The sequence below is a fragment of the Arvicola amphibius genome, chromosome 11 (assembly GCF_903992535.2).
Source record: "Arvicola amphibius chromosome 11, mArvAmp1.2, whole genome shotgun sequence".
NCBI lineage: Eukaryota > Metazoa > Chordata > Mammalia > Rodentia > Cricetidae > Arvicola > Arvicola amphibius.
The window spans coordinates 61028337-61172515 of record NC_052057.2 but is presented as its reverse complement, the minus strand read 5'-3'; the positions used below and the strand labels follow the sequence as shown (position 1 = coordinate 61172515).

Below are 144179 nucleotides of genomic sequence, written 5' to 3'. Positions count from 1 at the left end.
GAGAGGCATTTAGTCTGCAGATCCCAGGGAGCCACCAAACACAAGGACCTTTACTCCATTTACAGGAAACTAAGCAGTTGTTCAGTCAGTCTCAGCCAGTATTAGATATAGTGTGACTCTCCCCAAGACACTCCATCAAATGTAGTCTGCTGATCTCTTCCCTGAGGGCGGCTGGTTTTCTGACCTCTGTGGTCTGACTACTTAGTGGTTATGAAGTGGCCTTCTCTTTCTGCAGAATAGGCCACAGAGGAGCCATAAAAGGATCAAATGATTCTTCTACGCAGCCATTCTGGCTGCTGCTGTCCGGCTATGCCGTGAGTTTGTCTTAACGGCTGCAGAGGAGGCTCCCAGGCTCAGTAGAGACCATAAATACTCATTCCAAGTCCCACTCCAGAGAATCTGGCCCACTTGAGGTTTGGAACGCTCTCGGGTGACTTTGGTGGCACCTCTGAGGACCTCAGGCAAGAGTGATGGGGAAAGATTGTTCTGCTTTCTCACCTGACTCTGCCCCACAGCTTTTGATGTGTGGAGCTGCACTGCCTGCTTTTTTTGTTTTGTTTTGTTTTTGAAGGCTGTACACTTTGCAAATTGGATTTTGTGGAGAGTTGCCCTAGCTTTCTCTGAGCAGCCGTCGACACCAAGTGTATGTTATTTATCATGACTGGCCAAGTGTATTCCAGGGATTACTTGCAGCTTTTGGAAATGCGCTTAGGGCAAGATGCTGGGGTGTATAAACAAATACCGGGTTTGGGTTTGGGTTTGGAATCGACTGAAAGTCTAAATCTTTCAGCTCGGTTTGGGGGAGTTGTAGATGAAGCATGAGAAGCTCAACACAGAGAGAACAAAACGAAGGTGTGTATGGTTACAGTGACTATGAATTTGGGACTATAATGTTGAAATCTTAAGATTCTATCCAAATTCAACCTTGATAAAATGCATCTGTGACCCATGGTCCTCAGTGGGGTGATCAAAACTTGAAATCCTAAAGTCATTTTCATTTCATGAAGTACAAAAGAAAAGGCCGCTACCTTAGAAACACACACACACAGCAAAAAAAAAAAAAAAAAAAAAAAAAAAAGCACTTCTAATTATATAAACCACAGAGTTGATCTGAGGAGACATGAATGTGATGGTGTGAAAAGCTGTGTGGGACAGGGGTCAGGCTAGGCTGAGGCAAGCATGAAGAATTCAGTGCCTTCCAGAGAAGAACACAGGAAGGGAGGGGTACCAAAAAGAGGGAGGGTGGAGAAAGAGCGTGAAGAAATTGGTGTGGAGTTGGCAGTGTTTAGGAAACAGTGAGGATGCTGGCCAGCTGGAGCTGGCGTCCTGGGAGAGCATGCTGCGTTGAGACAGTGGGCTCCAGCCGTCATCCTGATCAGCTAGGGTTCTAGCCATCCACTCCCACAAGACAATGCACTATCTTCTCAGACTAGGAAATGTTGAAATCGCAGGTGAGGAGGTGTGTTTTCATTTCTAGAAGTGGGAAGACACTGGGTTCCTGAGCCGAGCATTGAAGAGGTGCCCTGTATGAAGCGCTACTCTGTGGAAGACGCAAGATGGAGGGGAAAGATGGACGCTCAGGGGCTGGGTAGAGTTAGGGAAAGATGGACACTTGGACACTGGATAGAGTTTCACAACAACTTACTTTACACTTAGGAGAAGCCGATGCCTGATGACTGTGCCAAGGGCAATGATGAGCTATATTTGTGAAAGCGGCATTTTGAAATAAGGATCTGCAGGAATTTGTCATTGTCTATTATGTAGGTGGCAAAGTAGAAAAAGATGAGTCAAAATTATTCCTGAGTTAAGCCTGAGGGAGAAACGTGGGAGATGCTCGGGTCTTGGGGCCCATGTTGCAGCATGAAAGTAATAAATAGCAATTCTAGCAGTTGTCCGCATGGAAGGATCTAAATGCAGTCATCTGTGCACTCGCCTGTGTCAGAGGGAGTTTTGCTACATATGCTTAGAACTAGTAGGACCAGTACTTTCCCACAAAAAGAAACCTATGACAAAACGCACTCCATACCATAGTTCAGTGAGGAGAATACCAAGTCTGGAGAATTACAAGTTATAGACCTACCTGCTATGATTTTACATATTAGTTTGCTAAAGCTCTAAAACACACAGCAGCTAGCTTAAACACTGCAAGACATTTCTTTCTCACTGTACTGGAGGCCAGAAGTTCAGAGTCAATTTTGGTTTTCCCAGAGACGCATGTCCTTGGCCTGCAGGTAACATTTTCTCACTGAGTCCTTGATTCGTCAGGTGGTACATCCCTAATGTCCTTGCCTCCTCTCCCTAGCATCCTCCCCTGCACTTATAATGACACTGTCACACTGGATTAGGACCCATGGAATGAGCATATTTACCTCCTTAATGGCCTTGTCTCTGAGTTTTTCATACTCTGAAGCCCAGAGCATGGGAATTTAACCTGTGAATGTTGGGGAAGCGTGATCACTTCATAACAATCCCTATGTCCTCTAATTGTTCTCTTGAAGAAAACAAATATTTGGGAATCAGAAAGTTGAATTAAAATATTGCTAAGAGGCCTAGCAAGATGGCTCAGCCTATAAAGGTACATGCCACTGAGCATGGCTGACCAAAGCTCAATTCTGGGAACTTTTGTGGTGTAAGGGGAAAAGCTACTCCTGCAAGTTGCCCTCTGGCCTCTGCATGCATGCGTGTACACACACATGGACATACATATCCACATGCAAGCTAAGAAAATAAATGCAATTTAAATGTTTAAATGCTATTGAAAGTGGTTTCTATGTTAAAGGAAATTTCTTCCAAAAAAAGGAAAGGGAACTAATTTTTCATGGACAGTCCCAGTAAATGCATAGTTGAAAACACATTATGCAACTAAATAACCTATTTTTTTGGGTTCCACGGTTATTATTAATTTGTAAGAAGGAGGGAGAAGGGTATTTCCTCTCACCAGCTTTAAAGTTGCTACTTGCACTGTGGCATCTGGGTACTGCCATTGCAAACATCATTTTCACCCATGTATTTATATTCGCATGCCTTCATTCATAGGGCACTCCATGCCCTGCACTGTGCTCCGTCCTCAACATAGCAGAAATAAGGCAACAAGTGCCCCATGACATCACTTTTGTAATCCAGTTTGGAGCCCAGACAAAGAAACACACCATCACAGTAATATGTGACAAAGGCAAGATAAAGTGTGGCTTGTGATGCCAAGGAAGGTCAGCACAGCAGCTCTTGCCTAATCTCTGGGGCTTAACGAAGGCTTCCATGAGAAAATGGCATTTCAGTAGCCACCCAGAGAATGAGGCAAGCACATTCCAGTCAGAAAGTGGCCATCACAACTCCAGGTGTGAGAGAACGAGCCAGGTCCTTTAAGGCAGCTGGAAGAAGCTCAGTCTGCAAGGGAGCATTGTGCAAGGTCTTCAGAAGGTTGAGAGGGCCTTGTACGGTGTGCTTTAGAGAGTCCATGATGTGTTCAGGCATGGGAGCCGAGGACGAGACTGACATTGGTCAGACTTGTGCTTCAGCACTTTTGCTGGAGCTACTGTGTGCAGATAGACACAGGGGAAGCAGGGTCACGCAGGGAGTCTTCTAGTGCCTCCTCCAGACTCCACACAGCACAGTAGAGCTTTCCACTGTATTTTGTTCACTGATGTGTCCTAAATGCCCCGCGTGTTGCCTGGCACATATACAAGACCAATAGACATGAATTAGATAGAAACCCACTTGTTTTTAGGTATCCATCTTAGGAAAGGGAAGAGAGAGAGAGAGAGAGAGAGGGAGGGAGGGAGGGAGGGAGGGAGAGAGAGAGAGAGAGAGAGAGAGAGAGAGAGAGAGAGAGAGAGAGAGAGAGAGAGAGAGAGAAAGGCTTATTGTGGTAGAGCATTATACAGCCCAGGCTGCTCTCCAACTCACTTTATAGCTGAAGATGTCCTTGAACTCTTGGCCTTCCTTCCTCCACCACCATTCCTGATTTAGAAACACATTTCCCCCAAATGTTTTTAACTCATGACTTATTGAATCTGCAGACGTGGGACCCAGGGTATATGCTGTACACATTAGCCAGATTTAAGCTCAGGAAACTCAGATGCTTATGGTGCTGTTTCCTGAGATAGGGAACAAGAGAGAGCAAGGCCCTAACTGCTATATTTCACGTACTTCATTGCTCAAGGGAAATGTGAAGTCGTTGGCAAGAACTCCTCATCAGCAATTTCTGGCTTAGGGTTCTGTGAGGATTTAGCATAATTTTCATGTGACCCATGTAATGTTCAATGTGATCATGGTTGGGACCACATAAGGCCAGCAGCATGTCAATGGAAGGGGCTGGGATGTATCTGCAGATCCTAAAGTGTTCTCGCTCTCTCTCTCTCTCTCTCTCTCTCTCTCTCTCTCTCTCTCTCTCTCACACACACACACACACACACACACACACACACTCACACTTGTTCCCTCTCCCTGTGTCTCACTAAAGAAATCACCATGTCACTCAGTCTAACCTCATATTCATAATCCCTGGACCTCCACCTCCTAAGGGCTTCGATTACACACGGATGCCATCACCTCTGGCATTGTCAATATTTTTTAGAATCAACTTGATTTAACTAAAACAACATCATATTCTATGGTTAAAATATGGCTATTCTGTTGCTCTTGACCTTAAAACAGATTTTAAGCAGTATTTTGTGTGTGCCCACAAGTGTGTTTTAGTAGGGTTTTTAGTGCTGTTTTGAGGCACCACGACAGAAAAAACAAGCGGGGATGGGGGAAAGGTTTATTTGGCTTCTACATTGCTGTTCATTTCTGAAGGAAGGCAGGACAGGAGCTCAAGCAGGACAGGATACTGGAGATAGAAACTGAAGCAGAGGCCACGGAGGGGTGCTGCTTACTGACTTGATCCTCATGACTTGCTCAGCCTGCCTTCTTATAGAACCTAGGACCATCAGCTCAGGGATGCCACCACCGACAATGATCTGGGCCCTTCTCATCAGTCACTAACTAAGAAAATGCCTTACAGCCAGATTTAATGGAGGCATTTTACTAACTGGAGTTCCCTCCTTTCAGATAGCTCTAGTTTATGTGTCAAATTCACCTAATACTAGCCAGCACAGCATTGTATGGAAATAGACATATACCTGTATTTAGAGGCCATAGGACGATTGTGGGTGTCATTCTTCAGGCATGGTCTACCTTGTTTTACAGACAAGGTTTCTCGTTGAACTGGCTTTCCAAGTACGCTATGCCGGCTGGCCAGCAAGCCACAGGGATCTGTCTCCACTCTCCCAATGCCAGGATTACAAGTATATGCCAGCACACCCAAGTATTTAGTGTGAGTTCTAAGGATTCAATCAGGTCCTCATGCTTGCCAACAGCACTTTACCAGCTGAGTCATCTCCCTCCCCTAAGTCACATTTTCATGGGAAATTTAAAAAATAGAACAATGAGATAATAATAATGAAGTGACCAATGAGCCAGATGACTCATTCTCTCTCTCTCTCTCTCTCTCTCTCTCTCTCTCCTCTCTCTCTCTCTCTCTCCCTCCCTCCCTCCCTCCCTCCCTCCCTCCCTAGTAAGTTTGAATTGTGGAGATGGAGATATCACCACGAGTGGAGTGTGGTGGTGTGTACTTATTTAAATGTTATTTAGCACTGTGGTTAACAAGTTTCCTTCCTCTCTCATGCTAACCGAGTAGTGCTGAACAGAAAGCGCGGCGATGCTTTGTCTCGTTCTCTTTACCGCCTCTCACAAAACCAAGAGAGAAGAAATAATCTTGATTTTCCAGAACAATTAGACTTAATAAAAGCATAAACTCTTAGAATTAAAAAAAATTAACTTGCGTCTTCAGAGCTGAGGACTCTTGACAACATCTCAGCGCCTGGTTATTGAACCTTCTTTCCTCACCTTTCCTCACATATCCCTATGATAGAATTACTGCCTCTAATTTACATACCCAGCCAGTGTTTGTTGGTCACGTGATTTCAAGCAAAAGAAAGTCACTCCTTTCTTAGACACCTCTTATAAGGTTAGGAGATTCAGCATTCTGGAATGGTCTTCCTTCTACCCATTTTCCCTAAGTCTCCGTTTACATTGGTATGCTCTTCTGATATGAACAAGATACAACTAACTGTTTTCCAAGTATTTTAAGACAGTGAATGCTTGGGCTTCAAGACTGGGGTTCTTGACTTGTTTTCCCAGATGGAAAGAAATTAAGACTCAAACCTCTTTTGTAGCATTTGGTTTCTCCACCACTCTCCTCCCCCTCTTGAAGTGAAGCCCTGAATTAAACAGATCCACTGACAGAAGTTGAATAAACATTGTAGCACAGCGCGTTGCTTAGGAAAGTTGGGTTAATGCTCCGGAGGACAGTTGTTCAAGCGGGGATGCAGTTAGACCAATGGTGCTGTTGAGTGAGCACTGCGCAAGCAGCGATGCAGTCAGACTTGCGATCATGTTGAATGGTGCTTGAGCAGCGAAGCAGTTAGAGCCTGCTGAAAGAGCCAGAAGCTTTAAACCGGGGAGGGGGGGGGTACTTCTGTCTCTTTTGCGTTAAGTATGTGAATTTAAAAAGTAAGATAGAAAGTGAAGCATTTATTGTAAGAAGCCAGTTGTGTTGTTCAACTTGATCTTAAAGTCCTTATTAGACTGGAACAGACGAACACACCCTGGCACTCATGGCCTTGGGCCTCCCTGGGCAGGAGACCCGTGAAGGCCGAGGTCAGCACACTGGCAAGAGGAGTCCGAGAAGCCAGTTAGGTCAGGAGCCACTGGAGCACAGTAGGATGAGGTTGCCCAAGCTTCCCTCTGGGCCAAATGGACATGAGAATTGCACCAACATTGTCCTTGGCTAATAGAGAACTGGCTTCTGTGATGGGCGCCTTTTTATGCTGCCGTGGTGCTGAAAGGAGGGGAAATGCTAGGCTCCCCAGAAAGGAGGGAAGGGGGGACCCTAAGCCACAAAGTTACAGGAGGGCACAAGCTCCCTTCACAACCCAGGAGGAGCACAAGCAGACGGAGTCTTGGACATTCCTAAGACGCCAGAGAGAGACTGGAGTCAAGAGTTCTGTGGTAACTTGGGGGTCTGTGTTGTTGGCCATTCTGGGAAGGTGACAGCAGATTGGAAATTAACTCCACTGTAAGATACACCTCCCCACAAGTTTTTTTTTTAAATATTTGTTTATTTATTTACTATGTATACATTATTCTGACCGCAGGCCAGAAGAGGGCACCAGACCTCGTTACAGATGGTTGTGAGCCACCATGTGGTTGCTGGGAATTGAACTCAGGACCTTTGGAAGAGCAGGCAATGCTCTTAACCTCTGAGCCATCTCTCCAGCCTTCCCCACCAAGTTTTTGTTTGCAAGCACCATGCTGAGCTGGACCTGCCTTCTCTATCTCCCCTGTAGTTAACCTGTGCCGTGAGCCTGCTCAGAATGAAGTCAGCAACGGCCTTGGTGATCACGTGACCAAGGTACTTGAAGCAGGCATTAGAAAAGTACCGCAAATGGCAGAGCCTGGATAGCAGGAGGACATGTTTCTGCTGTCCTAACAATTTTATTGACCCCAAACCTGCAACATTCACTCAGCAAAACACCTATTAACTTGAGAAGACTCTTCTACCTTAGAAGGCAAGTGAGCAACTATGTCTTGTTTCTTAAACATTCTGTTTTGGATTCTTACCCAAAAATACTGTTCTTTGCAAGCTCAAGATTATACATATATATATATATATATTGAGATAGGGTTGTTTCTCTCTGTAGCTTTGGAGACTGTTCTGGAACTAGCTCTTGTAGACCAGGCTGGCCTCAAACTCACAGAGATCCACCTGTCTCTGCCTCCCAAGGGCTGGGATTAAATTTGTGTGCCACCACCACCCAGCTGATCTTTTCAAATTTTAAACCATACTTTATTTTATATATAGCAATACAATTTATATAACCAATAATACTATGATAGAGTGATAGTCTAATACTAATATAATATTAGACAGAAGGAAAGTGAGTATTTTTCAGATACAAACTCCCTTCACCCAGAAGAAATTGTAAGAACATTTTTTCTAAGTGGGTCTACTAGCCACATCTGATTTCTATTATGCCAATAGTCAGCGGAATTAGAAGGCAAGCCTCAGGAATAGCACAGGTTAGATTCATTGGAAATGCAAAGATTTTTGCTACTGCAATACACAGAGAGTTTAATTCATGTGTCAACCATAGGGGGGAAATACTGAAAAATTGAAATTGAAAAAAGTTAACCTTATTAAATATCTCTTTGAACACTTAGAAATTCTTCCCTAGAAAGGCAGTTTGCTGGTATGTTTGATGTTTTGTGCCCCTGGAGAAGGTTTCCTGACCAAGGAAATTTGTTATCCTTATGGATCTAGGCCCCACATCCCTTCCTTGGCCAAGATAACATGGTGTCTGGTTGAACAGAGACCAAGGGGAACATGATGGGATGGAATTTTACCTCTCATGAAGCTTCTCTCCTGCAGCCAGGAACCTTGATTTCTGTAATGCCCGTGGATGTGGGTTGAAGGACCCTTGACAAGCCTTTTCTGAGCTGGCAGAGAAGTCCTCCCTGCTAACAGAGATTGTCCTCCTGCAGACTGTATTGTGCCCACTGCCCTGTTGCTAGAAGTTCTAGACATGCAGGATGCAACTATTACTGCTCCCTAGACTGGTGAAAGAGAGGGGACTCCAGAAGGCCTCCCTACAAGGAAGCCTCTCATCTCTAAATATCCCAACAATAACTGAAAAGCAAAAGGAATCCTGCAGAGTTCAAACCATTCTCTGTTGGGATGTCGAGCACAGACATCACTACATGGAAAAATGATACACTCATCAGTGTTTCCTCCCTCCACCCTCATTCCCAGCCAAGACATTTTGAGAAAAAAGAATTGTGGAAGCTATTTTCCCAGCAAAATCGCCGCTCACCACATACTCAGCTGTGTTTATATGTGGCTGAACGAGTCTGCTAGCACAGTTAAATAAACTGTTTGAGTGTGCCCTGCTGCCTTGTCCTTTGGCAGTTCTCTGTCTCTCTTGGGCCTTCTGAGGTTTAGGAGACAGGATTGTGGAAGACCCATCCCATGTCTATATCCACAAGAAGACGTTGGCGCATAGCCCCAACCTTAGAAATTCTAAGAAAACAAATGAAAGCCTCCACCCTTACATCCTACCCAAGGCATTCAGTTATTTTCATCCTAGATCTGGGTTGTCCCTTTGTCAGCCAAAGAAAACACATCTGTTTGGGGCAGTATTCTCCAGCCAGAGTTTTTCAAGTCCAAACCATCCCTGCCTCCCACTTTCCCTGTCTTCCTGGTTCCTCTAGAGCTCCTCAGGAGGCCCTGTCCCAGGTTTCAAAGTCATTATCTCCGTTAGCCTCAACAATGGAACAAAAGAATGATTAGCTCTATCTCACAGAAACACTGACATAGATTAGGTCAGTTTCCACAAGAGCACCCATCTGGGAAAGGTGTCTGGGTGCAGAGCAGGACACTGAGACATTCAAGTCCTTGTTCTCTGCAATGGTAACCCTCCAAGGTATCTCCATGACTTAATGGAGCCAAGTTCCTTTGGAGTGTCACTGGGCCTAGATGGCCACACTTCCCATCACAAGGGGCTGCTCGCCCTACCTCATATTAGGGCTCTGTGTCTTTTCTAAGAATTCTTTATTATCTTTCTCCAGACTCTACAAATGATGAATGAAGTCAGTAAAAATCTGACAGATCCACCACTTTCCCCACCTTCCCCCACCCCCTACCTCATCCCACACCCCCTGGCAGTCCCAATCTGTTCTCATCATTTGGCTTTGGCATAATTGTTCTGAATTCTTGAGCCCTAAAGTAGAGCGATTATTTCATTTCCTGAGAAAATGAGAAACAGTGGGCTCTGTCTGCCAAGGAGCTCACAGCTGGGAAAGGGACCCGTGTTCCGCAGGAGCAGAGGCCTAGGTTTAGATAAAGCTGCTGACAAAAACAGGAGGTTGAGAAAGCTAAGCTTTCCCCTCCCCTCTGCTGGCACTTACAGGAGATATGATTCTAAAGTGTGTTGCTATTTAAAATGCCGATTTAACCGATTTAACCACGAGAGGCTCTGAGCAGAAACTAAGCTGGTTGTCAGGCAGGTTTTTCACCCTGTCTTTTACTGTGAGGCTCTGTATCCCGTCAGAGCAATGAGGTGGATGGAGAGCCAGCTTTAAGCCTGCAGGCACAGGAGCTGGCACCCACTGGAGGAGCTGTCCCTGCTCAGCCATGTTCTGGAGAAAACAGGAGACTGGGCAATTCTTTGTGGTGCATAGCTCCTGCAGAGGGCATGTGAAGTGGCTGGTTACATTGGACTGACAGTCAGTAAGCAGAGGGCTTGGGCCAAGCCCTGAATCTATGGCTGTATGTCTGTCAGAATGGTCTCCTCACACATGAGCCTGTGCGGACACCACACTGACACCGCAATAGCTGCTGAGAGTCTTTGGCTACAAACTCCCTTTGCGTCGTTGCTGTGAAAGAGAAGACTAAAGTGTGTTGCCTTCTGACTCCCAGCAGAGCAAGGCTGGGGGAACAGAGCCTGCTCTCTGGCTTCCTGGACAAGCAGGTCTAGACTTCCTGCTCACTCAGAGGGCTGCTTTCACTTCCACTTGTGTTTACTTGGGGGATCTGGTGTTTAGAGATAATTTCTCCTGTATCCCAGGCTGGTTAAAAACTCTCTGAACTCTCTGTGTAGCCAAGGATAAGCTTGAACTCCTGATCCTCCTGCCTCCACCTTCCACCACTTGTGGTGGTACTTATTTCAATGAGTTCTGAAAATTAAATGGGTTCTTTTAACCCTTGATTTTAAAATAAATCACAGCCCAGTGTTAGTCTCAGAAAGATACTCTGTGTAAAGATGCTTTTTAATTTCCTGTCACAAACTGTTTTCAGAGAGCATATCTTATTTTTTGAGGAATGACGAGACTTAGTTTCAAAGAAGAAAAGCCACACAGCTAGAAATGTGCAAGGCTAAACTTGACACCAAACTTTGTTCTTCCAAATGTTAGTTGTTTTTCTAGGCTCCAGCCCTTGCAAATATCAGCAAATGCCTGAGGTCACTTCAAGTCATTGCTTTGTGTGCAGCAGAACAGCAAACCCAAGGCAGACAGGATAACTTGTTCTGGGCTTTCTAGAAGCACCCCACCTTGAAAGTTTATTTCCTGTTCTCTCCCAACAATTCCCAACTCTGTCATAACATATTTTCAAAAATCTGCTCACTGCTATGATTTTGGAAAAAAAATCTACATGATGCTAATATTTGCCCAGTTTTGAATTGTTTTGATTGAGTCAAGGGCTCCTGTGTCTCCCAGGCTGGCCATCCACCAGTGATCCTTATTTCTGTCTCCCAAGGAGGCTCTGCTAGGATTGCAGGTGTGTGTCATCACACTTAATCTAATGTGACCCGTGTGTGTCCAGACCATTAGCCACTGTAGTATTCACACACTCTCTGAGAAGTTGTGGAGGATAAGGCTGATACATCCTCTGAAGTGGAGCAGGAAGTAGGAATGATCACCACATTTTGGTTTTAATTTTTTGGTCCATTTAAAATTACGTTTTAAATGATGTCAAATCAGAATCACATTCCTGGATGTTGCAACTGAGGGCTGATATCAGAGATGCCCTTCTCTCTCATTATTTATTTTATTAAATTTGTCAGTAGCCCAATAAAAATGTATTTATGTTATTCTAAAATATTATTCTCTGAGTAAATTAGATTGGGAACCATCGGGCCAAGCAAAACTCTGCCTTTTTTCTGTAGATTTTGGAGACATGCTAGGAATGCTAGGAAACTTTTCTCCTACCAAGCTGTAACACGGGCCCAAAGCTGTAACACTGACACCAAGCTGTAACTTTGACACCAAGCTGTAACACTGCCTCAAAGCTGTAACACTGGCACAAAGCTGTAACACTGACACCAAGATGTAACACTGGCACAAAGCTGGCTTTATAGCCACTGGCACTCGGCAGCTGTTACCGTGTCAGTGTGGTGGCAAGGGCTCATACATGTGGAGGAGACCCTTCTGACAGACATACAGCCATAGATTCAGGGCTTGGCCCAAGACCTCTGCTTACTGACTGTCAGTTCAATGTAACCAGCCACTTCACAGGCCCTCTACCGGAGTTAAGCACCACAAACCACATACTCTGGTGTGCCTTTTCCTCCAGGACAGGATGTAGCCCCTAAGCCATGGGGCAGAATAAATCTCTCTTCCCTTAAGTCATTTCTGTCAGATATTCTGTCTCAGTGATAAAAATAGTCGTCGGTGCTGTGTTGGGCAGTTTTCTGGCAATTTCACACAAACTAAAGTCTTCTGAGAGGCGGGAACCTCAATAAAGAAACTGCCTCCACAATCCCTCAGGCTCCCGCTTTACAGGGCAGCAGAACACACACTGAAGTCTCGCTTGCCTCTCTGTTCATGTCTGGAGGGCAGAGATCCCACAAACCATTTCCTCCTGGCCTCCTCCCACCACTCATGGCTCTGCGTAGCCACCAACTCAGGCAGACACCTGTGCAACCATAGCCCTCGTCAGGTTGCCTGCTCATCTCTGCTCCTCTAAACCAAACCTTCCGGCTCCTCCCTAGTGCCGCAACAGATCACCACCTTCGGCTTTCACCCCCACCTTCGCCCCACGCCTTGGTCTCTGTGGATCCCGCTGACCATCTGCTCCGGACCTTCCCCTACTCTATCTGCACCCCAGTCTCGCACATCAGCAGGCATCCTCTGGGAACACACCAGTGCAACAGGCAACACACAGTCATCACACTCTGAAGTCCCCGGAGGAAACAGAGCTCAAGAAACAAAACATCCATCCAACAAAGACAAACTCGGAAACCAGCACCTAGACACTTAACCATCCCAACCCAGATTCATCCCCAGCAGCCTAAGAACACCATAAACAACAACCAGGACAATGTGTCTCCACTAGAGCCCAGCTAGCCTCCCACCCCAGACCCTGAACATTCCAACAGAGCCGAAGCACAGGCAAAAGACCTTAAAACCAACCATGTGAAGATGATAAAGGTCCTTAAAGAAACACGGGAAAACACAGACAATCGGAGGAAATGGATAAATCCCTTAAAGAAAGCCAATAAAAACTGACATTTGATGAGCAAAGAGGTCAAGATCATGATGGGGATACTCACAGAAACAGATGACCTGAGCTAGTGGGAGCTCACTGACTGCAGACTGACAGTAGGGGAACCTGCATAGGCCCAAACTAGGTCCTCTCTGTGTGGGTGACAGTTGTGTGACTGGGAAGTCTGTGGGGTCACTGGCAGAGGGACCAGGATTTATCCCTAGTGCATGAACTGGCTTTTTGGAGCCCATTCTTTTTTGGAAGAATACCTTGCTCAGCTTAGATATAGAGAGGGCCTTGGTCCTGCCTTAAAGTGATATGCCAGACTTTTTTGACTCCCCATGGGAAGCCTTATCCTCTGTGAGGAGTGGATGGGTGGGTGGCAGGTACGGGGAGCAGGAGGAGGAGAGGGAGATTTGTATGTAAAATGAGAGAAGATTGCTTTAAAAAATGAATTAAAAAACCAACCAAACAACAACAAAAAAATCCAGACATTATGAATAAAACTGTTCAGGACCAGCTAGCTTAACCCCCGAAATAACCACACAGAAATTGTATTAATTTAATTATTGCCTGGCCCATTATATCTAGCCTCTTCTTGGCCAACTCTCACATCTTGATTTAACCCATTTCTATTAATGTGTATCGCCACTTGACTGTGGCTTACTAGCATGAGTCTAACCAGTGTCTGTCTCAGGACAGGAGAATCATGGTGTCTGCCACACTGTTTTCTTCTTCCCAGAATTCTGTTTTGTCTACTCTGCCTATCTAAGTTCCACCCTATCAACTAGACCAAGGCAGTTTCTTTATTTAACCAATAACAGCAACACAAATACAGAAAAACCTCCTACACCAGAAAAATGCCCTCACAGTTTAAATAAACTTGTTAAAAAAAGAAAAAAGTAAAAAAAAAAAAAAAAAAAAGGAAATGCCCCAGCTTTATGTACAACCTGATATTATGGAGGCATTTTATACATATTGAATATATTGAAAATAGATTCTTCTCTCATATAATACGTCCTGACTACAATTTCCTCCCTCCACTCCTCTCAGATTTTCTCTGCTTTCCCTCTTCCCAGGATCCACTTCCCCGTCATCTCCCATCAGAAAAGAGCAGGCTTCCAAGAGACAACTCCAAATACAACAAAACGAAATAAAATTTATAAATCAAGGCAAGAGCCACCACACCAAAGCTGGACAAGACATCCTCCAGGAGGAAGAGTACCAAGAGCAGCCAAAAGAGTTAAAAACAGACTTGCTCCCAGGTTTAGGACTTCCACAAAAACACCAAGTCAACAGCTACAATATATATGCAGAAAATGTGGCACAGATGCACGCAGGCTCTGTGCTTGATGCTTCAGTCTCTGTGAGGCCGTATAAGCCCTGCTTAACTGATTCAGTGGGTCATGTTCTCCTGGTGCCCTCCATCCCCGCTAACTCCTAGAATCATTTCATCCCCCTCATCTGCGAGATTTCACAATCTCCAAGGGGAGGGATCCAATGGAAACCTCCTATTTAGACTCTCTCTTTGCATAGTGTCTGGCTATGGGTCTCTGCCTGCATGCCCATCTGCTGCCAGAGGAAGCCTTCTGATGACAATGTCATTAATCAATGAGTATATCAGCATATCATTAGGAATCGTTTTATTCATGTTTTGTTTGGTTGTATGTGGATGATGCCACCTCTGATCCTGGCAAGCCCTGAGGAGCAAGCCAGTAAGCAAACTCCTCCATGGCTGTGTTCTTGTCCTGCCTCCCTGATTGTGTTCTTGTCCTGACTTCCTCCAATGATAAACAGTGATGTTGAAGGGTTAGCCAAATAAACCCTTCCCCAGTTTGCTTTTGGCCATGAGGTCTCATCACAGCAGTAATAATCCTGACAAATCCCGACAAAGACAAATGCAAAAAATAACTCAGTGAGATGTTCATGGCTGTGAAGAACCTGGAAAAGTCTGCAGGCGTTTGGAATCAGTTTGCAGAAGGAATACAGGAGAGTTCAGAGCAAAAGGCAAAACAAGCAACAACAACAAAACCCCTGGAATTCTCTGAGCAGGGCTTAATGGTGCTTTGTTTGGCATGGAGAAGGCCAGAGTACTGATAGAAGTGTGGACATGCACAGTCTAGGCTGTGGTCACAATTCAAAGAGAACAAGGATTCTTTTGGGACTCAAGTTAAAGGTTGTTCATGTTGCATCCTAGCCAAGCTGTGTCCTTGTGTGTGATAAAGCCTACATCCCAGTACATGGGAGGCAAGACAGAAGGATGTATCGTGGTCTACAGGGAGATAGCGTGCCTCAAAATTTTTTATTTCTTAATTAAGTGGAAAGAGCATAACTCATGACACACAAGGAAAGAGTGTTAGGAACTGAAAGGAAGTATTACTGAGACTTACTGAGAGCTTTCAGGTCTCAGACAGTTCTAAACTATAACTGTAGAGGAGCTTTATTGTTATTTGACACATTGTATTTGAAGGAATTGAAGTACAGAGGAGCTTGAAACCACAGCTTTCCAAGGTTCTGTAAGTCAGTCACTCAGGCGGGCATGGAAGTGGCGATTTTTCAGGCCTCTGTCTCCTCTGCTAGGCCTACAGGTCTCCACCACAGCTGGACCCCAACAAAGGTCTCTTGATCTTTTTACTTATAAGAAAAAAATAGAGAAACTGTCCATTTCAAAAACGAACTTATTTTCCTCTTTTATTTTCCAAATAGAAACAGATGATTTCATTTGGGAAGAAATCTTTACAAAAATTAAAAATATATGTTCTTTTAATTATTAGATGTAGGTTTTTTCTCATGAGCATTTCCCTTTGCTTATAATAAGACTGTACTGCTATTCTCATAGTTTTATTTAGAATGACACACAGTCATTATTAGATAACTTTTGTGCATGTGACTGGTCGGTTACCTGAGCAGAACACTAGTAACGCCTTGAGTAACTATTGCTATCAGCCCTGTACCTGACCTAACTTCCCTTTAACTTTCCTGTTATATTCCCGGCAGCTCTCCGGAATCTGACTCACCGAACTGTTGCCAGTCCTGCAGGTGATGGAGAGGATTTCGAATCCCAGAGATGTTCTGCCTTCACGCGCACACGTGTGGTGACCCACCTATGTGTTTCATAAGCACACCAGTTTCTCACTTCCGTTCTGTGCCTATAGAGTCTGTATTGCCTCTTCCACAAGGGAACATGCCAGACGAGGTAATTTAAATTTATGTTTGCAGGCTGTATTGCTCATGCTTGGCTCAGAATGAACATTTATTTCCAAAAAGCAGAGTATTTTATGCTATGATATAGCCATAATTTTTCTATCTTTTGCAAAAGATTCTTATCATTAATTTACTTTAATACCTATAAGGATCTCTGAGTTCAAGGTCAACCTGGATTACAGAATAAATTGTCAGACTACACAGAGAAACCTTGTCTTGAAAAAATATAAAAACAAAACAAACAAACAAACAAACAAAAATGTGAACTTTTTGGAACCAGGGAAGGAGCCAAAATTACTCTCCAGAGAAGACTGGAATAAAACCTGTGACTGTACCGCTGGCTTCCCGCTGAAGCTACCACACCACACAAACAGCAAGGCTAGCAAGGCTGGGTGTGACGCAGTGGAGCAAACTAAAATTGTGCAAGCCTCATGAGGATCAGCAAGACACTCCTTAAAATTACTTCTGAAGCCAGGCGGTGGTGCATGCCTTTACTCCTACCTACCGCTCAGGAGGCAGAGTCAGGTGGATCTCTGTGAGTTCAAGGCTAGCCTGGTCTACAGAGTAAGTTCCAGAACAGGCTCCAAAGTTATACAGGAAAACCCTGTCTCAATAAAATAAAATACTACTTATAAGACAATCACCGTGTGAAGAGCTTATTCCCTGGTGCCACTTCACATTCTCTCTCCAGCCCTTTACGTCTTAGTACTAATACTATACTACACTGTACTGTACTGTACTGTACTATATGCTATAGTGTATCTTACTTGTATTTATTCCGCTGGGGTTCAGAAGAGGGTGTGTGCAGGCTCACCACAGAAAGACGCTCAGCCCACTTACAGCCTGACCTTTAGGCTGAGCCTGTGTCTGTTTCAGCACTTATTCCACAACTGTCTGGTGTAGGCCGAGTCTCCCATCCTCACAACACGGCCAAAGCCACACTGCAGAGTTCTCGGCTACTGGTTGCTTTTACAGAGGTTTGAAGCCCGGTCTCACTCTGTGGCCCACCCTGGACTGCAATTCATGAGTCTCCTGCCTCAGCTTCCAAGTGCTGGGATTGCAGACATGCTCCACTATACTGTGTCTATTTCTGCAATATCAACATTTTACCTGGTCTGTCAGATCAACAACTTTCTCTGAGTGAAGTTAGTGAAATCCTGCTTGATAGGCAGCCACTCCCTGTGAGATAAGAAATGGTATTTCCTACAGGAGGAGGCTCAGCCCCTGAGTGTGTGCCCCTGGAGTCCTGCCAGCGCAGACGTTCTGAACTAGACAACCTCACAGGCCAGTGGGTTCAGCACCGAGGAAGGCTCAGGTGACACTAACGGACACTTGAAGCAGGCTCTCTCTGCACTTTGAAATCTTCACAACCAATAGTTTTTTGTTTTCTGACCTGAGAACAAGCAGTAGTTATAAGTGTGATCTGAAACATCCTCCACAGGCTCGTGATTTAACCTCTGTTAGCTGGTGTCAGTAGGTTTGGAGGCAATAGACCCTTCAGAGGCAGGCCTAGCTTGAGAACCAGGCCACTATGGATGGGGCATTGAGGGTTGCATCCTGGGCCCTCCTTCCTCCTTGTCTGTTTTTAAGTCCACCATCATGTGAGGAGATTCCACCACATACTTCCACCACCACGAAACCCACCATGTTCCTCACCATGACGGATGAAAACTGGGGTTCAAGAATCAATGTTTCCTCTTGTATTGTTTCTGTCAAGTATTTTGGCCAAATAATGCAACAGTAATTAGTACACTACTGAAACACGTGGTGAACTCAGCCAAAAAAGAGGTAGCAGCAGCTCTGGAGATGAGATGTGAGGGACACATCCACAGGCCTGTGGTCGTGCAGAGATGTGGGGGACACGTCCACAGGCCTGTGGTGCAGAGATGTGAGGAACATGTCCACAGGCCTGTGGTTGTGCAGAGATGTGAGGGACATGTCCACAGGCCTGTGGTGCAGAGATGTGAGGGACACGTCCACAGGCCTGTGGTGTGCAGAGATGTGAGGGACACATCCACAGGCCTGTGGTACAGCAGAGATGTGAGGGACACGTCCACAGGCCTGTGGTGTGCAGAGATGTGAGGGACATGTCCACAGGCCTGTGGTGTGCAGAGATGTGGGGGACATGTCCACAGGCCTGTGGTGGTACAGCAGAGATGTGAGGGACACGTCCACAGGCCTGTGGTGTGCAGAGATGTGGGGGACTTGTCCCCAGGCCTGTGGTCGTGCAGAGATGTGAGGGACTCGTCCACAGGCCTGTGGTCATACAGAGATGTGGGGGACACGTCCACAGGCCTGTGGTGGTGCAGAGATGTGAGGGACACGTCCACAGGCCTGTGGTCATACAGAGATGTGGGGGACACTTCCACAGGCCTGTGGTACAGCAGAGATGTGGGGGACATGTCCATAGGCCTGTGGTCGTGCAGAGATGTGAGGGACACGTCCACAGGCCTGCGGTGGTGCAAAGATGTGGGGGACACGTCCACAGGCCTGTGGTGGTGCAGAGATGTGAGAGACATGTCCACAGGCCTGTGGTGGTACAGCAGAGATGTGAGGGACACACCCACATGTCCACAGGCCTGTGGTGGTGCAGTGAGCACACAAAAGGTCAACAGCCACTACAGTGTATAAACAAACTCAAGACTTTAGTCAACAGGACATTCACTAAAGGTGAAAGGTGTTTTTCTAGATACGGACACATAGCACACCCAGGCTTCAGGAGAATCAGACCTGTTGATGTTATTAAATTTAGAATCTTGAGAAAAGGTCACTCCTGGACCTTCTGAGGTGCTCTAAAGAGACAAGGAGAGCGTCATGGGACAGAGAAGAGCATGTGAACACAGAAGCAGGGCCAGGGCTGTTGAGCCCATTCCAAGGAGCACAGCCAGAGGCCTCCAAAGTGAGAGGAAGCAAGGGAGCAGCTTCCTATAGAGCCTCACTGAGGACACATCCATCCACACTGGTATTTTAGCTTAGGGTCTAGTGATAATGGAGTTCAAATTTCTGGTCTCCAGAACTATGAAAGAAAAAAATTTCTATTAATTCAGCAGTTTAACAGAGTTTGCTACAGGTGTCACACGTGACTAAGATTATCTAATGTGAACACATGAAAGCCTCCCCCACACACACACAGACCACACATGCTACAGGCATCACACGTGACTAAGATTATTTAATGTGAACACATGAAAGCCTCCCCTTCACACACACACCACACATACTTCATTTTGGATCTGAGAAAAAGACAGCATAAAAAGGAGCTTAGTGGAAAGAGAAGTGGTGTATACATTTGTTTTGCATCTGAGAAAAAGACAGCATAAAAAGGAGCTTAGTGGAAAGGGAAGCGGTGTATACGTTTGAAGAGCTAAGGAGCCAAACGAAGCCAAAAGATTTAGAGGATACACAGCCAAGCCCTGGCTTGATAAGTCCCCGAGTAAGCTGTTCAAGAGAAGAGTGTCTCCCCAAACCCTGCAGAGCTGGAAACACGTTTGTTGGTTGTGATAACTCAGGGATTATGAGCCATACTATTAGAGGACATCAGGCAACCAGAGAGAAAAATCCAGGAAGAGGTCAAAGGTCAGGGATAGGAGCAAGTCTCAGAAAACTTGATCCATATGTTCAACGAAAAGGAAAACAGATGAGCTAAGTCGGTCATACATAGATTTCCTCCCATTTGACAAAACTCATAGCAATTGTAAATACACTATACATGATAACAATGAATTATGAGAAATGGATACTCATGTACAAACTGAAATGTTATACTAGGAAAAAAGGCTCATTTATTTCAAAGATGTTGTCTAGGTTTGGTGTAATCCCAGCACTAGGGAAGTGGATCCCTTAAACTGGAACCAAAGCATGACTTCGATAGAAAGTTGAGTGTCTAGAATTTCAAACAATCTGAAAAATTGGAGTCAACACAACTTTCTTACTTCCTCTCTCCCCCATTTCCTCTTCCTTCTATCTTTCCTTCCCTTTCTTTCTTTCTTTCTTTCTTTCTTTCTTTCTTTCATTTTTTTTTTTTTTGAGAAAGGATATTATTGTGGAGCCCAGGCTGGCCTCAAGCTATGTTACACAGGCTGACTTGAAACTCAAGATCCTCCTGCTTGAGTCCCCCAAATGTTGGCTACAGGCTTGTGCTACCATGCACCCCATTATTTCTATATAACCAACTTCACAGGTGTTTCTAAAATTGTTCTCACTAAGATAAAATAATATTCAGCATTTAGGCAAGTGTCTCAACCTGTGAGTCCCATGAAGGCACACGAAATCACCCAAGGAGGGGCCTGGGGTTCTAGTGTCTCATGATGCAGAAACAGCCTTGGCCCAGATGCCCTACAGTGGAAGGATTTCCATGCTCTGTGAGAGGATTATCGCTCTGCTTTTGCCTCCCATCCCATCATCTTAACATGTATTCTATCCTGCTTTCAATGTGACCCAACACGCTTTACAAACTATACCCAAGAATACGAGAGAGAGAAGAGTCTGGATGAAATCCTTATGCAGGATCACAAGCAAAAGTGAACCCTGGCTCCAGCTTTCTAAGACAGGAAGTGCAAACATTTCCATGTGATTTTAAAGACCTCATAATCTGAGTGCAAAAACATTAAAATCCACAGATGCCACCTTGCTTGTGACATATGTTATTCCTTTTGCCTTTACTAAAATTGAAGCAAATCCATTCCTCGGATTTTGACTCCTATGTTCCAAAGTTTAAAGACTATAGGAATCATCACGTTTGGATCATTTCCTCTGCCTGCTGCCCCCTGAACGGACACCCTCCAATCTTTTAAACCATCTAAGGAAAAATATTCAGGATCCAGGGTAGGTAATTTGCTCTAGTTATTTTACTGTTCTGTTTTATTTTCAAAGCCTTACTCTCTAGCCCAGATTGGCCTGGACTGCGTGACGGTTCTGCTTCAGTTTCCCAGTTGCGGGGATTTTTCAGAAGTCAGCCGCCACACCCTGGTCTCATTAGGAGAATCTGCTGTGTTAAATAATATGCTCCCTCTAGAGGAGGAAGAAGGTGAGCGACATGCTGGGTTCCTTCCTCAGAAGATGAAGTAGAAATACATTTTCTGAGCATTGACTATTTCATGGTTTAGAGTCCCTTAAGAAGTTACTTCTTTGTATTTCATTTTATCTACGTTATTGTCATTTTTCTAGGATGGCTGTTTGTCATCAAAGTCTTTCTGCCTCTACCGCAGCTCTATTAAATGTCTGGAAGCCTCAGAGTCAAGAAAACAATTCCAAATCCTGCTCTAGGGAACCTGAAACATCAGATGACTTTCATCCTGTGCCCCTTAAACAGCCAGAATGTGACGCCATTGTCTGAAGTCGGAATTGAAGTGAACCGCCCAACACTAGGCAGAAATCAGCCTAGAATCAGAATGTGCTGAAGATCACACAACAGTCGGAGAGACAAGAACACCATCAAGAGCTTTCCTCACACAGCCACTCCGTCAAGGAAACTGCCCAGGGACCCTGAGCTTGGGATCCAGTTCTGAGCATCACTGTGACCTCTTCCACAACTGTCTCCACCAACTCGAATGAGGAGGGTCAGCTGGTTTGACATCCCCACAGCCCCAACAGCCAAAGTTCCCACTTTAGTCTTTCCTGAAGCTCACCCCTCCCAGCTCCAACACACACACACACACACACACACACACACACACACACGACCTTAGATAATAAAGTAAAGTAAATGAACACAGAGCAGAATGCAGGTGTGTTTGATTCCAAAGTCTTTGGTCACCGGACACCAACCGGGGGGAAGGGGAGAAGGAAGCAGATAGTTGGCTGGCCAAATACACCGTTGTGGAGATGCAGGACTCTGCTATTTTCAACAATGAAGAATAGTGAGTGTAAACGAAACAATTTGATTCCCTAGGAAATTCAAAATCTTTCAGCAGATACTCAATGGCCATTGCTCATGAATTCCATGGCTTTCCATCAATGGGCGTTGGTGCTGTGGGGTAACAGCGAGGACGGTAGAGCTCAGCTGCCCCACCCTTGGCACCCAGGAACTTTTCCAGTAGATTCCGGAGCCAGGTAAAGCCAGTCTCCACAGGATTGCTCCTGCTGGGTGTATGCTAGTTACTCCCTTCTCCTGATATTCCTATACCATTAACTTTCTGCCTGCCAGGTGACCTGAGAGAATGACAAGTGTCATTCACCTCTGCTAACCTTTTTCTCCGCGCTTGAAGCACTCTGGCCCCATTTGCCAGAGGCGGAAGAGTCTATACTGAAGTACTGATCTGACCGTTTGAGTGCTTCTGGCTGGAACAAATGTTTGCCCAGGTTGCAGGTTTGTCCCAGGGGGACTGAAAGGGTGTGGCAGGCTCACCAGTCCGGGCCTGAGAAAATGCCTCGGCTCAACAATGGGTTTTTATGTCAGATGTTTCTCAATTCACCGTGTATATGTGTGTAAAACTATGATATAGAAAGTGTATAATTTATTATCCATGTGTGTGCCCAAGGCAGGGTTTCACTGTGTAGCCCAGGCTGACCTTGAACTCCAGGTGCCTCAGCCTCAGCCTCTGGAGTGAACACCAGGCTCCTCCAGATCTTTATGGCACATGCTCAGTGCCCTCCTAGCTTGTTTTCCCTGTTTTCTTATTCCTGGTGGTTCAGTTTATTCATGTCTGCAGCTGACCCCCCCCCCCCCCCCCCACACACACACCAGATAAAACACACAGACCATGTTTGGCTTAATTGGCCCCGTTTACTGGGACTCATGAAAGCTGGTGGTAGTACCACCAATGGAAGGCGGAATGAATTTCCTGCATGGAAGTTTATCAAACCTGAGGACCACACACAGAAGAACCCATAATTAATGCGTTTTGTGGGATTAGTGACCTAGGCATGGACACTAATACGGGGATTATGGTGGAAGGGTTAAGGGCCAAAGGAGCACAAAAGAGGGGTGTGTCCTTCCCAGACATTCAGATCATTGTTTCTAATAAGAGCATTTCAGGTTGTTCATATACAATTAGCACAGTGAGGAGAAATAGAAAAATTCAAAGCACCCCTGTTTTTTGCGGGGAGGGTAGTTTTTTGAGTCAAACTGGTCTAGAATTCCCTATGCATCCCAAGCTGCCTGTGAACTCAAGACAGCCCTACCCTGGACCCCTGAAAGCCAGAGTTACAGGTGTAGGACCCCATGCCCAGTCGGTGCAGTTATTCTTTTATGAAAAATGTAAAAATGATTAATAAATAGGTAGTCTTTTAGTTCACATGTACAATTTTCTCCTTCCTGTTAGGCAGCAAGAGTTGCAAACTCTCTCTCTCTCTCTCTCTCTCTCTCTCTCTCTCCTCTCTCTCTCTCACACACACACACTCTCTCTCACACACACAGACACACACACAGACACACACTCTCACACACAGAGACACACACAGACACACACAGACACACACAGACACACACTCTCACACACAGAGACACACAGACATACACACACACACACACACACACACACACACACACACACCGCCTTCTCCAGCACATTCAAAGGTTCTCACTGGGCATTTATTGCCGAGAATATAATTTTCTCTACAGAAGTTGGATATAATAATTACTAATGTGTTTGTCTAGTTATCTGTTCCCTGCCATGTTGTAAAACAGGCTTAAAGTGACTTATTTGGATATGCAATATAAATTAAAAGTGATGTCAAAGAAAGAATAAAGGCAAACCAAAGATAAAAGCATGGGTGATATAGGAAGATCAAGAACAAAAACACTTTCTAGTCTACCTATCTAGCCACGAGTCACTGATGCTTTTAACACCTAGTTATGAAGTCTGATGAAGAAACCTGGTGATGACACTAGTTCCGTTGGTAAAGGAACTAGAACCTGAGTTAGTCAAAGAACCCACAAAGCTAGAATCACTCAGGGTCAACTACACACTTTCAAAATTTTATAGATATAAGGTGAGATCCTGAAGCTTGTCATGCTATAAATTTCCATTGATCTTTCAGAAGAGAGGGAGGGAGGGAGGGAGGGAGGGAGGGAGAGAGAGAGAGAGAGAGAGAGATTTAAAATTCAGAATAACACAGTGTTTACATTAAACTCAGAGGGGACAGTGTTTTAGACGTGACAAAGAGAAGCTTGGGAACACACTGGACACTCGCAGCACAGACATAGGGATCTGCAGGAGGTTGGTCATGTGACCTTCAGGCTAGGCTTTCCCACAGTTCTGTGCTTTGTCGAGACTGGTGAAATGGAAGCCAGAACCGTAATGATAGTCTCTGGTACCTTATGTTTGCTAGTTTGGTCTGAGCTAGGGCAGGGACTAAGATGGGCCTAGCTGTGTCTTTCTATCAAAACAGAAAAAAGCAGCTTTTGGTAAATAGGTCAGCGAAACAGCCAGGCCTCAGAGTCCTGTTAGTGAGGAGGATTAGCTGGGAACTCGCAGGAGGTTTTGAAGGGATGTACTCCGGTTTAATCTTATCTTCACAGCATATTCTTTCTCCAGCCTTGAGAGGTGGAGGGGAGAAGGGAGGGACAGTGGGTGGGGCTTATCGTAATCATGCAAATTGCTCCCCCGGAGAACTAAAGACTGACTGGCTTTTTAAGTCTGATGCTGACCACCCAAAGTTCTCACTGCCCGTTGAATGCTACATGATCACATAGCTTTGTTCAATTTTGTAGTAGAACAGAAAGTTTATCATATTTTTTTATATCTCCTGTCTCTCCTGTCTGTCACTTTTGAGTCTGAAGTGATCTGCAAGGTTCTGGGGTGTTCCATAGAATCTCGCTGTCTTTGATTTCTCACATATTAAGTACTGGACGTCGTGGTCTTTAGTGTCTCTGGGAGAGGGGCAGTTTGGGATTTTAGACAAACTATGGTTTGCAGGCATGCTTGCAGTTCTGCTCTCCGATCTCAGTATGAGTGGCGTAAGAGATGTCATTAAATGCTGATGGATTTGGCGTTTTCCAAGTCCTGTGCTTCGATACTGAGAACGCAAAGGAGGAATTATTGATAATGGCGCAAAGGAGGAATTAGTTCCAATACTAATAGGAACAATTAGTATTGCAGTGCAGCAAGCACTGTGCTCGGGGTTCTCGGCTTTAGTTCAGGGTGGATATACATATGGATATGGTAAAGGATGATGACTTTGAATCCTTGATCATTCTGCTTCTTCCTCCTCACAGCTGGGATTACACATGGACCGCCTTGTTTGACTGTTCTTCCTGCTCCCAGGGATTGAGCCCTGGGCCTTGTGAATGCTAAGTACCATTCTAACACTGATCTCACGGCTGGCCAAGTACTAATTATGAACGAAGAAAGGCAGAATCTGAGAAATTAGAGTTCCTGGAGGAAGTCACAGGCAACATAAGATTAAGAATGTGCGTCAATGTAAACAGAAGTTAGACAAACAAGAGTTCAGGTGGGCTCACAAAGAAAGGTGGGGGTAGAATTAGCAAAAATAAGAGCAAGTCCAAACACAGCTTGCTCTGAATATTCAATGGAGAGAAGATAAGGTATATTGCTGAAGCTTAAAAGCATCCAGCTGGACCCTGTCTATCTGGTATTGGTACCCTCTTGAATGGCTCTGCAGTCCAGGTTAATCAATTTAGATGGTATTTTGGGAGAATGCGGCCATTTGTACATTGGCGCTTGAGCCTCTACAAGGCCCAGACTTCCCCGGTCCTTATGAGAAAGTTGATGTGTGATGGGAGAACACCACACTTGAAAAGAGAAGACAGCAAAGAAACACAGAACAGAACACTGCCTTCCTGGAGAAGCCCGCGGCTCCCAGGCGCAGCCCGTTCCGCTTGCCCTGAGCACAGCTAGGGTGCAGGACAGCTGCAGCCATCTGGAGGAGTGGAAGCTGAGGGTATCCGGACGTTGAGACTACGGCAGTGAAAATGTTACTATTCTTTAATGCAACCCAGTCCGTGCAGTTCTTTGATTTCCTCACAGATTTCGCCTGAGTCTGAATCTTCCAGGAAGTTTCTAGAGCGGTTGAAGTGGCGGAGAGTGGTGCATTTGCGCCCTCTGCTGTATACTGCTGAGGCTGCCACAAGCCGCCCGAGAAAGGAAACCAAGACGTGTAAATGTTTTTCCTAAGTGGGTCAATTACTTAAGAAGGATATTAAAATACACGAATAGGGAAAGAATTCTCAAAAACGACAGGTGTTTTACTTGTATATGTGTATGATAAATTAGCTTTCTTAAAAATGAATGTGCTAAATGTGCAGCTAAAATCCAGGGCATCACATACATGGGTACTCCCAGGTCTGGGTGAAGGAATGTGAGTCAGCCCACAACACAATTCAGAAAGAATCCCCTGTGTTGTTTGTTTATTTGGATATTTATTTGCTTGTTTGTTTTACAGTAATAATGGATCAGCACCACTGGCTTGAATACTACATTACTGATGTCAAAATTTGCTGAGGTCGTTATTTGAATGAGAAATAAAATGTTTCAGAAATAAACACTTGGAACAACACAATGATCTGTGTTGTTTGCCATCTAGCGTTGGTTTTTGGAACTCAGAAAAGCTAATTAGATTTTTTTTTTCAAGCAAGGAGCTGACTCAACAACATTTCTACATGAACCTTGAAAGTCTTCGTTTGTGGGGGTGGGAGAGTGTAGTGCATAAGTAACCCGGCTACTTGTAAGCATCGGTTCTTTCTGGGAAACAGAATGCTTCTCCATCCTGGCTGCCTGATGGCATCACCTGGGAAATGGAAACATGGATGGTCCACAGCACTCTGGCCTGGAAAATCAGGGTCCCTGGCTAGCACCTCATCAGCGGCATGTGTCCAAAGCTCCCAGATGATTCTGATGTGCATCCAGGGGTCTCCACAGGAGCTCGTGGCTTAGCTGAGTTATCTGAGCAGGAAGAAAGTTGGCTGACTGAATAGCATCTTTGTTTCTATGGAAATTATAGCTTCCCCTGGATTACTGTTTGTTGTCATTTATCGAGATGGATCTTGTTCTGGTAGCCTTGTCTGGCTGGGTATTCACTATGTAGCCTAGGCTGGCCTCATATACCTCAGTCTCTCAAATGCTGGGATGACAAGCGTCCACCACCACCCTCCCTGGCGTTTTATGAGTAATAAATATGTTGACTATCCAGTGTGCTGCATAATGCATGGTAACTGTGCTCAATAAATGCAAACCTTTAGTTTTGGGACAAGGTCTCTCTTTGAACCCTAGCTAAAACAGAATACTCTAGCCTAGAATACAAGCCCGGATTGGCCTTGAAAATAAGAACCTCTTGCTTTAATAAAAGCTATTAATAACATCACTATCAAAGAAAATACTTTGGGTTATTTTTAAAGATCTCTGTCCTGGAAACCCTGTGGGCCCCTGATTGTTCTTCCTTCCAAATCGACCATCTGCAATGACACCACAGCCGAGATTTTCATTCAGAAAGACCCTTAGATTAGATCACACTCAATGTTAAGCCTGCAGACACTGAAGAAAATGTAAAGACAAGATCTAGAATAGAGAAGAGATTCCTCCTTGTCATCAAAGCCTGACATGCTGCTGAGAGATGCTATGCTTTGTCTGACCACAGCATCCAAAAGTACACTCTCTGTCCTGTGCTGAAACTTCATGACGGTCCTGCGAAGAGGAGGAAGAATACACCATGCCCCAAAACAACCAGTGTCAGAGTTTACATTGAGTGTTCTGAACCACTCTGACACGCATGAAAATGGCCAAATTAGCTGCCTTCATGGAGCGTGCCCTTCTAACAAATGTGTGCTGAGGTTTCATGGCCAGTCACTTTCAGACATTACTGTAGCCAATACATTGTCTGACTTACAACCTCAGCAGCCCAGAAAACAAGTGCTGTGCATGGTAGATTTGAAAGGATAAAGTACATAAGACAGATGAACATAGTATATGTAACTCTAGAGGTAGAGCATGTTAAAGCCTCAGTTACACAGTACATTTCTGTTCCTCCTAAACAGATTGACGTGTGAGATTGAAAGCTGAGACCCAACTCAGGATGAGGGCTGGCACTCTCAAGAAGCAGTTTCTTCACTTTTGTTGATAGTATAAGCTAAGGCTTCCTGTGTTGACCCTACTGACCCAGAACTTGAAATCCCTCTGCCTGGGTGTCCTGAGTGCTAGGATCACACCCGAGTATGTTTCTTCTTACCCAGTGCTGACATTAAACACTTTGTGACTTAGTTGTATCCACTCCTCCTAATCCTCCAATTTCCTTACAAATTGTGAGTGGGTCTGGTGGCCTCCTGGCTTTTTGCAGGCAAAGATACATACACTATCTACAAGTACAAAATACCGGCACAGCCTATGTGCTAAGGGTAGAGCCCAGGAAAAAAGAACCACTGTGACATATAGGCATCTTTATAAGCGTAAAATGGAAGATTATTTACAGATCTGGACAGGTGCAGTGGCAGCTGGCAGGGAGTCCAGCGCACAATAGTCCCCAGTGTGGCTGCAGTGTTCAATGAGAATGTCCAAGGGTATAGCGAAAGCGCCTGGCTATGACAAACTGGAGACTTGGGAAGAAAGGACAGAGCAAGTAAACGAGTTCCAGTACAAAAGGGGAGAGCACACAGAACATATCACACCCTGAGAAAAACCAGCAGTTTGGCGTCCAGGACCTTCTGGAGGGGGAACTCGGGAGGGAGCCAGAAATACATTCAGGAAGAAAACATGGCTGAAGATCAAGACCAGAGAGTCCATAGCGAAGATGAGATGGTCGAATCCATGGACACGTGTGACTCCCTCGGTTGTGAACAAGAGGACAAGGGCGCAGCCTAGAGATAGTGACATACCAGAGTAAGAAAGGGGACAGGAAACAGAGATGTGGACAGAGTAAACGTTCAAGGTGATTCTAAAAACAGAACAAGGGGTCATAAATGCAGATCAACTTAAAGGCACGATTTGGGTACAGCACAATTTGACTTCTTTAAATTAGATCACTGTTGGTGATTTCAGAGTGTATGCCTTTGAGAAGCAGTGGCTGAGACAGGCTAGAAGTTGTCACATTTTTCTGGGTATCTATCACCTCCCTCCACCTTTTTTCCATGCTGTGTAGTATTCTATGGGACTCCTCCCCACCCTTTAAAGCCAGTCTATTGTTGGTACAGTCAGTTTTAGAAGTAGGGCAACTCTGGCCATGCAGGGTGGATATTTGAGGTATACATCTGTGAGGTATATACCAAGGAGTGGAGACTGGGTTCTGAGACAAACACCACTCTCCTGATTGGATACTTCCTGAGTCTCATGAAATACTTACATCAAAGTGCACCAGCAGCGGTACAAGGTAGATTGGTACATGGTTACCAATCCATGCCATCTTCCTAGGTAAGTATCTGTTATTTGGTGTTGCCAGGCTTTTGTGTTCATTTCTTGGGTAAATAGCTATTTTGAGTAGTTTTATGTTTGCTTGTTTTGTGAAGTACACATTTGCAAATGCATTGTCCTTTATTTGTGGAAGTTTTTATACAGACCATTTCTACCATATACACATTTGTAGAGTAAACTTCCTGAGCTGTAGTTCTTTTCTCTTTTGAGACTGATCCTTCTACCTGCATCTTCTGAGAGCCAGCACTGCAGGACACCTTGGTGGTGTTCCAGTGATGGTTACTAACTTCCGTTGATTCATCTCTCTCTAGGTTGAGTGGGCTGGATGTGCACTGTTGACCAAGTGTTTGCCACGTGAGAGAAAACATGCTCTCTCAGCACCTGTTTTACTTTTAAAACACTTAATATCGGGGTGGGGCTTGCACAGCCATGGCACAAGCTTAGATCAGAGGTCAGCTTCCAGGAGTCAGCTCTCCCCTTCCACCACATGAGTCCGGGATCAAACATAGGTAAGCACCTTTACCCACAATGACTCATCCTGGCGGCCGTAGTTTGCTTGTCTGTACTATTTTAGTTCTCAAAATTGATCCTGGCGTCAATGGGAAGGAGTCGGCATTTCTCTTTCCGGGGACATCAACTGTGTGCCACTTGAAGGAAAGACCAACCTTCTCCTTACCCAGTTGCAGTGGTATCTTTTATAAACTAAACCACGTCTAACTGGGACTCCGAGCTCACAGGCCTGCTTGTCTGACCTTGGGCAAACCCCACTGCATTAACTATGGCACTCTGTCCATAGTCTGGCTCTTCCTTTGCCTTCCGCTTCACAGTGGTTTTAGCCATTTAGGGCTCGCTGCATTTCTGTAATAGTTGTTGACTTTCTCGCTTTACCTCGTTAGAATTTGGAAACCGGCTATCCTCCAAAGACATGTGTAGTAAAGGGCTGGTCCCAGCAAGTGTGGCAGTACATGCCTGTAATGGTAGCATAAGGGAGGCAGATATAGGAAGACTGTGAATTCTATCTAGGCCAGCCTGGACTGCATGGCAAAAACTGCCTCAAAAGAACCTAAATGCAGGGAGAGGAGGCTTAGTGGTTGAGAGCCAGCAGTAAACATACCTCTGCCATACTGAAAGGCTGAGAGAGGTGGAACCAGCACCCAGGGCTGCAGCGACCACACCATTTACCATTAAAAAAAAAAAAAAAACCACAAAAAACAAAACCTCCATGTCAGAAAAGGATTTCAGATGCACAGTAGGACAGATTCAGACACAAAAGACCTCCAAACGAGACACAGTTTAAAAAATGTACATAGACTTAAGAGAAAGAGGAAAATTATTATAGACAGTTATAAAAAGAAAGTCTTAAAAAATAAAACAAAGTCTTTAAGAGACAGTAAAAATAATATAAAAACAAATAAGCCACATAAAAATAAAAAATACAGAGAGTCCAGATTATGTGTGTTATTGTGTTTTCTTTGGACTGAATGAGCCAACTGCTAAGAAACATCTGATTCTGGGATCTGCTAAGCCAGCATATATATATTTTAAAGGTATCTTGACTTCAAAATTTGAGTCTAAAGATGTCACTTTTAAGAGGTTCTCTATGGATTCCTTCTAGGTTAATATGGTTTGATGGAACAAGACTCCACAAAACGTCTCCATGAACTTTAAAAATACTTTGCCCAACTAACAGCAAGAAGCAGTTTGTAAAAAACAATGGCCAAATCCCCAAAATGATTGTTTATAAATGCTTGTTTTCACTTAAAGGGGGTTGACTTTAAGTAGTTAATGGCCACAGTAAATCTTTCTAAAAGGGGCGGGTACTGAAGAGACAAGACTAAACCCACTTTAAACCCAAAAACTGCCTGGCTGCCCAGAGACTGGAGGACAACCAATCGAAAGATAGACAAACTTTTTTTTTTCAACAGTTTTTGGGTGGTTTAGTGGAAAGCTACAAAAAATCCTTTCTTGATTCAGAGCCGACTATCTCCTACCCAATTTGGTAACACCAAGGCATACAACTCCCTGCTTGGGGTTTTTCCCTTTAAAGACCCCCTGCACTATGAGCTCAGGGCCATTCTCCCTCACCCACTGCATCAGTGTGTGGGACAAAGCACCCCTGCTTGCAAGCCTGTAAAACAATAAAGAAACCTTGTGTAATTGTATCAGGAGTCGGCTCTGTGGTGGTCTCATTGGGGGTCTTGCGACTCCAGCATAACAACATGGTATAGAAATGAATAGTTTACAACGGTATGGACTTTGGTTTATGGATACAAATTTAAGGTCAGTTTTGTTATATGTATATTTCTACTCTTATTTAAAGTATTATGTTTATATAGCTCATTTAAAAATGTAATGCATAATTTAAAATTGCAAATTAAATAGTCATTTATAATAGTCAAACTTGTAGTCATGTTAGTTAGGTTTTCTAGATATACAGAGATATATTTCAGTTAGATAATTTTCAATACTTCAAACTACAGAATATGGCATTTAAAAAGTTTTAAGAACTTAGACTTTTTTCAACAGTGAGACATGTCTGCTTCTGGCAGCACCAATCTGCTTCAAGAGGATGATGAGCATCAAAGAGGCTCCTTACAGAGCTTTCTAGCCTTGCCTGAACTGCTTGACAGTATACTATATAAACTTGACATGCAGAACCCACAGAAAAATGACTGCCAAACTTGCCAAAAGAAGGTGAGATGTTCCTTCAGGGTTCCTGCTTCATGAGTCTGTCAGACATTCTGTAGGACACAGAAGAAAGTGACTGACAAACTGCCAATATAAGCTAAACAGTCTTTCAAATTCCCTGCTTTATGGAAAAGTCTGCCAGATACTATGGGCCTGTAGGCTGAAGATGGGTGCCCCAACAAACAGAAGAACTCTGGGTGACTGTTCAGGCAGCAAAACATCTCGTCAATTCTAGAGTTTTAGAGGTTGCTTACTATGCACTTCCTGTTTTATATTATATATCCTTCTTTGGTCTTTGATGAAACTGAAGATATAATTTTCCTTAGTTAAAAGATAAATTAGATGCAAAACTTTAGACTCATAAAGATAAAAGAGTATTTAATTTTGCTTAATACAAATAGACTAAATATTGTAACTAATTCTTTCTTGATAACGGTTTTGTTATATGTAATTTTACTATGTTATAGTTAAAACCTTTTTTATTTAGACAGAAAAGAGGAGATGATGTGGGATTACCCTCTGTATACTGAGAATATGTTTTATTACCAGGGTTAATAAAGAAGCTGTTTTGGCCTATAACAGGGCAGAATATAGGTAGGTGGGAAAACTAAGCTGAATGCAGGAAGAAAGAAGGTGGAGTCAAGCAGATACCATCTAGCTACTGAGGGAGAAGATGCCAGACCCTTACCAGTAAACCACAGCCTTGTGGTGATACACAGATTAATAAAAATGGGTTAAGATAGAAGAGTTAGCTGGGAATATGCCTGAGCCATTGACCAAACAGTACTGTAATTAATATAGTTTTTGTGAGATTTGGGTTTGAGTGTCCAGGAAACAAAAAAGCTGTCCGATTACACAAAACTGTCCATAACTCCGTTCCAGATCTTCTGAAACTGTCACACAGACATGCAAGCAGACAAAATACCCACGAACACAAAATAACAATACTTATTTGGGGAGAAAACCCTAAATAATCAAAGGTTTCTTTCCCAGGGTGATGGCCTGCAGAGACAGTGAAAAGGTGGGACCTAGGCAAGACCCTAATGCCACTTGGGCCACGCTCTCATGGGATCCTAATGCCACTTGGGCCACACCCTCACGGGCAACTGTGGAATGCCAATCTTTCCCTCTGTTTCTTCCAGGCCATGAGTGAGCACTGTCTCTGTAAAACACAAACCAGACATGGTGCGCGCGCTGTCTTGCCACAGCAACAAAGGCACAAGCTAACCAATCACAACTAAAACCACCTGGATTCTGAATGGGAAGGCACTGAAACTATATATCCACCTGGGAGAATTCACATCTGAGCAATACTAAGGACTCCAAAGTATACATTACGTTTACCAAAACTTCCAAGCTGGCAATATAGGTTGGTGGGAAGGGGGCCTATCCAAGCCTGGCGACCTAAGTTGGATCCCCAGAACATAATGAAAGAGCTCCTGCAGTTGCCATCTGACAGCCATGGGCACACTGAAGTTCGTGCATACAACCCCACCCCCATATAATATTTTAAAGGATCTTCAGCATGTTCCTCAGTAATGCTTTAGAGTTGCTGTGTGCATAGTTCTTACAGTTCCCATTAAAACAGTCTGGGAGCACCCGATCACTCCTTATGCTGATGAATTCATTCAGTGCTTTTGCACACACTCCTGCTTAGACAGCAGTGGCATCAGCCTCGTCTCCAGTGACATCATTAATTTTAATGATCCCTTTGCAGACTCTTCTGTATTTTCTAATCACACGAACAATGAAGTAAGACTCAGTCTGACCAATCACTGTTTCTTTGCCTTGCATTTAAATACAGCCTCAAGCTGCAGAAAGCCAGCTTTAATACACTCCCAAACAAAGGAGCACTTATCAGAGAGCTGAAGGTTCTCAAAAGCAGAGAGATCAGGGAAAGAAATCCCTGGAAATGAGAACTAGAGAAGTAAATACTGGGATACAGTAACAGGCTAAACAGAGGACATTCTGTCACATGAAACAAGATTTCCCAATTATTTTGGGGTAATTTACTTTCTAATCATCCTTCTTTTTAACATCTAAGTAATGTTCAGGCAGATAATACTCAATTGCACATAGAATAAAAAGACACAAACAGCCATGGGGGGAAATACCAAGTATTTAGCTATATTGGGAAAACTATATGCAAAAGGTAAAAATACATAACCAATCATATACATTAGTTTCAAATATTTGTAACTTAACTCAAAACTCCTAAAAAGAGTTGAGGACATAGACTTTGATAATATATCATTAATTACACTTTTAATTTAAACGTTAATCATGGGCTGGGATGTTGATCTAGCACGCATGAGGCCCTGGGTTCAGCACTAGTAACATGATGGTGCCCTGCTTCTCTCTGTATCGCAGAACTTAGAGCAAGTAAGGGCAGGGACATCAGGAGTTGAGGTTAATCATCAGCTACATAACAATTCTGAGGCCAGCCTGGGGTACATAAATACATACAGTAAAATAAAATGTTATTCGTAATAGTCTTAAAATAAATCTAATCTCCAAAATAACCTGTCTTGTAATAGGATTTAATGGTATGTGATGTTTAAGTCATGTGGCTAACAGCAGAAATATATCAATTACAGAGCCCCAATCAGAGTGTCACAGAGATCTAATACATTAAATCGCTCAATAATAAAATAATTCCTGCCTTCAAACTTACAAGAACACTTTATTTTATCAAAGGCCAGGCTCAAACATACTAAGAACAAAGTATCTGTTCATAGCCGGGCAGTGAACAAAGTATCTGTTCATAGCCGGGCAGTGGTAGCACACACCTTGAATCCCAGCACTCGGGAGGCAGAGGTAGGCAGATCTCTGTGAGTTCAAGGCCAACCTGGTCTACAAGAGTTCCAGGACAGTTAGGACTGCTACACAAAGAAACCCTGTCTTGAAAAACAATCAATCAATCAATCAATCAATCAAACAAACAAACAAACAAACAAAGATTTGTTCATATGCCAAGGGCCAAGGCGAAAACAATAAACTGAACAATAAATTAATCCTTTCAAAAGGAACAGGAACCATTAAATCTTCTTCTTGGGTTTGAGAGGCCCATGATCCTTATAGAGTATACAGACAGCAGTGATGAAATTAAGCAAGGAGTTTGGAAAGAAATCAAATAGTTCACCATCAATGCCACAATACATCGTCAGCACAGCCAAATCAGTTCATTTAGTAAAACGTGACACTGTAACTAACTCCAGCAGATACCTGAAAGACTGCCGTGAAAATCTCTCTAGCATGAGGGCTTAGACGGAACCTGCAGCACACAGTACTATGTTAACTGCAGAAATGCCCACAATAAGCAATCGTCTCTGCAGTCCTGTGAAATGGCAGTATGGAATATGAAAAGGACAGTCAGGTAAACTAGCTTCACAACAGGTGCCGTCAGAACAGGAGCCGCAGCTCCAGGCACCCCGTAAGCTGCTGACTTCAGTGCCCGCTGTCTGACAGGTACTGTGCCAGTGCCGAATTACAGAGAATAACACAACAAAGGTCTCTGCGAGGAGAGAGCCCGCTGTAGAGTCACACACATAACTAAATATGGCTTTTGGAAGAAAGAGAAAGACTTTTACAAAACAAAAACTTTACAATTGAGAATTGTGCATATAAGTAGCATACTAAAATTTAAGGGGGTCATGTGCACTGGTGATTATCCCATGGCAAGTTCATTAACTAGACTTCCTGGATACTTTCCACAATCAACTATTCCATCTAATTTTGCGTATGCCATCTGAAATGTTCCCATTTTAAAATCAGGACCTCAAAGACAAATTTAAATCAATGACATCATACATCACAAACATCCCAGGGTCAGCAAGTGTGATGGAGCTGGACATTGTCCTGTGCCAACTAGCTTTCATCATCTCTTTGTAAAGGTATTATCTCAATTTCTTTGGCTATTCTTTCGGCTAATGCTTTATTATTTGCAGCAATTATTCTCCGAGACATCAAATCAAATGGTCCACCTGAAATCAAATCAAACATGGAAAACCAATTAGGAGAAAAGCAAGTACACAGTTGTATCTATGGCCATGCTATCATTTTAATAAGGCTTAGTTTTCTTTTCAAACAGAAAAAAGAATCTATCACTCAACGGCAGCGTTTGGTCTTGAGATGATGGCAGTTTCTAGGCATCTTTTCTGAGTAAGTACCGACATGAGGGATTTCAGGTTGGAACGCCACCCTCCCTTTAGGTTTCTTGTGGGCACTCTTACACTTCTGCACCGCCTGAGTGTCTGCGCGCACACCCTCTGACTCCGATGCTCTTGCACATCGCTCTCTTCCCATTTCCTGCTTCACCTTGCGACATCTCCTCAGTAAACTCTTGGAACCCAGGCTTATTCTCTCCAATCTCTCCTTCTGCTCAAAGTTAATATTTAACTGACCTAGGCCAGAGCAAGAGGCGTGGTGGACAAAGCCCGCTGTCCATCCTCACTATGGCCTCTTCCAAGTTCATGGAACAAGCTTTGGAAAAGAGTAGACCTTCCCAAAGCCTCTCAGGAGCTCCTGGTACTCACCCTTGAAGAGTCACAATCATTTCTCAGTATGTGTTATAACTAGCTACTATCTTTGCCTCTATCTCCTACTGTCTGATTTTATAGGAAATTGTACAGCCCATTTTTCTATCAGGACATGTATCAGCCATTTTTTTTAGAGCCCACACAGAAAGGGAAGCCTAACAGATGTGCAGCAGACACGCTCTGGGTGCCATGACTTCACCTGTCACGTCCATCAGCACTCCGCCTGCCTCAGTGACGATGACGCCAGCTCCGGCCATGTCCCAGCAGTGGATGCCCATTTCATAGTACGCGTCCGCTCCTCCAGTTGCCACCAGGCACATGTTAACAGCAGCGGTCCCAACACTCCGGATTCTAGCGCGAAAAGTAAAGATTGGTGGGGAAAATCCTCTTAGAAAACGTATTCCTGTTTAAGGTCACTTTCAACGCCAACTGTGATTGCTTGCTTCAATCTAGAGAATAACTGTGGATAGAAGTATTCTCCATATACTTTAAACTTTCTCTCTATAAAAATGATCTCTATATACTTAAAAATGAAGTATATAAAATTTAAATATTTTGCTGCTCTTGCATGGACCTGAGTTCAGTTCCCAGCACTCACATGGTGGCTCACAACCACCTGGAACTCCAGTTCCAGGGGATCCAATGTCCTCTTCTGGCATCTGCAGTCAGTGCACGTATGTGGTACACACACATATATGCAAGCAAACATTCATACACAAAAATAAAAACAAATCTCTTGAAACAATCTAATCACGATGTACTGTGTAAATCGGGAATTTATCACAAAGCTACCATTTAATAAGACAAACAAGCATGGTAACAAAGTCTTTAAGGGGAGACAAAACAAAATACCAGAGAGAACCAGGCATGATAGTACACACCTGAATCACACTACCTGAGAAAGGCTGGAGTGGAAGGCCCAGGAGTTCAAGGCCAGCCTTTTCTCAAAAAAACCAAACCAGACAAACACGGAAGAACAGTGCCACTTGTGTGCTCTGCTGTCTGGAGCCTAGCACCCTTCATTCTACACAGACAACACAGTGCAAACCATCTCCAGGCCCTGTGAGACACCGTGCCACTGTTCACTGCCAACTGGAAAGGCCTTGTGGTTGTGCCTGAACCCACAACAGGCCAGCTGGGGTCTGCATGAACATTTATTTGGTCTTAACTTTTCAAAAATATCAATGCTTTCTACAATTAATAGCTTAAAAATGCTCAAAATGTCAAGGTCATAACAAAATGAAAGACTGTGAAACGACTTTCAAGAAAATGGATGAGCAATGAGAATTAGGTTGTGTACACTGGCACACACCTTAATCTCAGCACTCGGGAGGCCAAGTCAAGAGAAATCATGTACACATGCTAAAACTGGTGGTCAAGTCTTTGCATATTAAGTTCAAAGCCAGCTGGGGCTGCAGTGTGTAAGAACGACCCTCAAAACCAGAGGCTGTCAGGACGGTTCAGCAAGTCAAGATGTTGTCACCAAGTCTGACGACCTGAGTCCAATTCCTACAGCCCACAGTGGAGGGGGAACTGACTCCTAAAAGCCGTCCTGTGATCTTCATGGTTGAATTGAAGCCCAGGCAGAAACAGAAGCACTCAGGTTTGATGTGGTTATGTTACTGAATCTTTTACTAAGAAATAAACATGTTAGAGCAGCAGTTCTCAACCTGTGGGTCACAACTCCTGTGGCAAACCTCTACCTCCAACAATATTTACACTACAATTCTTAACAGTAGCAAAACTATGGTTATGAGGTAGCCATGAAATAAAGCCTGTTATAGACCTACAGGCTTGATATGGAAGAAAAGAAAGCCCAGCATGAGGACCTGCAGTGAGGGTGGCAGCACTGGAATCTGAAAGCCGCTGCTCTCGAGTGGGGAGGAGGAGGTTGAAGCCAGCCTGGGCAGAAGAGGACACTGTCTCAAAAACAAACACAGCAACAACCACGACAGAAAGGAGCCAGGGAGCAGGAAACATAATGTCCGTAAGTTACTTTCAACTTCTTACTTAAATTTCCTTTTTTATTTTTTGATTTTTGGGGGGCAGGGAGCTGTTGTTGTTGTTGTTTTTGAGACAGGACTTCACTAATGCTTCAGCCTCCTGAATGCTGAGGTTACAGGTGGGTACCACCATATCTGCTTCAAATTCCTATTGTAACTAATATTTCAACCTCTGGAAATAGGCAGAGATTCATTCTCTCAAAGTTTATATTTTTTCAAAAGTACCAGAGAATTGATGAATTGTGTGGGTATTTTTTTTTTCTGTATCTAAAAACAAAAGACAAAAACAACAACAAAAAAACAAAACCTAGTATCTTCACAAAGCCAAATTTTAAAAAGGACAGGAATGACATGACACCTGTCAGGTCCAAAGGGTGCTCCATTTCCTGCTTCCCCACACCCCAAAAAAGAACAAACCCACTGACTCATCCATAATTGAGCCTAGGCCCAGCTCCACCTGGACTATAGGATGTCTGGCAGTTAGACATAAGCCAAAACCCTCAGGAACCTGTAAACCAGTTCCTATCTGCCAAAATGAGTCCTTTCCCTTATCTGGCAGAAGGGACACATGGCTTCACTGGCATGTATCTACCTGTGCCAAAGCTATGCCAGGTTCCATATTCCCTCAGTCCCCACTCACAAGTACATGCTACACACTTCAAAGCCCCCACACCAATCCCTTGACCCTTCCCTCCCTGACTACGTGCCCTCCTCAACACGATTCTCACTGCACTCTATCCCTGAGTGCCCTCCTGTTCTCTCATGATCTCTACTATTGGCTCCAGCTTCCCAGCCCTGGCCATGTTCAGTCTACTTCTTCTCTCTGCTGTGGACTCCTCCAGGTGCCCTTGGCTCTTCCTTCTCTCAAATGCACAATCAAACCTTAACCATACAATGGGCAGTCATGTAGGCAGCTTCTTTGCTACCTCCCCCTTGAACAGAACACCTTTGACTTGAAGTGTGTTTTATAACTTAGCAAGATGGGTCAATCCAATTCCAAGTGACAAGTTTTAGCTCATAAAGAAAGGTGAGCTGAGCACAAAGTGATGGTTGGAATCCCGGAACTCAGGAGGCCCAGGCAGAAGCACTGTGAAGCTGATACTACCCTGGGCTGCACAGTAAGGACTGCCTGAGTGGAAACCATCTGAAACAAAGCCCAGGAAGGGCTCTTCCCTCCCTCTTACATGAGACAAGGACACGGGGCAGTGAGAGCTCACGTTGTAGGAGGAACGACCGGTACTGCTCACAGTAAGTGCCTGTGCTGGAGCACTTGGAGGCGCCTAAGCCGAGGTGACAGTCACCCCCACCAGGGCATCAAGGGCTCTCAGGCGGGGGGTTGGCAGTCCCCAGGAGCTTGTTCTTCTAGGAAGAAGCCCTAAGGGTCTCCTAAGATTACTCAGCTAGCAGTGACAGCAGGACACAGATCCGTACTGTATGTTCTGAGATGGATCCTCATCCGCTCCGTCTAGACACTGAGTGTGCCTAAGAGAGGGAAGAGAGCATGCGCAGCACCAAAAGAGCTGGGTCTGCTCTCGTGCTCACCCGCTTCACAATTTCTCCAAATTTCCACATTTTTGTCATTAATGTGGGGGCGATTTATCTTAGACTACAAATGCAATGGTTACAAATGATAAATTAGTAAAAAGTTCCATGTTTATGATAAAACTGCTCTTTACTGGGCCTGTTCAATCTAAATTTACACAAAACTGTAGACTTACACGAAACATGTAAATGATTATTTTTTGTACCTTGACTGCATTTCTCATGAATGAACCCTGAAGACAACAATCTTATGTCACAATCTCAAAATGCTGGACCCATCTGCACTAGTTCCCCCAAATTAAGCAGCTGATTCATCACAATTTACTTTGTCTCAGGCCTGTCGTAACCTCATCTGGTCCTGGCTGGTTTACCCGCCTCAGTCAGACAAACCATGGCTCTTTTTGATCTCATTGTGGCTTTACAAGCAATTCTCAAGTGACACTGAAGGCTTAAAGAACCGCTGAACACAGCAGAGCACAGAAAGGGATACGATAACAGCACTATCCGTGCTAACATTTTCCTCGTTCATACTAAGAAAAAAATCCAGATCAGGCAATAGCAAATAAAAAGCTGACGTATAAACCACTTGGAGCTGCTTTATAGCTGTTTACTGTCCACAGTTAAAGAGCCACTCTAAAACAGGCAGCGGCAGCAGCAACTTTCAGCAGCACCTGTCATTGCTTCAAGGACAATAGCCTCTCAGTAACCTTACTCCCTACTGCACAGACCACAGATTTACAGTCCCAAATCACAGTCGGTAGCACGGTCAACATGTACTTGGAACATCTTACTCCTAAAAGACAAGGTAAATACTGAAGAAGAGAATGATCTAGAAGTCAGGGCTATGGTCATACCTCCACCTAGCTGTGTGATCGTCACGTGTCTGAACCTCTGAACTCAGCTATAAACAAGACTAGGTTACTAGATGATCCTTGGCGAATTCTTAGAGACTATTCCTGAGGATGCTTTCAGGAGAAAAAGTAGAAACAATTGGCAATAAGAGAGAATCCTAAAATTCTCTTGTTATTCAAATGCCTGTCTTTATTGTTTGAATGAGTTCACACTATGTAACCCAGTCTGCTCGCTTCGGCTTCCCTAGTGCCCGGGGATGACAGACAAGTGTTACAGAGCCCAGCTTCTCAATGGCTTCGTTCATCTGGCAGTCTCTTCCTGTGTACTTCAGGTTGCCTTTGAACAATTCGCTACAGTCCTCCTGCCTCAGCTTCCTAGAGGCCAAGGTTACAGGTACGCTCAACCATGTCTCATGACAGTGGCTTTTTAAATGATAATTTTTATTGAGACAACTATAATAAAGGTCAGAAAAAACAACTTATATAATCAATATCTTTATTAAATTTAAGAACATCAAATCACTAGTTTTTCCTAAAACCTCTAGGATAAGTACCTGCTTCAAAATAAAGAAACAAAATAAATTCTGAGTTAGGTTCTCACTACGTTTTCCAGGCTAAACCCTAACTTCTGGGATGAAGCCATCCTCCAGCCTCAGCAACATCTGCCATCACTTCCGGCTTCTTCACTTCCATAACCTGTCACCACTGATGACTGTGACGTGGGAAAGCAGTGTTATCGTGAGTGTAAACCGTATGACCCCAGCATTCAAGAGGCGAGGCCAGCCTGTGCTACACAGTGACATCCTATCTCAAACACAAAACAAAGCAAATATAACAATACACAAATTTAATACAAAAGAAATTTGCTAAAAATGTAAGGATTTATAATACAAAAGTTTTAAAACAAAGCAAATAATTCATAAAATAATATAGACAGCTATCACAACACAAAACAGGATGAAAGTAGAAGAGCAGTATCAGCGCATTAATAGCTTTGCCTATTAAAAACATTTACGCATTAACTTATAAATTAAACTCCATTCTATGTTTTGTACAAGGGATAGGCTTAAAATGGAGAGACAAAAATAGAGAGACAAGGTTTGGCATTGTGGCACACACCTCTAAGCCCAGCATCGGCGAGACTGAGGCACTGGGGAGGCCGAGGCAGCAGGACCGTGAACTCAAGGCCTGCCCGAGATGCACAGCAAAATTATGTGGGCAACATCAGAAACAAAACAAACAAAATTCATCTAAAACCATGAGGAAGATATTCAAGGTCAATTCTAGCCTCCACACAAACACAATGGACACAGACACACATGAAGGGCACTCATGCATGTGCACACGCCAGCACACGCACACACACACAAACACACACACACGCAGAGAGAGAGGGAGAGAGAGAGAAATAATAAGCGAATCCTTTAAAAAGTGCAGCTCTCTGGCAGGGTGGTGGGAATGAGAAGGCTTACCCGTGGATGGGAAGGGAGCAGAGCTTTTCCATGTTGGAAAGAACGATCCGCAAAGTCTCTGGCTTTCTAGATGAGCCCAATTCAGTCACCAAGAGTGCTTTGGTAATATCTGAAAAGAGAAGTTATTTCAAATAAACCATTGGATGTCAATAACCAAAACTCTAGAATAAATCTAACACAATTCAGAATAAAATGGGATATTTAAATCCTTTTTCCTAGTTTTATCAAACATTTTTCCAAGCTTTAAAGTGTTAAAACACATAAAATTAGGTATGGTGCTCAATACAACCCTGTAATTAAAAAATAAAAATAAACAACAAAAAAGGAAATGAACAAAAAACATGCCCTCAACCTAAGTGTTTAAGAGAAAGGTTTTGGCTGGGCAGAGTTGTGTACATCTTTTAACTCAAGTGCTCAGGAGACAGAGGCTGGTGGACCTCTCAGTTCAAGGTCTACACAGCCAGTTCCCAGTTCCAGGCAGGAGCTACAGTGAGACCTTGCTTCAAAATAAAACAAAACCGGAAGGAAGGGAAGGAGGGAAGGAGGGAGACAGGAAGGATAGAAAGGAAGGAAAGTTGGTTGGTTAGTTTAGGAGAGTTTGCAGATTCCAAACTCCAGACTCTTTGCAAGCGTAAAGCACCAGCTAAAGTGCAAGGCTACTGAAGGTGCAGGCTGGAGATGCAGGACTGACGTGATGGAAGCAAGGTGACATACAATGCCAGCCACCTGTCACACTGGAACAGTTCTACTCACTGAGTGTGTATATACACACACAAACACACACACTTATCTTTGTAAAGACAGGGTCCACACTCACACACTTAATCCCTCTCAGATGGCAACTCCCCCACCCCATTCCCAAAAAGAAACCCTGTACTACTGAATATGAAAACTTCTCCCACATTATCTCAGGAGGCCACAGACTATAACAACCATTTATACAGCGTCAATAGTGTATTAGCCATAACTTACCTAGAGACAAAGAAAATAAGGGTGTGTGGACAGGGTATATGCTAATACATTATTTTATATGAGGAACTTGACCCTCACAGAGACTGAGAAACTACTGTGTATCATTCTTAAGGATTCTCAGGTGATTTTTTGTTGCTGTTGTTGCTGGGAAAATGTACATAATTTTTTTCTCTTATAAAGTTTTGCTACAAAGCATAAGTTGCTCTAGAACTTACTTTGCCCAGCCTGGCCTCAAACTCCTGATCCTTCTGCCTCTACCTACTGAGTGTTGGGATTCCAGGACTATTCCCCATGCCCAACTGATCTCAGCTTTAACATGCATTATTTATGATTTGTTGACCAATAATGGGCTGAGTGGCATCCAGTAAAATCCAGAAATTCTAGGAAGAATAAGACACTGTGGCTGAAGCACTATGTCCTGAACCCTTAGAAGAGGAACCCTGACACAGATCACACGTTTCTGTCAGTGTCACCTAACCCTGAGGGCACTTGCTCCCTGCCATCTGCTTCTCCTGCTCCAACTCTCACACTAAAAATGAGGTCAGAAGGGGAAAGGAAAAATAGTACAGTCCTGAGTCAGCTAGCACAGGCTAAGTGCAGAGGTTACATACGAACAGGAGTCAGCTAACACTAGCTAAGTGCAGAGGTTCCATACGAACAGGAGTCAGCTAACACTAGCTAAGTGCGGAGGTTACATATGAGCAGGAGTCAGCTAGCACAGGCTAAGTGCAGAGGGTTCCCATACGAACAGGAGTCAGCTAGCACAGGCTAAGTGCAGAGGTTCCATACGAGCAGGAGTCAGCTAGCACAGGCTAAGTGCATAGGTTACATACGAGCAGGAGTCAGCTAGCACAGGCTAAGTGCATAGGTTAAATACGAGCAGGAGTCAGCTAGCACAGGCTAAGTGCAGAGGTTACATACGAGCAGGAGTCAGCTAACACAGGCTAAGTGCAGAGGTTCCCATACGAGCAGGAGTCAGCTAGCAGTAGCTAAGTGCATAGGTTACATACGAGCAGGAGTCAGCTAGCACAGGCTAAGTGCAGAGGTTCCATACGAGCAGGAGTCAGCTAGCACTAGCTAAGTGCAGAGGTTACATACGAACAGGAGTCAGCTAACACTAGCTAAGTACAGAGGTTACATACGAACAGGAGTCAGCTAACACTAGCTAAGTGCGGAGGTTACATACGAGCAGGAGTCAGCTAGCACAGGCTAAGTGCAGAGGTTCCATACGAGCAGGAGTCAGCTAGCACAGGCTAAGTGCAGAGGTTCCATACGAGCAGGAGTCAGCTAGCACAGGCTAAGTGCATAGGTTACATACGAGCAGGAGTCAGCTAGCACAGGCTAAGTGCAGAGGTTACATACGAGCAGGAGTCAGCTAACACAGGCTAAGTGCAGAGGTTCCCATACGAGCAGGAATCAGCTAGCACAGGCTAAGTGCAGAGGTTCCATACGAGCAGGAGTCAGCTAGCACTAGCTAAGTGCAGAGGTTACATACGAACAGGAGTCAGCTAACACTAGCTAAGTACAGAGGTTACATACGAACAGGAGTCAGCTAACACTAGCTAAGTGCGGAGGTTACATACGAGCAGGAGTCAGCTAGCACAGGCTAAGTGCAGAGGTTCCATACGAGCAGGAGTCAGCTAGCACAGGCTAAGTGCAGAGGTTCCATACGAGCAGGAGTCAGCTAGCACAGGCTAAGTGCATAGGTTACATACAAGCAGGAGTCAGCTAGCACAGGCTAAGTGCATAGGTTACATACGAGCAGGAGTCAGCTAGCACAGGCTAAGTGCAGAGGTTACATACGAGCAGGAGTCAGCTAACACAGGCTAAGTGCAGAGGTTCCCATACGAGCAGGAGTCAGCTAGCACTAGCTAAGTGCAGAGGTTCCATACGAGCAGGAGTCAGCTAGCACAGGCTAAGTGCAGAGGTTACATACGAGCAGGAGTCAGCTAACACAGGCTAAGTGCAGAGGTTCCCATACGAGCAGGAGTCAGCTAGCAGTAGCTAAGTGCATAGGTTACATACGAGCAGGAGTCAGCTAACACAGGCTAAGTGCAGAGGTTCCATACGAGCAGGAGTCAGCTAGCACAGGCTAAGTGCAGAGGTTCCCGTACGAACAGGAGTCAGCTAGCACAGGCTAAGTGCGGAGGTTACATACGAGCAGGAGTCAGCTAACACAGGCTAAGTGCATAGGTTACATACGAGCCGGAGTCAGCTAACACAGGCTAAGTGCAGAGGTTACATACGAACATGTAAACTGCAAGCACACTTCGCTCAGGGCACCAGGCACTGGAGGACACACCTACCTTCCTGTTGTGAGACCCGAAGCTTCTGACCATTACAGAAGGCTCCTTTTCCCTTCCTGCCAGTATACATCTTATCTTCCACACAGCTATACACAACTCCAAACTCCATCTGCAGTGGGAAACAAGCCTTTTAGCAAACCTCAATATTTTTCAATTAATTGATATCAGCTTCTGAATAAAGTGACAAGAAAATCTAGAATATTAACAAACTCTATTCAAACAGCCCAAACACAGTAGGTCATCAGACCTCAGTCTCACTCCTCCCACTCAAGTCTAGACAAGGAGAGCACACTGTCCCTCTCTCCTAGCCTCAGACGGAGACAGCTTTCTGTATTTTCTACAATGGACACTGTGTCCTCCTGCATTAGGATCCCTGCTCATCCATTCTCTGACAAACTATCCACAGATCCTCCTCTTCTGGTTCCTTCTCACTAACCATCTCCCGTCCATATTGCTCATTTGAATTCTTGCCCCCTACACCTCCATGCTGAATTTAATTGCTAACACAATGGTAATTGGGAGGTTTGGCCTTGAAGAGGCAACTGCCTTCTTCCTCCCCAGCCTCAGGAGAACAGCTTCAGCACACTTCCCTGCGCCCCGCCCCCACTGTGTGCCAACTCCCGAGTTGTGTCAAGGCATCTCCCGCTCACGCCCTGCAGTCCGCAGTCTGCACTGACCAGCCCGTCTACTGCATCTGTAACGACCCTTTGCTGACCCCAAAGGCTTTGCTCTAAAAAACTGGAGACAAGCGGTCATCCTCAAATCACTTCAGTACTTAACAGGAAAGCTCCATGTTCCCTCGGGTGTCCCTTAGAAGTTGACCCCTCAGGCTTTCGACCCATCTTGCACCACTTCCGTTTCCCTTCCAGCACTTCAGATTCTCAGGTACTTCCAAGTCCACAGACTCAACTACTAACAATCATGTCGGCTCCAACAAGTCCCGTCACAGGAGGCTATGCTTTGTAACTGTCTTGCAAAACCTCTTTTAAAGAGGCCAAAAAACTGTTCTTTCTGGTAAGACTTTTCTTTCTTTTCTTCCTTCCTTCCTCCCTCCCTTCCTCCCGCCCTCTCTCTTTCCTTCCTTTCTGGAAAACTTCAAATTTTCTAAGTGGCAACTAACATAGCCAACTTGTAAGACGTCTTCTGCTAGGAAGCCGCACACTGCACACAGAAGGCTGGTTTATTCTCTTCTGTCTTCCTCCACACGCTACCTTCAGCTGAGGACACACCTGACTGTAACAAAGGACGGCTTCAAAAGCAGAGACCACATTCTGCTCAGGCTGAGTCTATGTTAAAGGCTGATTTAGGACCACTGGGCATGCTACAGGAACAATGCAGTCTATAACCAAGGGCTCATTTGTACTAAGTGTGTGTGTGTGTGTGTGTGTGTGTTGTGCATGCATGTTGCTAGGGATTCAATTGAGAGGTTTATATACACTAGGCCCTAGCACTTAGCCTTGGGCTTTTATTTCAGAAATTTCTGAAATACACTTTTGTTCATGCTGATCAAATGCAGCACACAAGCTCCTTGAGATAGCAGTCACACAGCAGGGAACAGAGAGACCGCAGTAGCCAACAGATTTCACTCTACTGGGTTTGGTATGTAAGCATTCAATTACGTCTATGTTCCTAACATACCCTGCTATGTCCACCCATTCTCTGGCCCATGACATATCGTCGTCTTTCAATGTCTCCCTGCATTAACATCATGAAGACATGCTTAGAAATGTCCCACTCATTTTAAAATGTCAATCTGAGACAGTTAAAGTCACATTAACCCCTGTCATAGCTGCATGTGTCAGAAGTATGGTGGTGGTTTGTGTTTCCTTTACTTGTGTTCAATTTCTCTTTCCAACTATGTCTTCTCAGGAAACAACCTCGTCCCCTGGAGATGCATTCGAAGATGTCCAGTCTTGTGGCTTATATTACAGTGATGTGGGAAACAACCTCGTCCCCTGGAGGAGATGCATGCGAAGATGACCAGTCTTGTGGTTTACATTTATAGTGATGCGGTGGCACAAACAGAGCACAAGAAAGATTTATGTTTTTCTCAGAAAAGGAAAGCAAGATATTTGATGGAACATACATTTAAGACATACCTGTTTATTTACAACGAAGCCAATTGAAACAGCTACAAAAGGAAACCTTTAAAAAAAAAATTTTGCAAACTAACCAAGACAGAATTTAATTTCAACAAGTACTTATAAGATTGTTTTCAAATTAATTCTCATAACCCTGAAGATTGAATATGTCATAAGTTATGTATATAAATTGAAGAAAGAGGTACGATCTACACACATACACACACACACACACACACACACACACGCACGCGCGATGCTTCTACAGGCATTCACATGACTGAAAGGGTCATAAGGACCTGGCAACAATGTAACTGGATCCCCAGTAGCAGAGAGACAGAAGTGGGGCGGAAATTGTCCTGTACACCATGCTACAGCTCTTGAATGTCAAATACTGTAAATAAAGTAGCTATGTAAAGGCTTTATTTTCAAAACGCAAATTTAGTACTGGTCACAGGTTAAAAGAAAACCATTCCTCTCATTTTCCCCACCAGCAATAAACACAGGGAGAAAAAATTGTTTGTTCCTATTCTGACATGAAATTTGGAACTGAATGTTAGAAAAATAAACTGTTAGCCACAGTGATTTTTATGGCTTCTAGTTTGTACACAGATACTATATTCTCACACACAAGTGAATTGGAATTCTAAAAAAATTAGGTAAAATAGATTCAAACATAACTGAGATAAACTTAAATTCTGAACTGAAAATAATCATAAGTATTTAACATGGAGTTTTTATTGTAATAAAAACACATCACAGCCTTTTGTTTTATTCCTTGCATCTCTGCAGCTTTCATACTTAAAGGTGCGGTGCCTTGTCCCATGTGGATTCTATGCCTTATAGCTCTACAGACTTTAGTAACTGTAAACATAACACACACACACGTGTGTGCATGCACAGTACAAGACAACTTATAGGACCATGCCAAGCACTATACTGAGTTCTTAGGAACGTGTACAATAAGAGTCCTAGCAAGAAGGAATTCTATGAAGCAGGTGTTACTAATATATAAAATTATAAGGTCTTTTTTTAAAAAAAAATAAAGTATCACTATGTAATTTAAGCTATTCTGAAATTCAATATGTAGTTGACACTGGCCTCAATCCCATGATCCTCCTGTCTCCACCTCCCAAGTTGGAGGATTATATTATCATACCCAGTGTTATAGTTTTTGTCAATTCACCACACACCTAGACATCTGAGAAGAGGAAATCTCAATTGAGGAACTGTCTACACCAAACTGGCCTTTGGGAATGTCTGTAGGGCACTTTCTTAATTACTAATTGATGTAGGAAAGGCCAGCCCACTGTGGGTGGTGCCACCCCTGGGCATGTGGGCCTGGGCTATAGAAGTGAGGCAGCACAACGAGCCAGGGAAGCCAGCCAGTAAGCAGTCCTCCACCGTTTGTGCATCTGGCTCCTGCCCTGAGTGCCTGCCTTGGCTTCCCTCGCCGATGAACTGGAAAGACTAAGATAAAATAAGCCCTTTCCTCCCCAAGTTCCTTTTGGTTGTGGTTTTATCACAGCAATAGATAGTGAACTATAACATTTGGATTTTAAGCATTTTTTAAGCCCTTATTTTTCTTTTATGGTTATGGGTGCTTAAGCACCATGTTCGTGCAACATGTGAGGAGACCTGAAGAGGGGACTGGATCCCATAGGACTGAAGTTCCAAATGGTTGTGAGAGGCCATGTGTGTGTGCTGGGAATCTAACCTGGGTCCTCTGGAAAAGCAGTCAGTGCTCTTAACCACTGAGTCATCTCTCCTCCCTGGGTTTAAGTAGTTTTTAAACTGAGGCTGGGAAAGACTAACTTGTGCTAAGTCACAAGCCAGTGAATAAGCTGGAGGATTCAAATCTCAGTCTGCAGATCCTAACGCCCACACCCCTTGTAGCACCCTCTTTTCTCTTCGAGTAAACTCTGTACACTGCGAGCGTCCCATCAGTGCAGTTACCAGCTCCTCTACTGACCTGGAGCGCCCATGGCACTCTTCACATGTTTAGATCATCACAGTAACAAGAGTGGAGACCAGGCCCATCACACAAGGCCACACGGTACCACTGCTTCACTTCCTCCACATCTCAGAAAAGACTGCACAGTGCACTTAGCTCCTCCACTACATTCTGTGTGGTTTCCAAAACAACGTATACAATTTCCTAAAGTGTGCGTTGCCTTGGCAGAGAATCGTCCCCCATCTCCCCTCCCCAAAACACAGCAGTAATGACATTAAATTAAAGGCGTACCTATGCACAAAGTTGGTCGTGCCGTCAATAGGGTCAATGATCCACGTGGGCTTGTCGGTGAAGACTGTCTTTTCCCCAGCTGCCACAGATTCTTCCCCAATGAAACTGAAAGCAAGAAACACAAACTTCTAACCTCTACATTGGATTCAGGACTTTAACCTTCATCTCCTAAGCTACAAGGTCTACCATTAAACACAAGCCAAGCCTAGACTATTATTCTAATGTACATCTTTTTGGGGGGATGGGATGGGAGGGTTGAGACAGTGTTTCTTTATAGGTTTGGAGCCTGTCCTAGAACTCGCTTTGTTGACCAGGCTGGCCTCGAACTTACAAAGATCCACCTGCCTCTGCCTCCTCAGGGCTGGGATTAAAGATGTGAGCCACCACCACCTGGCCTAGTTTCTTTCTAAAAATAAAACACACACACACACACACACACACACACACAAACATAACAAAGCTCTACTTTCTCCACAACAAAGGCATGTGAAACAGTACAAAATCCAAAATCCTAAATGCAATACTGGCATAAATGCAGGGAAACACACGCACATCTGCAAAGGTCATCCTTAAAATGAAAAATTAAGGAAATACAGAGATTTCAAAAGTAAGAGCACAGGGCTGCAGATGCCTGGATCCCAACACTCTAGGTATAGGAGAAAGAATAATCAACTCCTGGACAGCCTGGACAAGAGTGAGACTTTGTCTTAAAATCAAACAAACTGAAATAAATAAGAAGAGCACCACTTCTCTAGTTCCTGTCAAGATGGAGAGGCCATAGAGCACTTCCTGAGTGTGAAGCTGCCTCCTAACTTAGACTACAGCAGGAGCGACAGCTGCATGGCCTCAGTACTGGCCTGGCAGCTTTCATCTTGTTCACACTGTCTCTCCTTCCCTGTCTCAGAAGAGGCCAACTACAGACACAGCAGACAGCCCACATGGTGATGGAGCTGCCAGTAGACACAGCAGACAGCCCCCAGGGCACCGGAGCTGCCAGTAGACACAGAAGACAGCCCCCAGGGTGCTGGAGCTCCCAGTAGACACAGCAGACAGCCCTCAGGGCGCTGGAGCTCCCAGTAGACACAGCAGACAGCCCTCAGGGCACTGGAGCTGCCAGCAACCACAGATGCCAAGGGATTCTCTGGATCTGCTGGAGCTGGGATGGTGGCACCTCTGGACCACTCACTGAAACGCGCAGAGACCTCAGACAGGGTTATGTAGCCCAGCCACTCCCATCTTCCCAACTCTGGCAAAATTGTGAAGCAGTATGTCTGTCACTTAGAATTATTTTAATAATAGTGACAGGTGACAGAGAACAGTCACTAAGTTAAGGAGAATATGAACTAACTACAAAGTGACTGTCCATACAACCATAAGTTGATTTTATAAATGGTGTCTGACTTCACTGGCTTTCTTCTCTCCTGTTTTTTTTTTTTTTTTTTTTTTTTTTTTTTTGGTTTTTCGAGACAGGGTTTCTCTGTAGCTTTGGAGCCTGTCCTGGAACTAGCTCTTGTAGACCAGGCTGGTCTCGAACTCACAGAGATCCGCCTGCCTCTGCCTCCCGGAGTGCTGGGATTAAAGGCGCGCGCCACCACCGCCCAGCCCGTTTTCTTTTTTGAATTGTTTATTGTTTGAACTGTCCTAATAAATATTTGTCCTCCTTCCCGTCCCTCTCACTTCTAAGCTGTTTTATTTAAGGAAGTATGTCCAGTCAGAACCCTAAGACATTTCTCCTCGGTGGCTAAAAGACTGGCAGTGGCTTGAAGGTGCGTGGTTGATCGGCAGTTATGATTCACCAGACAAGCTTTAATATATATATAAGTCAGTTTTAATAAAGGAAAGGAAAGGGAACTTACAAATCCAAGGTTCCAGCGAGGAGGGCAGGAAAACAAAGAGCAGGCAGGCAGCAGGCCCGCAAGATTTTATAAGTCAATATTAGCCTAAGGGGGACACGCCTAAGAGGGACACGCCTTTAGACCAAGGGGGACACGCCTTTAAACCAAGGGGGACACGCCTTACAAAACAAGGTTTTGGGCTAGGCTTCCCCTTCATCTCCCCCTTTTGTCTAAATAAGACAGAACCAAACCAAATACAACTATATTCAATAGGAACAAATAATAAATATAAAATTACAAACAATATTAAGAAGAAACATATAACAAAAGTTTTACTAAGCATTCTATTTCAAGGAGTCTAAATAATGTAGAGGGTAACTACAATTATCTAATCTTCAACCCCATCAAAGATCTGAGAAGGGAAGTAATATTACTTAAGCAACCAGGAAGTACAAACAAGAAACTTCCAAAATGTGCAACAAATGACAGAGACAACTAACTACCTGGGCAGTCACCCAAAGTTTCGTTTTGCAATGTTGAGGCAACCAACTTTGGCTAAGGCCTAACACAACTGACATAACATTTTTCAAAGGCAAGGAACTTTTTGTAGAACTGTCCAACCCTGTCTTGGCAAGATAAGACAATCCTGTTTTTATCCATTTACGGATACTCTGAAACTCTGTCAGTGGTCGAGGTATGGGCTTTTTCTTTGCCTAAAGGCCACTTCTGCCAAGAAGAAGACAAGCTCCCAGTGGAGTGTCTTTGGTGCTCAACATTCTCTCGGGAGTAGAGTGGTGTTGCCAGGAGTGATTGTGTCTCATAAGTACCAAACTCTAGGTTAGATTAAAGGCCATGTTCTACAGCTCTTCAAAGAGGTCGAAGATTATACTATCTATACTAAATATAATTTCTATGTATCTAAAAACCTGAAAAACAACTGTGCAATAAATGAGGACAATATCCCCAAACGTAAACAATGTCATTATACAAATAATATCAGAGGTAGAAATGTACATTGCAATATGATAAATATCTCAATATAACAATTGTTTTAAACAGAGGTAGAAGCATACTCTCATACAATGTTCAATATACAAGAATCAACACCAATGCAATTTTCTAATAACAATAATTCACAAATACTAATCATCCCATCAAACCAGGTAATCCCCCCCCTTTTTTTTTTCATAAACACCCCTGAGTCCATATAATACCTCCCCCATCCCCTCAACCCTATACCATCTACTAAATGATGTCCCTAAACCAGAGGGCAAACTCTGTTGGGAGAGGGGGCGTCGTCCTCTAAGATTGCTTCTAGCTGACATGGGGGCGACGTTCTTCTCAGGGGGTTCCATGAAAGCAAATGATGGTAAAATTCCCAGAATAACATTTGGTCGAGGAAATTGTAACTAGCCTCTGAGTGTTTTGAGGAGGTCCGGCCAGAGTGTTGTCAAAATTGTACACCATTTGAAACTGTCTTGTGTAGTTGGTACCAAAAAAAAAAAAAATAAAAAAAGGTCTAATTTTAGCGCTATTAAAAACATGACGTCATAGTAACCAGGTGAAATTGATGTTGTGGGGCCCCATCTTCATCCTGGAAACTTCAAAGATTACTGAAGGAAAATTTGTTGTTTGTTACAGGAAAGGTAAACATTATCTACAAAGACATATACAGACATATATATTCGATGAAAGGTATAATAAAGACAGACAGATATGAGGAAAGGCAAAGAAAGTTTATCAAGTATCATCATCATCATCATCATCATCATTATCATTATTATTATTATTATTATTATTATTATTATTATTCTGTCCCATTTCATGGCTCCTGACCTGAGACAGAAACTCTGAGATATCTCTTATAAACAGGCTTGGAATTGAAGAAGGACTGAGCCATAGTCCAACTCCAAAACCAGCTCTATATACATATAAATAAAGGCACAGTATATATGTAAAAAAAAATGTTTTATACTTACTAAACATATTCGGGTTCTGTGTTGATCCATATTAGGTTGTAACTAGTGTCCATGCATCAGTATTTAAATATCCAGGGTCCCTTAAGTTCTTTGAAGATGAGTGGTTTCCTGTGGAGATAAGAAAAGAACCCTGCCCCCAACCTATATGCTTTTCTTACCATCAGTATGATCATCATCCTTGTGAATGAATTATTTTTCTTTTCCAAGGGGCTTCTTCTCTTCAAACCGAACCTTTATTAATTTTGACGGTATCCACAATTTTTCCTCTCCTGTGGAGACAAGAGCAAAACCCCTTCCCCAACGCAGCACATCTCCTGGCTTCCACTGCGAGGTCAGCACATCCTTGAAATAAACTGGTTGATTTAGTTCAGCAGACTTTTCCATTATCCAATGTCTTTCTGCAGCCGTTGTCCCCTTCTCATTAGCGTTGAGAAAATTCAAGGTTAATAAAGCACTATGTAACCTATTTCTAGGGGTATTTTCCACCCCTTTCTGTTTGTTTAACATATCCTTTATAGTTCTATTTGATCTTTCTATGACTGCTTGACCTGTAGGATTGTATGGTATACCTGTAACATGCTTAATATTGTAATAAGCAAAAAACTGTTTCATTTTCCTAGAGACATAAGCTGGACCATTATCTGTCTTTATTTGTGTAGGTATACCCATGATGGCCATAACTTCTAATAAATGAGTGATTACTGAATCAGCTTTTTCTGAGCTTAAAGCAGTTGCCCATTGAAAACCTGAATAAGTGTCAATGGTGTGGTGTACATATTTTAATTTGCCAAATTCTGCAAAGTGAAACACATCCATCTGCCAGATTTCATTCCTTTGAGTGCCCTTTGGATTAGCCCCTGCAGGCAGTGGTGTTTGGTTATAAAAAGAGCAAGTAGGGCATTTCTTTACAATTTCCTTAGCTTGTTGCCATGTAATAGAAAATTCTTTCTTCAAGCCTTTGCTATTGACATGATGTTTTTTATGAAATTCAGAGGCCTGCAGCACACTACCAATCAACAATTGATCAATTTCTGCATTACCTTTTGCTAGAGGACCTGGCAGACCCGTATGAGATCGGATGTGTGTTATATACATAGGGCAAAGCCTGTTCCTGATCATGTCTTGTACCTGGATAAACAATGAGGTTAGTTCTGTATCATCAGGTATAAATTCAGCAGTTTCAATATGTAAGATTACTCTTTCTGCATATTGTGAATCAGTAACTATATTAAGCGGTTCTTTAAAATCCCTTACCACCATAAGAATGGCATATAATTCTGCCTTCTGGACAGAATCATAAGGGCTTTGTTCCACCTTACTCAAATCTTCTGATTTGTAACCTGCTTTCCCTGATTTATTAGCATCAGTATAAAATGTACGTGCTCCAGTTATTGGAGCATCACGGATGATTCGGGGGAGAATCCAAGAAGTTCTCTTTATAAAGTTAAGCCTCTTGCTTTTCGGATAGTTGTTATTGATTTCTCCCAAAAAATTAGCGCAAGCTCTTTGCCATGGTTCGTTATCTTCCCACAATTTTTTTAGTTCATCAGCAGTGAAAGGAACTATAATTTCTGCTGGGTCTATGCCTGCTAGTTGACGAAGTCTCAATTTGCCTTTTATAATTAATTCAGAGACTTTTTCCACATAAGTTTTTATTTTCTTACTTGGTTTATGTGGTAAAAAGATCCATTCTAAGATAATATCATCTCTCTGCATTAAAATTCCTGTAGGAGAAATTTTGGAAGGCAATATGACGAGAATACAACTGAGCTCTGGATTCACCCTGTCCACATGTGTCTCTTGTAATTTCTCTTCAATCATTCTCAGCTCCTTTTCTGCTTCAGCTGTTAATTCTCTGGGACTGTTTAAGTCTTTTTCACCATCCAAGGTTTTATTTAAATGAATTATCATATCAGGTGTTATGCCAACAGCTGGTCGTAAGCTGGAAATGTCTCCTAACAACCTTTGAAAGTCATTGAGAGTCCGTAACCGATCTCTCCTAATTTGTGCTTTTTGTGTCTTAATTTTTTGTAAACCTATTTTATAACCTAGATAATTAACAGAATCTCCTCTCTGAATTTTTTCAGGAGCAATCTGCAATCCCCATTTAGGTAAAAGTATTTTTACTTCTTCAAACAGTCTTTCTAAAGTAGCCATGTTTGAATCAGATAACAGAATATCATCCATGTAATGATAAATTATAGACTTGGGAAATTTCTTGCGTATTATTTGCAATGGTTGATTTACAAAATATTGGCACAGGGTGGGAGAGTTCAACATGCCCTGTGGGAGGACGGTCCACTGGTATCTCCTTGTAGGTTGAGAGTTATTATAAGTAGGCACTGTGAAGGCAAACTTTTCTCTGTTTTTTTCTTGTAAAGGTATAGTGAAGAAACAATCCTTTAAATCAATTACTATGAGAGGCCATCCTTTTGGTAATAAAGATGGCAGAGGAATTCCAGATTGCAGAGAGCCCATAGGTTGAATAACCTTATTGATAGCCCTGAGATCTGTCACCATTCTCCACTTACCAGATTTTTTCTTAACAACAAATACAGGAGAATTCCAAGGGCTGGTAGATTCTTCTATATGTCGAGCATCTAATTGCTCTTGTACCAGCTGTTCTAAAGCCTGCAACTTTTCCTCAGCTAATGGCCATTGTTTTGTCCATATTGGTTTCTCAGTCAACCATTTTAGAGGCAGTGCTGTTCGTATCTCTGAAGGGCCATCAATTGCTTTGCATTCTTGTACAGCCCGAACAGCCGGTTTCCGCCTTCTGTAATATCTTTTAATATTTCCCTCGGTGATAGAGGCTCTAGAAGCAGCAGGAATGTTAATTTGGGTATTCCATTGCTGCAACAGGTCACGGCCCCATAAATTCACTGCAATATTGGCTACATATGGCCTTAATTTTCCTATTTGTCCTTCTGGCCCTATGCATTCAACCCATCTCGTGCTCTGTCTTACTTGAGATAGGGTTCCAATTCCCAGGAACTGAACATTTACATCCTGAAGAGGCCAATACGGATGCCAAGATTCTGGAGTAATGATACTTACATCCGCACCTGTGTCCAGTAGGCCAGTAATAAAAATGCCATTTACACACACTCTTAACTTTGGTCTTTGTTCATTTATAAAAGTCTGCCAAAATACACGTAACTCATCTTTCAGGCCATTTTTGCTTTTAACAGCAGGCATGGGGCTTTCTAATTTTCTTGACGAGGCATGTTCTCGGCAGTAACTGGAAATGACTGGACCACATTCGCCATGGGGGCCTGCGAGAGGCCCCCCATTGAGTTTCCCAGTGGCAACAGGTTGCCTTGTCTATCTCTTGTTGACCTGCACTCATTTGTCCAGTGTCTGCCTTTTCCACATCTCCTACATATACCTGAAGGCTGAGTCCTCCTACGTCTGTTATTTCTAGAAGAGGCATTATTATTATTATTGTTATTATTATTATTATTATTGTTGTTATTATTATTATTATTATTTCTGAAAATCCGTTGTCTGCAATTCCTTTTAATATGTCCCATCTTGCCACAATTAAAACATTTGGTAACTTGATGCCTCCTTTTTGCATTAGAAATTGCTTCTTCGACCCATGCTTCAGTGCCATAGTCAAATGATTCAACATTCATTGTATGTAAGACCCATTCGTCCAAGGGCGCTGATTTCATCTTTAAAGGCCCCAGGATCCTTTTACACTCCACATTGGCATTCTCATAAGCCAAAGATTCAATTATTATACGTCTTGCTTCTGGGTCAGATATCCCTATCTGTACAGCTTTAGTTAGCCTTTGTAAAAAATCACTAAAGGGTTCTCTCTGACCCTGTTTAACTCTGATATATGATTCCAGTCTCTGTCCTGGGTCTTGAACCCTGTCCCAAGCCTTTAAAGCTGCTGTAGTACATATGGATAAGGTGTGTTCATCATAATTCGCTTGTTCCAGAGGATCGGAGAAAAGTCCTTCACCTAGAATTTGATCTAGGGAGATCTCAATTCCCTTTGCTCTTTCCTGCTGTTCTAAAACTTTAGCCTCTTGTCTGAACATGCATTTCCAATTTAATTGTGACCCACTCTCTAGAACAGCTGATACTAATTGTACCCAATCATGGGGCGTTGCCTTATTGCTTATAGACCAAGTTTTGAGCATCTCTCTAACAAAGGACGAATGTAGCCCAAAGTTCATAATGGCTTGTTTAATTTCTTTGAGATCATTCATACGGACGGGTTCCCATGTATATTCCTTGATGACTTTAGGGTTTTTGGAACCAGTCACCTTTTCTGACGTTACTATTGGAAAGGCAGGTAGAACTTTATGGAAATTATCCCGGAGAGTTTTACTCATTGACGGAGTTAAATTTCGCCTTTGTACCGTTTGCTCCTGTTCTATAATTTCCTCAATCTTTTCTAATCTGCTTACTATTGCCTTCTGTAAGGCCTGGATCTCCTGTCCAGAATTATGCTCCAAGGCCTTCATGGAGGATTCCAAAACATGAAGTTTGTCCAGTAGAGTTAGTATCTCATCCTTGGATAGAATTTTCATGGCATGAATTGTGCCTTCTTGTATTGACAATCTGTCAGCCAATCTGTCATATCCTTTAGACAAAATCCGATTTTCACATTCAGCAGTTTTAATTCTCTCTGATAATGTTTCAGACAGGGACTGAAGTTTACGATCCAAATCAGCTGTTCTCTCCTCCGCAGCAATGAGTTTCTCCTTAATATCAGACTGTAGTTTTTCTAAATTTTGCTCATTTGACCGAGTCATATCAGACAAAGCCCTATTCCCTTCCTTGAGACCTTCAAACTCTTTCTTGGTGTCAGTCTGAATTGTTTTTGCAAATACCTCGACCGACTTAAAGTTGTCACTCAAAACAGTTGTGCCCTTTCTTAAGCATTCAACCTCTGTCCTAAGAATCCTGGTTTCATTCTGTAAGGACTTTATCATTTTTCTATTTTCAAACCATGTAAGGGAGAAACCAAATACGAGAAAAATTGCAAGCCCTATAAACATCCAAGTTATGGGAATATCATATGTATCCTGTAATATTTCTACCATAGTATAATTAAATAGATTGCAGAAGCTTTCAACGGTGATATGGTCAGACATTTTTTTTTTTTTTTTTTTTTTTTTAATCAAAAGAAATTTTACCTGAAATGACCGTTCCCTGCCAGTAGGTCGCTAGGGCAATAACCGCTCGGCCAAACCGAGTCTGCAGTACCAGCGGAGCTAGAATGTTGGGACTCCGGCAGTAACCGCTAGTCTCTGGCAGGTCAGGGCCCAGGCCGAACTCAGCCGGGACTGGTGCTGCCTGAGGGGTTAGCGAGCTCGGACTGAGTCACCCGCGCGCACACACACACGTCCTTTGCTCCGTACAAGCGGGGCTGGGACAGGCTAGTCTGGGAAACTGCTCTGAAGCAATCAAGAGCCCAAGGCCGAATCCCTGCCACGCAGTGTGGGAACTGGAGCTGAAGGCTCCCAAATGCCCTAGTTGGACGCCAAATGAAGGTGCGTGGTTGATCGGCAGTTATGATTCACCAGACAAGCTTTAATATATATATAAGTCAGTTTTAATAAAGGAAAGGAAAGGGAACTTACAAATCCAAGGTTCCAGCGAGGAGGGCAGGAAAACAAAGAGCAGGCAGGCAGCAGGCCCGCAAGATTTTATAAGTCAATATTAGCCTAAGGGGGACACGCCTAAGAGGGACACGCCTTTAGACCAAGGGGGACACGCCTTTAAACCAAGGGGGACACGCCTTACAAAACAAGGTTTTGGGCTAGGCTTCCCCTTCAGTGGCTGATGCCACAGGAGGTAACCGAACTACAGCATTCAAGCTTTCATTCTTACAGTTCTGTGGATCAGACTCGCGGACTTGCACACACACAGAGTGCTCTACCGCCGACTGTTTCCAGGCTGGAGTTCCCTGAGACCACACACACCATCCAAAACAATGGCCCAGACATCACCCCAGGTGTCTTCTCCCTGCCCAGCACCTTGGCCTGAGCTGCCTAATACCCTCAATTAAGCTCCTATTCCAGCTTAAGTCAACCTACAATTTGACACAGCACTAGCCTCGTGCACAGATTATAACCTAGGCTTAATTTTATTATTTTAAATTGGTTCAAGAAATACCTGTGAGATGGGTACTTTTCCTTTATTGAAGAGAGAAGCATTTTTTCAACGTTCTGGTCGGTAACTGTTACCAAGTCAGCTGGAGAACTTTTAATCATGACATTCATCTCATTTTGCAGAGCTTCACGAATCATCTAAGAAGATGTTTTTGGTAAGCAAGTAAAAAAGATGTAAGTAATTTTAAACCAAACAAAAGGTAAATTACAAAAATTAATTTAAAAATTAATTTAAAATTATTAAAAAATAATTTCAAGCATTCAATCAGTCTTATATGGTTTTCTTAAATTTTTCTTTCAGAAATATCTATGAAATAAGGTAATTTTAGAGCTATGACCTTCTAGGTAAAACATTACATAATTTCATATCCTATTTTAGATTCAGGAATGTCTGAATCGAAAGCTTAACAATACAAACTGAAAATTCCAGCTGGAGATGTCATGTAGTGCCAGTGCTTGCCTAGCATGCACACAGTCCTAGGTTCCATCCCTAGTGCCACACACTCACGTACATACGTGCACACACACACATGCATGCACACATATGCACACGCACACACACACACACACTGTATTTAAAGTGTAAAACAGCAAATGTGAATCAGAATATGCTTTAGCAAACAAAGTTGTACTGCAATCTACACACATCCCACTCTGGGCACGAAACTAGTCCATACCTCTCCAGCTCGCCTCGCGAGGGTGACCGCATAATCCATGCATTCCTGCCAGGGGTCCGCCATCTTCTGAACAAGTTCAACACAGACAAGCACAGACAGTTACAAACTCTGCAAGCATTCCTCTCAACTAGAAAATCACTTCTGATTCACCTTCCCTGGTTTACAGTTCAATGCCTTCCCCAAGATATAGGCCTAGTAAAAATCATTTTGAAATATCACATATTTCACCTGCATAGTAGAAACCTTTTGTTACTGTTATGTTTTGAGACAGTGTCTCATAGTTTAGGCTAGTCTCAAACTCCTGATCCTCCTACCTCTACTTCCCAAGTGCTAGGATTACAAGCATATGCCACTATACCCAACTTAGTAAAAGAATTACCAAAGCCAAAAAAAAAAAAAAAGTTCTAGGAAGTTGTCTCCCAAAGTGTCTATACAATATCAAACTTTGGGGAGTGGCCATACCATGTCATATGGGGGGGGGATCCAATTGAAGTTTAGATAATAGATATGGTCAAGAAATAGTCTGAAGGTTAGATTTATGACTAGGTGGGGAACAAGATAAAGAGCCCCAGGAAGGCTGAAATAAAAGTAGTTTTGAAGACAAAGGAGCAAAAGATGTCTGTGTTAACTACATTCAGGAAGTGCTTTGCACATGGATTTTTTTTAAAAAATAAGGTTGTAAAAGTAAAGAACTTAGGGTGCACAGATCAGAAACACTTTGCCCAAATGTTATATGGGTAGACTTTACAGAATGCATACTCAATTCTGATTGGAAAGTTCCTTGCTTTCTGTTACAGCATTGGGGGTGGGGGGATCCCTAGGTCTAAAAATATAATTATAGAAGTAAAGGTGCCATTTACCTCCTGGGCTTCAGGGAGGGGAAAGCATAACTATGTGACACCACAGGTTTGACCACACGCTAAACTGTTCCTAGCACAGAGATGCGTGGAAACGGTCACATTCAGAAAAGGTGGTCTTTTTTTATAAAGCCACACTAACTCTGCTTCACAACTGAGAGCAAGTGACACGGTGTTCCTCTTTAGGAGCGTGTGAAATCTCTGCCTCATTGCACAGGCAGAGAAACGTGGGGACACGGAGTGTCTACCGGGTGTTGCTTTGTTTTCCTTTCTACTTGAGACAAGGTGGGCTCAGAATGTTGGCCTGGATTTCAGCCATATGCCATCATGACTAAATGCCTTTTCCCTGTGATACAAGCATTCGCGTAACTGTGTAACAGACCCTTTGTGAGTTATAAGCTGCTCAGAGCGCTTCAAAAATGCTCTGCCAACTTTATCATTCTTGTTGTTATCAGTCTTCTTGTTTGGTCACAGCCTGACACTTGGCCTGGGCTGCTCAAGCCTCTGACAGGGTCACCTTGTGTCAACACTAACAGACATCCATCATATCTTCAAAGGATCATCCAGGGAACAGATGTCAGCCAACAGATATCTGTACAAAAACTGCTGTTGCTCCACAGCGTTTAGTCAGTTCTATGCATGCGCTATCTTTTCAACCTGTCTGAAGAGATTTCTTGAGGAAAGGAGGCTGATAAATGAAATTTTCTAAGATGCCCTGAAATGGACAGAGGTCCAGGAGAGGGAAAAAATAAGGGAAGTCAATTAGGTAACAGTTGTTTGGGATTTGTTCTTTTCTTGGGGGCGGGACTGGGGCAATAATGGAGAAACAAGAAGCCTGTGCGCTGAAATCCAAAAACACCGCCAGCTATAGCTCTCAGACGCACATTTTGGCCTTGTTACTGATAGTTTACAAAATGTGCCCAAAGTCTTGGCCCTTTTCCTAGCTAGTGTATTTAATAAGCCCTTTTATTTCAAAGACCTCTTTGCCCCAGAACCTATTTTTCGGGGTCATAGTCTATCAGCCTTCACTTTGGGAACAAAGTCATACAGACTTAAAACTGTTTCTGTCCTGTACAGCAGCTCCACTCTCCTGTCACCGCAAGAAATCACCGCACCTAGGCTTGTCCATCCCTGACCCAGGGGACTTGCCAGATAGGTGCCTGCAGGTTTCCGCAGAGTCGGGCTTATTCTGCGACCCAGAACCTCAGCGATCACTGAAGGTGGCCTGGCGAACCCGCTCGGCTGTTTCCGGAGTACTACGGAAAGCATACCGGGAAGGAGCGCCCGGCCGCCGCCCCGGCCCAGCATGGAGGCGGCTCGCCTGCAGCTCGCCATAGCCCGCGCCTCGGCTATCGAAAACGGGGTGCAGGATGCAGGGACAAAAGGGACTTACCTCGCGTGAGCGATGCGCAACTGCCGGGGTCGAAGGCTCGCTCTTCCGGAGGTAACGGGCTTGCTCCAACAGGAAGTCCCGCCTCTGAGAGCCTTCGGGCAGGGCCGGGACGTCTAGAAACCCCGCCTTCACGTCTGGACTCCGCCCGGAGTTGCCAGCTTGGTCGTCCTTGGCGCTGCAAGGCTTGGTCTGGTTGAAGTTGGTGTATTCTGGCATTCTCCTGCATTCCCTTTCTTCATTAAGAACCCCTTTTTTTATTTTGCAAATCTCCACTTTCGTCTTTATTAGTTCATGTTTTCCCATTTCCCTTTCTCCCATCTGGTCCATCCTGCTCTTTGGTCACAAATACATTGGAGTTGTGACTGTCATTGTGCAGCTCTTATTATTTGCTAAACCAAACCTAAAGGAGATTTTAATTTTTGATAATTGGTTGTCAGCACCAACACTCTTCTCAGCAATTCACGTAGATACCTATTGTTGTTTGTTGAGGACTTGCCATGCTACAGGCAGTTGTACTCCCCACCCACCCCCAACCCTCAGTTCTAAGGATAAAGCCTAGGGCTTTGTAAATAGTATACAAGCACCCTGTCACTGAGCTACCTTCCCAGACATGAATTTTCAACAGTGTCCCATTAGGTAGCATAGGTTGGCTCCTGAAGTCCTTGATCCTCATCTCTCGCCTTTACTTCCAGAGTTCTCAGGTTATAAGCGTGTGCCACCACATCAGGCAGCAGCTGTGTTCTTACATGCTTAAACATAAGTGTTCCAACAATTTCATGAACATTCTCTTCATTATACAGTAAATGAAACTGGGTCTTGGAAAAATTAAGGGATTTGTCCCAAACTCACACAGCATGAACACAGCACCCTGACACCAAAATCCACATACAAAGACCAGTTTGCTTCATGTGGGCAACAGAGGCTCACATATGGTTCTTCAAATGTTTCTTCACAGCAAATGGTAGGTGATGATGACAGGTATGTTACTCTTAATTGGAAAACTCTACACATATGACCTTTCACAAGAGGACTACAATGTCCTTGCATAATTGCTTGTGAATTCATTGCCTCTCTTGATTTAATCAAAAGACAAGAAATTATTAATGATGTGCAACATGTCTCAGCGATGAGTGGCAGAAATGGTGAACCCAACTTGTAAACAATTATCACAAAGAGCCAAAACTTGTCCTTGCTCTTCTGAGGAATGAAACCTTAAGAGACTGATTTGGAAGCTGGGCGGTGGAGGCGCACACCTTTAATCCCAGCATTTGGGAGGCAGAGGCAGGCGGATCTCAGTGAGTTTGAGGCCAGCCTGGTCTACAAAGCGAGTTCCAGGACATCCAGGAATATTACACAGAGAAACCATGTCTCAAAAAACAAAAACAACACTCTCCTCTGCCCCTCCCCACCTCAAAAAATAAAAAAAAAATGAAAGAAACTAATGTGGATACCTCTATAAAATAATCTTGGTTTTTTTTAAGGTCTTCAACCATTTTAAAATAAAATAAAATCTTATCAAATGTATGCTGACAGGCATAGATACGTGAGCAAATAGAATTCTCTAGGCATGTGAAAAAGTGGCATCTTTAAATCTTTCATGAGTGGAAGTTGTCCCACTGACTTGGCAAAGCTGATAAAATCAATGTAAGCATCTTGAAAGAAGATAAATGAGGGGCTACATATAGGATTCGTCTACATCAAAGCTATTGCTAGCTTCCTATAACAGACAAGCAGGAACTTCAGTTTTGTTTTGTTTGTCTGTCTATAGCAGCCTCAGTTGCTTCTTCAGAACTACTGTCAGGTAACTCAGGGATTTCAGCACAAGTGGTCCCTTCCATTGCCAAGTGATTTCTGAATGTGAAGTGCACAGCAGTGTCTGTCGCTCTGATTCCAATATGGCAGTGCTGCAAGCTGGCATCACAAAGCACAAAACCCTGCTATTAAGTGTATGAAAGTTGGTTCTGATGGTTGTAGAGACCTCCATACATGATGAGAGAAAAACTCTGAGATGATAAACTTTAAACACACACACACACACACAGAGAGAGAGAGAGAGAGAGAGAGACAGAGACAGAGACAGAGACAGAGACAGAGACAGAGAGAATGTGAAGTCTCTGTTGATCTTGGGTTTTACAGATCTGAAAACTGACACACTCTAGGTGTCATAAGGTTGATCATAAACCACAACTAGAAAGGCAGGTTTCCTGGCTTGTAATTGGCAGATTATATTCACTAAGAGATGCCTAGTTAAGTTTGTATTTTATAGATAATCTTTATATTGTGAACCTCTGAATGGACATTACTGTTTAAAGGAGTCAAATACTCCAGGGAGGCAATTATTGCTTTTAAGATCAGGACAGCCATCCATCATCATACCAGCAGGTCTTTTATGAATCCTGTTTTTTATACACTGGACTTAGTGGCATAAGAAAGAACAGATTTGTCTATCTTGTATCAGCAGAAAACAGAAGTTCCCTACTACTACAATACTATAGGCAAGAACATTGACAGGAAAATATTAAAGGCTTAGGCTCCAAACATAGCTATCTAATTGATATTTCAAACCACCAGTATGTATCTGTTAGTGTCAATGGTTTAAAAATCAAACAAAACAGTAATAATAACTAAGGAAGCACAGTAAATGTGTAGTTGAATGTAATTCCTACAATCTAATGGAGTTGACGTCATTATTTCTACATTTTTAAAATAAGAGAACTGGACTGTGGGACAATTATTTTGTCTTCAACAACAAAAAAATAGGCAAATAGGGAAAGGCATATCCTTAAGAGTGGTATTTCTTTTTAGGGTTAATGGCCACATTGTCTGTGGGCAAGAATACAGACTGGTCATAAGTACTAAAAAATACATCGAAAATTTCAGACATAAATTTTTTATGATGCAAAAATCTATCCCATGAAGTTTATATAGAGGTGTGTGTGTGAGTGTGTGTGTGTGTGTGTGTGTTTGCAGTGTTATAAATTATAATCCAGAGCCTCAAATATGCCAGACAAGCACTGTTACTAAACCGCACACCCCTGACCAAAGACCAATCGATTGCTTTTTGGAGCACAATCTTCATTTGAGTCCTAGCTTGAGCTTTAACAATTTGTTTGAATAAACGTCTGAAAAACTTTGTACCAGTATGAGAAAAAAAAATCAAAATGTGTCTCATGCTTAAATATGACTAAGGAAATTAAACAGAGCAGAAATTATTATAAAACAGCCAGGCTGAGTTACATAAGATGTATCGGTGAGTTACATAAGATGTATCGGTGCACAGAAGCAAAGAACTGTTTAATAGAAAAGTGTGTGCCTTAGGCAGAGCCAAAATCTGGATCAAAAGAAACCCACAAAATGGCAAAGACTTCTATGTAAAGAAGTGGTGGGGAACAAACTAGAAAGCTGTGTTAAACTCAGAGCAGAGGGTTATAAATGCCTTACCCAGGAGTAGGGGCCTTTATGTACATAGCAAATGGGTTTCTTTGCAGAGAAACGTAATGTAATCCAAATCAAACATTAAGATTAATATGGCTGAGTAGAGTTAGCAGAGAGAAGACAACGTCCACTTGGAAGGTTTGGGAAGCAGCACTGGGGATGGGAGGGGTTGCTGCAGGTATCGATGAAACATTTCACAGTAACAAGGTTGACGGTTTAAGAAGACAGACGAGGGAGAGATAAGCTTTCCAGATAAGTGCCCATGCCTTTGGTGTGGAGTATAGAAGTCAGAAGCACACGCGACTGTGAAAACAGCCTTGCTGTGTTTATTCAAGACAGGCTGCTTCCAAATGAGCTAGTGGGGAGCTAGGGGAATACCAGACAGAAATCTGCATGCTCATTCTTTGAGTAAGCATTTGCTACCCATTGTAAGGACAGTCTTTCTTTAAAAACTCAGGATATACAAGATTCACTGATTATTTCCATTGCTGTTCCTCATGAAGAGATTGTAAAATCATTACCAACACACTGCAAGGGTATCTTAATCCCCCTTCTCAATATGTACTGTAGCAGTCACTGGGTGTTTACTATGGGTAGCATATGTGTGTGTGTGTTCTATATAACATATACAATATATATCATATTTATATACATATTTATGTGTACCATATCACACACACAAACATACAAAATATACAAGTATTAGAAGAAATACTCTCACCTGATGGAGGAGTGTCTATGTGTTACTTTCATTATTAATAAAGAAAACTGCCTTGGCCCTTTAAGAGAACAGAAAATTAGGTAGGCGGAGTAGACAGAACAGAATGCTGGGTAGCAGGAGTTGGGGAGATGCTTCAGGCAGTCGCCATAGTGAGTCTCCATGCTTCTCCTCTCCGAGATGGACACAGGTTAAGATCTCTCCTGGTAAGCCACACCTCGTGGTGCTACACGGATTACTAAATATGGGTTAAAGGAAGATGTGAGAATTAACCAATAAGAAGCTACAGATAATGGGCCAGGCAGTGTTTTAAAAGAATACAGTTTCCATGTAATTATTTTGGGTAAAGCTAGCCGGGTGGCGGGACACAGCCCGCTGCTTCCTTCTACACTCACCTCCACGTCAAGCCTTTGAGCAGATGAAAGGTGACTTTAAGGCAGGCATTATTTATGCACAGTTTGAATCTCAGCCAGGGCAAGGATTAGGAGCGCTGCGAGTTTTAGACGAGGGGAGCTTTCGCAGCTTCTGTGCTAAGGGTTCCTAGTTTCCTACCCTTGTAGATCAGAAAGAGCAGGAACATTTCACAACCAGAACACATGGCTACTGTAAAAGGAGCCACAGAGGCTTCATATGCCTTAAGCTGTGGGAAAGAGAGCTGAATAATGGCCAGGGCTAAGAAACTATTCAACATCCCACTTTCAATAGCAATTGTTTTGCAAACTGGAAGAGGCAGCATATAGACTTTAGCAAAGAAATAGCCAAACATAAAGCCCAGTGCAGGAACCAAAAGTCCCAAAAGAAGCACGTTTAGGTTAGCCATTCTCAGAAACACCAGTCCCATCCTGAAAGCCAAATAGATCCCTACAAACATTAAAATCAGACTCAGAGGCTGAACTACTCTCTCTAAACAGACTGCTTTTTCAGGTGATCTGTGCTTGATGACCACACCAATTGATACTGGTGTAAGAATGAAGAGGAGTGTAGACACAATCTTTAAAACGGGAACATGGAAGACACCTGCTAACCCTAATAGCCTACTGTACAAGTAAGAATTGACAGGCATCATTATCAGGGCCAGGGATGTCGATGTGCAAGTCATCAAGATGGCCAAAGTGACATCTCCTTCCAGAAGGAACGCAAAAAGATAGCCCCCACCTCCTCCTGGGCATGTGCAGGTCATTACAAATCCAAAAGCCTGTGCTTCGTGCAGTCCCAAAATCTGAGACAAAAGGAAACCACAGAAGGGCATCAGAAAAAACTGTGTCGCTGCCCCGAGGACCACTGGCAGAGGTCGTTTCCAGACGGTTTGGAGTGCCTGGAACTCAATCTTGCAGCCAAAGGCACATTTATTTAAAAGGATCATGGATAAAACAAGCAGCAAGATATACTGATTGACATGCACTGGTGCCTGGAAGAGGCTGTCTTCCGTCTGCCCGAGCACTCTGACTTTAACATCTGTTATCTCTTCAATGAGTCTTTTGTGCCTACCTTCAGAATCCCAGAGCTGAACGGTCATGTTCGTCTCTCCTGGGAAAGTAATTAGGCTGATGGTAAAGTCTGTGGCGTCCCGCGAGGTCTTGGTCACATTCACCAGCTGCAGCACCTTTGGATCTCCTACTTTCACAAAAAGGTAGTTGGAGTCCGGCCGTTTGTCCTTGTAACTGGACCTTACAATGAGAGTTTCCTTTGTCTTTGCAAATGACAGTATTTCTGAATTTTGTATATTCAGGAAACTGAGAAATGACTTCCTTGCTTCTCCTGGGGTCACCAACAAAAGTAGGATTACAAAAGGTTTTCCAAACATTGTGAAAAGTTTGATAAACCGTACGTGGCAACTCAAGTTTTTTGTTTTGTTTTTCAAAATTAGAAGGGCATCCTTGCAGGTCTCCAGTGGCAGAATGCATAAATGTGGGTTAGGTAACAGCTGGGGTTTGGTGGGTCAAGGTCCAAGAGGAGGGACCTTTGTGCTTGTAACGAATATAAAGCTCCCTAGTGGGTGACACAGCCAGTTTCTCTAGTTAAGGAAATTGAGAAGCCAACACTTGCATTTAATAGGTGTCACCACCACAAGCACAAGATCTCTCTTCCTGAGTTCCTTATTACTTGAGGATAAAGTTTTAGAGTCATTTTTTTCATTTTCTTTTGTCCTAAGGAAAACAATAAAATTAAAGCAGCCAGGGGCGGAGGTATCTACAATAGATACTAATGCATGGAGATCATTATCAGCATTCCATCAAGTCAGAAGCAAACTGCATATCTACCTACATGCTGCTGTGACCCGAGAGTGAGTATTGGGGAGAGAGGAGAGGAGAGGGTTGAGGGAGAGGAAGAGGGAAGGCTGTAGGGGAGAAAGGGTAGACAAAGAGGGAATTAATGAAGGCTGACATATGAGACCAGTTATGAAAGACTAGAAGTCCCTTCCTGCCAAGGCTGCCTTCCAACAGAGTTGCACAGAAAGAAAACAAACAACGCGAAGTACAAATGTGCCAGTCTGCTCTGAACAGGAGCTGCTGAACTCCTAGCCCTTTCCTAGCCCGGGCCCACTGCCACCCGTGGAAATGCTTTTTAAATAAACTGTCTCTTTTCTGACCTCCATCCATGTGTCCATCCCTAGTCCAGTTCCTTGTTCAGGGACACAAATAACTGGAAATTGAAACAGGTGCACTATGCACCCTGACTCATGCCTATACTAACACTGGGGCCCTACACTGAAAGCCACAGTGAGCAAGGGAACGACAACTTTGCTCTTGACGTTAGTCACGTGGCTGCCATCAGTGACTACAAGGGCTAACCTCGACAGCTTCCTTGATGCTAAAAGTTTTCTGCAGTTCTAGAGCAATTCTATCCGGCACAATAAATCCTTAGACTACCCTTGCTATCTGCTGCTCAAAAACATCTGGCATGGTCAGCAGGTAACTTGAGGACATAGGAAGGTATCCTGGCTAGGGAACTGTTGCTACCGGGCATTAGGAATTCCAGAGTGGAAAGGCACTAACCTTAATTCTTTTTTTTGTTTGTTTGTTTTTTTTTTGTTTTGGGTTTTTTTGTTTCTTTTTTTTTATTTAAAAAATTTCCATCTCCTCCCCTCTTCCTCCCCCTTCCCTCCCCTCCCCTCCTCCCATACCCTCCCTCCCTCCCTTTTCAGGCCAAGGAGCCATCGGGGTTCCCTACTCTATGTTAAGACCAAGGTCCTCCCAACTCCCCCCAGGTCCAGGAAGGTGATCCACCAAGCTGAGACGGCTCCCACAGAGCCTGTCCCCGCAGAAGAGTCAAAGATCAGCGCCTTTGTCCTTGGCTTCTCTGTCAGCCTCCACCGTCGGCCACATTCAGAAAGTCTGATTTGGTCTCATGTTCCATCAGTCCCAATCCAACTGGAGTTGGTAATCTCCCGTTAGTTCTGTCCCACCGTCTCCATGGGTGAACGCACCCCTCACGGTCCTGACTTTCTTTCTCATGTTCTCTCTCCTTCTGCTCCTTATCAGGACCTTGGGAGCTCAGTCCGGTGCTCCAATGTGGGGCTCAGTCATTTTCTTCATCTATCGCCAGGTGGAGGTTCTATGGTGATATGCAAGAAATTCATCAGTATGGCTATAGGAAATGGCCTTTTCAGGCTCCCTCTCCTCAGCTGCCCAAGGAACTAACTGGGGGCGTCTCCCTGGAAACCTAGGAACCCCTCTAGGGTCAAGTCTCTTGACAACCCTCAGATGGCTCCTTAAATTAAGATATATGCTTCCCTGCTCCCATATCCACCCTTCCTGTATCCCAAGCATCCCATTCCTCCGAGCTCCCCCCGCTCTCCCCTTCACGCTTTTCTCTCCCCATCGTCCCTTGGCCCAGTCTCGCCCAACCATCAAGTTCCCAATTTTTGCCTGGCGATCGTGTCTACTTCCAATATCCAGGAGGATTACTATATCTTTTTTGGGGGTTCACCTTCTTATTATCTTCTCAAGGATCCCAAATTATAGGCTCGATGTCCTTTAATTATGGCTAGAAACCGATTATGAGTGAGTACATCCCATGTTCATCTTTTTGGGTCTGGGTTACCTCACTCAGAATAGTGTTTTCTATTTCCATCCATTTGCATGCAAAATTCAAGATGTCATTGTTTTTTACTGCTGAGTAGTATTCTAACATGTATATATACCACAGTTTCTTCATCCATTCTTCCACTGAGGGGCATCTAGGTTGTTTCCAGGCTATTACAAATAATGCTGCTATGAACATAGTTGAGCAAATGCTTTTGTAGTATGATTGGGCATCTCTTGGGTAGATTCCCAATAGTGGAATTGCTGGGTCCTGGGGTAGGTTGATCCCGAATTTCCTGAGAAACTGCCACACTGCTTTCCAAAGTGGTTGCACAAGTGTGCATTCCCACCAGCAATGGATGAGTGTACCCCTTACCCACAACCTCTCCAGCAAAGGTTATTATTGGTGTTTTGGATTTTAGCCAATCTGACAGGTGTAAGATGATATCTCAAAGTTGTTTTGATTTGCATTTCCCTGATAGCTAGGGAGGTTGAGCATGACCTTAAGTGTCTTTTGGCCATTTGAACTTCTTCTGTTGAGAATTCTCTGTTCAGTTCAGCGCCCCATTTTTTAATTGGGTTAATTAGCATTTTAAAGTCTAGTCTCTTGAGTTCCTAATATATTTTAGAGATCAGACCTTTATTAGTTGCAGGGTTGGTGAAGATCTTTTCCCAGTCAGTAGGCTGCCTTTGTGTCTTAGTGACAGTGTCCTTTGCTTTACAGAAGCTGCTCAGCTTCAGGAGGTCCCATTTATTCAATGTTGCCCTTAATGTCTGTGCAGCTGGGGTTACGCATAGGAAACGGTCTCCTGTGCCCATTTGTTGTAGAGTACTTCCCACTTTCTCCTCTATCAAGCTCAGTGTGTTCAGATTAATGTTGAGGTCTTTAATCCATTTGGACTTGAGTTTTGTGCATGGTGATAGATATGGATCTACTTTCATTCTTCTACAGGTTGACATCCAGTTATGCCAGCACCATTTGTTGAAGATGCCCTCTTTCTTCCATTGTGTACTTTTGGCTCCTTTATCAAAAATCAGGTGTTCGTAGGTTTGTGGTTTAAGATCCGGGTCTTCTATACGATTCCATTGGTCAACTTCTCTGTTTTTATGCCAATACCAAGCTGTTTTCAATACTGTAGCTCTGTAATAGAGTTTGAAGTCAGGGATGGTAATGCCTCCAGAAGTACCTTTATTGTATAAGATTTTTTTGGCTATCCTGGGTTTCTTGTTTTTCCATATAAAGTTGATTATTGTCCTCTCAAGATCTGTGAAGAATTTTGATGGGCCCTTGATGGGGATTGCATTGAATCTACAGATTGCTTTTGGTAGAATTGCCATTTTTACTATGTTGATCCTCCCAATCCACGAGCAGGGGAGATCCTTCCATTTTCTGGTATCCTCTTCAATTTCTTTCTTCAAAGACTTAAAGTTCTTGTCAAATAAATCCTTCACTTCCTTGGTTAGAGATACTCCCAGATATCTTATGCTATTTGTGGCTATTGTGAAAGGTGATACTTCTCTGATTTCCCTCTCTGCTTCCTTATCCTTTGTGTATAGGAGGGCGACTGATTTTTTGGAGTTGATCTTGTAACCTGCCACGTAACTGAAGGAGTTTATCAGCTGTAGGAGTTCTTTGGTGGAGTTTTTGGGGTCGCTTATGTACACTATCATATCATCTGCAAATAATGAAAGTTTAACTTCTTCCTTTCCAAATCGAATTCCCTTGATTCCCTTATGTTGTCTTATTGCTATTGCTAGAACTTCAAGCACTATATTGAAGAGATAAGGAGAGAGTGGACAGCCGTGTCGTGTTCCTGAATTTAGTGGGATAGCCTTGAGTTTCTCTCCATTTAATTTGATGTTAGCTGTCAGCTTGCTGTAAATAGCTTTTATTATATTTAGGAATGACCCTTGTATCCCTAATCTCTCCAAGACCTTTATCATAAAAGGGTGCTGAATTTTGTCAAATGCTTTTTCAGCATCTAATGAGATGACCATATGGTTTTTTCCTTCAGTTTATTTATATGATGGATTACATTGATAGATTTTCGTATGTTGAACCAGCCCTGCATCTCTGGGATGAAGCCTACTTGGTCGTAATGGTTAATTTTTCTAATGTGTTCTTGGATTCTGTTTGCCAGTATTTTATTGAGAATTTTTGCGTCAATGTTCATGAGTGAGATTGGCCTGTAATTCTCTTTCTTGGTTGAGTCTTTGTGTGGTTTAGTTATCAGGGTAATTGTAGCTTCATAGAAGGAATTTGGCAGTGACTCTTGTGTTTCTATATTATGAAATACCTTAAGGAGTATAGGTATTAGGTCTTCTTGGAAGTTCTGGTAGAATTCCGCATTGAAACCATCTGGTCCTGGGCTCTTTTTGGTAGGGAGGTTTCTGATAACAGTTTCTAATTCTTTGCGACTAACAGGACTATTTAGAGCGTTTACCTGGTCCTGGTTTAACTTTGGTATATTGTATTTATCTAAAAAAGTGTCCATTTCTTTTACATTTTCCAATTTTGTGGCATACAGGCTTTTGTAGTAAGATCTAATGATTCTCTGAATTTCCTCTGTGTCTGTGGTTATGTCCCCCTTTTCATTTCTGATCTTATTAATTTGTGTGTTCTCCCTCTGCCGTTTGATTAGTTTGGCTAAGGGTTTGTCAATCTTGTTGATTTTCTCCAAGAACCAGCTTCTTGTTTCATTGATTCTTTGGATTGTTTTCTGTGTTTCTATTTTGTTGATTTCTGCCCTCAGTTTGATTATTTCCAGTCTTCTACTTCTCCTAGGTGAGTCTGCTTCTTTTTTTTCCAGAACTTTCAGGTGTGCTGTTAAGTCACCAATGAGTGCTTTCTCCGTTTTCTTTAAGTGGGCACTTAGTGCTATGAACTTTCCTCTTAGCACTGCTTTCATTGTGTCCCATAGGTTTGAGTATGTTGTGTCTTTGTTTTCATTAAATTCAAGAAAGACTTTAATTTCTTTCTTTAATTCTTCCTTGACCCAGGTGTGGGTCAGTAGTTGACTGTTCAGTTTCCATGAGTTTGTGGGCTTTCTGGGGGTAGCATTGTTGTTGAATTCTAATTTTAATCCATGGTGATCCGATAAGACACAGGTGGTTACTAATATTTTTTTGTAACTGTGGAAGTTTGCTTTGTTACCAAGTATATGGTCAATTTTCGAAAAGGTTCCATGAGCCGCAGAGAAGAAGGTATATTCTTTCCTATTTGGGTGGAATGTTCTATAGATGTCTGTTAAGTCCATTTGGTTCATTACCTCCATTAAGTCTTTCAATTCTCTGTTAGGTTTCTGTCTGATTGACCTGTCCATTGGTGAGAGAGGAGTGTTGAAGTCTCCAACTATTAGTGTGTGTGGTTTGATGGCTGCCTTGAGTTCTAGAAGTGTTTCTTTTACATAAGTGGGAGCTTTTATATTAGGGGCATAGATATTCAGGATTGAGACTTCATTCTGATGGATTTTTCCTGTTATGAGTATAAAGTGTCCCTTTCCATCTCTTCTGATTGATTTTAGTTTGAAGTCAACTTTGTTGGAAATTAGTATGGCCACACCCGCTTGTTTCTTAGGGCCATTTGCTTGATAAACCTTTTCCCAACCCTTTACTCTGAGTAGGTGTATGTCTTTGTGGTTGAGGTGTGTTTCTTGTAAACAGCAAAATGTTGGATTCTGTTTTCGTATCCAGTCTCTTAGCCTGTGCCTTTTTATAGTTGAATTGAGTCCATTGATATTAAGTGATATTAATGACCAGTGGTTGTTAACTTCAGTCATTTTTTGTAGTAGAGTTTGTGTGTTTCCCTTCTTCTAGTTGTGCTGGTGAAGGGTCGCTAGATGCCTGAGTTATTGTGGGCATTGTTGGACTCCTTGGTTTGTGATTTTCCTTCTATTACTTTCTGCAAGGCTGGATTTGTGGCTACGTATTGTTTACATCTGTTTTTGTCCTGGAATATCTTGTTTTCTCCATCAATGGTGAATGCAAGCTTTGCTGGGTATAGTAGTCTAGGCTTGTATCCATGTTCCCTTAGTGTCTGTAGCACATCTATCCAAGCTCTTCTGGCTTTCATGGTTTCCATTGAGAAATCAGGTGTAATTCTGATAGGTTTCCCTTTATATGTTACTTGACCTTTTTCCTTTGCAGCTCTTAATATCTGTTCTTTATTCTGTATGTTTTGTGTTTGATTATTATATGGCGTGGGGATGCTGTCTTTTGATCCAGTCTATTTGGTGTTCTGTAGGCTTCTTGTACCTTCATAGGAACATCCTTCTTTAGGTTGGGGAAGTTTTCTTCTATAATTTTGTTGAATATGTTTTCTGGGTCTTTGAGTTGTAATTCTTCTCCTTCTTCTACCCCAATTTTCCTTAGGTTTGGTCTTTTCATGGTGTCCCAGATTTCCTGGATGTTTTGTGTTAAGAATTTGTTAGATTTGTTTAGTTCTTTAATCTGTGAATTTATTTCCTCTATAGTATCTTCAGAGTCTGATATTCTTTCTTCCATCTCTTGTATTTGGTTGGAAATACTTGTCTCTGAAGTTTCTGTTCGTTTACTCAGAATTTCCATTTCCAGTCTTCCCTTAGATTGTGTTTTCTTCAATACCTCCATTTCATTTATCAGGTCGTGTACTCTTTCCCTTACCTGTTTGATTGCTTTTTCTTGTTTTTCTTGGGTATCTTTGAGAGATTTATTTATTTCGTCTACCTTTTTGTTTGTCATCTCCATTTCTTTATGGCAGTTTTTTACCTCCTGTTTAAGGTCCTCTATTATTTTCATAAAGTACTGTTTAAGGTCGGTTTCTTCTATATCTTCTGGGGTAGGGTGTTCAATTCTTGTTGTTTCGGGATATCTGGCTTGTGGTGATGTCATGTTGCCTTTCATGTTGTTGGAGGAGCTCCTGCTTTGGCGCCTGCCCATCTCTTCCTTCAAAGGGAGCCCGGAGGCGTTTGGTGTCCTAGACCAATCTTTGCTGTGACAGAAACTGGTTGGATCTCCCCAGTGCCAGAGGAGGACCTATTCCTTGCGACACAATCTGAAGAAGCCCGCACTCCCTTGCAGGAATCCTCAGACCTGCCTGGAGGCCCGAGTCTGACCCCTTTGGGTGGATGGCCTTAGAACAGGAGCAGGACACCTGAGAACACTAGGGAAAGCTTGGGAGACACAGGGACGGGAGAAACAGACACAAGCCTGCAGAGGGAAGTGGGGGTAGGGGGTCTGTGCTCTCTTCCAGGGCAGTTTGCCCCAGGGTCTGCATTCACTCACCAGTTCAGATGGAACTTCAGGGCACAGGATCAGGGATTCCAGGCAGCCCAGGGACACTGCCCGGTCAAAAGGGCCAAGTTGGGGGCAGGGCGGGATGGAATATCACAAAGCTAACCTGGCAGCACAATCTGAAGGAGCCCGCACCCCTCCGCAGGAATCCTCAGACCTGCCTGGAGGCCAGAGTCTGACCCCTTTGGGTGGATGGTCTTAGTACCACTAACCTTAATTCTAATGCTCTAGTCTTTTACTGTGCACACCTAGCCATGGGCAGCTATCGACTAACCCAGCCATGCCTACGCTTCTATGGATAAGGAAAAGCAATCCACAAACTCAACTGTGTATTTCCCAAATGAGAGGGTGCCAAGCAGTGAGAATTCAAATAACCCCCCCCCCATTACAATTGCATATTTTATTTTGTGTTAGAATACAAAGTAATGAGTGTCATCGTGGCATTTTCAGTTTGACAGATTGTTTTAAAAAGGCATGAATGTGTCGCTTGGCATCATTAATTTATTTCCATGAAAGACATTAAGGAAAACCAAAGACATATTTACCAGTGGCAAGAACAGGGACTAGGACTAAGCTCTGCTCAATAACAGCAGTAATTTTCCAAAGGAACTTTTTTTTTTTTTTTTTTTTTAAGAATAGACTATCACTATGAGTCTCTTGCTGGCTGTCCTGGAATTCACTATGTAGATCAGGCTGGTCCTGAACTTACAGATCCAGACACAGTAAAAACTTGTCAAAATGAGTAAAGATCCCAGTGGGATTGCTCAGTGAACAGAGCACTTACTGCCCGGGTGAACACCTGAGATTGATCCCCAGAACCCACATAGTAGGAAAGAACCAGTTCCCCCAAGTTGTCCTCTGACCCACACACATGCTGTGATGACAGTTACCCTTACAATATATGACCTAGTACCTTAAGTCACAACTTTGATTGACCAGATCAAGCAATATGAAGTATTTCTTCTCATGTACTTTATCTAGTGTTGTTTTTATTTTGTTTCTCTTTCAGGTTTTCCCAACCCTTCTTCATACTGAAAAGTTTGGGACTAACACCTGAACACTGCAGTTGGAAGAATACTATCGCCCAGCTCTCTCATGTATTCCCGTCCTTTAGGCTGATGCCCATTGGTACCAGGGATTTAACTCAACTGTTCATCTGCACTCCTCTCCTATGTTTTGTGTGTCTCCCAGGACAATTTTAATTGTCTGTCAGCAACGGAAACACCAGGGAGGATGGGGACAGTGTAACCCAACCGTCTCATTAGGCAAACTTACTCGAAGCCTTGGGCTTTCTGCTTTCAGAGTGATTTGGACACAGGGAGTTAGGGGGACTGAGACTCTCATCCACACCTTGTCCTCTTTAGACTACGCATGCTTTAGCTGCCAGTTTTTAGTGCCCAGGATGTTTATCCCTGGCGTCCTCCAGAGCTGCGGGCTCCACCCCCTAGGACCTGGCCTTGCTTAAAGTGTACTCACTTTGTCGGGCCCTCTGGATGGATGGCCTTGATCCTTTTGTCTGATTAAGGAGAGAAGACATTCTTTCATCCTTCCTAGGTTTCAATCCCTGCCAATCTCATTTGCCCTCTTCTTAAAAGATATTATTTTTTGGCATTTAGTTTTCATTCAATTATATGTGCTGACCACCTATTGTGTGCAAGTAATTGCAATTAATATAAGTACTGGTTGGAAAACTTTTTGGCATCTCAAAATAATAATAATAACAAACAAAAACAAAATGAACCAAAACCAACTTCTGGCATATGGATTTTTAAACATTATTTCTCTCACTAGCGTGATAGTTTCCGATTAAACAGCTATTGGGACGTGGCTATACTGTCTATGCACTTATTTGCAACTTGCCTTACAATTTTGTGTGACACTCATCCATTGCTGGTGGGAATGCAAACTTGTGTAACCACTTTGGAAAACAGTGTGGCAGTTTCTCAGGAAATTCGGGATCAACCTACCCCAGGACCCAGCAATTCCACTATTGGGGATATACCCAAGAGATGCCCTATCATATTACAAAAGCATTTGTTCAACTATGTTCATAGCAGCATTATTTGTAATAGCCAGAACCTGGAAACAACCTAGATGCCCTTCAGTGGAAGAATGGATGAAGAAAGTGTGGAATATATACATATTAGAGTACTACTCAGCGGTAAAAAACAATGACATCTTGAATTTTGCATGCAAATGGATGGAAATAGAAAACACCATCCTGAGTGAGGTAACCCAGGCCCAAAAAGATGAACATGGGATATACTCACTCATAATTGGTTTCTAGCCATAAATAAATGACATCAAGCCTATAATTCGTGATCCTAGAGAAGCTAAATAAGAAGGTGAACCCAAAGAAAAACATATAGTTATCCTCCTGGATATTGGAAGTAGACAAGATTGCCGGGCAAAAATTGGGAACTTGGGGGTGGGGTAGGATGGGGGTAAGGGGAGATGGGGAGAGAAAAGTGTGACGGGGAGGATGGGGAGAGCTTGGGGGAATGGGATGGTTGGGATATAGGAAGGGTGGATGTGGGAACAGGGAAGTATGTATCTTAATTAAGGGAGCCATTTTAGGGTTGGCAGAGACTTGACTCTAGAGGGGTTCCCAGGTGTCCAGGCAGATGCCCCCAGCTAGTTCCTTGGGCAGCTGAGGGATCCAGAAATGGCCAGATCCTATAGCCATACTGATGAATATCTTGCATATCACCATAGAACCTTCATCTGGCCATAGATGGAGATAGAGACAGAGCCCCACATTGGAGCACCGGACTGAGCTCCCAAGGTCCAAATGAGGAGCAAAAGGAGGGAGATCATGAGCAAGGAAGTCAGGACCACGAGGGGTGCACCCACCCACCGAGATGGTGGGGCTGATCTAATCGGAGCTTACCAAGGCCAGCTGGACTGGGATGGAAAAAGCACGGGATAAAACTGGACTCCCTGAACATGGCGGACAATGAGGGCTGCTGAGAAGCCAAGGACAATGGCACTGGATTTTGATCCTACTACATATACTGGCTTTGGGGGGGGGGGGCTAGCCTGTTTGGATGCTCACCTTCCTAGACCTTGATGGAGGGGGGAGGACCTTGGACTTCCCACAGGGCAAGGAACCCTTCGGACCGGAGAGGGAGGGGGAGTAGAGGGGGAGAGGGGGAGGTAAATGGGAGGCGGGGAGAAGGCAGAAAATTTTAATTAAAAAAAAAAAAAACAATTTTGTGTGACAGTTTTAAGTGTATGTCTACATATCTTCACTGTACCTATAATGGCAATTAGATATTAATGTATCAAGTAGGTGCGCAAGTAACTCTGTAAAGGAATGGATTCAGAACCTGATAAAACCAGAAATTATCACTGTTTATCACATGGACATGAAAAAGATGGACGTGAAGAAGACCAAAGGAGCACGTGAGTTTATCCTTTTAATTAAACCTAAAGTCATGAAAACTGGCACAGAAGGAGGGGGAGCAATTAAAAATACTTTATTTCCTCCTTTAGTGCAGTCCTTCATACACTACAGACAGAAACATTCATTCTCAAGCGTAGACAGAAAGCATTCCCCAAAAGGACTTATTTCAATTTATAGATAAAATGCAATAATTGCTGGTATATAGTTTGCTTTGGTGCAATGAAAGAGATTGCAACAAAGCAGTCTATTGATTGCTCTTCTCATTTCTCTATTCTCATACATCATACCAACAAAAACGTGAATCCTATTAGAGAAAATTCTTTACCAGAAATATATTCAGTGCAATTACATGATATCAAGAAAATAACTTTCCCTTCTTAGATATGAGGTTTCTTATCCAAACCCTTGGAAGACTGAGTGAGAGGAAGGCTAAGATCCCACAATTCATGTGCATATTCCAATCCACACATCATCATTTAGGTATATACTAGGTTATGTATTCTGGCCCCTTAGTCAATTAGGCTTAATCATAGGACCTGCTTAAAACAAAGACGACAAGTACCGAAGAATCTGCCACCTGCGTCCTCCTCTGCCATAAGAACGGCAAAATCACAAAATGGTGGGTGTTGTGTGAGCCGACCTCAGAGTGAGGGTGGTACAGAACGTGGCATGGCAGCCAGTCAGTGGCTGGCATCAGCCTAGCAGGAAAGACACGGCTGCTGATATTTCCACAGCAAATCCCAGAAACAGCAATAAAAATAGTACTTTGCCATAACTACTAATACATAGTTCAAATTTAAAACACAAAATCTGGAACTCAGTAGAAAACAACTGATGTAAATTATGACCTAATGGAAATAAATTATTAAAAAGCACCTTTCAGAGTTTCTAAAAAGTATCTGTCGTAAAAGAATGATTTCTGCTTGTAAATTCTGGCTCTAATTTTTGAGTGACTATTCCAAGTAAGAATCAACGTTTTTTAAAAACTTCTCTTCATCATTAAGATACTCCAAAATAACATTTCCTCCATTATGTAAAGGGCAATCCTCCTTAGTGATCCATGTTTCCAAAGTATGATCCAAGGGCAAGGCTTCTCCTGAAGGGACGTGACACAGCCGCAGCTTCTGCCGAGAGAGAAACAAACCACACAGTGGTAGGGACATGCACTTGTGGCCAGAGCTGGAAGGAAGGGTGGTGGCTGCACGTTACCTTTGCCATCAGCTTGTTGTTCTCGTTTCTAAGATTGGCTAGAGAGGCTGCGAAGTCCACCACCTTCCCAATGCTCCATCGGAGGCAGAAGAACATGGCTTTGCTCTTTTCTTTGCTCCCCTTTGGTAAGTAAACCTGAAAGTAAATTCTCTCTGTCTGTGTAAGCAAAAGTTAACATATAGATTAGACACATGAGATAAGACATTCCTTTCAGCTAGTGGTCCTTTTCCTTTCTTCTTTTTGTCAAAGTAGGAAAACGCCATAATGATACAAGTTTCAGTGAGCAAACTGATGGTATAGCCCATCTAACTAACTGTATGTCCCAAGGACCCAACCCAAAACTCTAGCTAGGTGACCTGTGTTATGACAGTTGTGTGACCTGTTTTATGTTCAGGGCCTGGGGCAGAAGGAGCTCTGTCTTTTCTGTGTTGAGTTCCAGTGGTTCAGACCTGGACTGAGGCTTTCCCTCAGAGCCCCCGGCCACTCCTGAGTTAAGAATGAGTTCTACACAGACAAAGAAATTGGGAAACCTGATGGGTCATTCAAGATCATAAAAGCCTAAACATGGGCCGCTGATCTGTTCTGTTTGGAAACAAACTGGTTTTTACTGTACTCCTTGGAACCCCATTCCTGTCATCCGAGAAACAAGGCTTCTGATATAAAACACCTTTTTTATGTGAATGACTTTACTACTTATTGGATGCAGCAAGACTTTTGAGAACAAAGAAAAATACTTTATTAATAAAGCAGGGTTTCAGAGATGGGTCTCTACTATAATCTGTGCCTTACTGTGTTCTTTGATTGTATTTTGTTACTTAATTAACTTTATTTATTTTTTTTAAAAAAATAATAGGGGGAATAGAATCTTCCCTGATGGCTAAAATTTGCTTTAGGGAGATTGTCTTCACAGGTCACCTCCTAGACAAGAACAGTTTTGCTCTCAGGGAAGCATGCCTAACGGGGAATGTTGGGAACATCTAGAGCAACCGTAGGAACTAACAGTGAGAGCAATGCCTAGCTCAGCAAAAAGGAACTCAGATGTGCTGAAGGTCAGCGGGTGTGTTATAGATGAAGACCTTCAAAGAGATCTGCTGGAAGCCTCAGCTCTGGCCCACTTCATCATCACCAGTGCTGCTCCCACAGGAAAGCAACAAGAGTGCAAATGGGAGACAGGAAAAGGAAAACTTACAGACTCTAAAACTATGTCTGGGATCAAACACAAGCCAACAGGAAGACGAAGCAGGAGGTTTGCGAGTTTGTGAATTTAAGAAGTCTGGGAGACCCAGTGTCTAAATAAGTAAGTAACAACAACAGAACACATAAGAAAGCAAACTACAGAAGCAAACAACAGGCTGTCAGGGCTTCAGAACAGGTAGTGCAGAGCTTATCAGTGGCTAGGTGGGAAGTAAATAACATACAAATACGGCTCTGGAGGCGGCCTAAGGGACTGCCTGTCGAGCACTGGCCTAGAAACTGCTCACATGTCAGCATGCCTCCTTCGCAACACAGCTGAGCTCTCCCAGCTCAGGGGCTGCAACTGCAACAACCCCAGGATCTCTCTAGAGCAGGAGCATCATTTGGCTCAAGCTGAGATCTTGAAACCAATGCTCTGGATGGGTGGGTTAGAGGGAAAGCAGAAAACTACCAGGGAGGGAATGGGAAGTAAGGGGAGAAAAAATACAAGAAGCCCTTCAAAGTCAAAATGAACTTGTGGAATCAATAAACTTAAATCTTAAAATGAAGTAATAAACCTAAGAGATCTAAAAAGACATTAAAGAAAGTTATTTGGGATGCAGTGAGAGACATTATATAACATTTCCCATAAAAAGGAACATGTTATAAAATGAAAACAATTGGAGATAAAACAAGGTGTAGATATCCAAGAAGAAATACAAAAGCTAAAAAAAAAAAAAAAAAAACAGCTTCTAAATAAGCAACTCAAGCCAGGTATATTCTTACTATCCTCAGTTAAAGGCATACAACAGAATAAAGTGTAGTTACTGAATGAACTAGACTGGGAACAGAGAAATACTAAAAACGGATGAAAAGTGGGCCAGGAAAGAAGGTCATGCTCACTGCCACCTCCAGGGGACACAGGCAGCAGTGACCCATGCCAGGTTCACGTTTATATTCGATGGGAGGGAGGGAGAGCAGACCTCAGCACATGTGACACGCTTAGCTTGCTTGTCTCACCTGTGGCAGCGACTTGTCCCCGTCAGCATGCATCTTCAGCTTCATCAGGGCCACCTTCGCGGCTGTCCCGCTGCTCTTTGCGCCCTTCCGGCCTGTACTCACTGCCCCTCCTGACTTGGAGTCTAAGGAAGAAGTAAAAGCATGCAAGTACTTTCTCATTGCAATTTCCAGATTTTCTTTTTTTTTCCTTTTCTTTTCTCTTGTTTTGAGACAAGGTCTCCCCATGTAACCTTGGCTGGCCTGAAACTCACGGAGTCCCACCTGCCCTGATAGGATTACAGAAGTACACTGCATGCCCAGGTTTACTGTTCTGGCCATCAGCCTACACAAACTACACAGGACAGCTCTAGTAAGTATATTTATATGACTAATGGTCAATCTAAGCAATTCCTACCTCAGAAAACTTCACAGGCTCATGCTTCTTTCTGATATAACTGATTTAATCTAAAGTGGCCACTGGTGAGAGCTTTCATAGAACACTTCTAGTTTTTACAACAGCTCCACTCTTACTGTGGGATAAAAGTTCTATTGATCTGATATATTGCCAGAGAAACTAAGTCATGACCGTGCTCTTTCCTGGTGCCTCATATTATCTGTGGCATTTACAGCACAGCCAAATAACCTTAGTAGAATGTGTTCTGTAGTCAAAGCCATCCGACATGCCAGCTCATCAACATCATCAGCCTCGCTAGAGTCAGCACCAGATTTGAGCTGCCCAACAAATGAGACCATCCAATGGGAACCTTACAATGCTCTAATTTTCACTGGTCAGGAGGGCTTTGTACAAAATACTGTTAGGTCATTAAAATGTAAGTTCTTGGGACTGTAGAGATGGGTTAGCTGTTAAGAGCACTGGCTACTTTTCCAGAGGACCCGGGTTCAATTCCCAGCACCCACATGGCTCATGGCTGTATATAACTCCAGTTCCAGGGGATCTGACACCCTCTCTGGTCTCTAAGGATACCAGGCATCCAAGCAGTACACAGATATACAAGGAGGCAAAATACCCATTTAAAAATAAATAAAATGTTAGAAAAGAAGGCAAGTCCTACTCTGGAGCCACTAACAAAGCCTCCATAAGTGGTGATCTGAAGAAAGAGGCAGGAGCAGTGGAGTACTGGATGGACACCAGGAGGCCAGGCAGTCACACGCTTCCTAGGATGCTACGACTCACCAATAATGTCCTTGACAAGTTTCTGTGTGGCAGTCATTCGAGGCTGTGGGGCCTCCAGTTTTTCACACCCGTGGTCCAACTGATGACGGTGTCTACAGGAAACAGAGGAATTGGCACTCGCTCATGTACAGCTAAGCAGGCACACAAAGCTCGAAAGCTTTAGGTGATTACCTTAGGCAGAAGTTCTTCTCGCAGTAGGGACACACAACTGCCACAAGCTCTACTTCAGTACAGTCCTGGAATGAGCATGGGTAAGGTTTGTGTTCATCTGTCTTTGGTCTCTCCTTGATGATATTCACCTAAAGCAGTAAGAGGGGAAACGGCACTATAGTTCCCATTTGTGACAACACAAGAGCCAGTGTTAGAGGACATCATCCATATCATTTTGATTTAAATTTATTAGATTAAGTTATATATTCTTATGTATTATTTATGCTATTATGAGAAAGGATTACTAGGCTTATTGTTCCACTTTGGCATAACTTTTTTCTAATGTGTTGTAATTATATTTAAAACAGTTTCCCTCCCTTTTTATTGAGGCTTGGTCTTACTATGCAGCAGCCCAGCTGGCTTTGAGTCTGCAGTATTTCTATTTTGGCCTCCTGAGTGCTGGGATCCTAGGGTATACCAGTGTGTCTAGTCTACTGCCTACAGGTTTCCTCTCTGCTCTGTAACACTGCTACACAAAGATGCCCTATCAAAATCTGCCCAGCTGGTCAACGCAGCAACCCTCAAATGGGGAGTCACAAGGACTTCCTATGCCAGTTTTAGAAATTGGACAATTCAGGACACAGTACCCTTAAAAATTACACCTGTGACATAAGGCAGTTCTCAAAATCATAAACTAGTTCCCATGCTACGTCAGAGATTTTATTATTAGAAAACATTACATCAGAACACATTTATTTTGCAAGGAAACAAAAAGAAACAGATTAGCCACATTATGGAGCACAGAGTAATTACATTCCTAGAGTTAAGTAAATCTAAGAAAATGATTACTTGAAATTGGTAACCATAGGAAAATTCATTATATTAACAGTAGGAACATCTATTAAAATTTAAAAACCTAAATTTTCTTCCAAATTTGCTGCAATGTCCTAAAGGTAGAATTATTTTTTACTTGAATATGTATCTGAAAATGTAAGAGCTATTCATAAAAATCAAATGATAGCATAAGAAAAAAATCATAGAGGGCCAGACTTATGTTTTATAAGAAATATAAATAATTTTACTATGATGTTAAATACAATACATCCCTTCCATTCAGTCTTATATAATATTAACAAGTTACATAATTTTTGTTTTCCTCAAATAGACCAGACAAAAGGGCCAGATTTGGACTAACACCCAGGCAACCTTAGTTTTTTTATAACTGAGAGAACAGAAGTGAAAATTCTTCAATAGGGCTTGGCGAATGGTGGCAAGGAAAAAGCAACTGAAAGTTACCTCAAGATATAAGCTGCTGCTTCCACTTATTGTGGGGAATTTTCAGTTAACTCCTTGTCTGTCTTCCTTGGAGAGAAGCAATGCCAAGTAGTATCTGGGCTTCAGGCTTTGGACAGCTGTTCCAGATGTTTGGCTATGCACTAAGTTTCGTTCATTAGTAGTGGTAAGACTGTTAGTCTGGTCTCTATCTTCAGCTTCCCTTCTCAATCTATTCTTCTTTGGAATCAGGGTAAGGATTTTCTTTTGTTGGACTAAGGGTTTGCTCTTGGTGGTCTATGGCTGACTGGGCCCAAACACCTGACTGCCACAGCATCCTATCAGCAGACATCCGTGAAAATGAACACTGCAGTGAAGGACAGAGTGACCTGGAAGGACAGTGTGACGTGGGCACTGAGGCCAACGTGTACCACAAGCACACAGCTTAATGCTATAGGTGGGCTTCTCAAACAGAAATGTAGGAATAGATATTATGAGGATAAAAATGTAAAAATACCAAACGGTAAATTTTCTTCAAAGAGAGAGCAATATTAGAAATGCGGCAAAAGATTCTTTATATAACTAATTTAGGATGTTAAACTTCAATGTTTGGTGTACCGACTAGCTTTAAATCTAAACAATTTCTAAAAGTACACAAGTACAGATATATAAATTATGTCAGAGAAGAGAAAATAAACATACCTCAGGACAACCATGAGCATCCTTGCTTCTGTGTTCAAGGCTTAAAAAATTTCAAAAAAGTTTATTTAAGTGCAATAAATTAATTCACTTAATGATAACTGAAATAATTTGGGCTATTCTAATATCTCACTTCCTCAAGGATCCTTAAGTCACTACACTAGTGACTTTCATGTAAGAACCTGAAATCCACAGACAGGAGTATCTACAGTCTCAAACAGAATGTTCACCTGCCATCGAGTTCTCTTTACTTCGAGTGCTTTGAAGTGCACACAAACTTCAGTCTCTGCTGAGAGCAATCAGCTGAACAAAGTACTGCAATGTGAAGGCATGTATCTCAAACCCTTGACTGGTGCACAGCGCACATCGCAAGTGATGCGGTCAATCACTATCCATTTTAAGATCGTTATAGGTCGGGCTCTTTTCATCCATTGATTAAAATGCAGAGAATAATCACGGCTGGATTTTTAAAAGCTTAAGTTCTTTATATGTGAACATTATTTTCTCATTGTAAATTATGATACCTAATCTTCAAATCCACATTTATGACTGCATTTCCTGAAACTTGAAAGATTAGTGATATGTATATAGATACACACACACACACACACACACACACACATATATATATATATGCGAAACTAATTAGAACCTTGCCTTTCCCACAAGTGATTACATTCTGAATATCAACTGTCCATGGCTAATGTTACAACTACTTTCAAATCATTCTAATACTCAGAAATTAACTCCATATTGACAAACACCAAAATTCATTTCAAATCCTACGTAAAAACTTAACTTACCAAAATATTCCTGAACAACCATCACATACAAATGGAAGAAAATCTAAAATTGGAGGAAAATATGGTAGGTACTGGTGAGTATTTGATTTTGATTTAGTTTGCTTAAGCAAAAAGAATCTACTGGCCAATTCTATAACAAAATTTTCATTCGCCGGGCAGTGGTGGCACATGCCCTTAATCCCAGCCCTCAAGAGGCTCTGTGAGTTCGAGGCCAGCCTGGTCTACAGAGGGAGTTCTCGGGCAGTCAGGACTGAGAAGGTCTGATGACCTATCACTATTGTTACTAAATAAAGCATGATACCTTGAGCTTCAAGTCCATACCCAGAAGTTAGAGATATGTGTGTCAATATGAGAAACTAAATCAGAAGAATCTGCAGAATTTCAGTATCTTTCTTTGGATTTATTTCATGTATGTGTTCTTGTGCTTCGACACACATGTGGAGGCCGGAGGATAACTTTGGGAACCAGTTCTGTATTCCGTCATGTTTTTGAGGCAGGATCTCTCGCACTCCTGCCAGTGCCCTCCGCATATGAGCCTCCTGTTCCACTGCCGAGCTCCTGTCTCCCAGGGAACTTTTATTCACAGAGCCACCTGGCTAGCCCATTATGTCACTTCTCAGTGTGAAGAACTGGGCATGTTTGCTATTTAAATATTATATATCATTCAAGGAAGCCTAAGAGGAAAAGTTATGATCAAAAAATTTCCTATCATCCACACTTAATTTTAACCCTTTTCTGCTATTTCAAGAGACACATTTCATCTTAATTAATAGACACTAAAGATATGAGAAACTGGGAAGGATATCACAAATGATAGACATTTTAGACATAAATCAGCCTGACCAATGAACACAACAGTCAAAGCCAAAGGCTACTAGGTTTCCATAGGAAAGGACTACACGGAAACAAGCTTTGATCTGCTGAGTGGTTCATAGCTACAGTCAATGGTAAACACATAGGTAAGTAACAATGACTATAAGTACTCTTGTCTTTGCTTACCACGGGTGTCACACTGATCCAGGCCAAATCCAACTTTCAGGAACTTGCTACTAATTGAAGCTACAGCAGGATGAAGCACTATATACACATTTGGACTGCAATTCAGTAGGCAAAGGCGGCACAGTCTGAGTCTAAGGCTTGCTGGCCACAGGACTGTAACACCAATCACCAGGGGTCTTATGTTTATGACCAGGGGTCTCTGTTCAATGGAGAGATCATCTCCATATTACTTATTAAACCTTTCTAAAATGCAGCATACTAATCCGCCACTAACCACTTAACTGAATCTGTTACCAAAATCAACGCTCTGTTTGTTCAAACAGTGACATTAAACAATGGGAGAGCGTCTAAGGACCTCCTGGAATAGTCTTGGGGAGGGGGGTCAGAAACCCCGAAAATTTTAAAAACCTGCGAACACAGTTAAAAACTGATTTGTTCAACTCATTCGTCTGAGAAAAAAAAATTACTGAAGAAAAAGTCTGAGAGTGGATGCGCTAAGGTCGTAGTGCTAAGGACCGAGGGGAACTGGAGCCCTGCTCCACGCCGTTGGCGGACCAGCGCTTCTCGGGCAAAGCTACTTGGAAGCCCCGAGAAGTCTGCAAGGTCAGCTTTTGGATCTGGGTGGAAACCAAGGGGGCCGCACGTTTCGCCCCTAAACTGAGGGGCAGCAACAAAGCACCACCATCACCCCGGAGGACCGCCCGCGCCCGGCTTCCTCCCTCACCCGCCGCCACCGCCCCGGCCGTCAGAACCCGGCCCCGCTCTCCCGCGGGTGGGGATGGGGTTTCCAGCGTCACCTCGCTGCCGGCAGTGCTGCACCTGGCAGTGCTGCCCGATGTCCAACTCCGCCATCTTTCCACCGCCGCAAAGGCGGGGGAGGGGGAGAGGGCGGAGCAGCGCTGCGTTCACCAACCCGTAGCATGCTGGACCCGGGGGAAAAGGCGGGGCTTCGGGCGGGGCCCGCGGGAGGGGCGGAGCAGCGCTGCGTTCACCAACCCGTGGTAAGCAGGACCCAGGGGCGGGACTGGGGCTGAGGGGCGGGGCAGCGATGCGTTCGCGAACCTGTGGCGTGCAGGAACCGGGGGCGTGGCGGAAGGGCGGGGCCTTGGGGCGGGGTCCACGGGAGGGGCGGGGCAGCGCTGCGTTCGCGAACCCGTGGCGTGCTGGACCCGGGGGCGAGGCGGGGTTCGGAGCAGGGCCCACGGGAGGGGCGGGGCAGTGCGGCCTAGCTTGCAAAATCCGGGGGCGGGGCTGCGGGGCGGGGCCCACGGTAGGGACGGGGCGGCAGGGCGGGGCTCACGGGAGGGGCGGGGCAGCGCTGCGTTCACCACCCCATAGCGTGCAGGACCCGGGGGTGAGGCGGGGCTTCGGGGCGGGGCCCACGGGAGGAGCGGGGCAGTGCTGGAGCAGCTTGCAAAATCCGGGGGCGGGGCTGCGGGGCGGGGCCCACGGTAGGAACGGGCTGCGGGGCGGGGCTCACGGGAGGGGCGGGGCAGCTCTGCGTTCACCACCCCATAGCGTGCAGGACCCGGGGGCGGGACTGAGGGGCGGGGCCTGGGTGAGGACCGGAAGTGTCTCAAGCTTTGAGGAGGTTTAGCATTCTCAAGGTTGGGGCGGAATCTGGTAGCCCTCAGCTCCTGGAGCCCTGGTTCTGGCTCTCACGTTTTAGAAAAACGCAGCTCCGCTTTTGGAAACTGCACCCTCTTTCTCCGCGCTGAGCCTTCAACTCGAGAACAGCCTCAGGATGATTTCTTGCTTTTCTTAGTGAAGTAATCCCAGAAGTCACAGACCCGGCACAAAATGTAAGAATCAGGGTACATCCCTCGACACTGGTTACCATTGTCTTGACTCAGTTTGAAGTAAATGCTCCCACAGTGGAAGCATGAGACTTTTGTTTTTTACTTTAAAGTTTTCTTTTTCTTGTCTTGTTTTTTTCAATTCTGATAGGGAAAAGATACATATAGTGAAGTGCTTAGGGCTCCACAGTGTAGAGAGCACTCACTCACTACCTAGGCAAGCTGCCATGACACAGGAGGAAGGGAGCTCTTTGGTGCCTGATGAGCCACTTCACAACTATGAAGAAGAGGCGCTTCCTTGTAGGTGGGGATAGGCAGGGCTGTCATTCCACTGACAAGATACCAGACACCACTCAGTGGATGAGTGATCATCAGCTGCTTTCATGACAGGAACCTGAAAAGTATTTACTGTCTCCCATGTGACTTCAGAGACTCCCCAAACAGCATTCTCCTAGAGAGAGAAGAGGATATAATTGCCACACACCACCCTTTTTCAGAACGTTCTGGGTATGAGAGCGTAGGTCCTTATGCTTGCGCACCAAGCAGTTTTCTCACCAAACCACCTCCCCATCCCTCAAGATTTCTTCAATCTAAGGCTCAACAGTTCACCTGAGTTTTTATTAATATTTTATTTTACTGGTGAAGTCAAGCAACAGCAAGCCTTCTAGAATATTACTGTACCTAAATTTCTAAATGGGTGACAAATATATAACTCATCAATCCAATCATAAAAGAAAAAAATTGTTTTCATTTCTTGAGGATCTCACAGAGCATTAGACGGTTAGAATAGCCAAGACTGAAATTCAACTGCTCTTATCTCAGAGTCTCCTTTTCTGATTATTCTTTAAATATTATTTACAGAAATCAATTTTCTCCATATATTTGGCTTGATCCTTTCATTAACTGCATCCTCACAGTGATGAAATTCCAATGGTTTCTATTCAGAAACTCCTCTGCCTATATACTTGTCACAACATTCTTTGAAACATGTGCTCTCCATTTCTAGCAGCCTAAGTACTTGCTTTGTGTTCTTTCATAATAAAACTTAAGTGCAAAATGAAGTGTTTTTTTTTAACACCGCCATTTCCTCCCTAACTAACTTGGTGTCTACCACCCCAAGAAGCCACCCACTTTCCACCTGCCCTTTCTTATGTGCGTTCTGGAATAACCACTAAACACAATGGAGTCTTCCTTAGAAACATTGTTTCATTCTCTCTATATCGATTTCTCCGGATTATTTTTCTTTGGAAAAAGTTACTTTCTGCCTGATAGATGTTTCCTCAGTTCCTCATTAGGTACAGAATTCTTTTGTTTGTTCAGTAAAGCTTTTCAGGTGTGTCCCCAACTGTTCTTCGCAATGTGCAATCACCTTCTCCATGTCTCCCTCCTGGCCAGTAGATCTTTGGGCTCTTTAGTGTGCCTACACATTGCACATGCCGTTTTCTTTTCCCTGTTCTCTATTACAAGGGTTCTCAAATTTCTTTGAAACTAAAAATCATGTGCATGCTTGTCAACAAATACAGCTGCTACACTCCTCCTTGGGTCTGATTATGGGGTGGGCGATGGCTAGAGGAAGCAATATAATTGGCTACACACGCTTCCTTATTGAGTAATTTAGGAAGCCCTTTGTTCTCTACTCCACCTTTAGCATATAATCAGTCACTCGTCATCTCGCAAGGCTTTTGGAAGGTGTAGGCACAATTCAGTCCTCCAGGACATCAACATCTCTCCTCACACTCACCACGTGTGTTTCTTAGTGCCACTACCCAGGTTCTGTTATAATTTGATTCACTCCGCTCTCTATTCCTTTTCCCCATCTCTGCCTTGAATTCTATGGTCTACAAAATAAAATCTGTTCTTGGTTCAATTCAGCAAGCAATTTGAACATCTCCTACATTTGAGGTACTACTGTATATCTGATAAAGAATTAAATACAACATAGTCTACAAATACATGGAACTGGAGATGTCTGAGATGGACTGTCTTTGTTTGGCACTTAAAATCTTTCAAAATTTGACCCAATGTACATCGTCCTTGCTATCTTCTGAAGACATCATCACACTGCACCGTCCACTTAGGCCCTTTGCACATCTCTTTCTTTTACTTGGAATGTTCAGTCTTCTGCTGTGGCCAGTCCATTCTAACTTTCTACTAATCTTTTCTTTAGAAATTTTTTTCCCTAAATGAGACTCAGTCTTGTTGCTTTTATATGCATTTTACATCTTTTCCATAGATTTCTCCCAGGGTAGATTTTGCATTTTTAAAATATGATTACTGGGTTGGTAGTATTCTCCAATAATTTATAACTTCCCTGGAGTCAGGTATCGCTCACTTTATTACCCATAGTATTAAAATTGTATTGAACCTACATTTTAGATGCTAAATAACATTCATTGAGTAGATCACTGAAAAATCCCTCTTTAGAGTCTTATATACACTTGCCCAAATGAATTTACCACAGGTTCCTGTGCCTACTCCTGCCTTCCTTCCCATTGCATTCTTGTGTTATTCCTCCTGATTTGGAATGTCTTTACCACATCCTCACAAATCATCTTTCTACCCATATCCATGTGCTGTGAAATGCTCCTTTGTACACTGTAAAGATTTGTCCCTTGAATTGGTTTACTAAAACACTGACTGGCCAGTAGACAGGCAGGAGGTATCGGCAAGACAAGCAGACTAAGGTTGCTGGGATGAAGAAGGGTGGAGTCAGAGGAACAGTGAGGAGATACAGAGAGAAGCAAGGTAGGCATGCCGTACTGAGAAAATAAATATGGTTAATTTAAGTGAAAGAGTTAGCTAGTAACAAGCCTGATCTATTGACTAAGAATTTATAATTGATATTAAGACTCTGAGTGGTTATTTGAGAGCCACTGCTGGGACAGGAAACCTCCACCTACAATCCTGTGTGTAAATAACATCATCCCTACAAGGCTTCCCCTCATTCTCCTGCTATGAAGTCTCTCTTTCAAATGCATTCATTGCATTATCTTTGAAAAAATTTGGTTATTTACAAAGTTTAGTATTGTTATTTTTACAAGTATTTCCGCACTCACTAGGTTGGCCTATGCTGTTATAAATTGATGTTGCATTCATTGTACATTCTTTTTCCTCTATCTGTGAAATCTCATTTTTTTTTTCATTATGCCCAATGGGGACAGAGTCATTGTTCTCAGTTATGAGAATAGAAAAGTGATCACAACTTAACCATATGAAAAATAATGTTATTCTGTACTGGCAGGACTGTGAATTGAGGAGAGACATAAAAAAAAAACCACCGAGCAGCTCTGTTAATAACAGCTCAAATTTAGAAACACAAACAAGCAAACAAAAATCCCAAAATAAAACAACAACACCAAAACATTCACCAGCAGTAGAAAATGTGAATGAGACATGGTACAGTGGTAGGCAGAGATTTCCGTGCCCAGCAGCTCCCAACTCAGAAACTTACTATTAAATATAGATGCTCTTCTGATAGCTCAGCCTTGCTGATAGCTAACTCTAACACCTTTAATTCACCTATTTTTCTTATCTATGTTTTGCCACATGGCTTGGTGCATTCTCTCAGCACGGCATGCCCACCTTGTTTCTCTCTCCATCCCCTGGCAACTTCCAAGACTTTGCCCTTCTTCATTCCAGCATCTTTAGTTTGCTTGTCCTGCCTTTACTTCCTGTTTGACTACTGGCCCATCAGTTCCTTATTAGTGCTGAGAGTAATACATATTCACAGTGTACAGAAGGATTATTCCACAACATTTTACCCTTTTTGTCTAATTAAAAAGAATGATTTTAATTTTAACATAGTAAAATTATATACAACAACAACAGTTATCAAGTAAAAATTACAGTTATAATATCTAGTTCATTTGTATTTAGCAAAATTAGAGAAAATATTCTATTATATATTTTATATTCATAACCTTTAAGGTTTTATACCAAATTTATCTTTTATCATAACTAAGGAAAACTTTAATTATGATTATCTAGTCTTCAACTCTGTCAAAGACCCCAGAAGGGTGAAATGTTACCTAACAGCAGAGATATCTGGCTTCCTGGACCCTAAGTTCTTCTGCAATGTTGGGCTATCCATCTTTCTTTCTTTCCTTCTTTCTTTCTTTCTTTCTTTCTTTCTTTCTTTCTTTCTTTCCTTTTTATTTTTTCTTGTTCTTTCTTCCTTCCTTTCTTCCTTCCTTCCTTCCTTCCTTTCTTTCTTTCTTTCTTTGAGACAGGGTTTCTCTGAAGCTTTGGAGCCTGTCCTGGAACTAGTTCTTGTAGATTAGGCTGACCTCGAATTCACAGAGATCCACCTGCCTCTGCCTCCTGAGTGCTGGGATTAAAGTTATGCACCACCCCCACCCAGCCCCATCTTTCATTTATAGGTCTAGAATATCTGACAGACTTTTCTCTGAAGCAGTAAACTTTAAAGGACTGCTCTACCTTGTCTTGGTGAAGTCTAGCAGTCACTTTATTGTGCATCCTGATAGTACAGTTTTATCAGTACACTGTCAGCAATTGAGAGAAGGACACTTTCCTTGTCCAAATTGCTAGCTTTGCCAAAAAGAAAGCAAATTCCCTATGGAGTTTTTACAGTGCTTATTATGTTCTCTGACATAAACTGTTGCTCCTGGTAGCAGACATGGCTCACTGTCAAGAAAAGACTTAAGTTATTAAACATATTAAGTGCCATATTCTATAGGTCATTGAAGTGTTTTAAAATCATCTATTTATCTAAATGTATCTGTGTATGACCTTGAAAACATGCCTAATATGACTCTAAGTTTGACTACTATAGATGGTTATTAATTTGTATTTCTTGATTATACATTACACTTTCTTTGGTTTTTCAAGATGAGGTTACTCTGTGTAACAGCTCTGGCTGTCCTGGAACTCACTTTGTAGACTGGCCTCTAACTCACAGAAAGCCACGTGTCCCTGCCTCTCAAGTGTTAGGAATAAAGGTGGTGACTCACCACTGCTCAGAATATTCATTACATTTTTAACCGAGTTGCATAAACACAATACCCGAACAAGAGTAGAAATATACATATAGTATAACAAAAGTAATGTCACATTTGCATCAATATTCCAAAATTTTTAAATATTTAAGACTAGCATTTGCTTTTTCAGTTTAAAAGTAGATTTAATAATTTATCCTTTAATCCTATCATTTCTACATCTTTCCTTTTTCATTTTAGAAAGAGATCCCTGAATCTAATCTCCTTTGTTCATCTTTGGACATTACCAATAACAACTTATAACCAGCACCCTCTTTAAGAATAATAAATATCCACAACTTATCTTTTGGGAATGTGGGCATCATTCTCTAGACTACTTCCTGTTGTTTGGGGCACTGATAACCTTTGTAGGAACCTTGAGAAAATCATGATAATTGTTAGGTCTTTGTTGGAGTATTCTGTGAGGCTGGATCCTCTCAGTAAGTAGCCTTAAAGCTGTTTTGGATGCTGGAATCACCTGAGCCATCTGTTTTTTATTGATGTTTGGTCCCTTGTTCTGAAAATGCATAAACTTTTAAAGGTAATATGCATATCTGTGTTAATGCAAATATAGACTGTTCATTGTACACAAGTCAGTCAAAGATGTTTGTGTGTGTGTGTGTATGTGTGTGTGTACTTTATGTTTGAGCAGGTAAAACATACATCACGTGTCTTCTAGTTCTTCTAGGTTTATTTCTTTATCTTTGTACTCAGGATTTTCAGGAGTCTTCCCTAATCAAAGCTGATTATTTCTAACTTTGAACAAATCCACAGTCTTTTATTTTCCATGGAAATAAAAGCAAACCCTCTTTTCCAAAGTAGCATATCTTTTGACTTCCATTTTGAAGTCAAGACATTTTTTAAAATATATAGGTTGGTTTAATCCAACAACATACAATCATCATTGTATGCTGTGAAAATCAGTCAACCACAGAAATATGCAAGAATTTTCATGAAACAAAAATGTAACCATAAATGGAAAAATAAAAACCAAAGAATGTATACTGTGCCGTTCCATTTACATTGTTTAAGGACTGGAATCTAGTGTTATGACTTCGAAGAAAGATCAAGAAAACAGTTACTGGACACCACAAAGTTAATATCTGCCGTGGTGAGGAAGGGGGTTTGAGAGCTTACATGAAGTTGTAGGGGACTACTGGATAGCCTATCCTAGTTTCTTTGTTGTTCTCTGTATAACTCCATATTAACCTGTCTCTACTGTGTTTACACAGTTTTCTTTAGGTTTGCTATGTTTTGCAATTAAAATGTTTCTTTAAGGGGTATATGCTCTAAGATCAATAATTAATTTTAAAAAATAAGACCCTATGAAACTGAAAAGTTTCATGTAAGTCAAAGAACACCATCAATATTACAAAATAGCACCCTACAGAATAGGAAAAGATTTTTTTTTTACCAACTACACATCTGATAGAGGGCTGATATACATAATATATAAAGAACTCAAGAAACTAGACATCAATAAACCCAATGATCCAATTTAAAATGGGGTACAGATCTAAGGAGAGAATTCTCAATAGAGGAATCTCAAATGGCTGAGAACACCTAAAGAAATATTCAATATCCTTAGCCATTAGGGAAATGCAAATCAAAACTACTTTGAGATTCAATCTTGCACCTATCAGAATGGCTAAGATCAATAACATAAGAGATAGCTCATGCTGGCTAGAATATGGAGCAAGAGGAACACTTGCTGGTGGGACTGCAAACTTGTACAAACACTATGGAAACTAATATGGCAACTCTGCAGAAAACTGGGAATCAATCTACCTCAAGATCCAGGTATACCATTCTTGGGTATATACTCAAAGGACTCTCCATCCTACAACAAAGACACTTCCTCAACTATGCTTTTAGCATCTTTATTCATAATAGCCAGAAATTGGAAACAACCTAGATATCCTTCAACTGAAGAATGGATAAAGAAAATATGGTACACCTGTCTTTAACTCCAGGAGATCTCTGTGAATTTGAGGCCATTGGTCTACAAAGTGAGTTCCAGGACAGTCAGGGCTACATAGAGAAACACTGTCTCAAAAAAAGGAAGAGGGCTGGAGAGATGGCTCAGCGGTTAAGAGCATTGCCTGCTCTTCCAAAGGTCCTGAGTTCAATTCCCGGCAACCACATGGTGGCTCACAGCCATCTGTAATGGGGTCTGCTGCCCTCTTCTGGCCTGCAGGCATACACGGAGACAGAATACTCTATACACAATAAATAAATAAATATATTAAAAAAAAGGAAGAAAAGAAAAGAAAGAAAATGTGGTATATTTACACAATCGGATATCACTTAGCTGTTTGTTTTTTTTAAATATTTATTTATTTATTTATTTATTATGTATACAGTATTCTGTCTGTATGCCTGCAGGCCAGAAGAGGGCACCAGATCCCATTACAGATGGTTGTGAGCCACCATGTGGTTGCTGGGAATTGAACTCAGGACCTTTGGAAGAGCAGGCAATGCTCTTAACCTCTGAGCCATCTCTCCAGCCCCACTTAGCTGTTTTTAAAAAATAAAAGTGACAACATGAAAATTTCCGGCAAATGTATGGAACTAGAAAAACATCATCCTGAGTTAGGTAACCCACACCCAGAACAACAACCATGGTATGTCCTCACTTACAAGTGGATGTTAGCTGTTATGTAAATGATAATCATGCTACAATCCACAGACCCAGAAAGGCTATGTAACAAGGAGGGGATCTAAGGGATATGCATGGATCTCCCAGGGAAGGGGAAATAGAATAAATTTTGTGGGTGGAAGGAGATGGTGGGAATGGGAATGGGAGGATATCAGGTGGTGGTGGTGAGAGTGGAGGAAAAGAGTACTGGGAGGAGATGACAGGAACTGGAGGGAATTTGAAGGTCAGTGTGGAAGCCTAGTGCAGTAGAAACTCCAAGAATTTGATAAGGGTAACCCTATCAAAGACTCCTAGGAATGGTAGAGATAGAGCCTAAACATCTGTAGCCAGGCAACTTCCAGTGGTGGGATTGGGACATCAACTCAGCCACAAAACCTTTGGTTTACAATCTATCCAGTCTGCAAGATGTGCAGGGGCAATAGAGGGACAGAACACATGGGACTGGCCAACCAAGGACTGGTCTATTTGAGGATCACACCAGAAAAGGTAGCCCATGCCCAACACTGCCTGGATGACCAGGAACTGGAGACTGGATAGTCCAAAGACCTACGATAGAAAAGAAAATCAGTAAAGTAAAATGGTTCCTAATGATATTCTGCTATACTCATAGATTGGTACTTAGCCCACTCCTCATCAGAAAGACTTCCTCCAGCAACTGATGAAAACAGATGCTGAGACCCACAGCCAAGCATTAGGTGGAGAGGGAGTCCTATTTGGGTATCTCCATTGTGTCCCTAACCTCAGAAGAGAAGGAGGAGGCATTGTAGGAGTCAGAGGGGTTGAAGACAGCAGGAGAACAGGGCCCACAGAATCAACTAAGCAGGGCTCATAGGGGCTCACAGAGACCGAAATAGGTCTGGTAGGTCCTTTGCTGTTGACTGAGGTTTTCCTGCTGTTTGTCCCTCAGCCATTCAGTCCTAAAGAAACACATAGGGGTGTACATTAATTATAAACTGGTTGGCCTATTAGCTCAGGCTTCTTATTAACTCATAACTTACATTAACCCATAATTCTTGTCTGTGTTAGCTATGTGACTTGGTACCTTTTATCAGTGAGGCATTCTCATCTTGCTTCCTCTGTGTCTAGGTGGTGACTGCAGACCGAACCTTTTCTCTTTTCAGAATTCTCCTAGTCTGGTCACCTGGCCTATACTTCCTGCCTAACTACTGGCCAAACAGCATTTTATTAAACCAATACAAGTTACAAATCTCTACAGGGTACAAGAGCATTGTCCCTCAGCACTCTGCAAATATGTTATGGTTGTTAGCTTGATGTTTTTGTGGGACCCCTGACAATGGGAGTAGGAGATACTGACTCTTTTGGTTGCCGTTGGTACTCTTTTTCTCCTTCTGGGTTAGATTTAGGAGAGAAAGAAAGTGGGAGGGGGCACTAGGAGGAGTGGAGGGAGGGAGAACTGTGGTCCAGACAGGAGAGAAGAATTAAAAATATAAAGATTGTATACTAGAGGGCAGAGAATTAGGTTCTAACTGAATATTTGACCCATTTGGACAGGACATTACATATGGCTTCCTTTAATGCTGCAAAGTTTTAAAAACTCATTTGTAGCCCATTTTAGGTTTTAGTGGTTGAAATAAGAATGAACTCTGGCTTGAGCTTTCTAACAAAGCTAAAGGAGTGGTTAAGAACACGAGCATGGGAAAGAAGTGACGGCATAGGCAGGAAATGCACTTGCTGCTCTTCCAGAGGACCCCAGTTCAGGACCCGGGACCTGGAATTCCAGCTCCAGGACATTTGATGCCCCCTTCTGGCCTCCTCAGGCACCCCTAAACATGTGCACATAACCCACATATAAACACATATATGTAATTAAATTTTTACATAAGAATATAAACTTAGTACCAAAACTGATAATAGCTCAATAGCAATTAAATATTAAGTTCTGTGAAGATGTCTACACTATTAGCATACACATGAAAAATTCAATAATGTTTTATTTTTTAATTCCAAGTTATAAAAGCCAGGTGTTGTGGCACAGAATTTGAGTTGCAATTATGTGACAAGTAGCTAATGTGACAAGAGTTATTAGGGTAAAGACAGCTCTGGCAGCCCTAACAATCTATGTTCAGATCACCACTCTTGATTCACCAATTAAGGAGACAAGTAATAATGAGAAGCAGAGAAATGAGATTTATTGGTCACACTGGAAAGAGGAACAGCTAAAAAATCCAGTGTTTCACAAGTTCATCGGGGGGGGGGGGCGTTAAAAAGAGGGCAAGGATTATTTACACTCATGCAAACTGTCCTGCTCAAGGTGTGCTCTCACCATAACTGACCTATGTTGTCCTGGTTTCTGGTCTGTCCTGCAATGTCAGTACTGTATGACATTTCTTCCTGGGAAGCACGTTCCTCCTCTGGCTAGAACAAAGGGTTCAGCCTTTCCCTTGACCTAGCATAAAATCCTACAGAAACTCCAGTTCTTTGGGGTCATTAATTTAATAGTATGATAACCAAGAGATGGGTACAAGCATCTCTCTTCAGAATGTATTTGCTTTTGCTAGAATGGTTGGAGAGAAGCATCAAAAAATACCTGTCAGAGCCAAGTAGCTTATAACTGTAATCGCATTACCTAGAAAACTGAGGCAGGAAGACCACCCTGAGCAAGAGGCCCTGTGCTCAAAAAGAGAAAAAAAACCAGTTTACAATTTAGTGAAGAAGCAAGTCAACATTGGCATAGCACATAGTTGCCTAGTATTCTGTTGTAATATTAATGAAGAAGAGTAATAAATACCAGAACAGAGAGCACAAACAAAGTCATTTGTTTCACTCTGCTTGCCTGGCCAAAAATAATGCAACATTTCATTTGGTTCTCATTTTAAGTGTGAAAGAGGAAAACTGGGACATAATAAGGAAGGTGTATAAATTCAGGGTGTTGTTAGAACTTGAGCAATGAGCGATGAAGATGGGTCTACTACAGAGGAAGGCCTGTCCCCCTCAATATCATGACCATGTTTGTGTATACACGTGTGTGTGCATGTGTGTGTGTTTATGTTTTGAAAAACATCTTTTAATCAAGAGTTCCTCACCAGCCAGTAGGTTTATAACATTTTCTTAAGTAATTACTCTTAAGAGAGATAATTTTAGTAGTACTGACAGGCATACATAAAATTATTTTGAAATGACACCTTAAATTACATTTTGGCATGGGTTGAATCTTCAAGTATAATTTGCCTAATTAACTATGGAGATTTTTGATGATGCAATAACAGCTACTATTAACCTCACTCCTTGAAATTCTTACCAATCAAAAAGGAATGAAATCGTTGAAACTATAATTTATTTTCTAGCAGGAATATTTTGAACAAGGTCAAGTGTTTACCTGCTTCGCTAGTGCTATGTGCAGTTATGCATCCCAAGGTTTCCCTTCTCCAAGGAAAACGGGCCAGCATTTTGTCAGACCTTCTGCGCATGTTAAGAGTATTTCTCCTACATTGTAAGAATTATTATTCAGACTATTGGATCTAGTAAATGATTTAAATATCTTATCAGCTCTGCTCTCTTTATGCATTCATTTCTTCAACAAATATTGATAAGATGTCTACAGTGTGCTAGGCTCTGCTTTCCAAACTTTGAAGACACTGGTGAACAAAATAAATAATAACCTCTGTTCTCAGGGGAAGCTTTCTAGAGGCAGAGGAGATAGAAAAGAAATAGGCTACAAACCAAACTAGCACACGGTAGGTGGTGTCAAATAGTGTGGAAAAACAGTGATAAGGAGGGATGGGAGACTATGGCGTTAGATTTTGAGAAGACAGGGTAACTATCTTAAACACGAGGGGGTGGTAAGGATGGAATGAATAACATGTGGGGAACTTGCAGTGGCAGACCTCTTTGGAGGAGTAGCAAGAGTATACTCTGTATTTCAGTCATAGCCAGGAGGTCATGGTTTGCAGTGGACCAGTCTGGGCATGGTGGAGTGCATGGACAGGTGTAATTATTCTGGTAGGAACAAAGATATTCTAGTGAGATGTTTGTGCCACTCCCTGTGGCTCATCAGACTATGGAGAAGAAAAAGGTTAAAGGCTGGTACCACCCAGAGGAGAAACTTGTATTCAAGAAAGAGATTCCATACAGTTCTGTCAAGTTGTCAGATCACCTTTCAGGGGAGACAAGCAGAGATCATGGTAAGACCACACTTTGACCATGACTGTTCTGCTATACACCTGTCTCCATATCTACTTATCATCAGGACCCAAGACGAATTTGGGAGTATGAACACATTGCGTACACCTGTCTCCTCTTGAACATTTTCTATTACTGTATGCATAACCATCTTATTGGGGATTGGTGGGCAAAACTAGGACCCAGGTGTCATGGATTACATAAAAATGCGGATTCCCAAATGGTGGCAGTGGGCAGTGGTCCCGAGAGCAGCCAGTCTGCCAGACCCAGGCAGGGACAGCGCAGTTCCCCAAGTGGCTGTAGAAGGCCATGAGAGTCAGCGAGTCCCACGAGGAGAGACCAACATATGGGCATGCCATGAGACCATGTTACAGGTCTCCAAAGGCTGCTGGTCCTGGGCAGGGAGCCACACATCCGGCAAGAGACAGACACATGGATAGGTATGAGGTTGGATATTTATTTAGTGGGTTATGGAAGGGAAAGGGAGAAGTAGGTAAGGGGAGAGGGGGGTAAGGGGAGAAGGGGGAAGAGCAGAGTGAGACACACACACACAGAGAAGGGGGAAGGGAAAAAGTGGGGAGAATGGAGCGAGGAAGAAGCTGTCTCTTCAAGGGAGTGATGAAAAAGAGAAGGGATTCAGGCTGAAAGCTGAAGATCAGCTTGCCTTAGTGGACTAGGACGGGGGAGTGGGCGTGGCTTGTCTCTTAAAGGGACAGAGCAGACCATGACACCAGGCACTAAGAACTGCAGTAGCACAGAGATTGCTGTGAATAACAGGGCTTGGTGTCATTGTCTGTCTGGGTCTGGGCTTAAAGGTATTTGTTGAGGACCTTGGTGTTAGAGTAAGGTAGGAAATTACTGTCGGTTTTGACTCAGGTTTTCTCTGGCTCTGTATAGGACTATGGCGAGATCAAGCATTCAGAGGGTGTTCTGTTGTAAGGCTACTGGTACACTTTCAGTAAGAGGTGACTATAGCTCCCAGCACAGTATTTCAGTAGAGACAAATGCGTTTACAGTCAAATCTAAGAATCTTTGGATTCCTTAACATCTTTCTAAGCAGGGAGGGATAAAGAGCTGTTTGTCACAACTAGTAACAGGCACTATATGCTTTCCTTTTGAATTAGGGCAACCAAACGTTTAGTTTTACAAAATTGCTACTCTTCATTATCATTATCTTTGTGCTCATTACTGTACGTGAGTGTTACATACCATGTGTGTTTGGCTCTGGGAAACAGGAACCTCTGATGGAAAGAATGTGTACATGCTTGTTGAGCTGCTTAATGGGCAGCTATTGGATGCGGCTCTGCAGTGTGGTTAAAGGCTGATTCGTCTCTGCTGCTCTGAGAGCTCATTTGACATTCTAAAAACTGATGCAGTTTCAAAGAGTAGCGAAAATGTATCAATTATCCTGACATCTAGGTCTCTTTAACAGATCTATAAATTTCCGATTTCCTTTGCCATCTTAACCATGGTAAATCATCTTGAACAAGATCATTCTTTTGAACAACAGCCTTCTTATTAGCTGAGATCAATTGAGATTAGAAAATGAAAAATACTCCAGACTCCGAGAACTCTGTATGAAACCACATTTGTAGGATGAATATTGAATGAAGATTAATGCGTTATTTTCAGCTTGTAAATCATTTATTTACAAATTTCTCTTCTACGTTTCACTGCTGGATTAAACACTAATGTATGTGTGGATGGTTTACTTGCTGGCAAGCATTATCTTTCTCCCGCTGAACTTATATAGTAATGGAAGGGAATGATTTTTAATTTCAAATGTGCTTTGCTTTGCATACTACATGCAATTCTAAAAGTGCCTCATATTATGCTGGATAAAACAGTTTTCTGTTGAATTACAAATCATTGACTAGATTCTTTATTTTAACTATTGATTGATTTTATCCATTTGGATAAAATGCGGGACCCTAAGTGTATGTATAGACCCCCGTGTGATCTGAACTCTGTGTGCCTTTGAAGGAAATCTCACCAATCCTTTACTATAGACTTCTTTCAAACTCTAATACTATGGACTGGAAATATTTACACATATTGTGTATAATGTATATTCTATTATAATTTTGCCAACATTCTTCCCTACTTTATTAATGTACTACTTTATTAATTGTCCGTCTTACCTTAACAAGACTGTAGGCTGCAAAGACACACTCCACGGCTTGTTTAATGGTTAAGAATACTTAGTGCTTGTCTAAGTTAGGGTTCCTGGTATGCGATGAAAGAGCATGGTTATCTTGTTAGGTTTACTATCGCTGTGGAAGCACCATGACCACTGTAATTCTTATAAAGAAAGCATCTAGTTGGAGCTGTCTTACCATTCAGAGGTTTACTTCACTATTAACATGGCAGGAAGCATGGGAAACACAGGCAGACATGGTAATGGAGAGGTAACTAAGGGTTCTATATCAGGATCTGCAGGCAGCAGGAAGAGAGAGGGAGACACTGGGCCTGAACACTTAAAACATCAAATCCATCCTCAGTGACACATCTCCTCCAGCAAGGGCACATCTACTCCAAAGCCACACCTCCTATGCCTTGTCAAATAGCACCACACCCTAATGACCAAGCATTCACATCTATGAGCCTATGAGAGTCATTCTTATTCAAACCACCACAAGGTCCCAAAACAACTTGGGAAGGAAAAGATTTGGTTTACATACCTTGAGTCACAACTAATCGAGGGAAGTCAGGGCAGGAACTCAAATAAGGCAGTGCACTTCACTGACTTGTTCATCATGGCTCGCTCAGCCTACTTTCTTACTGAACCCAGGCCCACAGCCCAGGGATGGCACCACCCACAATAGGCTGAGCTGTCTTCCATCAATCATATAATAAGAAAAATGCCCTATAGGCCCAGCTCCAGCCCAGTCTTATGGAGGCATTTCCTCAACTGGGGTTTCTTTCTCTTAGATGACTCTAGCTTGTGTCAGGTTAACATGGAACTAGGCAGCACACAGTTCTATCATGAAGATCAGACTTAGGATTCCAGCACCCATATTGGGTGGTTTCAAACAACTGTAACTCCAGCTCCAAAGGCTCTGACCGTCTTCTGGCCTCTGAGGATACTCTCAACATGCATACCTGCATACACATAACAATACAAATAAATTGTTAAAAAATTAACTCAAGAAAATGATGGCTAGATGAATAAAGGATTTTTTTAAAATTGGGGTGATAATTTCCTTGCGCAAGTTTTGGGAACTTCTATTCATTTTTCTTTTTTTAAAGATTTATTTATTTATTGTATATGCAGCATTCTGCCTGCATGCATTCCTGCACTGAAAGAAAGGGGCAGTGGAACACATTATAAATAGTTGTGAGGAAACATGGGTGCTGGGAACTGAACTCAGGGCTCTGGAAGAGCAGCCTCTTAACCTCTGAGCCATCTCTCCAGTTCCTATTCATTTTTCAAATTACAGCTTAATTTTCACTTTTCCTCCCAACCTCTTCTTCTCTGATTTCATGAAACGATCTGTTTTCTTTATTGTTTATATTATAAGCTCCAGTTTTCTCCTCAGAAATTGTTAGAACTTTCCTTCACCAAGTTTATTATTTGTGAGATAATTTGTTTAGCTTCTGGGTTCTCCCCCAAGCTGTAAGCTCTGTGAAAACAGAAAACATCTCTATTTGTTCTTGACTATATCCCCTAATATCTCTCCCACAGTAGAAGAATATAGAGATGGACTATGTGCATCTGATAGATGAAGTGTGGATGGATGGAGCTGGCTACATAGCTCACTACTCTTTGGTTCCCATGTTCTGACCATTCAGGGTTCTCTCAGCACCACTACCAACAAAAATGTGTAATTAGTAACCACCAGACAATGTTTTAACACACTGGATACGTTTCTATTTAAGCATACATGAATGCAATAGTGTTTTTGGTATCCATTTTTTAATTAAAAAATTTTGAGACTTTCATATATGAGCACTGTATTTTCATCATCTGTAGCCACAACTTCTCCCTTATCCCAACTCCCTCTCAAGTTCATGATCATATATGCATATATATATCTGTATGTATATATACATATGTGTGTATATATGTATACATATGCATAGCCTTTAGTGTTGTTTGTATGAATATGTTTTTAGAGATGGCCGATTAGGACTGGATAATCCTTATGCCCAGATGAAGCGCTACAGGCTAACAATAACTGCTAAGAGAAGGATCAGCCTTTCCCTTGATGAACTTCCAATAGGATCTATGACTTTCAAAGCCTCGCAACAACCTGTCCCTTCATTTCACATCATAATTAAACAAACATTTAGTGAATTTCTCTTCTAGACCAACTGGAAGGCTTATAATCAATGAAAAGGATATACTTTTACTATGTAGCCTAGGCTGGCTTACTTGGACTTCAGGAGCACACCCCTGGTCTTCACTGGGAAGAGCAAAGAGTGAAGATTTAAGCCTGAACCATCTCTTCCATTTTGATTGCCTATGTGAATCTGGCCTAACTACAGATTGAATCTAAGGCACTTCATCTGCTGGAGAAAAATAAACTATTTTCATCCTTAAGTGTGTGGTCTTGAGGCAGCTTCACAAAGGAACTTTGTGTAATTACAAATGAGTTAGCAGTTTTTAAAAGTAGTTTACAATAAATGTGTGAAAATAACTATTTGTCAAGTTGTCTGCAGAGGACTGATAAGTGTATGGTGCGTGTGAACACACAGTGAGTGCTTGAGAGATTTGTAGCGGTTACTACTAACCTTAGAAGGGTTAGTAACCAACCCTAACCAGCTTGACTTCCCAGCATCTTAGCCATAGAAGACACCCAAGAAGTATGAAAACATGCTCAAGGGGCTTTTAGATAATTATCAAAGAAACTGCTTACATTTGGATACATACCAATTTAGAGCAAAACGCATGCTATTAACCATAATGCTTTAGATGGACAGTACGAAATGATAGGAACTTGTGGCTATTATAATTATAGTGAGTTCCTGTGTGTGTGTATGTGTGTGATATTAGTACATCTCAGTGTTCAATTTTTCACAAAATTTCTGCTAGATACACCAGTGTTGGATAAAAATGGATTAATTTGCCACAATGGCATGCAGCATCGGCTACTGTTCTCAGGTACCAAGGTGAATTCGTCACCCACGGATGCTGTCTTTCGAGTAGTCTTTATGATGACTTCAGATTCTGATGAAGCTGCTCAAATACAGTAGTGTGAGTCTTTGAACCCAGAGTTTAGTCTAAATGCCGCGGACCTTTTCTTGGCAGTGTATTTCAAACAGGTTTTCAGTTGTATCCTAGCAGCTGACCCTTGCCCCTCCAAGAGGTGGGGCTGACCAAACCACCATGGAGTAAAGATTTATTTTCTTCACGGTATCTTCTACCTCCTGTTACTAGGATATTTATGGATAGGTGGTAGACAAAGATCCAAACACAAGAGAAGTCCCATTTAAGGTTCAGATACACAACAATCACACTGCAAGCTTGGTATTCCTAATTGCGGAAGTGATGTGACCACCAAGCACATACAAAAGTCTTGCGGTTAATAAAAGTGGTGACTGCCATCTTCGGCCCTCTTGAAGTGCTATGGAGATCATCTAATCCCAAAGGGTAATCAAGTGCGCATCAGCCTGCAGGATCACAGAAATGCAGAGGCTATTTAAGCAAGCCCAGCCTCATCCGTGCCCACACCTTCATGAAGGGTCAAGTCAGTGTCCTGGACATGACACACGCTCAGAGGAACATGACAGAATGTTCTTAAGACAGAGATTAGAGTAGGAAATATTGTGAGCTCTCTCATACTCTGAAAAAAGCACTTTGCATATCTAGGTGAGCCACCTGCACTCACGCCCACAGACTTTCAGAGCCAGTCAGAGGCCCTTGCAACGTGGGATTGCTTTTCTCCAGTCATTTTTCTCAGCAGTCGCTCATGGATGTGTCCCTACTGTGGATGAAACAGTCCCTCACTTCTGGCCAACTTTTCTCGGCTCCCTGACTCCCAGAGGGCTGTGGCGCATGCCGCCCTGCCTCCTCCGGGGTGGCCATCCGAGGGCGGGGCCGAGCCGGGCCAGGAAATGCCCGAGAGTGGGTGTCACCTGCCTAAACAACTTGTTGACTCCCGGGAGCGCGGCCGGCTGGGTGTGTGGCTCACCTGTCCCCAGCGCGCAGGGCCGCTCGCCCCCCACTGCCCAGCCATGAGCAAGTTGGGCAAGTTATTTCGAGGGACCCGCTCCTCTCGGGCCCGCGCGGCTCCCAACCCCCAGGAGGCTCTGGCCCGCCTCAGGGAGACCGAGGAGATGCTGGCCAAGAAGCAGGAGTACCTGGAGAGCCGAATCCAGAGGGAGCTCGCCCTAGCCAAGAAGCACGGCTCCCAGAACAAACGAGGTAGGTTGCGCCCGCCTCAGGCTAGGCCGCGCTCACCCACTCCCAGCCCTTCCCTGGGGACAATCTCCAGCTAGGTGTGCGAGTCCCCCCAGGCCATCTAGTTTGCCTTTCTAGGAACTGACCTGCCCCCCAGGGCCTGGTGATTGAGGCGAGCTGAGCTAGGCACCTGCCAGGCAAGCAATAAGTTCAGCGCCAAAAATTCCAGTAATCACCATGAGCACCATTTGTATGTAATATTTAAATGACTCAAATCGATCAAAACTTTAAAGTTGGGATGAATGTCACTGACCATTTTCTCTTGTCTTGGGTTTTCTTTATTAAAATTAGTTTCATGTGCTGTTTTGCTCATTGTCATCTTGTATATTATTTTTGAGTTTTAAGAATATTGCATTCAAAGGACGTTTAGCTGGTGACTGCATTTTCTGGATCCCCTTGGGTTTTACCCCTTGCTCACCACTTTCTAGCCTAGGCCTGTTGACTCCACTGCTGAGCACGCCAGTTTTCTCCTGTATGCTTGTATTCTAGTCACACATGGAGAAGTGTGTTCTAATATGCTCTGGTTTATTTTGTTCCTCTGCTATTGCAAACTTCAGTTGCCTGTTGTACAGTTGCAGTCTTAAAGAAGAATCAAAGAATTAAATATTAAGTTTCCTTAACTGGTTTTTAGTACACACAAAGGACTTTGAGTCAATAATGACCCTTGGAGAGCCTGTCACACCTTGAACCTTTTGCTCCATGTCAGAGTCCATTGGTTCGTTCAGCATCGTCCTCTCTGTATAGGAGTAGGCCTCTAGAGCACGCGCGCTGTGCACAAGACCCCAGGGAGGAAACGAGGTGGTTAGCTCTTAATCCCTGGTCAGTGGAGGACCCTGCACTAGAAATGGCAGTGCTGCTTATGGACAGACTGAACACTTGTGACCCTGTGTCTGGCTTCTTTACTGTTAGGAATTTTTCTTAACGCGAACTCTCTGCCAAAGAAAAATCCCAATCAAGCCAAATCACAACAAGCCAAATTTAAAAATATTCAGGTTTAATGGGGTTCCTGTGCTCTTGGGTGGCCCTGAGGGGGAACCAGAGGCCTCTAATGCAACCACCAGGGGGAAGACTTTCCAGGGAAGCAGTTTAAATAGACTGGGGGAGTGGTCAAGATTTTGGCGGGGCTTCTCTTGATCCTCCTCTGGGGAGGGGTCAAGACTTGGTGGGCACAGGGACAGGGCCTCCAAAGATGAAGGCAGAGGCCTGGGGCTTACATTTACCTTGTCAGTGATTTGGGGGAGGAAAGAAGCTTCCTCCTGCTCCTCCTCCTCCTCGTGCCCATTCTCTTCTCTCCATCTTTGATTTTCATCTTCTATGGTCTTGGGGATACTGAGAACAGAACCCAGTACCTCATGCATACCAGGCAAGTGCTATCCTTAGGCCACACCCTCAGTCTAGGTTAGTTACAGGGAAGCCTTGGAAAAAATTAGCTCATCCTTGTGAAGCCTCTTTTGTTCAGTGCAGGAGAATCAGGATACCTCCTGGAGCCAATTTTGAGAGCTCTACCACTGAAGTGGGCCTGACACAGGCTCTTGTAACTCACTACAGAGAGACCAAGTTTCATTCTTCTCTGTAATTGTCCCTAACTTTTGCCGTAATACAGTGCTGCTTAGAGCTAAGGACTGGTTTCTATTTTTATTCCCTGTTGAGAAGTATTTTGGGAACTTATTCAGCAACATTTTCTAAACAGAGACCACGCCATTATGGCTGGCTAGAGTCAGTATTCATGCTGTGACAACACCCTTCCTCTTCAGTTTGTTGTGCCCTCTTAGGACTTGCTTAGTGTCCCCCAAAGCGCAGACACCTTGTTGTTTCTTTGGAACTGTGTGTACCTTTGTTTCCAGTGGTAACTCAATGAATATTTGTTTAATAATATGAGAAATTGGACATCTACTTCTAGGAATTTATAAAAATGTGAATTGCGTTCAGAGAATGAAGTGTAACATAACATGGATTATATTGGTTTCCAGACGTGTCCTCTAGGTGACAGTGCACTGAAGTGTACCACAAGCTTATATGTTAAACAAGGACAGAACATCTGAAGGGAATGCCAAGTACCAGTCCAGCTTCCTTAAATCGAGCAAATTACAAATGCACTTGTGAGCAAGTAATCAATTGGAGTAATCATCATTTAGATTTGTGAGTTCACTGATGTTAGCCCAGGCATGGGCTCCAGTGGCCCTGGGAATAAGCAGGGACTGGCTTATTAAAGAGACCATCTTTAATATAAGCTATGGAATGAATTCAGTCACAGGCCTATGCATTAGGAGCACCATCCTAAGTATTGTGCCTCCCAAATAAACCAGATAACTCTAGATACATGGTCATTCCCTTCCTTTAGCCACTAAGAATACTTTCAGAAAGATAGGAAAAAAGACCCTACAATACCGAGCACTAAAGGTCCCCGGGCTACCCAGTAGCTGTCATTTACACTGTAATCATAGAGATGCAGTGTATTTTCAGTGGAAGCTTTACTTCTATAGCTAGCCACCAAATGTGTCAGCATCCTAGCTGAATGGCCAGGTAGCATTCATCAGAAACTACAAGTTCTTCAATGATGAATCTCTCTACAATATCAGAAGCTTGGGCAGCATTTTGAATACCCAAAGACAGCTTGGCGTTACTGGTAAAATGAATAGCTTATGTATTTATTTTTTTATCTTTTTTTTTGAGACTTGGAAGTCTCTACATAACCGTGAAGATAATAAGTCAAACAAGGGTGGACTTCTCTGAAGCCCAAGCTCTGAACTACATGCCAAATAATCTGTAAAATAAAAACTGTATGAACTTCCTTAAGAAACTAGCTCAGGGTACTTATGAGATTCCCATGAGAAGTTCCTCAAATGTTTCTTCTGGAGTAAAATAACGATGTGGGAAGTAGGGATTCCTCATTCAAGTTTATGGATAACAACAGAAAGAAAATAGGAAGAAAACAGTCCTTCCAATTTACCAGCTCCTTAAATATCAAATCATTAACTTCTTAAGTTTCGTGGGCATCAGTGCAGTTCTAGGCTGGTCTCGAACTCACGAAGATCCACCTGCCTCTGCCTCCCGAGTGCTGGCATTAAAACATCATTAAATTATTTCCTTACTTCTTTACCACATCGCCCAGAGCAGTGCTTCGTCTTGCCTGTCTATTGGAGCCACCTGAGCCCTAAAGTCCTGCTCCCAGGGATTCAGAGCTAACTGCTTGGAATGGGAGTCAGGTATCAGGTTTTCAACAAAAGTGTTTCCAGATGATTCTGCCCTGTTGCCCAGTTCTGGTGGAATTTTCTAAAGTTAATGAGATGGAAGAACCAGCTCTCTTCCTCTCCCCAGGTTTCTGACTTTCCTGTCACAGACCCCAAGACTGTGACTATTTGTTTACTTCCTTGAGATAAGGAAGCATTTAACTCTTGGTGTCCAGGGCTGGTGGTATCTTAGCATACTTCAAACCCCTGCTGACACGTTGACTTGGCAAGACCGTTTGGAGGTGTCTGTTTTTATTTTTTCTTAAGGTCTCTTATAATATCCCAGAATGATGGCTGGGGATTGTGCTAAACTATAATATTCCAATGTAACTCTTATAATTTCACACAGAGTATTTGGTTTTGGAGCTCAAAGCTTAGGCTTTAGAGCTGTCAGCCCTGCTTTGTTAAAGTCCGTGTAATGGGCTGTCCTGTCCCTTTAAGAGTCAAGCCCTGCCCACTCCCCCCACCCCTCACCCCAAGCTAGGGTATTTTCCTTCAGCTCCCAGCCCAGCTCTCTGCCCTGTCTCTCTGGGAGAGGTGGCTGCCAATATGGCCCCCTCCCCTCCCCTCCCCTCCCCTCCCCTCCCCTCCCCTCCCCTCCCCTCCCCTCCCCTCCCCTCCCTTTATTCTGTTTCTTTCTCTCTCTCTCCCTCTCTGCCCCTTCCCTTTCCTTCCCTTTTACTGAATAAACTATCCAAACCCACTCTGCATGGCATGCCTGTCCGTCTCTGTCTCTCACTAGCCTGGGAGCCACAGAGGCCTCGGGTGCTGGGACCCAGCTGCCCCTCCGGTCCCGTTTTATCTAAACCACAGCAGTCCTCATACCAGCTGGCCCGTCTAGTTACTTCTCATATGGCAGTGACAAACAGACACTCAGCTGTGTGGATGAGCGACATCACTCTATAAAGCATTCAGTGCTTAGTAAACATCAGCCCCAGTCTGTAACAGTGTTAGTTGAAATTGGCTTAAATTTTGTCACAGGGCTGAGTAAATCTCCATTTCATTTCATATATTCGAGTACAGCAGTCACTTCTTCACGTCCCCCTTTCCTCAACTTTCCCTTTCTCTTCCCTTGAAGACCTTTCTTGTGCTAAGACTGGCTTGCTATGCTGGGCTTAGAAAGAGGCTGGTGCAATGCCTGGAACAGGGTACGGAGACCCTTGGAGTGAGTGTTGTCCTGGCTTACTGACTTGTGGCTCCTTCTCCTGTCTGGTCCTGGCCCTGCTGCTCATCTGGCCCGCGGCCCCAAATCATATATTTGGAGCAGGAGCCCCAAGTATGTAATTATGTGAGAAGGTGTGGATCCAGCTGAGGGTTATCTGGAGGTCGTAGGCATTGAGCGTGTGGATAGAAATGGGCAAGATAGGGTGAGCAGATTTGGGCAAAAAACCCCTCGGTGGCATTTTACATGTGTCCGTGAAATATGGTGCTGTCCTCCTCAAGGGTCTGTTTGAGGACGTGAACCTGCAAGCAGAGTCCTCTATAGAAACGAGCTATTTCACTTCCGGGCTTGAGCTGTGAATGGGCAAGGCTGAGTTTCCTTTTGGAGTCGGGGTGCAGACTAGTGCACTGGGCTGGTGTCCTTCTGGAATGGGGCTGTGGACACAGCCCACTCTAATCTCATGCGAGGAGCCCTTTGTACTGTTGATTTTACTTTTTAGATAGTTGCCTTTACTAAATTCTTCCACCAAAGACCTGGGGACTCTGGTGTGAAGAGAGCTACGGAGGAGTCCACTGGCTGAAGGATGGTGAGGGCAAATGCACTCAGGCTCAGGTAAGGCGAGACGGCCACAGACTCCAGGACCGGGGAGAAAGTCTCCTGGGAGAGGCAGCTTAGCTCGTGACCTCCTTTCTGAAGAGAAAGGATGCGGTTCATGGACTATGGCATTGGTGTTCTTTCTGGATTAGTAAAATGCTCACTCCCAGGTGCCCCCTAATTTAGGAGCCCCTTGTTAGGTTCCACACTCTGAACTTGGAGCACACTCAATGATTCTGATAGCCACTACACTTAAGAAGCTATGCCTTGTTATTCCTGGAGCCACTAAACTGGAGGACTAACTGCTATTGTTTTCTTCCCATCGTTTCTCCTTCTGCCGTCATTCAGAAACCTGGATGAGAAATCTCTACTTCTACGCCCTCTGTTTACTCCAGAAGAAACGGTTGAGGAGCTCCTCATGGGCCTTCAGTAGCACCCTGAGTTAGCTGCTTAAAGAAGTTCATACTAGTCTTATGATCTTTATTATTGATAAAAATGAGGCACATTAATTGTGTACTGTCTTATTTCAATATACACATATACATTTATATACAATAATCAGTTTGGTGAGTGTACCCTCTTTTCCATGTCTTCTCCCCATTTTCTCTCCCTACCCTGATAGCTTCATCTCTACTTTCAATCCATTTGATTTGTTTCCATAACAGTAAAAGCATGAGGTAATATTTTTCTCTGTGTAGCTTATTTTGCTTAATATAAAATCTTTCACTTCAACCCATATGCTTGCATTTGAGAGACTTTCCTTCTGCATGGCAACACTCTCTGGTGTATATGTTGTTTATATTTAGAATATTCCCCAAACACAACATGGTAAATAAAGGTTTGGTTCCCAGTTTAGCAGTGTGCAAAGTGGGCTTTGTGATTTTTGGGAAAATTAGTTCTCTGACCTTCTCTGTGGATTTATTCACTGATGGAGCTCATTTGATTGGCTGTTGGAAGAGGATAAGAACTCAGTAGGTGGGGCTTCGTTGAAGAGTATGGATTGTTGGGGTGCACTCTCGGGAGCTCTGTTTTGTCCTCATTATCCTGCTTATCAGTTGTCATGACGTGATCAGACTCTAGGTCTCATGCCCCTCTGCCATAACGTCCAGCCTGGCCATAGGTCCTGAGTAATGGAGACTGGACCATAGTCTGAAACTGAGCTAACGAGTCCTTTCCTCCTTTAGGTTGGTTTTCTCGGGTATGCTCATCACAGTGATGGCGTGCAGACTGGCACAGCAGGCACGCCACAGTTTCACTATCTGTTCATCTACTGTTGGGCATCTCAGTTGTCTCTGGGCTTGGCTTGTGTGAGCAGTGTCTGGTTCTCATGGTTCCAGGAGGAAAGGAAGTTCTCCGGTTTTCTCATACTCATTACAACCAGCCACTACCACGTGTTGCTTTCTTGACTTTTTGTTATCTGATTGGTTTGTGCTACTCTCAGTATGCTAGCTCTTGAAGAAAACTGAGTTGTATGATTAGAGTACTAATCAGTATTCACGCAAAGTGTTACTTGAACCCCACCGACATAAGCTGCTATTGAGAAATCTCTAACTTTCCCCTCTTTCCTTGTCCCTATGCCCCCTGCAAAGGACTTATAAAACTTATACTCTCAGCCACATGCTTGGGGACTGTACAGCATGGAGTGAACCAGGTTTTTTGTTTTCTTGGCTGTTTCTTAAATTTTTTTTGTTTTGTTTTTCTGGATTAAATAGAGGGCTTCACATGTCTGTAAGGGAGAAAAACGACTTGCAGAAGTTGTTGTCTGACCTCCACACATGCACCATAGCATATGTGTCTACACTCATGTATCACATCCACACGCATCACACACATGTGCAGAGAGAGAGAAAATAATAAATAAAAATGTAAAATTCTTGTCTTAGTTAAAGTTTCTATGGCTGTGAAGTGACACTATGACCATGGCTACTCTTATAAAGGAAAGCATTTAATTGGAGCTGGCTTACAGTTCAGAAGTTTAGTCCATTTTCATCATGGCAGGATGCTTGGCAACACAGGCAGACATGGTGCTGGAGAAGTAGCCAAAAGTTTTACATCTGGCTTGGCAAGCAGTCAGAAGAGAGAGTGACACGAGGCTTGACTGGAGTATCTAAAACTCTAAAGCCCACCCTTCAGTGACGTACTTCCTCCAACAAAGCCACATCCTATGTGCCATTTTCACTCAAATTACCACAATTCTCATGCTTACAAACATCCTCTTTCCTTATTCAAATAAGTATATTAAGCTTATGTCTAGTATTTTATATTTATAAACAATATCTCCAGTTGTCTTGGAATTAAAAAAAAATTAATTTCAATTTATGTGTACTATTTCATTTAGTTGAACCAGTTACAATCAGACTTTTTTGTTGTTGCATAAATATTTATTAAAGTATATGGTAAGATGCAAGGACAAGGCCCTGTGGCCGATTTTTTCTAGTTTTCTTTGATTTTTATTATTTTGCATTTTATTTATTGAGGTTGTACCATAATCATAAGCCTTAAACATTTCTGAGAAGCTGTGGCAGAGGCTGTGAGCTTCTCATGGGTGTCCTTAGCGTTACCATTATGTTTGTTGGTATTCAGAACTACGTATTTCAGATAGTTTCCTAATAAAAAAGAAAAGTATGTTCTAGTCAATGACCTATAAGACATACTACCTAATGCTCATGTTTTTTGAGTTTATGATTCTTACTTTGTAGGTCAGTTTTGAAGTGGGCATGAATGATTTATTTTGATGTTTGTCTTAGTTACTGTTCCATTGCTGTGAGGTGATACCATGGCCAAGGCAACTTAGAGAAGAAACAATTTAATGCGGATTTGCTTACAGTTTCAGGGGTGTCATGGTGAGGAGCATGGTGGCAGGCAGGCAAACATAGCACTGATCCACAGGCAGGACTCAGAGAGGGCGAGACTGAGTCTGGTGTGGGCGTTTGAAACCTTAAAGCAAATACAAGTAAGACACCTCCTTTAACAAGGCCACACTTCCTAACCCTCGAATCCTTCCTAAAAAGTTTCATCATTGGGAAAGCAAACATCTAAATATTTGAGCCTGTGAGGGCCATTTTTATCCAAACCACCATGGTGTTCTTTCTTTTTTTCCCTCCCTCCCTCCCTCTCTCCCTCCCTCCCTCCCTCCCTCCCTTCCTTCCTTTCTTTCTCTTTTTGTAGTGCTAAGTATATGTGGATATACCTATAAGGGATAAAATTGCACAGATACTTGAAATAACAGATAATATTGAGGATTTTACAAATCATGTTCCTGAGATCTTTGCCTTGATAAAGTTATTGGCCCTTCGCATTTAGTAGAAGCTGGCTATTTTAGTTTCCCCTTTTCTGATTCTTATTTGGTAGAAGTTCCAATAAGCACACAGTTGGTTTCAAAGTTTGAAAAAGGAGACAAAAGGGGGGAAGCAAGTATCATACATAATCAGCCATTTTCTGATTGGTTCTCTTGCACCACAAACTTTGGCTGTTTCCCTTAGATGGCTGGTGTGCACAGGGAATTTAATTGCATGAGAGGAAATATTGAGGACCCATTCTAAAGCTATGAGGTCATTGTTTCATGTGATAGGAGCTTGGCCGTCTGTACTTCTGACTCTGCCCGTCACTGTTCGGCACTTCTCTATGCTTTTGTGACCTGTAGGCATTTCCAGTGAGCATCTGGGTGTGCTTTAGGATGGGAGAAGCCCTTATTTCCACAGCTCTGTCGTTTACCTAGCCTGCTATTGACTCACAATACCAACACAGTTGATCGCTATCTAGGAAAGAAAACACTCAAGCAAGCATGAGCAGTGGTTTTTAGTTACGGGTAAGAAAAAAGGAATCATTATCCATTAAAGATGGAAATCTTACATTAGAAGTTAAATTCCTGTCTAAAAAAATTAAAATTTATTATCTACCTTAAACAAAATAGAGTTTAAATATTTATGCTAGGCTAGAATAGAAATTTAGAATAATAAAATGATTATGATTATTATAACATTTCTGTTTTATACGTACGGGTGGCACATGCCCTGTGTCCGCAGAAGCCAGAAGATGGCATTGGAGCCTCTGGGTCTGAACTTAACAGACAGTTGCAAGGCATTGTGGGTGCTGGGTATTGAACTTGGCCTTCTGGAAGAGCAGCCAGTGCTCTTAACCACTGAGTCATCTCTCCAGCCCCTACTGGTAAAATTAATCAAGTACTTGTTAAACATTTAAACTTTAAAATTCTAATTTCTTGTGATACTTTTTATAATTACAATATAGAACCATGGTAACTATGTATAAAGTAATTATGTAAGCATGTTATATATGCCACATACAGCCCTAAGCACATCTCCCCTGTGAAATTAAGCACAGTTGCTATTCCTGACATTTTCTGTTAATATTCACTAGCTTCATACCCATACATTTTCCCTACATTTTAAGTCAAACATGTTCCATAAAGTTTACTAATTTGTGAGGTTATGAATAACACTAGTAGCAAATAAAAACAAACACTTCCAGCTAGTTTTGTATTCTGCCTGGAATCAAACAATTTAATTGGCTTTTATACAAAGACTATCAAGTAGATTGTAATGAGTTTATTTGTATGCTGCTGCAGTAACTGAGTACTTCACCTGCTTGGCAACTGGTCTCTGAGATGACAAAGAATGAGAGCGGTACTGGGCATTTGATGTTCATCTTCATGCTTACGCTATTGACAACTCGATGACAGTATGGTTTTTGAATCATGACTTTTCTCTCTTAGATTTACCTCCTCTAATATTCTCTCCATGGTACTCTGGTGTCGTCTCTAGAATGATGACAGAAGCTTCATCTGTATCAGAAAACAATTTCAATTTTCTTGGTTCATTTGCACGCTCTCTCTCTCCTTTTCTCTCTCTGAAGAAGGAAGAATGCCCTGATCAGCCTGGCTTTCTCATTGTTATACTGTGTGATATTAATCCATCACTTATATTTTAAAATGCACTAATTGGTTCAGAATTAGTGGTTTGCTTACGGAATACACCACTGCCAAGTACACCTGCCTCAGAATATGCTCACTTGTTTTTCCAGTTTCATTCTCTTGCCGTCCCGCGTCTACCTTCCCATTACATCACTGCTGTGGTCTAGCTCCGCCTCAAGCTTGCTATTTACCGTCTTTATGAAATTTACTATTGGGGAGACTTCTGAAAATATTTAGGTTATGTGTAGGAACTAGCTGGTGTGATTTGCTGTTATTTTCAAGGTATAAGTTCCTGGTTTCTCATACATTCAAGTCAGAAAGTTCACATTGGTCTGAGATTTGCAGTTGGGTAGAAGTCATGCATTTTATTGATCACCATGTTGAATACATGTGTAGAGAGCTTTGAAATATCTGTGTGCCCACTGTACCTTGCAAATCTCTCCTGTTTTCCTCTACGTTTTCTCTCACTAGAGACCAAGTGTAATTTATGCATGTTAGTATCCATGGGCACAGTGCCCATTAAACTGGTAATAAACACCACCTTTCCTGGTTTTCCATAGGACTTCCAAAGCGCTTCACAAATCCTCTCCCACTGAGCCCCACCCCATCTATAATAGATGCGTATGGCTTACGGAATGAGGAATAGGTGTCCTGCCTTACTGAAATCGTCACTATTTCTTTGTCCTAACAGTGCTAGGCATATGGTAGATACTTAGTACATACGTAAGAGATTGAAGTGAATGAATCAAGAACATTTATTGAAAAGTTAAAAGTGCAGGAAAATTCATAATGGGATGGTCTAAAAAGTCTTAAAATTTTATGTTGTTTCCTCAGCTGTTTTGAATTTAATCCATGACTTTGAACAGTACTGTTTAAATTGATATTGTGGGAACTAAAGCCATGTGCCACTAATGGAAGCATTTCCTAATGGATAAAATGCGTACGTGTAAGAACAGGGCTTATTCTAAAATTCTCTAATAAAACATGATTATGAGATTTTCCAGTAAAAAAACATAAGATGACATAACCAATTATGTATGACATCTGTCTCTCAAGCACTCTCATGACTTGGCCGAGTTTCTGGAGCCTCGTTATTTCGTTCTGCCCTAGAGTTCATCATCCACTCCTGGGCAAGAGAAGGGCAATCGTATCCAGGTGTCAAGTTCACAGACAGCTTCATCTCTGCTCGCTGCATTGCTTGGCTCCTCAGAGGTTCTTATGGCTTAGCAGTGGCCCTATTTATATACCTTGGATGAAGGGGAATAGACTTTAAAGTCAAGATGTCTTCTTTTTTTTTAAGATTTATTTTTATTTTTAACTTTCTTTTTATTTTTTTCTTGTGACTTTAATATCATGCACCTCGATCTCATTCATTTCCCCATCCCTTCGTATGTATCCTCTGCTCTTGCAATCACCCCAACCACCCCCATGAAATTAAACAAAATTTAAGAGAAAAAAAAGGAAAAAAGAAAAGAAAGAAAAATCTCATCATGGAAGCTGTAGTGTGAACAGTGAGTCACGCAGTGACTTTTATCCATAGATCTTTACTTGCAAATGTTCATGGCAGAGTCATCCATCTAGTTAGAGGCCTCTGGTTTCTATTCGCCGGTGGATGCTGGGCCCTCACTGGTTATTCTGCTGTTGCCCTGTGACATGGAATCCTACAGCTTTGGGTCTGCAGAATGTGCTCTCACAGGTCATAGATGCGGTGGATGTTGGGGTTCTGGCCTTGGGTAGTTGCAGGGTTGGTCAACCCACCAGCTTTCCCCCCTCCTCACCACCAGGGTGAGCTCTCCAGAATTGCCCCAGCTAGTTCACTCTTTACAGCGATATCCAAGGGGTGGGGCCAGTTCTGCTGCATTCACACCCTCAGGGTTGGCTCTCCCACACCTGGACCATCAGGGCCGACTCTGCTGTGCTGCCCGGGGGAGTGCAGGGCCCTCTCTCTCAAGTACTGCAGCTGGTGAGGGGGCAGGGATAGTTCTCCCACCCACCACAGGTGGTGAGGGGTGGGGGGCATCTCTCCCTCACCCACACTACCATATGGCAGATGAGGCACAGGGCCATTCACCCACAGCCTCATCAATAGGGTCAGCTCTGCTGTGCTGCCCAGGGGAGGTGCAGGGCCCACTCTCCCTAGTGCTGGTAGCTGGTGAGGGGTAGGGTGTAGTGTGGGGCATGCGGGCAGGCCTGCTTTTCGTCCTGCCCGGCTCCCGGCCACTGGCTAGCTTATGCCCCAAAATAACAACACACAAATTGTATTCTTTTAAACACTGCCTGGCCCATTATTTTCAGCCTCTTACTCACATCTTGACTAACCCATATCTAATAATCTGTGTAATACCATGAGCAGTGTCTTACCGGGAAAGATTCAGCACGTCTGACCTGGTGGCTGGCTTCATTGAATCTCTCTCCCTGAGGAGAGGCATGGTGGTCTGCCCCAGAGAGGAGAGGCGGGGCAACTCTTTGAGCCATCTACCTCACTTCCTTTTTCCTGTTCTGTCTACTCCGCCCACATAAAGGTTGGCCAATCAAATGGGCCAGGCAGTTTCTTTATTAGCCAATGGGAATCCTCCATCAGGAGGGCATCTTTCCCTCACTCCCACCACCATGACAAGGGAGGTGGTACCAGATATACCCTTCTTATGCCCTCAGGTCAGGATCACCCACACCCCTGTCTCCAGGGTCAACTTTGCTGTGCTGCCCAGGTGAGTGGAGGGCCCTCTCTCCAGAGTGCTTTAACCAGTGAGGGGCAGGACTAGTTCTCCTTAGTGTTGCAGCCTGCGGGGCCAACTCTGTACAGCCCTATCCTCTCAACCTTGGTGGCGTTAGGAGCCACAGACATCAACAGACACCACAGCTGCCTGGGCCCAGAAAGATTGTCTTACTTATAATGTAATCAATGAAGTGGAGACTCTTCCTGCTGTCTTGAATTATGTGACACTGACTTCTGAAATCCTTCCTCCCTTGGTGACATGGTAGACTGGAATTATATAAGTCTGGTTTAATTATGGATTGCATGGATAATTCTTATATTTGCTTTAGTCCCCAGAGAGTGAAATGTTCCGGCAGGTGTCCTGCTAGCAATGCAGGTTCTGCAGCTCTTGAGCTGAGGGCACATTACTGTTATGGGAGGGGACAAAGCCCTGGCTGTTCCTCACCCAGAAGAGAAAACAATTGGTGCCATTGTTGTAGAAAGACTACTGCCCAGGTCTCACCAGCTGCTCAGGGGCACACACAGGAGGTTGAAAGATTGAATTATACCTTCAAAGTGAGTTAAATTACATGGTTCCAAAAGTGTCCTTTGCCAAATCCAAAGCAGTGCTTGCTTTGCCACTCTTGTTTGCCTCTGGAAAAAAAAAGACAGCTGTTTCTCTCTCCAGTTGTGGACAATTGGGAACCAAAGTCAAGGCCAGTCTAGCTGTACCACCAGTGTCATGATGCCATGTAGCAGCAGCTCGTGGAGAGAGCAACCTGTACCTTTTGGCTTTTAGGAACTGACAGCTATGACAAGCTAACACTTGTCACAACGATTGAGAAAGAAGCTTTAATGTGCCAGGAAAAAGCTACTGTGGTTTTCAAGAGTCTTGGGATCAGATTCAACAATACAGAAGCCGCTGGTTTTATTGACACAGGATTAAGACAAGCAATTCAAATTTCAGTTCTGAACGCACATCTAGATGCCTTGCTCTTGGGAACATGTGGTTGAGTGGCCTCAGTGGATGGAGCCAGCTGTGCCACATCTGCTTAGACAAGGCTACACTCCTACATCACAGGGCCCTGCCTCAGTGTTCTGAGATGAAGGCCCGTGTCCAGTGCCATGTCTTACCATCGTGGCACTATTACCATTATCTCTACCATTGTACGGAATCCTTTCTCTCTCTCACAGCAGAGAAAGCAACGCTGTGCTTCACCCATTGTCCTTTCCTGTTGACTTCTGAGTTTGGGACTCTAGCATATCTGGAGTTTGCAGAATCAGGAATTATAATGTAGAGTTGAGATGCCAAATCTAGATGAATTTTTCCCATTCCTCCCTAGTGTTTTGAATGTAAGAAGCAATGTGTTGGCTTCGGCATTTACAACCACGGCTGCTTCTCTACTGGAAAGTCATGTGAGCCAGCAGCCTGCATACTCTGCTGCACACTGGCAGGAATAAAAAGAGAGACCTTATCTCAACATGGAAAATCAGAATTGACTATTGAAAGCTGTCCTGACCTCCACATGCGTGCAGTTGGCAAGTGTGTACTCCCCTCAATATGTGCACATGGATACACATGGAAATAAAATAGCCTCTGATAAATACCATGTGTAAGGTTGGGTGTTGTGTTTTTTAGTTCTCTCTGTGAGATTCTGACCACCTGTGAAGGAAATGAACATGATGTTCTAGACACCTCAATGGACATTTTCCATGTTTATTTGGCCTAATGCCTAAAAAACTGGATGGCTTTTTATCCATTCAACTACATAATTTATATAAAGTCAGAGTCTGGGGAGCACAAGCTCCAGGACACAGTGTTCTGCTGTCCTCTGGGTGTGGCTCTTACTATCTGGGAGAGGAATATTACCAGGACTAGTGAAGGTCACACATTGAGGTCAATATACACCCAGGTTATTAACTGTTTGAGGAAGTATTCAATCATAGGCACAGACCAAATTATATTTCTTGATTTTCAAGAGTAATATATACATATTTTTAAAGAGTAAACATGTCATATTTATTAATGGAGAACTTAAAATATCTCTAAAATAGGAAGAACACTTTTGGGACAAAATATGCGGGTGAGTTTTCAATAAGCACAGACCCTGAACCAGCCTGCTAGGATAGGGATGATATACTGGCCTTCAACTTCCAGGATGTTGGGTAGAGATGTACAATTGAAATTTAGCTTCTCAGGCTATCTGCTGAATAGCATTGTTTATTGTGCCAATGGACAGATGGAGATGTTTTATTATATTTGTTCATGTTGAAATTTATCCTGAAAACAATGGGCAATTTGTCAATGGTAATTACAAATAAGTTGTCCAAACTCATTAATTGAGAATGTTATATAGAGAGCTAATTATTTAGTTACTAAATAAAACACAAGGAGTATATAAGATGGTTTCATAATTTATCACCGATTCTTGGAATTTAATATAAATTTCTAGACTAGCAAACTGGACTTTGAAATGAGGGAGTGGCTTTTGCCAAGAGTGGGTATTTGTAAAAATCATAGAAAACTCACACCCCAGGCTTGAGGGCCATATGTTTTCTGCAGCACTGTGCTATTATATATGTTCAGAAAATTATGGCATTTTCCAGTTAATACTCATTTGTGGTGATATACTAGAGTTATTGCTTTATGATTCTCAGAGGTTTCTCATTTTGCCTCGTCCCGCAGCTGCTCCTAGAATAATCACTCAGATGCTTAATATTAGTTATATACTGTAACTAATTGCTCAGGCTTATTACTAAGTAGCTCTTACAACTTATATTAACCCATAATTTTTAACTATGATTAGCTATGTGGCTTAGTACCTCCTCTCAGTAAGGCATTCTCATCTTGCTTCCTCTGTGTCTGGCTGGGACTGCATCTCTGCTTTTCCTCTTCCCAGAATTCTGCTAGTGCTATTGCCCCACCTATACTTCCTGCTTGAGTACTGGCCAATTAACATTTTATTAAGCCAATATGAGTGACAAATCTTTACAGTGTACAAGAGCCTTATCCCACAGCATTTTCCTTTTCAAAACAAGAACTCTGAATCTAATCTCCTTTGGTTAACTTTTTTCCTGATCTTTATCCATAACAACCTGTAACCAACACTCAAACATCCATAATCCATTTTTTATTTGGAAATGTAGGCATGGTTCTCTAAGCTACTTCCTGTTAATTGGAGGTACTGGTAATCTTTGAGGGACCCTGAGAAAATTTAGGATTATGAAGCAAGTTCCAGGACAGCCAGAGCTAGAGCTGCCCGGTTTTTGCTGCTAACATTGAGTCAGGAAGCCTCTCTTAAAGGAAACGTGCCTCTGCTTGTCTCTAGCCAACAGAGCCCACAAGAGAAATTGCTGTTACAAGGAAGCTGTGCTTGACTCTATTCTTTTGTGTCTAGAATTCCTTCCCAAAGTCTATCAAGTTTTATGTGGATGTAGTTGCTGAATGTTGGGTGCCATTTGTAAGTGGAGGTTTCTTGTCCCACCTGATCCCATAGCTGCTTTTAAAATAACCACTCAGAGGCTTAATATTAGTTACATACTGTTTGACAAATTTCTCAGGCTTATTTTGACTAGCTCTAACAACTTAAAATTAATCCATAATTCTTATCTATGTTTAGCCATGTGGCTTGGCACCTTCTCTCAGTGAGGCATTCTCATCTTGCTTCTTTTGCATCTGGCTTGTGACTGCGTTTCTGCCTTTCCTTTTCCCAGAATTCTCCTAGTCTGGATACCCTGCCTATACTTCCTGCCTGGTTACTGGCATTTTATTAAACCATTATGAGTAACAAATCTTTACAGTGTACAAGAGCATTATCCCACAGCACCTCCTGCCTATGTTTCTCTCTCCACCCAGTCATTTCACTTTCTGTCTTCATCTCCCTAGTGATGGGATTAAAGGCCTGAGATCCCAAGTACTGGGATCAAAGGTGTGTGCCACCACTGCCTGGCCACTGTGATTTACTAGTGTCTAGCTCCATCCTCTGATCTTCAGGCAAATTTTATTTGTTAGAGTACAAGCACAGTATCACCATCTTCATTCATTGTACCTCCTGTAAAATTGCTAATAATATTGCCTTCTCTTGGTACTTGAGGATTAATGACACAAATTTCATAAATTTCTTAACTCAAGGCTGGCTGTTGTAGTTACTACTCTATTGCTATGAAGAGACACTACGACTAAGGCCACTTTTTATAAGATAAAGCACTTAATTGGGGGCTTGCTTATAATTTCAGACGCTTAGTTCATTATTGTCCTGGTGGGGAACATGGCAGCACACATGGTGCTGGAGAAATAGCTGAGAGTTTTATATCCCAATCCTTGGACCAAGAGAGAGAAACTGGGCCCATCATGGACTTTTGAAACCTCAAAGTCAACCCTCAGTGATACACTTCCTCCAACAAACCCACACCTTTTAATCTTTCTAATCCTTTCAAACAGTTCTACTCTGTGGTGACTAAGCATCCAAATACATGAACCCAAGGGGTCATTCTATTCAAACCATCACACTGAAATATATAGAAAATCATTAGTTTTTGTTGTGTATTTGGTTGATTATGTACCAACAATTGGAGCAGGTGCTAAGGCAATAGGTCATAAGGGGCTTGGTCTTTTTTCAAAGGTTTATAATCAGGCACAGGTGAGGTGGGGTGGAACAGACTTTGTACATAACCACAGACCAGTGTCATAGACCAACAGTAGTTCTGAATTCATGGGCAGATGACAAAAGAGGGTGTCATCTGGCCATTCTCCTTGTGCACTGAGAGCCCCTCTTCCACCTGGTCATTAATGTGCTCATCCTTACTTAAGTGTCACATTATACCAAGGACTTTAGATCAGTTAACTTAAAAAATAATTTTAGATAATCCCTAAAGGACAGGTTGCATACATATAACCTAGTCTGTAATTAAACTGTAGATGCTTTTTTATTAAGGTGCCAACTGTGGGTGTTGTACCTAAAGAGGAAGAGAGAGAGCAGATCCCAAGTATACCTTGGCCTCCAGCTGGGCAGGTGGGGATGGGAGCAGGGAGGGCAGGTGTTGCTGGAGCTCCTTCCGATCCTTCAGCCAATAGCTGCTGAGATACCAGCCTATTAGGGGCGTGGTCTCTCTCTCTTTAAAAAAGCTGCCACTGCCCCCTGCTCGCTCTCTGGCTTCCGGCTCTGCTTCTGGTGACTAGTCTCCCTTTCTGATTGCTCAGAGGGCTGTTGTGTGGGATGGTGATCTGTAAGTTTTTTCCCCCTTAAATAAGTAACCATTCTATTAATCATAATTCCAAACTGGTGTGGGATTGTTTGTGACTTATGCCTCAAGGAGGTAATGATACCAGAGTGCACCATGAATATTCATAAGCACATCTATGAGTGGCCCTTAGGATATGTACCTCTCAGGCACTCAGAGAAATCTGCAGCTTTTCCATAAAGGCGATAGGGACCTCAGAAATGCACATTGATACCAGCCTCAACACAGCTGTCTGAGACTAGAGGAATAAGGAGTGTTCGGAGTTGTGTCTGTCTGTGTTTGTCCAGGAAATTTCATAAGGATGAGTTCAACAAGCAAGGTGTAGCCTAATAAATAAACTATGTTACTGTTGCCATTTTCAAACATCTATAGACATTCTTTGTGGATGAGAACTGAGTGTTAGAGTTACCAAACTGAAACACAACAAGCAAAATACTTAAAAAAAAAACCCAGCAGAAATGAATATAGCTGAAGATAAATTAGAGATCTAGAAATCAAAGTCAAAGAGTCCTAGAACTTCTAACAAAAATGCAGAGATGTTAATTAAGACAGTTTTAGACTTAATAGGGATTTTGAAACAGAGAGACAAAAAAGAGAATGTTCACTAAGGGAGCAAACATATAGCCAATAAAATAAAAATATAGCTAATAAAAGTAAAAAAGAGATATGGCTAAAAATAAGGCTTTCAGAAGAGAGTACATAGAAATAGCGAAGAAGTAACGAAGGAAACAATAGAAAATCATTTCTCAAACTGAAGGAAGACTGTTTCTCCAGCATGGGAGTGTACAGACACTATAGCTGGAGGAGCTACAGCTGTGTCTTCACGTCTGGAATGGATGGTGTGGAACTTCTGGCCAAGAGAAAGGAGCAGACGACACAGCACTGTCCCCAGTAACCTGAAGACATTTTAGACATGAAGGTATTTAGAGAATTTATGTGTGTCCACCTTTATATGTTAGTGTTTGTGTGTGTGTGCATGTGTGTGTGTGTGTGTGTGTGTGTGTGTGTGTGTGTGAGGGTGAAAATACTTTCCTGAACAAAAGAAGAATCACTCCAGAAAAATGTTTTAAATCTAAGAATGAGAACAATGTGGGATACAGGGAGCAATAATATGAAAATAAGAAAGAATAAACACTACAATTTAGTGTAAATAACTGAAATTGTGAAGTTTAATACAAGTATTAACAAGAGTCTTAAATTAATTAATTAAAATTAAAAGGATAAAAGGATTAGCAATAATCAACTAACAATACTGCTGTTATTAATAGTAATGTGTTTTAATGAACAAAAGGATCTCATTGTATAGATCAGGCTGTTTTGAAACTGGTTATCATGCCCTATGCCTTCTTCAAATTTGTGATGCTCAGCCTCTGAAATGATGGGATTATAGAAGTAAAATTTCTGATTATTTTATTTAGATATTGTAGACTGTGAAGATAAGATAATCTAATTTCCAAACAACATATAGATATAAATTTTCTTTTTTCTTTTTTTATTGTTTTTAGTGTGCTATACATTTTCTCCATTGCCCTCCTTCCCTCCCCTTTCCTATGACCCCCACACTCCCAATTTACTCAGGAGATCTTGTCTTTCCTTCCTATTTAGATCCATGTATGTCTCTATTTCTTTTAGGGTCCTCTTTGTTGTGGATAGTTTTTCTTTGCTTTATGTCTAAAAGTCACTTATGAGGGAACACATAGTACAAATGTCTTTCTGGGTCTGGGTTACCTCACTCAGTATGGTTTTTTCTAGTTCTATCCATTTGCCTATAGATTTTAAGATGCCTTTTTTCCCCCACTGAGCAGTGCTCCATTGTGTAAACGCACCACATTTTCTTTAGCCATTCTTCAGTTGAGGGGCATCTAGGTTGTTTCCAGGTTCTGGCTATTATGAATAATGCTGCTATGAACATAGCTGAGCATATGTCCTTGTGGTATGAATGAGCTTCCTTTGGGTATATACTCAAAAGTCGTATTGCTGGGTCTTGAGGTAGGTTGTTTCTAATTTTCGGAGAAATTTCCAAAGGGGCTGTACAAGTTTGCATTCCCACCAACAATGGAGGACTGCTCCCCTTACCCCACATTCTCTCTATCATCAGTGTTTTTTACCTTGGCCATTCTTACAGATGGAATCTCAGAGTTGTTTTGATTTGCATTTCTCTGATGTTGAGCATTTCTTTAAGTATCTTTCAGCCTTTTGAGATTTGTGTGTTGAGAGTTTAGGTCCGTACTCCAATTTTTTATTGGATTACTTGTTCTTTTGATGTCAAATTTCTTGAGTTCTTTATATATTTTGGAGATCAGACCTCTGTCTGATATGGGGTTGGTGAAGATCTTTTCCCATTCTGTAGGCTCCCATTTTGTCTTGTTGTCCATGTTCTTTGCTTTACAGAAGCTTCTCAGTTTAAGGAGGTTCCATTTAGTAATTGTTGTTCTCAATGTCTGTTCTACTGGGATTGTATTTAGGAAGTGCCAATGCATTCAGGTGTACTTCCCACTTTCTGTTTTTTGAGGTTTAGTGTGATGGATTTTATGTTGAGATCTCTAATCCATTTGAATTTTGTCGAAGACTTTTTTCAGCATCTAATGAGATGATCAAGTGTTTTTTTTTCTTTCAGTTTGCTTATATGGTGGATTACTGACAGATTTTCATATGTTGAACCATTCCTGCATCTCTGGGATGAAACCTGCTTGATCATTGTGGATGATTTTACTGATGTGTTCTTGGATTCAGTTTGTCAGGATTTTATTGAGTATTTTTGCATCAACGTTCATAAGTGAGATTGGTCAGTAATTCTCTTTCTAAGTAGTGCCTTTGTGTGGTTTGGGTACCAGGGTAACTGTAGCCTTACTAAAGAGTTTTGCAATGTTCCTTCTGTTTGTTTTGTGTGGAACAATTTGAGGAGTATTGGTATTAGTTCTTTAAAAATCTTGTAGAATTCTGCGCTGAAACCATCTGGTCCTGGGCTTCTTTTGGTTGGGAGGCTTTTGATGACTGTTTCTATTTCCTTAGTGGTTATAGGTCTATTTAATTTGCTTATCTGGTCTTAATTTAATTTTGGTAAGTGATATTTATCTAGAAAACTGTCCATTCCCTTAAATTTTTCCAGTTTTGTGGAGTATAAGTTTTTGAAGTGTGGCATGATGATTCTCTGGATTTCCTTTGTGTCTGTTTTTATGTCCCCCTTTTCATTTCTGATTTTGTTAATTTGGATATTTTCTCTGTGTCTTTTGATTAGTTTGGATAAAGGTTTGTCTATTTGTTGATTTTCTCAAAGAATCACCTCTTTGTCTCATTGATTCTTTGTATTGTTTTGTTTTTATTTTGTTGATTTTAGCTATCAATTTGATTATTTTCTGGCCTCTAGTCCTCCTGGGTGCGTTTGCTTCTTTTTGTTCTAGAGCTTTCAGGTGTTCTGTTAGCTCACTGGTGTGGAATTTTTCCAGTTTCTTTACACAGGCATTTAGTGTTATGAACTTTCCCTTTCACACCACTTTCATTGTGTCCCATAAGTTTTGGTATGCTGTGTGGTCATTTTTGTTGAATTTTAGGAAGTCTTTAATTTTTTCCTTTATTTCTTCCTTGACCCAGTGGTGATTCAGGTAAACACTGTTAAATTTCCATGTGTTCGTGGGCTTTCTGAACTTAGTTTTGCTGTTAAATTCTAATTTTAAGCCATGGTGATCCGATAAGATACATAGAGTTATTCCAATTTTTCTTGTATCTGTTGAGGTTTACTTTGATACTAAGCATGTGGTCAATTTTTGAGAAGTTTCCATGAGGTGATTAGAAGAAAGTATATTTGTTTATGTCTGGATGGAATGTTATATAGATGTCTGTTATGTTCACTTGAGTCATAATATGTTAGTTTCCTTATTTCTCTGTTAATTTTCTATCTGGCAGACCTGTCCAGTGGTGAGAATGGGTGTTAAAGTCTCCCACTATTAGTGTGTAGGGTTTCATTTGTGATTTAAGCCTTAGTAATATTTCTGTTTACATATGAGGGTGCCCTCGTATTTGGGGGCATAGATGTTCAATATTGAAATTTCCTCTTGATGGATTTTTCCTGTGACTAATATGAGATGTCCTTTTTGTCTCTTGATTGATTTTAGTTTGAAGCCTATTTTGTTAGATATTAGGATAGCTACACCAGCTTGTTTCTTAGGTCCATTTGATTGGAAAATCTTTTCCCAGCCCTTTACTTTGCAGTGATATCTGTCTTTGAGGTTGAGGTGTGTTTCTTGTATGCAGCAGAAGGATGGATTCTGTTTTTGTATCCAATCTGTTAGCCCGTGTCTTTTTTTTTTTTTCTGAGAAAAGGTTTTTCTGTAGTTTTGGAGCCTGTCTTGGAACTAGCTCTTATAAGTCTATAAGTCTTATAAGTCTTATAAGTCTAAAGACCAGGCTGACCTTGAACTCACAGAGATCCACCTGCCTCTCCTCTGCCTCCTTAGTGCTGGGATTAAAGGAATACACTACCACCACCCGGCTTTAGCCTGTGTCTTTTTTTTTTTTTTAGGTGAGTCGAATCTATTTATATTAAGGGATATTAATGATCAGTGATTGTTAGTTCCTTTTATTTTAGTTTTTGTTGGTGGTGATATTAATTTTCAAAAGGGTTATAAAACTCCACAAATACATTACATGTAAATACAAATATATGCATCTGAGGAAAAAATGTAGTATATACAAGTAATCAAAGTAAAAATGCACAAAGGTATTTATCATCTCACATAAAGGGAAAAAGAGGACAAAGAGTATAGTAATCAGAAAAAGCATAAAATATCATATCCTTAAACCAAAAAGTTATTACAATAAATGAGACGAAAATATGCCTATTGGATAAACTGTCAATTATATGCTATTTAAAACAAGTATCCCAGGACTCTTGGGAGGAAACTGAGACATATCAGAAGTACAAAACTGAGCCAGTAAATACTGAGATGTGGCAGTGAACTTCGTCTTAGAAGAGTGGGATGTGTTGGATTCTAATCAAAAGAATCTCCACAGAGATGTGATGAAGGAAACATTTTTGAATCTGATCTCCATAGAAAAAGCACTAGAAGAAAATATTGAAGAGGACTATAAAGATCTCAGCAGGAATATGGAAATTCAGAGGACTGAGAGAGACCATGTAAATGAATGTCATAATGAGTGTGATAGATACCAGCAACCTATTCCAGAGAGTGTGATCAATAAAGATATGCCTTCCAGAGTAATAGTTCATGAGACTCCATTGCTTGTGACAAACATTATTGGTCATTTATCCTTACATGGGTAAGAAAAAGGTAAGGGGAAACCACCACTGTATAAGTGAGCTGTGGCAAAAGCCTTTAAACATCAGAAACATTGGAAAGATACCAGTTATTCTGAATCACTTCAGGTATTTGAAACTTCTCCTGAAGAGAAACCCAGAGAAAAACAATGTAATGAAGCCTGTCAGAGTCTCACACTGGAGATAAACTCAATGAGGATGTCTTCATGAGATACACACATGGCCAGAATGATGAACAAACCCATACAGAAGTGAAACAATTTGTATGTAGTCTCTGTGATGAAACCTTCATTGATTCCAGTGAGCTTACCAACCATGAAAAAAGTCATATTGAAGAGTAAAGGTATTTGTAGGCAATGTGGCAAAACATTTAAATATGCAACATGTTTTGAGAAACAAAGTAACTCACAAAGGAGAGAAGCCATATGCTTCTATACATTTTTGGAAAAGCTTTCACCCAATTCAATCATCATTACAATCACAAAAGCAGTTATATTGGTCAAAAGCCTTATGCTTGCAAGCATTGTGGAAAAAACTTCACCCGTTCTTCTTATCGAAACATTCATGAAAGGAGCCACACTGGAGAGAAACCTTATACATGTAAGCGTTGTGGAAAAGCTTTCAGCCAGCCCTGTAGTCGTTACAGACATGAAAGGAACCACACTGCAGAGAAACCTTATGCATGTAAGCATTGTGGAAAAGCCTTCAGCAATTGCAGTAGTCGTAAGAGACGTGAAAGGAGCCACACTGAAGAGAAATTTTATGCATGCAAGCATTGTGGAAAAACTTCACCAATTCTTCTTATTGAAATACTCATGAAAGAATTCACACTGGAGAGAAACCTTATGCATGTAAGCATTGTGGAAAAGCATACACCAGTTCCAGTGCTTGTAGCATTCATGAAAGAATACACATGGCAGAGAGGAATTATACATGCAAGCATTGTGGGAAAGCATTTTTCTGTCCCAGGATTCTGAATATGCATGAAATAATTCACACTGGAAAAAAGTGTTATGCATGTAAGCATTGTGGAAAAGCCTTCAACCACCCCACTAATTGTAACAGACATGAAAAGAGCCACACTGCAGAGAAACCTTATGCATGAGCATTGTGGAAAAGCCTTCAGCAAATCCAGTAGGTGTAACAGACATGAAAGGAACCACATTACAGAGAAGCAGAAGACGTATACATGCAAACATTGTGGAAAAACTGTTTCTGGTGTAGGCATATGAACATCCATGAAATAATTCATACTGACAAAAGCATTATGTATCTAAGCATTGTGGAAAATCATTCAACAACCCCAGTAGTTGTAACAGACATGGAAGGAGTCACACTGCAGAGAAACCTTTTTCATGAAGGCATTGCGAAAAAGCCTATACCAGTTTCATTTCTTGTAAGACTCATGAAAAGAGTTCACATTAAAGAAAATTCTAATACATTTGAGCAGTGAAAAAGTGTTTGCCTGCTCCAATTACCTGAACATTCATGAAAAGATTCACATGGGAGAAAAGTCTTGAGCATGTAAACATCTTGGAAAAGCCTTTAGTGACTTCAGAAGTCATGACAGACATGAATGAAGTCACACTTTAGAGAAGCCTTATTCATGTAAGTATTGTGTAAAACCCTTCACCAATTTCTGTTCATGAAGGTTCATGAAAGAGATCATTCTGAAGAGAAGTGCTATGTATGTGTGCATTGTGGGAAAGCATTTACCCACTCCAGTCAGCAGAACATCCATGAAAAGGTTCAAATTGGAGAGAAGGTTTTTGCACGCAAACCTTACAGGAAACCTTTCAACACTTCAATTTGTCCTGATCTGCATGAAAAACAATCACACTGGAGAGGAACTCTTTGTGTGTAAAAGATGTAGAAACTGTTCATTCTGTAGACAGGTATAAAATAGTACACTTGAAAGTAAAGTCCTATGCACATAAAAACTGTGGAAACCCTTCAGCTGCTCTTGTCATCATAATAGACATGAAACTCTTCACACTAGTCAGTAGCCTAATGTGTGTAACCATTGTCAGAAAGTCTTTACTAGATTCACTTGGTCTAAGAGTAAAAACATTCACACTGGATAGAAACCTTTTGTATGTACACATGGTATATAAACTATTTCTTTGTTCTTGTCATTTTAACAAGCATAAAGATCTCACACAGTGTCTGAAATGTGGGAAAGTCTTCAGTATATCCAGTTTCTGTAACCCTCATGCACAGATTTACACTGGAAAGAATTCTAATGCATATATCCATTTAAGTATTGTTCAAAGTCTTCAGCATTTCCTGTGGCCATGATGTTCTAAAGAATCCATTCTGGACATAGACTTTTCATGTATAACCATGTGGAAAATCTTTTAGCGTTCAAAAAAAGTAAAAAAAAAAACAAACCAAGTATCCTATTTTTGAGTTAGGCATGGTGGTGCATGCCTGAAATTCTAGGACTTTGGAAGTTGAGTGAGACAAGGCATTCATGAGTTTGAATCCAGCCTGAAATATATAATGAAATCCTGTCTCAAAGACAAGCAAGCAAGCTAACAAACTGTGTTTAAAATAGAGAGTTACATAAAATTATTGCAGACAGATTGCACTTAAAAGAATTTCAAAATACTAATTTTAAATAAAGTAAAATGGGATTTCAGGGAAAAGGGATGAAAATAGGATAGGGTATTTTTATATGAGTTTTCAAAAATTTTTTGCTGTCCATGAATCTTTCACAAAATAGCTGCCTATCTCCACAAATAAAGTCACTGCAAATCTCTTCTGTATTCTGTCAACATGGGTGCTGGCTTCTGCAGTCTCGAGTCTCTTCATTTGCTTCTTAGATTTTTTCCCATGGTTCGCTTGACTGATTCTTCTCCTAATACATCACAGCTTGCCACTGCACACAGGTTAATATTTCTTTGTACCATCTGAGGAATCACAAACCAGACCACAGTCACCTTAGTGTTACCAAGGTGGACTTTGAATTTAGACACCAAGGTGGCTTGGGGTGGGGTGTGCATGATCCTTTATCATTTTCTTGGATTTCTGCCTTGGATTCTGTTGTTTTCCCAGGGTAGAGCGTTTCATCAAATAAGCATTTGTTTTCTGTTAAGTCCCCGCTTCAGGCAGTTACTGTGTCATTTATGGTGGTGGTTGGGAAGAATAGAGCTACATCAATCACTAGTAAGAACCACCAAGAGGCCATGGCTGTGTGAGAGTGGGCACAATGGAATAAATAGCGGAATCCACTGGATCTACAGAGAAGCCCTTGACCAGCATAGACTGGGAGGTTTCCCCAGAGATTTGTTGTGATAATTTGCCTGCTTCCTTCTGAATCCACAAACTACCGGACTTCCTTTGCCAAATCTGTTTAGTTATCTTTTGTCTGTATATTGTACATTGTACATATTATAACACACTTCTACTGTTCTCTTCTTGGATTTTCCCCAAATGTCTTGCCATCCTGGATGTTTTGAGCCCTTTTGGAGGCTATCTCACATGGTGCCACAGTCAAAAGGACTCTTGGTTTTGTGGCTTCCAGGTGGAGCAAGTAACTGGCCAGGTGGAGGATTATTCAGATCTTGTTTCTCAGAAATAGTGCTCTGCCCTCTCAGCAGAGCGCCATCTGGCCCTGGGGCAGGACTCCAGCTGCACTGATTTTGGGACATCATGTTAGATGCAACCGAAGGGCCATCTCCCTTCAAATCAAGATGCTCAGCTCAGGACTTTAAGTTCTAGCTGCCTTAAACTGGCTGCCTTTAGCAAGTCACTGTGTTTCTTTGAGTTTTAGTAAATTTGCCTTCAAGAAAGGAGGCTATATTTGACAACCATTAAGATCCTTGCCTCTTGTAAAGACTGATTTTTTTTTGGTATGGCTTTTCCTAGCTACTTAACCTTTACTTCCTATATGACATGAACATACATATTTCTGTGGCATAATTTGTGACTATGCAAGTTGAGTTTCAATCCTCCTACACTCGCCAGATCTCTGGAAGAAGGAATAACTGTGTGTTTTGAGAGAATAGCTGGTGTAGAGATGGAGAGACAGATGTTCCTCGTGTCTTGGGGCTGTTTAATGTGCTATCGTCCTCAGGTTTCAGCAGTTCTGAGTCCCATGCATGGTCTGAGCCTCTTAAGTGAGTGTAGCTGTTTCTTCTGATACAAACACCGGTTTCTTCCTTGTTTAGCTGCCTTGCAGGCGTTGAAAAGGAAGAAGAGGTTTGAGAAGCAGCTCACGCAGGTTGATGGCACCCTGTCCACCATTGAGTTCCAGCGGGAAGCGCTAGAGAACTCGCACACCAACACTGAGGTCTTACGGAACATGGGTTTTGCAGCCAAGGCAATGAAAGCCGTTCATGAAAACATGTGAGTGACCCAGACTCCTTGTCCTTAATGTTGGGGAGAGCCTGTGAAACCGTATGACGATTCTGGTATTGAATGGAATGCTCTCTCAGAAGTAGTTTTGAATTTCCAGTGACAAAATTAAAATAAGGAAAAAAGTATAGAATTTTGTTTTCACTATTTCTCAGTTCCTTTATGAAATCCTATCTGTGAAAATCGTAATTCTAGGATTCTAAGGTCAGTGAAGGTGTTAGAACTGTAGAATAGTGGTTGCCAAACTTTGGTGTCTGTGAGAATCATCTAGATAAAAGCTGTTAAGAGCATGCAGACACCCAAGCCTCCTTGAATTTAGCCGTAGGGTAGAACTTCTGTTTTAACCGAGTTCCCCAGACCAAGACGGACATCACCAACTATTTGAAAGCCCCTGACATAAAGTATTAGTTTCCAGGACCAGGGTTTATAGTTTTCTGGCTGTAATCCTATTCCCAAAGTTGACTGTACCCTGGCAAATGACTTTCTATCTCTCTCTGACTCAGTTTCCTCACCTATCATTTCTTACTTCTGCTTGTTGAGAAGTTCAGTGAGATGCTAGACATAGCACAGTTCCTTCTGCAAGCAAGCACTGAGCAGTCAGTCTCTGAGATGTGGTACCATGGTCTATGTTCACTGTGGGCAATGCAGACCTAGGACCTCGTCCTCTGCTGAGTAGGGACAGTGACAGTAGACTCCTGGCCAAGGAATAGTAAGCGCTGAGATACAGACTCGATTCCAGAGGACGAGAAGAGGCAAAGGTAGCAGTTGGGGTTGTGAAGACCTCTTTGAGACCATCTTCTTGCCTTAGTACCTCATCAACCAGCTGCCATCCTGGCACTTGAGAGCTCATTATGTGCACGGTGGGACTCCCAGTACCCTACGGTGGTAAACTGAGTGCTGAAGTAGATTGCAAAGCCGGGCTTTACCTCCAAGTCCCTTAGTAGCATGAGACAATAGTGCTCTTTGGAGAGAAATTTAGTCTCAGCCCCAGACTTTGGTCATACATGCTCTGTACTCCCTTTAGTAAACACATTTGCTACAGCTCTAATGAGGATTGAGCATAATGGGTGGGAGGAAAATGGTAACAGAATTCCTTTCCATTCCCTATGAAACCATGCCGAAGTTCTCAGTTCTGTAGTAGTAGAGTCTGAGGAACTGAAAAGACAGGGGAGTCCTGGACTCAGCCTTTCAGTGGTGAGGGTACTTCATAATGAAGGACACACACTTCGCTTTTGTCTAATCAGCTTGGCCTGCTTTCTGAGTTGGAGGAAAGATTCAGAAACAGGGCTACAAAAGCAAGCTCGGAGGCTAACTGTGAAGCAGCTGTCCTTGGACCTGCTTGCTCCTGCATCATTGGCTGAGGTTGTAGCTTCCCTGAGGGTATGTTGGGTCAAATCCTACTGTTTCAGCGCCCCTCCTGACACATCCTCTGCAAGGGAAACCCTCAAGGAGTCAGCATTTCAGAGCTACTGTGTTATAGAAAGTGACTCTCCAGTCCCAAAGTTTAGTTTCTCTACAGAGCTGCTTCAGGATTGGTGGCTGAGAACTGCAGTGCTATCTCTGTCATGGTGGTTCTCAGCGCATTAAGGGGCATCCACACAGGGGTACTTCACACACTCTACCACATGTACCTCCCAAACTCTTCTATTTCAAGTGATTCTTGAAGGTAGAAGGTAATATTGAAAATGCATGTGATTGTCCAGGGTTAGTAATTTTTTGACACTCCAATTATCATTTTTCTTAATTGATGAATGTTGAACCAGGAATTTTTGTTATGGTGCTGATGTAACTAAAGAGTATATTTGAAATAAACCTGTTTTCATATGGAATTAAGTCTAAATTCATAATTGTAAGATGAAACTAAAATTCTAATGAAATGTTCCCCAGGGATCTGAATAAAATCGATGACTTGATGCAGGATATCACAGAGCAGCAGGACATTGCTCAGGAAATCTCAGAAGCCTTTTCTCAAAGGGTTCAGTTTGCTGATGGCTTTGATGAGGTAGGTGCAATTCTAAAGAATGTGGCACTGTGGCTGCTCTCGAGGGCAGCTTCCTATCACATATGGCAGACAATGTCTATTGCTTAACAAATCGATGATATTTATGGGAAGTATCATTTTCCAGGCGGGAAATGAGGTGTTAGTAGCTGATGTCAAGGAAAGATGACTATAGTTTGGCAAACAGCTTCTTAATTAGGTTTTTAGGTATTAAGGAAAAAGAAAACAGCGTGCGGTTATATGAAGTTAGTGATGTTTAATGGTGGGAGTAGAAATAGTCTTATTATGAGGGATCACGTGCTCTCACATCTGCCCACAGAGCAGACGGTGTCGCTCTGTAACTGCAGATGACTGTGCTCTGTGGCTGCTAAGTTAGGAGTTAGGCTGCTCCACTCATCCCTATAAAACACGTCATTGTGGAGTGGCATTGTTTACACTCCCGTTCTGTTCATATCAATCAGTCCCGCAGCCCGGGAAGGCTGTAGCTACATGGTGGTGCTCATGATGGAAATTTCAGTGGTTCCATTCAAGTTACACCTGTCCAGGATGAGGACATTCTTAGACATATTCCCAAGGGACAGACAGCACAGCTCTCTGTTTCTATGTGCTATGACAGATGATGTGTAACAAGTGAAGATGTGGCCCACAGAGTTTTAGGAAGTGAAGGTTTGCTGCTAGCAATGTTCCAAACTGATATGGGAGTGGGCCTGGAGGGATGGCTCGGAGATTAAGAGCACTTGTTGCCTTTGCAGAAGACTTGGGTTCTGCTCCCAGCATTCACAGCAGGGATCAAAATCATCCATACTGCCAGTTCTGGGGGATCTGATGCCCTCTTCTGATCTTTGTGGGTACCAGACACGCATGTGATGTGCTTACAGACATGCAGGCAGAACACTCATACACATAAGGAGTTGACCTATAGGTCAGATCAGTCATGGCCTGTTCTTGTGTAGCTCTCAAGGCAAGGATGGTTTCAACTCTCTGCAACTGTAGAAAATAAGAAAGAAGAGCCTGCAACAGGAAGGTATCTGGCCTGCAAAGCCCAAAATACTACTGTCTGGCCCTATGTAGAAGAACAGGAGGATTGTGAGTTCAAGGTCAACCTTGGGTCACATGGTGAATTCAAAATCAGCCTGAGATACATAGAGAGGCCTTGTCTTAAAACAACAGCAGCAGAACAACCAAATATGGATCCATGTACATGTGCACAAATTCAAGCACGGGCCCTGGGATGTAGGGTGTGCTGATTTGCCTTGGCACTGCCCAGTAATGAGTTCTCAATAAACTTGTTGAATGATGGGTGAATAAAGAATCTAATTGGATGAATACACAGGTAGACTAGACCTTCTCTGATAGCTCCCTGCTGAACGACTGCACCTCCCAGGTTCCCTCGTGGATGCCCGGAGGGAATGTAATGTAGGGCGGTAGTCATTCCTGCTCCTGTGACACACGTGAGTGACAAGATGCCCCTTTGCTGTGAATAAACACGGTCTCACCTAAGGTCAGACCAAGCTCTCCGCCTTCTGTCGTCTAATCATTTCTCCTTATGACAGCCTCTTAAGTATAATGAAATGTTTTGTTTAGACTGCCACTCACTTCTGTGGGAGCTCATGTATGCTGGAGGAATTCCCAAGTTAGGCAGGTGTGAGCTATCTCGGATTAGGCAGGTGTGAGCTATCTCGGATTAGGCAGGTGTGAACTATCTCGGATTAGGCAGGTGTGAGCTATCTTGGATTAGGCAGGTGTGAGCTATCTCAGATTAGGCAGGTGTGAGCTATCTCAGATTAGGCAGGTGTGAGCTATCTCAGGCAGGTGTGAGCTATCTCAGATTAGGCAGGTGTGAGCTATCTCAGATTAGGCAGGTGTGAGCTATCTCAGGCAGGTGTGAGCTATCTCAGATTAGGCAGGTGTGAGCTATCTCAGATTAGGCAGGTGTGAGCTATCTCAGGCAGGTGTGAGCTATCTCAGATTAGGCAGGGGTGAGCTATCTCAGATTAGGCAGCTATAAGATATCTTGGATTAGGCAGGAGGTGACCAATGTCCTTAAGACCTCAAGCTGAAAGAAAAGGACAAAAAAAAAAAATAAAAAAAAATAAAAAAAAAGACCTCAAGCTGATGAGAGCTTTTTACAGGTGTTGGGTGGAGAATAGTTTGATTAAGCCAGACTTTCTGAGCCCACTCTAACGGAAAAATACATTATACTAATTTTGAGTTTCCCTCATACAAACACTTGGGCTGGGGACGCAATCCAGTGGCATGGCACTTGCCTAGCACCAGCAGACACTGCTGTTCCATCCCCAGCACTGTGAGCAAAATCACCTCAACACACAATTTATATTGACCTTAATGATCTGATAAAGGATCTATGATATATTTTTTTTTACTTTCTATGCAATATAATTTCTATGCTTTTTTATTTTCCATAGTATTTACTCAACTGAAAATATTTATTTCCTCTAATTAAAATTGCAGAGATTCTCAACAGGAGAGATGGAAAAAGAACATACAGAAAAAATGACAGTCAAGGTGTAAATTTCCAGAGCCTGAGGAAATTATATATTCAGCCCAAATTACTTGAATGGCTGTTTGCTGAAGTATTATAAGATTAACTACAACAAATTTGTACAACACGAAGTATTCATTTCTAATCATTGCTCACTGTTGCTTACTTTAAAATAATAAATATTCCATTCCACTGGGTTAGCACACACCAGTGGGGTGGCAGATGTTCTCTTCGCTGTGTTTAGGGAAGCCACCTCCTGTAACACTAACTCCGTAATTCTCTCTTCTGTGTTCAGGATGAGCTGCTGGCAGAACTTGAGGAACTGGAGCAGGAAGAATTAAATAAGAAGATGACAAAGATGCAGCTTCCGAATGTGCCGGCTTCTTCCCTCCCCTCACAGCCCAGTAGGAAGCCCAGCATGCCCTCCAGTGCACACCGATCTCGAGCAGGTGTGTGCACACCCCACAACCCGCGCCATAGGTTCTCAGAGCAGTAGGCAGGCTGCTGCTTTCAGTGCCTCCTTAAACCTGATTTGTATACATAAACACATCTAGTATGCCATTCCTACCCGTTTCCCATGTGCAGTATAAGTGATGCTGATGACTGATTTCCTCATTTTTGTGTTCCAGTGTCATCCAGGAGGACAGAGGACGATGACGACTTCCAGCAGCTGGCAGCTTGGGCTACTTAAGCTAAAATGGGAACCTCTGACGCCTAAATTATTGAACTACACACAAGACATAAATGCTTTTGCAAAGCCTAGAAGATAGCAGTGACCCGTTTTATGAATTCCTGTCTTTTACAGTTAAGTCATGTGTAGACACGTCAGGCCTGGAAAGGGGCTGGTAGCATCATAGAAGATTCTTCCAGACTGATGGAGTGGGGTCTATCTGCTTTATTCTCTACTGTATTTTAGTTCTGGTACAAGTTGATTCTTTATGTATATATATATTGAAAGAAAACTGATTCTACTGACATTTAATACATATTCCAGCTTGTAAGTCATCCTCGGGCGATACCTAGGGTAACTGGGGGTGATGTCTATGCAAATACAAGGCTGCTGTGTGCGTCCAGGTCACCCACAGTAAATATAAATGCGCTTCTAGAACAGATCTGAAGAGAAGTCCTCAGTGAGTCTATATATACAGTTTCAATTGAGTTTCAGGGTTGAAAATCTTCATGGAGCTTTAATTGACATTTATTATGCTGGTTGAGCTTTGAGAGGGGGCATGCATCGCCCCAAATGTCTGACTGCACAAGCAGTTTAGCCTGCCCACCAGGACTCTCCGGGGTGTGATTCAGCTGTTTAGAAAGCCAAGTTAACACAGACCGCCATGCTGCTGCTGCTTAGGCTTCCCAGGAATGCCCATTGCTTCCTGTTGTGTGGTCTCCTGTGCACTAACAAAACGAAACAATGCTTCACAGCATGTGCCTCATAAAAATACTAAAATACTGGCAATTAAAAATATATCTGGAGTAAAATTTTGCTCATAATTATGGTTAAATGAAGATAAATTATAAACAGGTATCTTGCGTGCCATATCAGACGGTAAAATGACAAACACCACAATGCAAGGTTTTCTGATGCCCTCTGCACTCCTTTGAGCATCGCTGCAGCATGGAGGAGGAGCACCATGAGACCTTGTTCCGGCTCAGTGGTCCCATTCTGCCGCAGGTATTTGGCACTTGCTCTTTCTCTTGGCATTTTTCCTGCCCTGCACAACACACACACCAAATCCTCCTCATTCTTTAAATTCTGGATAAAATATTCCATCTTGGAAAACTTTAAAAAATTTTTTTCCAGACTATATGCTTGCTTTTACAGCACTCAGCTTTCTGTCATGGCATTTTCCATGTTCTCTCAACACATAACCTGAGTGCATTTCCTGTGGGTCTGCGATAGGGGGAGGGATGAGGCTGCTTTAAATAGTGTGTTTTCAGGACTCTTCAAAATCTCTCATGTACCTTCTGTCCCTAAGCCAAGCCTGGGAAGCAGCAACAGTGTTAGACACTGAAGGAGAGACAGCTCTGGACAGTGATGCCCAAGGGAGGCTGACACACTGCTCATCCCGTGTCCTGGCTCACACACCACCCACATGCCCGCTGAGTGCAGCTAGCTGCGGGGAAGGGGAGGCACAAAGCCCCCACCAGACTGGTGAAACTTGTAAGGCGAGTGAATTTTAATTATGCTTAATTTTAGTTAATTTAATTAAAAAACATTTCTCAATGCATTTATTAGAAACATTGAAGTATTTCAGCACCTTCGTTCTGCCTTTCCAGCAGTTAAATGTGTGACGTCTGTCTATGGGCCAGTATTTGTATCTGTCCGTCTTTCTGCCTCCTCACTTCTTTCCACCTCTCTGAGATTTTGAGGCACAGCCTCACCATGTAGCACACGAGTTCACTTTATACCTCAGGCTGACATTGAACTTCACTCCTCTGGCTTTAGCCTCCAAAGCCCAGGAATTACGGGCTCCCATTGCTGTGACCAGCACTGGGAAGATAGTTACAGCTGATCTAAGAGGCATTCTCAGTGTAAAATACACATTGGATTTCAAAGACTTGGTGAACAAAACTGTAAAATATCTCATTAGCAATTGCATCTTGATTATATGTAGAAATGGTATTTTTAAATGCTTTGCATTGAATAAAATACAGTATTGGAAATTTAGGTTTCCTATGTCTTTTATTTTTGTTAAAAAACATGTAGTTCCTGAGAAACTTAGAACTATAGCTGTGGTCTCATTACATTTCCATTGTTTAGTTCTGGGCAGGACCAGCTCCACTCTGTCACTGAGTATACAGGTAATGTGTGAGCTGAGGCACTAAAATGCTGAAATACAAAGAAGAGAGAGATGACATTACACTGTAAAGACACAAGAGTACTTTGAAGTGGATCTTGATGCCACCCGTCAAGAAGATGGACAGAATAGTGAAGTGGAACAAGTGAGCCGCAAAGGCAGGCTGCCTAATTCGAAGGCCTGATTGGGCTTCTGTGGCAATCTTTTCTCATTTTACACACCAATCCCAGTTCCCCCTCCCTCCTCCCCCTCCTTCCTTTTACTCCCCCCCCCCCCGCACCCCCTTCCACTCCTCAGAGAGGACATGCTTCCCATGAGGAGTCAACAAAGTCTAGCACATGGCTTTGAGGCAGGACCAAGGTCTTGCCCACTATATCTAGGCTGAGCAAGAAATCCATCCATAAGGAATGGGCTCCAAAAGCCAGCTCAAGCCCTAGGGATGAATCCTGGTCCCACATGGCAAAGCATTCTTAACATAACAAAACTCTAAATTGTTTGATATATATATATGTGTGTGTGTGTGTGTGTATACATATATGCCACCCCCTTATCAGGGATCGCAGTAGTAAACCTCAGGCTTTTGTTGTGTAAGAAACACACTCAAGATAATTTAAAAAACAAGCCCCAGCTCGTGATGAGAATCAAAGGAGATTCTTAAAATGCAGATGGAAGGAGTGCCCAAAAACAGGGCAGCCATAGTGACAGACTTCTCATAGTGGCCATGAGAAGGGAATGGCACACTGCCATCATTCGGGCAGGGGTTCTCCTCAGGAGTCATGGTCCAGGGTCAGGACATTGGCTGCTCAAACTTGGCTCCTGTTAAGTACTCCTTGGTCAGCCATCTGGACCCCCCAAATGAGAAAGCAAGTTGAGGGTGACAGAGTACTG

The 144179-nt window shown here is 42.6% G+C and overlaps 3 protein-coding genes and 2 long non-coding RNA genes across 11 annotated transcripts; 3 read left to right on the top strand and 2 right to left on the bottom strand.

Moving 5' to 3' along the window:
• Window positions 1-35196: 35196 nt before the first annotated feature.
• On the bottom strand, window positions 35197-69225 carry Impa1 (inositol monophosphatase 1). The gene is made up of 10 exons (XM_038347030.2): window positions 68798-69225; window positions 63157-63389; window positions 60907-60972; window positions 60234-60367; window positions 50282-50386; window positions 48055-48100; window positions 45956-46064; window positions 42678-42786; window positions 37009-37160; window positions 35197-36254 (listed from the first exon to the last, which is right to left on the bottom strand). The coding sequence occupies exons 1-10, from the start codon at window positions 69111-69113 to the stop codon at window positions 36139-36141; spliced, it is 1386 nt and encodes a 461-aa protein (XP_038202958.1). The 5' UTR covers window positions 69114-69225; the 3' UTR covers window positions 35197-36138.
• LOC119825977 lies at window positions 67455-78432 on the top strand. The gene is made up of 4 exons (XR_005287347.2): window positions 67455-67515; window positions 68234-68939; window positions 69462-69593; window positions 77615-78432. It is a non-coding gene; the product is annotated as an uncharacterized LOC119825977 (long non-coding RNA).
• Window positions 78433-79796: 1364 nt separating this feature from the next.
• On the top strand, window positions 79797-87161 carry LOC119826345. 2 transcript variants are annotated; one of them, XR_005287401.2, is made up of 5 exons: window positions 79797-80010; window positions 81254-81345; window positions 82114-82517; window positions 83629-83762; window positions 86851-87161. It is a non-coding gene; the product is annotated as an uncharacterized LOC119826345 (long non-coding RNA). The 2 variants fall into 2 exon arrangements; XR_005287402.2 differs by having other exon boundaries at window positions 83624-83762.
• On the bottom strand, window positions 80012-89402 carry Zfand1 (zinc finger AN1-type containing 1). 6 transcript variants are annotated; one of them, XM_038347590.2, is made up of 9 exons: window positions 89308-89341; window positions 87512-87554; window positions 86712-86751; window positions 86034-86173; window positions 84759-84886; window positions 84588-84679; window positions 83414-83535; window positions 81221-81376; window positions 80012-81135 (listed from the first exon to the last, which is right to left on the bottom strand). In XM_038347590.2, the coding sequence occupies exons 6-9, from the start codon at window positions 84622-84624 to the stop codon at window positions 80965-80967; spliced, it is 486 nt and encodes a 161-aa protein (XP_038203518.1). In that variant the 5' UTR covers window positions 84625-84679; window positions 84759-84886; window positions 86034-86173; window positions 86712-86751; window positions 87512-87554; window positions 89308-89341; the 3' UTR covers window positions 80012-80964. The 6 variants fall into 6 exon arrangements, with proteins under 6 accessions (XP_038203518.1, XP_038203519.1, XP_038203517.1 ...); XM_038347591.2 differs by lacking the exon at window positions 89308-89341 and adding an exon at window positions 89235-89265; XM_038347589.2 differs by lacking the exon at window positions 86034-86173 and having other exon boundaries at window positions 81221-81355; window positions 89308-89402.
• An 18815-nt stretch (window positions 89403-108217) lies between these two features.
• On the top strand, window positions 108218-143161 carry Chmp4c (charged multivesicular body protein 4C). Its single transcript, XM_038347963.1, has 5 exons — window positions 108218-108466; window positions 135802-135979; window positions 137876-137990; window positions 140786-140939; window positions 141120-143161. The coding sequence occupies exons 1-5, from the start codon at window positions 108277-108279 to the stop codon at window positions 141179-141181; spliced, it is 699 nt and encodes a 232-aa protein (XP_038203891.1). The 5' UTR covers window positions 108218-108276; the 3' UTR covers window positions 141182-143161.
• The last annotated feature ends 1018 nt before the right edge of the window (window positions 143162-144179 follow it).

Coding starts and splice junctions, on each gene's coding strand:
- Impa1 (XM_038347030.2), bottom strand. CDS start 69,113: ATGTTTGGAAAACCTTTTGTAATCCTACTTTTGTTGGTGACCCCAGGA. Junction 48,101..50,281: donor ACGACCAACTTTGTGCATAG/GTACGCCTTTAA, acceptor TTTTTTTTAAAG/GTTTCCTTTTGTAGCTGTTT. Junction 37,161..42,677: donor TGCTCCCTTCCCATCCACGG/GTAAGCCTTCTC, acceptor TTTTCGCGCTAG/AATCCGGAGTGTTGGGACCG.
- Zfand1 (XM_038347587.2), bottom strand. CDS start 89,362: ATGGCGGAGTTGGACATCGGGCAGCACTGCCAGGTGCAGCACTGCCGG. Junction 86,752..87,511: donor GGTTGTTCAGGAATATTTTG/GTAAGTTAAGTT, acceptor AAATTTTTTAAG/CCTTGAACACAGAAGCAAGG. Junction 81,377..83,413: donor GGGACAAGTCGCTGCCACAG/GTGAGACAAGCA, acceptor TTGCTTACACAG/ACAGAGAGAATTTACTTTCA.
- Chmp4c (XM_038347963.1), top strand. CDS start 108,277: ATGAGCAAGTTGGGCAAGTTATTTCGAGGGACCCGCTCCTCTCGGGCC. Junction 108,467..135,801: donor CGGCTCCCAGAACAAACGAG/GTAGGTTGCGCC, acceptor TTCCTTGTTTAG/CTGCCTTGCAGGCGTTGAAA. Junction 135,980..137,875: donor AAAGCCGTTCATGAAAACAT/GTGAGTGACCCA, acceptor AATGTTCCCCAG/GGATCTGAATAAAATCGATG.